General features: G+C 40.3%; 5 protein-coding genes across 11 annotated transcripts; 4 read left to right on the top strand and 1 right to left on the bottom strand.

Annotated features, from left to right (window-relative positions):
- The first annotated feature begins 8,503 nt into the window (after nt 1–8,503).
- On the top strand, nt 8,504–12,566 carry LOC125878857 (glucose-6-phosphatase catalytic subunit 1-like). The gene is made up of 5 exons (XM_049560315.1): nt 8,504–8,721; nt 8,871–8,980; nt 9,071–9,176; nt 9,261–9,376; nt 12,043–12,566. The coding sequence occupies exons 1-5, from the start codon at nt 8,504–8,506 to the stop codon at nt 12,564–12,566; spliced, it is 1,074 nt and encodes a 357-aa protein (XP_049416272.1).
- A 7,753-nt stretch (nt 12,567–20,319) lies between these two features.
- On the top strand, nt 20,320–76,357 carry nbr1b (NBR1 autophagy cargo receptor b). Of its 6 annotated transcripts, none has more exons than XM_049560181.1 (23): nt 20,320–20,568; nt 28,750–28,812; nt 31,748–31,766; nt 31,884–31,906; nt 33,419–33,607; nt 35,619–35,696; nt 37,327–37,580; nt 40,058–40,183; nt 42,517–42,723; nt 43,304–43,463; nt 46,352–46,435; nt 46,633–46,818; nt 46,967–47,083; nt 50,559–50,634; nt 50,958–51,068; nt 54,458–54,634; nt 56,364–56,636; nt 59,370–59,580; nt 59,811–60,062; nt 60,644–60,729; nt 62,358–62,436; nt 66,800–66,893; nt 69,870–76,357. In XM_049560181.1, exons 1-23 carry the CDS (start codon nt 20,467–20,469, stop codon nt 70,041–70,043), a joined length of 3,141 nt encoding a protein of 1,046 aa, XP_049416138.1. In that variant the 5' UTR covers nt 20,320–20,466; the 3' UTR covers nt 70,044–76,357. The 6 variants fall into 6 exon arrangements, with proteins under 6 accessions (XP_049416138.1, XP_049416139.1, XP_049416140.1 ...); XM_049560182.1 differs by having other exon boundaries at nt 56,367–56,636; XM_049560183.1 differs by having other exon boundaries at nt 54,458–54,628.
- A 5,606-nt stretch (nt 76,358–81,963) lies between these two features.
- On the top strand, nt 81,964–98,404 carry LOC125878869 (transmembrane protein 106A-like). 2 transcript variants are annotated; one of them, XR_007447801.1, is made up of 9 exons: nt 81,964–82,158; nt 88,338–88,517; nt 89,354–89,417; nt 91,155–91,308; nt 91,494–91,634; nt 94,403–94,446; nt 95,228–95,281; nt 96,767–96,962; nt 97,210–98,404. XR_007447801.1 is itself a non-coding variant. In XM_049560335.1 (8 exons), exons 2-8 carry the CDS (start codon nt 88,340–88,342, stop codon nt 96,885–96,887), a joined length of 756 nt encoding a protein of 251 aa, XP_049416292.1. In that variant the 5' UTR covers nt 81,964–82,158; nt 88,338–88,339; the 3' UTR covers nt 96,888–98,403. The 2 variants fall into 2 exon arrangements, 1 of the variants encoding a protein (XP_049416292.1); XM_049560335.1 differs by having other exon boundaries at nt 96,767–98,403.
- A 138-nt stretch (nt 98,405–98,542) lies between these two features.
- LOC125878884 (coiled-coil domain-containing protein 200-like) lies at nt 98,543–105,825 on the bottom strand. The gene is made up of 5 exons (XM_049560358.1): nt 105,775–105,825; nt 102,300–102,392; nt 101,266–101,332; nt 99,407–99,486; nt 98,543–99,284 (listed from the first exon to the last, which is right to left on the bottom strand). Exons 2-5 carry the CDS (start codon nt 102,372–102,374, stop codon nt 99,258–99,260), a joined length of 249 nt encoding a protein of 82 aa, XP_049416315.1. The 5' UTR covers nt 102,375–102,392; nt 105,775–105,825; the 3' UTR covers nt 98,543–99,257.
- Nucleotides 105,826–113,778: 7,953 nt separating this feature from the next.
- Nucleotides 113,779–118,869, top strand: LOC125878878 (ADP-ribosylation factor-like protein 4D). Its single transcript, XM_049560348.1, has 2 exons — nt 113,779–114,223; nt 117,831–118,869. Exons 1-2 carry the CDS (start codon nt 113,780–113,782, stop codon nt 117,993–117,995), a joined length of 609 nt encoding a protein of 202 aa, XP_049416305.1. The 5' UTR covers nt 113,779; the 3' UTR covers nt 117,996–118,869.
- The last annotated feature ends 25,310 nt before the right edge of the window (nt 118,870–144,179 follow it).

A 144,179-nucleotide genomic window follows, 5' to 3' on the forward strand; every position in this document is an offset into this window, starting at 1 on the left:
ATATTATGCATGCACGTAGTCTAGGAAGTACTTAGTTCAGCGGTATATGAATCATGGACTACTTATGGAAAATAAGTTTTTTATTCCACATCAAAGTTGGGTGAAATATCCTTAATCTTGTCATCTGTTAAGGATTTTGACACAGGATTACTCAAAAAGTACACAGTAAAAGTACTTCATATTATGCATGCACATAGTCTAGGGAGTACTTAGTTCAGTGGTATATGAATCATGGACTACTTATGGAAAATAAGTTTTTTATTCCACATCAAAGTTGGGTGAAATATCCTTAATCTTGTCATCTGTTAAGGATTTTGACACAGGATTACTCAAAAAGTACACAGTAAAAGTACTTCATATTATGCATGCACATAGTCTAGGAAGTACTTAGTTCAGCGGTATATGAATCATGGACTACTTATGGAAAATAAGTTTTTTATTCCACATCAAAGGTGGGTGAAATATCCTTAATCTTGTCATCTGTTAAGGATTTTGACACAGGATTACTCAAAAAGTACACAGTAAAAGTACTTCATATTATGCATGCACGTAGTCTAGGGAGTACTAAGTTCAGCGGTATATGAATCATGGACTACTTATGGAAAATAAGTTTTTTATTCCACATCAAAGTTGGGTGAAATATCCTTAATCGTATCCTCTGTTAAGGATTTTGACACAGGATTACTCAAAAAGTACACAGTAAAAGTACTTCATATTATGCATGCACATAGTCTAGGGAGTACTAAGTTCAGTGGTATATGAATCATGGACTACTTATGGAAATTAAGTTTTTTATTCCACATCAAATTTGGGTGAAATATCCTTAATCGTATCCTTTGTTAAGGATTTTGACAAAGGATTACTCAAAAAGTACACAGTAAAAGTACTTCATATTATGCATGCATGTAGTCTAGGAAGTACTAAGTTCAGCGGTATATGAATCATGGACTACTTATGGAAAATACGTTTTTTATTCTACGTCAAAGTTCGGCAAAATATCCTTCAACTGTCCCTCTGCAGTCTGACCCATAGTCACTGCCAGCAGCTCTTCAGAGCCGTTTCATTACGATTACCGTAAGTGTTGGTAGATTCGCGCACTAGAAAAAAACGTGCGGCTGATTTGACCAAGCAAAAGCGAACCACGGCTGGCTTGACCGCAGTAGAAGAAGGACGGCAAACACATCCTTTTTGTCAATAAATGCTTTCAGTGCAGCCATTTGTTCTTCTATTAAAGAAAATGTACGTTCCAGTTCGTTCAACACATTTACCATCGCAGTGTCAAAATAAGTAGCCATGTTGGTTGTTTACGAAATGCATTCAATCCGCTCCTTGTCCCTCCTATTCTGATGAAATGATTGCAAATAACCCGCCCCAAAGTAATAAACGGTTGTGATTGGCCCGGTAAGCTTTAACCAATGCCAGAATGCGCCTTTATGATTGCGTGGCCAGACTGATCTGCGGAGCGAAATAGAATTTGAGCTCGCGAGATTAGGATGGTTTCACCAGGCTAGCTAATCCTGACCATAATCCTGCCACAGACGAGGATTTTCCGGCAGCATAAGTTACCATGGTTACTAGGCTAGGATTCAGGTTAACGACCTTGATGGAACGGAGTTGTAGCTCAGCTTGATGGAATGGAAACCAGAGTTTAGCTCGATGTATCAGGCTTACTCAGAACCATGGTTTCCATGGTTACCGATGTGAGGCTAATCTTAGCCACTTTGATGGAACAGAACTCTGGCTCACATTAGCCAGACTTGGCTATTTAAGCCTGGATTTGCCTTTAGCCTGCTTCATGGAATACCCCCCAGGTGTGCAAATAATTCAAAAAAGTGAACAAAGGCAAATAGGTGACTGCATAAGACATCTGTGGCTCTATAAAATGATTAAAAACACCAGAACATCCTGCATGTATATAACAATAACATCCATTATGAGGTAGAACTGGTTAAACGATGTAAACACAGGTGGAGAAAATAACAATGAGAATTATGAGCCAACACAGGGCACCAAGACAACTTAAAGTAGGCAGGCCATGAAAGCATTTCTATACATCAATTAAGATTAACAAAACGCCTGTATGTATGAGACACTGACGTCCATCATGAGTTAGAATGATTAGGTTGTACTGATGCACTGATAAGACATCCGTTTATTAAAAGTGTCAGACTTCAATGAAAGCCTATCCTTTGACTAAATGAGTAGCCTAACAGAAGCCAAAAATACTTCAGATAACCCAGCAGTGATGAGAGATGAAAAAGAGAATTAAAAAATCTGTAAAGAAAATATATAATAATAACTAACTGCAATCTGCATGTAGACAAACTTCCTGAGTGTGCAAGTATACTAAAGATAATCTGAATTCTCTTATTAGTGTAAACGGGAACAAAGAAAGATGAAAGACAGGGAATTCAAAAATATTAGCAAACACCGGATGCCAAATCAACTTGCTGGTAATTTGGTAAAATGTCCGGTCAGTGATTTTTGTTCAAAAGTACCAGCTCTCATAGTAATCAGTCAGGACCGTGGCAGGCTAATGCCGCTAATGACACAGTCTGTAAGTTAACTCAAGGCCCGTCCAGGGCTAGTAAAGATGCAGTCATACAGTTAGCTTCCGTGGCTATATAGTTAGCATAATAATGGCTTACCCAAGGTGGGATTAATAGTCGCTCACGGCCATCAGGCCTCTTCCATGCAGATGGATGTTATGAAGCCTTTAGCCTCTTGTAAGAGAGTCTCTTCCTACCTCCATCCTTCATCACGATGACAAGCCTGGCAAGGAATAGCAGTGCAGGTTTGAAGCCCAGGTTATAAAGCTCCAACATCACGTCCCGGTATTTCTGGCGCTGTTCTACCACCTCCGGCCTCGGTACTGTAGTTTGCCTCTGCAGGCTCGGGCCTCGCGTATGATCCTCTCCTTCACCTGGTACCTGTGTAGCCTGATAATGACGGGCTGTGCTCTCTGCCCCTGCTTCAGTTTCTCGGATAGCGTACGATGAGCTCTGTCACATTCTGGTGGTGATTCCAGGAAGCCTTCACCAAAAACTTCCATGAGCAGCTCTGCAAAGAAGGTTGTGGGCCGCGGCCCCTCCACTGACTCAGGTATGCTGACCATCTACTCCATCTCAGCCCGAAGTCCCTGAAACATTGTTGTTGTTGTTGTTTTTTTTCCAAAATAACCTTTAATTTTGAACTGATGTACATGATTAGTCTGGAGGAACTCGAATGGGAAAAAAAAGGATAAATATCTGCTGAGAATGCTATTGGTGGCATGTAAAAAATCCTTAACCAAGAAATGGCGGAAAAAAAGAAATGTCTAGTGTTGATGAATGAATTGACTTGGTTCATAATATCTGTAATGGAGAGATTGACTTTCAGTCTGAGAAGCCAGAAGGACATGTTTATTGAGAACTGAATATTTTGGTTGGTATATGACTTTGTCTGATAAGTACTAGAAACCCTGTGAGGTGACTTTTAGCCCCCCATTGTATTTTTATGTTTTTATTTATGTTATGTTTATCTTTTTTCCTTTTCTGCTTATGGTCTTTATGTTCAGTTGGTTCTGGATTTTGTTAACATTTTATACTGCTTCTAAAAACCAATAAAAAGAGAATTACAAAAAAAGAGAGAAATGTGCAATATCAGTGAAAAAACAGGAGCCGACAGGACCTACATCTGCTCCACGAGGGTGCCTTACCAGAAGATCTATTTAGCCAACATGCTAATGATTGCGGTAGAGCAGACAAACACATACTTTAATCCACTCCTACACTTTTTTACTGGGATTTTGGGTTCTAGAAAGGGTTAAAAACTGAAAAATTGACACCACTTTCTTAAAAAGGTGTTTTTGACTACCTTGGTGTATCAGATGCTAAAAACCCGATGGCATGTTTACTTATGTCATCATACCAAACCTCCTCTCTGCCCATCTGTCCCCCCTCCCCTCTTTTGTCCCTCTCTCACTCCAGTCCAAAGTCCAAGTCAGAGGACCAGATGATCAGCCGGAATATAAAAGAGACTCTGCATCTGACTCACAGCACACAGCCACCCACATACTCACAACCCATCTATCCACAGTCACAAACTCTGCATGAGCTGATTTTTGTTAATACTTTTAATGTTGATAATTTTAACACTTCAACTACATCATAATAAAACACTTAATGACAAGATACAGCTTTACACACAACAGTTGAGGACATCTCAACAGTCATGTGGCATCTCAGCAGAGACTTTCCAGACCACTTAATTTAAAAACTTATACACACACAGACACATACACACACACACCACTGGCTGCACTGATAAAACTGCTGTTTATAGCAGCACAAGAGGACTGACTTGTTGATTGTATACCCCACATTCAAACTGAATTGGGCATGAGGAGGATGCACTAACTGGTATCACATCACTACTCTGTAAGTAATATTCTGTCTCATATATGCTGCAGTAATATTGACATTTTACTATATAAAGATTGCATTGCCTTATCAGAGCACCATTGCGCTGTCAGTAGCTTAACTTGGTATGTTAAGACAGGTGTTAAGACAGGCTTAATGTTGGATGCATGACCCAGTGGTCTGTTAAAACACATTGCTGTGCAAGTTAAACTTGACCTGTAGTTTGGTCAGAACACAGCTGCTGTGTCTTGTGGCATCAGCTCAATGCCACAACAGGTCCTTGTATATCTAAACCTGTAGAACACCTGGTTTAGATGAGGGATAGATGTATTTTAAAGACCGATACCCACTGCAGTTTAATGTAAGTTAATATATCTGACAATATTTAACAAATAACCGATACTGCAGTAGACTGCAAAGAGACAGTTATGGGGCAAAATGTTACACCATTCAAGGTGATTTAGTGGCATTTAGCGGTAAGGACTGCAGATTGAAATCAGTTGAAACCTCTCGAATTAGAATTATTTTATTGTTTATTGTTCAGAAGGTTCCAAACTAACATACCAGGTGATTAAAACTAGTAAAAACACTGTATAAAGCAGTGTTACCTTAAAAAATGATCGTTTGTCCAGCACTGCTAGTTGCACAGAGTTTTCTAATGACAGTAGCTGACATGAAATGGTAAAAAACACAAATGGTCTTTTCTAGAGCCAGTGTGTGGGGCAGGGGCAGGTGCCTTTTCATACAGTGATGCAGACAAGGGTTTTGTTTAAACACTGAGAGGGACACAAATGTTTGGGGGCCTGTGATGACCATTGAGAGCCTTAAACACTTTATTTTCTGCATTGTGGTGAATTTGCATCAATTTATGGTGGAAATGTACTTATTTATGTAAAGGGAAACAAAATTCTGGTGGCAGGTGACAAATCAAAATAAAAATATAATAGAGTATAATGCAGTAAGACTCTCAGACATGCTGTACTGTTTTCAGATGTTATCCTCCTGTGGATCGGCTTGTCTTATCTTACTGTGTATAAATGAGTTGTTGTGTTCTGCAGTGAAGTTTAAATGCTTCTGGATGTAGAGAGTAGAAGCTGCTCTAACACACGGACACACTGAGGATGATTTCTGCCTCAAAGTTCTTCAATTACATATGAAGTTAACAGAGTGTTGAAGAGAAAAGAGTTTTTTGATAGGAGTTTGGTTCATTTACATCAAATTCAGCTTTCTACAAACATGGGTCTTCTCCTGAAATGCAAAGCTTATTTCATATTTTCTCTTGTTGTTACTTTCCCATCAGAGAATTTTAATGTAACCTGCGATCCAGCTAAATTCTTCATTTCCTCTTGGTTCAGAAATAAAAATAAATTCACATTTTTTAAAATTCAGTCTGCCGCCCAAGAATTTGTAAACAATTAACTTCATATATAAGGGAAAACTGCCTTGATTTCATTAAATAGTCGCAAACTAATACTCAAAATTATCCTCTAAATAGCTTGAAATATTCTTAAAGAACCCCAGAGAACAGACACCTGCAGTGCTGCAGCTTCATGTTCCTCCTCTCATTCTCTGTGCTCTTGGCACAAGGCATGTGCAGCACCAAACCGCATTTCAGTTTTATTTAATTAGCAGAGATTCAGTGTGGGAGATCTAAACATTATTTCGAGTTGAGTTTTGGTTTATAAAGATGTATGAGCGGGAAACCAATTCAGCATCTGTGTCCGCTCATACGGGGCAGTTTGTGATTTTATGCCATCTTACTTGTTAAGCTTAATAGTGGGTTATTGCTGAAATTAGCCTGGCTGTATTGATAAATTTTAATAGTAGTTCAATCTCACAGCAGTTACAGATAATATCTACACAATGATCTAAATATCTAAACAATAATATGCAGGGTGTTTGATTTAAGTGCATTAACTGTGGTGACTATGACATGGGACATTGATGAGGGAGGAGCAGGCGCTCTTGCGGTCTGGCAGAATTTAAACTCAAATTCGGTTGTCAGGTGGTGCAACATGCTTTTAATGGAAAATTGATGACACAGGCCAAATTTAAAAACTAAAATATTAAATTAGAAAAAGAAATCGAAAAGAAACGTCTCCCAAAATAAGGCCCTTATATAGGTAGAGGGCAAAAGGACAGGTGCTTGAGCACCACCTGGGGTATATCTGTGCACTTGCCTAATCTCCATAGACAAGGGCCTACTCCCTAAGCAGATATAAATGTATATTTCTAAGGCAACAAAGCACAAAAGTTCTTATTTTCAGGTGATTATAGACTGAAGAAAACATAATTATTGTATTAATATACATTTCTGCTTATTTATCCCTCCAAGTCCTACACAATGGGCCCTCAAATGCATGGACTAGTACATTTGAAAAAAAAAAAAAAAAATCCCCCATAAAGAGTATAGAATGGTAAATGGTTAATGGGCCTGCATTTGTATAGTGCCTTTCTAGTCATCTAGTGACCACTCAAAGCGCTTTTTACACTACGAGTCACGTTCACCCATTCACACACACATTCATACACTGGTGGCCGAGGCTACCATACAAGGTGCCACCTGCTACTCAGTTTTAACACACTCACACACCAGTGGAACAGCCATTGGGAGCAATTTGGTGTTCAGTATCTTGCTCGAGGATACTTTGACATGCAGCCTGGAGGAGCCCCGGAACGAACCGCTGATCTTTCGATTGGTGGACGACCCGCTCTACCTCTGAGCCACAACTGCCCCTACTTCCATATTTACCATTTTCTAATAATGATGGACATACAGCACCATTACGTATTTATCCAAATTACCTGCATTTGACCTTAAGCGGCCCGCCCATCTTTTACTTATTCCATTTCCACTTTTGTCTATTAGCTTGCAGTTGCTCTTTCTATGTATACTATTAGTAAACCTTAATACATGCCGTTAGTAAACACAGTAAACACAAATGAGAAGCCTCCTGACTGATTCACTGATTCAGCCTACTATACATTTCACAAACTTGGAAATACACATCCACATTTATGCAGCAGTCACATGGCCTGACATACCACACTTGCTGCAGATAAACTTACCTACAGTGTTATCTTTAACTCATTTTCGTTGTAGCGGTAGCTGGATGTTTATATCGTTACATTAACACATGGCCAGGCACGACTGACCGTCTCACTTCGACCCACTGAGCAGTTTACTTCCGGTTAAGCACTTTGCTAACTTAAATGGGGATAAAAAATGATTTAATTGTGCAGCCCTTCTTGACTTTTGAAATGTTATTGGACCAAATGAATCAATGCAGATAGTGAAACAAGCATTTTGTGGGGGTTGTAACAACAAAATGTATCCACTGATCTACAGATGTCTCTTTCACAATGTAAGGCCATGAGAAAAAAGTATTTTTGGGGCATCATGTGACAAACCCAAATGGTGTAATTCCACCTTTGGCCACTATGTAGCATCGGCTTCAAAGGCTGGCACTGTTCCTGGGGGGCTCTATTACAATAACAAGTTACCCATCAAAAGTGCATTAACAGATCCTAACTTTATGCAAAGCTAGTGAGTGGAATATGCTCAGGATATATGGGCTGTTCACTAGCTGATGCACGGAATGCTAGTTAGCCAGCATTCTAACAGGAATTTAGCATAACGTTGCAAGAAGATAACCAGTAAAAACACAATCCACTGTAGAATATAGTCTTTGTAACACAATGTTAATTTCCACTTGTTAATACATTTGAAAGTAATGACATTGATTGTATCTATACTGCAGTTGTCAAGCAATGTCTTCTGCTAGGATACAGCAACATTACTTGGACAAACCACATACAGATCTGCAATAGACAATAATACTAAAACTTGTAGTAAAATTTATGCCAACTTGTTAAGTTTCCTTATGATTAGGTTTACATTTGCTTATAATTATTTTGTATTAATGTATTGGGGGTGTTAAGCATATTTTAATATTGGGTCCCAATGTATATTACTACCTTCACACACACACACACACACACACACACACACACACACACACACACACACACACACACACACACACCATATGCACAGATAGTAGGTGTTACACCTTTTTCCACCCTCTTCTTTTGCAGTTGAAATGGACTTACTCCATAGCTGTGGTGTGAGCAGCACATACTACCTGCAGACCCACTTTAACCACAGACAGGGCTACTTCCTGTCAGTCTCCATGGCAACTGATCTAAGCAACACCTTCTTCCTGTTGTTCCCCATATGGTTTCATATACGGCAAGCTGAAGCCATCAAACTGGTGTGGGTGGCAGTAGTGGGAGACTGGGTCAACCTGATCCTGAAATGGTGAGAAGGGGTAATGATGATGATGATGATGATGATGATGATGATGATAATTATGATTGTCATGATGATTGTGATAACAGTGACAACAATGATGATGATGATGATGATGATGATGTATCCACAAAGTGTGTCCATGATACCATTTTAAGGCTTCTGTTTGGAGAGCGTCTCTATTGGTGGGTTCAGGAGACGGGTTACTACGGCAACTCCTCCCAACCAATAATAGAGCAGTTCCCCATGACCTGTGAGACTGGGCCAGGTAAGAACACATGTTTGGAGTAACATTTGTGAGTTTATTTATTCTCAGATTTAATCCATGTCTTAAAAAGTTTACCTCCTCCCCTGACAGGAAGTCCATCAGGTCATGCCATGGGGACTGCAGCAGTCTACTATACCGTGATATCATCACTTGTTGCCATAGTGCTGAAGACAGAAGAACATCAAGTCAGGAAATGGTGAGCTCAACCTCACCTTTATTCACTGTATAATACCTCTGTGCATTGCATACAGTCAGATCAATAACGTGGATTGTCCTCCAGGTGTGTGCGTGTCTCACTGTGGATGCTGTTCTGGTGCGTGCAGCTGTGCGTGTGCCTCTCCAGGGTCTTTGTCGCTGCTCACTTCCCACATCAGGTCATCACAGGAGTTGTCATAGGTATGGACAGACAGTCTCACTCCCAACTCGTAAAATACAGATGCTAGGTCAGTGGTCCTTGGCATCAGATGCTGATGCACCGAGGCATTCTTTAGCAGCCGTATGAGACGCACTGGGCAGCGGCATTTTTTGACACTCCGAGCAACTGCCTTAGTATAAAGATCCAGAAAGTTCAGACTTTTACCTGGGAAAGGACTGTTCATTTCATGTGTGAAACCAAAAGACAGTTGAGTTATTTACATAATAACGTAGTGTGCTAGTATGCGTACTATGCACTAGTGACATATTTCATGTGATGTTACATTGTGTTTGCAACACATGCTAATATTTAGCCAAACATGTTTTTTTCTAAACCTAACCACATACTTTTGTTGCCTAAACCTAAGGAAATAAACCTGAAAACAAAAGATTTTTAGCCTAAGTTTTAAGTTTATTTTCAAAAGAGACTGTCTTTCATCATCATCATCATCATCATCATCATCAAACCAATGTTTGTTTAGGGAAAATTGACTTAATTGCATTAAGCTCTTTTACAGCAATGCCCTGAGTTCACATTCCTCTTGTAACTTGTTCCATTTATTTGGTGCGAAAAAACTAAAAGCTCTTTAACCAAGCTCTGTACTGAGCTGAGGAGTTTCAAGGGATAAAATTCCTGCAAGCATGTGTCATAAGAAATTTGATTTTTTTTAAACAGAAGTGAGGTAGAGGGTAGCTTTCCTAGCGATGAGAACTGTGGTAGACTGTATCAAGTGATTTTAGTGTGGACTGGGCTGCATGCATATACAAAATATCACCATAATATAAGGCTTAAATAATGGTAGCATGAATTATTGTCCTTCTATTTTCTAAAGAGAAGCAGAGAGGGGAGACAAGCAAATCTGTACAATGCACCCAATTTAATTTTCACATTCTTTGTGAACTCAAGCACGTTTTAAGTGAAAGCTTGTGATCTAGCCAAATACCAAGACATTTGTAATCTGTTATGCGTTCAGTGTGGGTGCCATTCAGGAAATGGATGGAGTAGGCATCATGATCACAGGTCCTTGACCTTGTGCATAACATGAATTAGGTTGTAGGTTCATTTAAAACCAGTCTAAGTTTTTTAAAGGATTTCTGCATGCACTCAAGTGCACATTGAAGGTTTGATACTGCTTCCTCAATAGAAGGTGCATAAACATAAATAATTGTATCATCTACATAAAAATGTGCTTTGCAGTTTTTTTGGGAAGCACAGATATCATATAAAAATTGACAACAATTTTTTAAATCTTAATTAATTTAACAACTGGAAAGTATACATTTCCTGTAAAAAAATAAAGTTTATTTTGAAAAGACGCGACGCATGTAATGCCCTCTCTGAACGTCCAGAACTGATGCTGTAGGATTATCTAGGGAGTCATAGTTTGACTTTGTCTTAACAGACATCTACTTCGACATGTTGACATGATGAGCACTAGCCGATCACAGAATGTGGTATTTGCCAATCACAGCACAGTAGAGTGATACTTCGTGGAATATGCTTGGGGAAAAATGTGTATATCTGATGCTTTGTCAAATAATGGTATCATGAGCTTATAAGATCTAAAATCATTAGATGCTTAGTCATTATCATGAGATAGTTGAGCAAAATGAACTTAATAAGCGTAGCATAAGTTCAGGCAGGACACACTGTCAGTGGAAGGGATTGATGGAAGGGAGTCACGTTTCCTTTCTATGCAACCTATCGGCAGATCTCATTCAGGGCGCCTTATTTAATCTGCTTTGGCCTGCCTACTGTTGCTGCTCCCTCTGCAAGCTGCTTTGCAACGTGCCTCCACCCCAGCTCCTCCTTTTCATGTTGTGTCTGACTTACCAATGTCATTTCTGTTTGTCATTGATGCTTCCTCTGCTCTGTCTCCGGGGGATCTTTGCTGATGCTTTCCCTGCCTCAGGCTTTCCATGTAGGCGCATGGAAGGACAGAAAGGTGTGCTCTCCCTGCCTTAGGCATTCCATAAAGGCGCAGGGAAGGGAGGAGAGGTGTGCTCTCTCTGCCTTAGGCTTTTCTGCTAGGCCTAGGAAAGGCAGAAAGCCCCCAGAACAGACCCATACCACCAAATATAATACTGCAAATGGAAATAAAGTTTTCTTTGACTGAAGTGGTCCTGACTGAACTGTGATTTAAATAAGAATCAAAATTATGAGATAGTTAATCAAAATACAGTATTGACATAAGAAGTAAAAATGATGGTATAGTAAATCAAAATCATGAGACACAAATCAAAGGTCAAGTCAAAATTTTGACCAGTTGTGTTGTGCTTTTCACGTGGATGTTAGAGTGAAATATCTGTCTAGTTATTACTACGAACAGAAGAATTTACCAAGAAACTTTTCTTGTTATAGCACCGTATGATTGTATCGTATGTTTTTTTTGTTTGTTTGATTTTTCAAGTAAAAACGTAAAAAAAAAAAAAAAACTCCTAACGTTTTTCTTTTCCTGGTAGAAATGGGCTTCCATATTAAAACTTGTCTCCCCTCTCTGATTATTTTTCAATTTTGATTTATTGCATGACTACAATTGAGCACAGTGTCATTAAAACAGGTTGTACAAGGTTTGTGTGTTACTATGTGCTAAATCATAATGAAATAAAGATGACTTAAATGACTGAATAAAGGTTTTTCCTCTCAGGTATCCTGGTGGCAAAATCTGTCAGCCAGACCCAGCAGATCCACAAGGCTGGCCTACGTTCCTACCTCCTCACCTCCCTGCTCCTCCTCTCTCTGGCTCTCCTCTTGTACCTGTGTCTCCTGCTGGTAGGAGTCGACCTCCTCTGGAGTGTGGAGAAAGCACGGTGCTGGTGCTGGAGAGCAGAGTGGGTCAGCGTGGACACCAGCCCCTTGGCCAGCTTGTTCAGGAACACTGGGACTCTGTTGGGTCTGGGCCTAGGGCTCCACTCTCCTCTGTATGCACACACTAACTCAGTAGTGGTCGGCAGGGAGTCTGAGGGCACCATCTACAGGTCAGTCTGTTTAAGTGCAACACTGGTGCTACTGCAGTTATTTGACTCTGCTTTTCGGCCAGCTGTCCACAGCGGAGCTCTGTTTTATCTGCTGTCGTTCTGTAAAAGTGCCATGGTGCCTCTGGCTACTGTGGCTATTGTTCCTTACTGTGTCACTGCAGCACTGGGATACAAAGCAGAGAAGCTATTATAAAGCGAGTGGCCTTTCATTACATGTACTGTTGCCTGGGTGCACATCTTCACATCATCATATACTGCTGAAGCTGCTGGTTTAAACCTACAACATTTGGTCAAAAGTATGTGGACACATAGTTTCATGTCCTTTTTGTCTGGGTCCGGTTTTTCTGGTTTAGGCCTCATAGTTCCAACACTGTTCCATGCACCACAGAGAAATATTTTCCCTGTTAGGAAGAAGTTGACTTTTGTTCAAAGAGCCCTGACCTCAACCCCATCCAACTCCTATGGGATCAGCTGGAACACCAACTGTGAGCCAGACCTCACATAAATAATGTGTGTGTGTGTGTGTGTGTGTGTGTGTGTGTGTGTGTCAGCATTAGTGGAAAAGTCTATGAGGTATTTTGAGGAATTAAAGGCAGATGGGGGCATCAACATTTCCCCACATGAAAGGGATAGTTTGGATTTATTGGATTGGAGTTCTGTGGATATTCTCATTTATCCAGGTCAATTCCATTTTGGCAACAATTAAATCGTAGGCAACTGGACATTTGTTTTTGTCTAGAAGACGTTTCGCCTCTTATCCAAGCGGCTTCATCAGTTCTCAACGCATCAGTCTGACTAGTCCTCACTAGTCTGACAAACAGTGGAGTAAGACTCAGGTTTTTAACCTCTGTGGAGGTGTACACCCACCACCCTCATAAGACAATACTTTGTTAGTGGAGTTTCACTGGTCAGGTGAGTCACACTAGTGAACGACAGTCGTTAGGAGTGAGTGGGGCCACTGGTGAGCAACAGTCTTTAGGCATAATGTGTGGTTACCAGTGAACGACTGTCGTCGTGTTTCTTTGAGCCACTTGAGGTTAGTTTCGGGCAGTCTTTGTTGTTCAATCTCTTAGGTACAGCAGCAAGGGCCGCATTGTAAATGCGGCCTTTAAATGCATTGTAATGTATTTTAACGTAGATGGATTCTTTCACGAGGGGTGAAAGAATCCATTTACAATGGATTCTTTCACGAGGGGTGAAGAAGAATCCCTCGTGAAAGAATCCATCTACGTTAAAATAGAGAAGCCGTCTCTAAATAGGGGAGGTGGCCTGAGACACCACCTATCCCCCATTTACAATGCGGCCCTTGCTGCTGTACCTAAGAGATTGAACAACAAAGACTGCCCGAAACTAACCTCAAGTGGCTCAAAGAAACACGACGACAGTCGTTCACTGGTAACCACACATTATGCCTAACGACTGTTGCTCACCAGTGGCCCCACTCACTCCTAACGACTGTCGTTCACTAGTGTGACTCACCTGACCCAAACAATGGTCCAGTGAAACTCCACTAACAAAGTATTGTCTTATGAGGGTGGTGGGTGTACACCTCCACAGAGGTTAAAAACCTGAGTCTTACTCCACTGTTTGTCAGACTAGTGAGGACTAGTCAGACCGATGCGTTGAGAACTGATGAAGCTGCTTGGATAAGAGGCGAAACGTCTTCTAGACAAAATCAAATGTCCAGTTGCCTACGATTTAATTGTTGCCAAAATTGGATTGGAGTTGTATGAGGTACTTAGCCATAGTCAGTGTATTACATACAGTAGATGTCAATCTGCACACACCCATTTTGGAGAAGCAACAGGAGTCTGACATGGGAGCTAAGCAATGTACTGCTGTGAATGGGAGCAGCAGCAAAACAAGTTTTGTGGATGTGTTATATTGAGAGTACACTCACTGCTTTACCTTTCCGTCAGACAGCCTGGGGAAGCCATTAACGGCTTCAGTTCCCCATCTACGGGGAAAGCCACCAGACACCAGTGACAAATTGTGTGACCTTGGTGAATCCGAATTAACCCTTTCAAATGGCAAGTTACACAATAACACAAACAAACTAACTGTTCGAGGGAGCAGGAGACCAGAAACTCCTACGTTAAGTGATGTTAAATCACTGTTTTTCTCAATGGAGTCTGGCTTTGAAGAGGGCGATGTAACGGCTTCATTTTCCCATTGGAAATCACTGCCTGACATTAAGGTAAAGCTGTGAAAATCTAAATATAGGGTACACACTTATACTGATATTCTATTTTTTAGGTGGGACTCTTTTTTAGGTGGTTAAAATGTGTTTTGGATAAGTACTCCATACAACCCTACTTAAAATTAATCAGAACTATATCTTTCATGCGTTCAGTCATGAATAACCATCACAGTCAGAACTATAGGGTTGATGGGTATGTTGGAGTGTATGAAGAGAACTTTAGAGGAAAAAAAGGGAGAAGATATAAGCCACCTGGGGAAAAAAATGAAGAAAAGAGTTCTACCGTATTCTTTTATTGTTTATTTATTATCATTGTTTGCTAGCTAAGTTGCTTATTTCTGTTGATTTGTCATTGTATCTGTTTATTTTGTGTAATAGATATAAAAGAAAATAATATATATATATATACACTGAACAAAAATATAAACGCACCACTTTTGTTTTTGCTCCCATTTTTCATGAGCTGAACTCAAAGATCTAAAACATTTTCTATCCACACTAAAGACCATTTCCTCACAAATATTGTTCACAAATCTGTCTAAATCTGTGTTAGTGAGCACTTCTCCTTTGCCGAGATAATCCATCCCACCTCACAGGTGTGGCATATCAACATGTGGCCGATCCAGAGCATCCCAAACATGCTCAATGGGTGACATGTCCGGTGAGTATGCTGGCCATGCAAGTACTGGGATGTTTTCAGCTTCCAGGAATTGTGTACAGATCCTTGCAACATGGGGCCGTGCATTATCATGCTGCAACATGAGGTGATGGTTGTGGATGAATGGCACAACAATGGGCCTCAGGATCTCGTCACGATATCTCTGTGCATTCAAAATGCCAACAATAAAATGCACCTGTGTTCGTTGTCCATAACATACGCCTGCCCATACCATAACCCCACCGCCACCATGGGCCACTCGATCCACAGCGTTGACATCAGCAAACCGCCCCCCCACATGACGCCTCACATGCTGTCTGCCATCTGCCCTGAACAGTGAAAACTGGGATTCATCCATGAAGAGAACACCTCTCCAACGTGCCAGACGCCATCGAATGTGAGCATTTGCCCACTCAAGTTGGTTACGACAACGAACTGCAGTCAGGTCGAGACGCCGATGAGGAGGGCGAGCATGCAGATGAGCTTCCTGAGACGGTTTCTGACAGTTTGTGCAGAAATTCTTTGGTTATGCAAACCGATTGTTGCAGCAGCTGTCCGGGTGGCTGGTCTCAGACGATCTTGGAGGTGAACATGCTGGATGTGGAGGTCCTGGGCTGGTGTGGTTACACGTGGTCTGTGGTTGTGAGGCCGGTTGGATGTACTGCCAAACTGTCTGAAACGCCTTTGGAGATGGCTTATGGTAGAGAAATGAACATTCAATTCACAGGCAACAGCTCTGGTGGACATTCCTGCAATCAGCATGCCAATTGCACGCTCCCTCAAAACTTGCGACATCTGTGGCATTGTGCGGTGTGATAAAACTGCACATTTCAGAGTGGCCTTTTATTGTGGCCAGCCTAAGGCACACCTGTGCAATAATCATGTTGTCTAATCAGCATCTTGATATGCCACACCTGTGAGGTGGGATGGATTATCTCGGCAAAGGAGAAGTGCTCACTAACACAGATTTAGACAGATTTGTGAACAATATTTGTGAGGAAATGGTCTTTAGTGTGGATAGAAAATGTTTAAGATCTTTGAGTTCAGCTCATGAAAAATGGGAGCAAAAACAAAAGTGGTGCGTTTATATTTTTGTTCAGTGTATATATATATATACATATATATATAGTGTGTGTGTGTGTGTGTGTGTGTGTGTGTGTGTATATATGTGTGAGTGTGTGTGTGAGACCTACTATTTTCCACAAAAGTTCCCACAGTTTTGGTTGTATGACCTGAGAGGTTGTCTTTGTGGTTTTGCCTGCGCTCCTCTCGCTGATTTGAGGTGGGTATGGCTCAGTGAGATAAAGGTGATGCCACATGCATGCACCAAATTAGGATTAAGCAATGTTTATTTCAGAATCTGATCACACAGATTTGGGTTTGTTTGGTTGTGTTGCCAGGTTCACTGTTTATCAAATCTGACTATGACTGATACAAAAGGATGTTTTTATCCAAGTTTTGACTTTGACCGTTGTATATTAATATCAATTGTTCGAAGATTTAAATACAATGCTAGATATAAGATGAGCATTCTGTGTTTTTCTTAACTGATACAATTTCGAAGAATGATTACTTTTACAATTATTATTATTTGCCAATATTATCTAGCATTACACCCTTTGCTGTCAATCAGTTTGAGACCCCCTTTTAGCTATGTTAGCACTGTGGCTCTGTGGACAGAACTGTGTCTGTCATTCCTCCACTTTGGTACACACTGAAATATCTCAACTACAGACTTTGAATGGGTGTGAAATTTTGAACAGATTCATTGTACCCAGATGATTAATCCTTCTGATTTTGGTGATCCCTGACTTTCCCTGAGGCTGACATTGTAGTTTCGACTGAATTATCTCAACATCTATTGGAAGGATTGTCATGAAATCTGGTGCACAAATTCAGTCGTCGATCCCGGCACTTGGTCAGTGACTTCCGGTGTCAGACACTGATGAAAAAACTCCCATCATGGGGGAAATGCAGCTGGACAACAACGAAAGTTAAAGCAGCGGAAGTTCAACAACCATGGATTCTCACCAGGGAGGCCAGTGTTTGCTTCCCCTAAGATTGTAAAGCCAAACTCTGTTCTTTTTCCCTAAACCCAACTATGTGTGTGTTGGTAAAATGTAACCATGTGCATTTGCTGTTGAAGGGAAAAAACCCTCAATTTTCGATGTTGTACCGACGTAGTACATTTATTTTGAAAGAGACTGTCTGCAAACTGTACATTTCCTGTGAAAACAGAAGTGTATTTTGAAAACAGACAAGCATGCAACAGGCTGAACTTGACAGGTAACCCAGAACGTCAACAGCCAACACACCCAGGGTACCTTGCACGCCGTATCTCAACGGAAAGTCCATGACCAAACATCAACATGTGATGAGGATGTGATGGACTGACCTGAAAGTACAAGTTTATTCATCAATGACCAAATAGAGTAGTGACATACTAATCTGCCTAAGCTGTACTTTGTGATTAGCGTTAATTAGCAAATGTTAGCATGCTAACATGGTCAACTAAGATGATGAATGTGCAATCGACTTGAGTTGCTCTTTGTGAATAATTTACTGTAATTCTGCAAATAAAACATGCATCATTCACTAAAGGCTTTTTTTTAGTAGTATGAGTAGCATGAGACTGATCTATATCTAGAAATTATGTTCTAAGGTGTTCTCTTTTCATACAAATAATAATAAGATATCACTGTAATTGCACAGTAGTCTGTTTTAGGAAAGTAAGAAGATTGACGTGCTGAAATTTTAGATTAAACCAGAGTAAATAACATGCAGTTTTGGAGTAGTGTTAAAAACACTACAACCAGTTCATTGCAGCATGCTGTAATAACCACTGCAGATGCCTGTTAAGTTGTTTCAATAACCTGAACATATCCTGAACATATGTCAGAATGGATGAATGACAATTACAGGATTTTATTCTCATTTCTTTTTTGCCCCATGCCCTGCCATCCATCAGATACCCCACTGGTAGGAAATACAGGTCACTGATATTAAGACAAGGACGTTTCTCACAATGCATGGGGGGTTTCATCTCAAGTCCAGCACCTTGAGAAAGTACACTAAGTGGAACGAGGGGGGCTGAGGACTGGTGAGCATCAGAGCCACTGTCCAGGATGACACAATGAAGATTGAGGATCCAGGAATACAGCAGAAAGATGGTCCCCAAAAATGAGCTGCTAAGTGAATACCTCAGGCAGCAGAAACCAGAGAATACAGAAGAGGAGCATGAACCATCATGGAAGGACAAGACCCTGCATGACCACCGACAAATTGAAGAAGTGACCAAAATCAAGAAATCCTACTAGTGGTTGGAAAAGGCTGGACTGAAAGACAGATTCTGTGGGACTTCCAGATCCAGACAGACAAACTGGTGATGGATTATTAACTGGACATAGTGTTGATCCAAAGAAATCAAAGGATTAAACTATAGAAATGACTAAAAATCATGCGCAAATATACATGAGTATATTCACATATTATGTTAGGTGCTGCTGCTGAATATACAGTGTCTTGGTTCCACAGGCCACCATTACAGGTGTAACAACAACTGATTCCTATGAGGATCTAAAATTAAATGTAATCCTTTAATTAGGACAACTCCTATTTAAAATGGTGAGTTTATGTCTCCATCTCGTTACTGGATTTTTCCTCTTCTTTTTCTTCTTCTTATTAATACAATATGTTTTGTTGCTGTTAATACTCTCAAAACACTCTTTTTCTGTATGGAGAGGCTGATAACTGATTGATAAAATTTGTAGTAATGTTGTAGTAATTTGAATATCAGAGCATTCCTACATTGTATGCGTGGCAGTACAAACTACCTTGAGCACAAAAGGTGCATAAGGGATTTTGACTAATCCTTAACTGAGATATTTTTCTTGATGTTCAAAAGAATGTACTTTTCTAATGCAGGAATTGATCATAATGATTTTGATTTAAAAAAAAAAATGTTATGCTGGTGGTATTGTTTTTTGGCTTAGTAGAAAGACCAATTTGACCAATAGCAACATAGCTGGATCAAAGTAATTTAAAAAAAAAACAAAGGTAAGACTAAGCCATAGTGCAAAACCTCTTTAAATTTTGTAGACTTTTTCATCGACATTCTCGTTTACAAAGATATTCTTGGCCCTCTTCAAGCGTATTTATGTGTGTACATTAAACAAAAAAATGGCTTTGCTCTTCATTCACAGAACGTGTTTTTATTGTCTATATGGAGGGTATGTACAGAGTTTGACAAGCAAGCATTTCTGTATGCAGCTCCTTATATGTGGAATCCTCTGCAGAAGGACTTAAAGTTGCAGTCACTGGTTCCTCTTGGCCATTTCAAAGAACTGTTGCAGGACTGTTGTGCCCAATCGTCTATATGCCAGTGTCAACGTGTATTTTAGTTGATCTTTGTAATCATGCTTAGTTGTCTCTGTTTTATGGTTTTATAGTTCACTTATAACATGTATTAACAAACATGTTGGCTTTTCATTGTGGTAATCTAATTAGGTGTTTTATATTGCTTGTTTTAGAGCTGTACATTTTTAATTTGTATTTTTGTTCTATGTTGACTGTCTGTAATTTATGTTGTTGCCTGTCTTGGCCAGCACACTCTTAAAACAGAGATTTTTAATCTCAAGAGTTTTTTTTTTGTTAAATAAAGGTTTTTTATAAAGATGGAAAACAAATATATTTTTTCTTATCCAGTTATCAAGTGCAAAGTCCAAAGATTATTCTCAGAGACTGGTTCCTTACATATCCTTATATTTAACACATACCAGTTAAGTTTTTAAGGCCTTAGACGATTTAACAACACTTTATGTAGGCTACTTTCCTAAATCTTTGTCAAGGGCAATAAAGAAGGGCCTTTGGTTTGTAAATAAACGACGAGAATCTGGCGAGAGTAATGAATAGATTGGATCCCTGCTGCGGTCTTGATCATCACAGGTGACGCTCCTGTGCCGCCCTCCAGCGGCTCTTCTCCGCACTGCACCGTACCGCGCTGCTGCTTTTGTTTTTTTTCCGCACAAGCGGAAGTGTCGATCTTAGTTCCGGACACATGGTGCAGGGTGGGCGTGCCCAGGACGCTGATGTAAACACAAAATACGCCTCATCCCCCGTCGGATAAGTCACAGTGGAGCGAATTGGCAAGATTAACCCAAATAGCCTTCGCTGGTCGGGGAAAACGCTCCGTGTCCGTCGTGCGTAATATGCGTTAAGGCGCAGACGGGCGACGCCATGGACTTCTACATCAACCTGAAGGTGAATTTCAGAGGAAATTCCAAAAATTTCCTTCTGTCGGGATCCGAGACCAAGAGCTGGGAGTCGATGGAGGCCATGGTAAGAGAGGGGAGAATCACCGGGCCCGTTCTGAAACACACCGATCACCGCACAGCCTGCTGCCGCCTCTGTCTGCTCTCATACACTCATTTCTAGTCGCTGCTGCTTGCGATTGATGACATTGATGTGCCACATCGGAAGGTTGTGTTTACTCTTAGGGACATAACCTACCAGCTCTGGATACGCTGTAACAGATGCTAATGACAGACTGTAGCATTACCGTTGCCATCATGCAGCGTGTGTCCTGTGAGCTGCTGTGATAAAGCACAGATAACAGTGTCACAGAGGGCAGGGAGGATACATCGCTGGCCTGACAGGGTTATTATAGTGGTTTGTTGTCATGGAAACACTGTTTACCAGCTCAACACAACTGGTCTGAGCAGTTTGAAACACACATCCACCATTTGAATGTGTTCCTCTGGCCTGTTAGCTGAAATATCAGTCAGAGGGCATTTATAAGTCTCCAAATTCATTTCACAACAGCATTATTGCACAAAGCTTTCCTACACACTGAACAATCAGAGAGAGAAGTGGGTTATCGGGAATACATTATGAAATTGTTGTAGGTAGGCCTAATCCCATAATGCACTGCCCTATTTATTGGAAATTGGTTCATATTAGAGGCCTTTATTTTGTATATTTAATCATGTTTACTGTTTTCTGACTGGTTTTTGATTCAGAGCGCTTCTTTCATATTTACCTGTTGTCTTGATGAAGTTAGTATAATGTGCATATCCGAAGCATTAATTCTGTCAGTACAGTAACAGAGTCATATCACAGACTGGGTATGTGCTGTCTTGGTGTCCCCAGTGTAAAGGGTGACTTTGGAATGTTTCAACCTGGGCTTAATTTTCCCATGTTTTTGTGTCTAAGTGACAAATCGGAACAGCAGTTTGTACAACTGGTCCAGTATTTGGACAGAGCGCTGCAGCCAGCAGCGGCAAAACCTGCTGCAATGTAATCCCTGTGGGCAATTGAGCACTATCAGTTTATGTTGACTAAAATCACACAGAAAGCTTTATAGCAGTTTAAGGTTGCTTTTTGTAATTACTTTTAATGAGAATGAAGCTTTTTTTTTTTTTTTGCTGTTTTTGTGTTGCTATGTGCCTTGTGTTTCTGCACACTAGGTGCCTGGCGTTTTTACCACAACGCTCTGAACTGCAAAAACTTCAACTCAGAATGGAAAAGCGCCCCACGTCATCTCCGCTTTTTTCCCATCACAACAAGTGTACAGTTGGTAAACAATGGAGGAAAAACTGCTGCACCTGCTTTTTTTAGGGTTTCATGTACCCATACAGGTCTCTGTTTCCCTGTGCCCAACAAACTATCTGTTGACAGCCTCTCAACTACCTACTAAGTATTATGAAATAAATCAAATGATAAATGGTAGATTGATTACAGAGGAATGTCAAGGTAAGGCGGTAATAGGGTGGTTGCCTGGCAACAATAAAAAGGTGCAGCAAGTGTTTCTTTACTATTGGCATTCAGTTTAAAAAAAGAAAATGGCAATGTGGTGTGCCTGGCGTTCTGTGACTTGCGAAACTTCTTCTGTGTTATCGGGGCCTAAAAGTGCTTGTTTTTGTCACTAACATGCTCAGATTGTTATTACAAGTGTCTGACAAGATTATGAAGAGGATCCCAACGGAGATAGACCTTTTTGTTAAAGATTAAGATCCTTTTTATTCAACCAGAAATCGCCCCCAAATCTCCATCATCAAATCCACCGGACTCCATTTGAATAAACAGTGATTTTAGCATGTATAGAGGCAGCATGTCTTCACATCTAACTAGGTGAATTAATGGTTTACCAAACTTGCATTGGTGATTATTGGTTTGGTAAACTATTAATTCACCCAGTTAGATGTGAAAATATGCTGCCTCTATACATGCTAAAATTACTGTTACAACATTACGGTTTATTTAAATAGAGTTTGGTGGCTTTGGCAATGGCGATTTTGAGGCTGATTTTGGTCAAACAAAAAGGATCTTACTCTTTTACAAGCTCTGTTTCTGTAGGAATCCATTCCATAATGCTGTCAGACACTTAGAATAACAATCTGAGCCTGTCAGTGTCAAAAACAAACGCTTAAAGGTAGGGTCTGGAGGATTTTCCAGTTGCTGTTTGTAAACACACATTCAAATTTGGCCCCTCCTATCAGGCTAAACTCTCCCAGCTGTACCGAGCCCGGAGGTACGGAAGAAGGCTTCACAAAAGAGGTTCAGGCAAGGCTTGCGCTGGTGCACGCTCGGACACGCTTGGGCACGGCACCTGCGCTCTCTCATTGGCTGGGGAAATCTCCGCCCAGAAGCGGTCCGAGCTCACAAAAATATCAAAATACAGTTAAAGGGCAGGAGCTCTGCAAACAGAGTCACCACCACACATGAGTAGAAGCCCATAGGTGATGATTAAGCAGGATTTCATACATGTCTATATTTTGTTTGTTACCTTTAAGTGACGCTTGAAGATGTGACACTTCAAGACGATGCTCAGTTGCCCCAAGTGGTTACATTGCAGCCTGTTTTGCTGCTGCCAGCTGTAGCTGTCTCACTTAATAATGGATTGATTTCAAAAACTACTGTTGCCATTAGTCACTTGGACACAAAAACATGAGAAAATGGTGTCCAGGTTGAAAAATACAGAGTTACCTTGTAAGGTAAAACAAAAAGTGTGTGTGTGTGTGTGTGTGTGTGTGTGTGCGCGCGCAATGGGTCTTTGGTTAGATGACTGAAATATGTATGGATGTATATAAAGTATATCAAAGTATATCAAAATGCACGATAATATCAGCACCTCATTGGTATCAGCTGATACTGGCTTTAAAGTGAACTATTGGGATCGGCCAACGTGCTTTTTCCTCTTTCCACAATGAATGACTATTACATACACTGAAACGCATTCTATTTCATGTCTCCATCTGCTGTTGGGCTATGGGCTGAAATATGTGCCGCCAGAAACTGAATTTGAATCATTTATATCTGAATTTGAATTTCTAAACTTGAATAATTGCACTGAAAAACTGAATTTGAATCACATAATTTGAAATTGTATTGTTTAATTTGAATCATTGCATTGAAAAACTGAATCTGAATAGTATAATTTGAAATTGAATTTATTTCTGTATATCTCCACATTCAGTTCTCACAATTCAAATTCAGTTCTCAAAATGTCCGACTTCACCACAGTTTTTTGTCACCGCCCCCCGCTGTGGCCGCCTGCTCTCGTCTACTTTTCAGGCGAGGCGCATTTCATCTCAAACGAGCCTATTGTCTATGGTCTATGGATCAAGGCGAGCGCTTCTTCCTACGTGCTCAAAAACGTAGGTGCTGATTGGCTGAAGAGGAGTCCTGTGTATCTGTGCTCAATTGCTCTTCCTTCATCCTTAAACTACCCGGATGTCTGTCACAGTAAATTGAATTTGAATTGTGAGAACTGAATGTGGAGATATTCATTCATTCATTCATCTTCTAACCGCTTCATCCTCTTGAGGGTTGCGGGGGGGCTGGAGCCTATCCCAGCTACATCGGGCGAGAGGCAGGGTACACCCTGGACAGGTCGCCAGACTATCGCAGGGCTGACACATAGAGACAAACAACCATTCACGCTCACATTCACACCTACGGACAATTTAGAGTTATCAATTAACCTAGTCCCCAATCTGCATGTCTTTGGACTGTGGGAGGAAGCTGGAGTGCCCGGAGAGAACCCACGCTGACACGGGGAGAACATGCAAACTCCGCACAGAAGGGCTCCCACGCCTGTGATCGAACCGGCAACCCTCTTGCTGTGAGGCGAGAGTGCTAACCACCTCACCACCGTGCCGCCCGAATGTGGAGATATATAGAAATAAATTCAATTTAAATTCAAAATAAATTCAATTTCAAATTATACTATTCAGATTCATTTTTCAGTGCAGTGATTCAAATTAAACAATACAATTTCAAATTATGTGATTCAAATTCAGTTTTTCAGTGCAATTATTCAAGTTTAGAAATTCAAATTCAAATATAAATGATTCAAATTCAGTTTCTGGCGGCACATATTGCAGCCCATATTGGGCCATCATGATAATAGTATGTATAATATGATGATAACTACACTACAGAAGAGGCTTGATGATCAGTAAAATTAGGTGGGGAAAAAAGTGGATATATCGGTTGTCGGACAAATGAGGTGTTATATATTGGCATATTGGATACTGGCAAAAAATCCACTATCGTACATTTCCACTAACAGGTGTTCATTACTTTTATTAAAAAATATGTTAAATATTTTTATTGTATTCCAATTCAACTCATTCTGAAGAATTAAAAGTTCATTGCTTTTTGAAAGGGTAAATTGCATTATGATGCTTTTATATTATCATTTTATCATTGGGATAATATAGTCTTAAAACAACAAATAATATGGTTTATCTCTTTTGGGGAGGCCAATATATCATCAAACTTAAGTACTTATGGTGACAGGCCTAGAGCAGGGCTCAATTTTTTTTTTTCTGTGTACTCTTCCCAAAAGCAGTCCTGTATCACTGAATTCATGTTAACCTAATAGTGTACCAATGAGCTAGAATAAGCTTGGAGCCACTAAAAAACTGTGGGGGGAAAGACCAGAGGCCCTGTTTTTGAATCAGTGGCATTGTAATTAGCCAGTGTCAAGGAAGAAGGTGAAATGTGGGCTGGCAGCTCTGCAGCTTTCAATTTATGGTTCATTTGTCTGAGTGCTGCTGAGTCACAGATGTAAGACTTCACTCTGAGTTGTTTTTTCACCAATGAGAAAGATGTTAGTGGGTTTGGTGTACAGGTTTAGCATCATCTGTTTTTTATTCAGCATGAAGTGCTGAATAATACCTGGCGACATGAGCTGCTCGTTTAATCGAATTTTAATCTAGATTACGAATTGGGCTTTCAACGATTATGAAAACAAAATAATCGTGATTATGATTTTTTCCATAATTGAGCAGTCCTATTTTATTGGTTGCTGTCAAAGCCTAATGAAAAGAAATAGGTTTCAGCTAGTAAAGAGCCAGCAGGAGTGTGACTGGATCCTGCTCCTGAACACTGCTTCCTAGGGCTGGGTTAAAATAATCAATTCATCCGATTCAAATCGATCTTCACTGGGATGACCCGATATCGATTCGTAATATCTGAGATCGATATTTTGATATGCCCTTTTTCCCATGGATGTGTGAAGCTTTACCCCGTTAATCTCGTGGGTAGTAAACAAGCTACCATAGTATTGAGAAGCTCCAACATCACCGGCTCTTTTATCTCTAACTGTTAACTTACTTTTTTTACATTTGGGTGTGATTTATTATCGTGCTGCTCCTCCTGCTGTCTGTGCGTCCTGGCTGCTGCACCACTTTTACGCGCGCGCACACACACACACACACACACACACACACACACACACACAAACACGGAGTAAAGACGTCACGGTGGAGACAGAGAGGTAAAGATAACTGCTGATGACTGATGACTATGCTTGTTACTGTGAGTGCAATAGAACCTCCTCGAGGAAAAAGCCAATACTTTATCAATACAGCTGATCAGCAACAGGTAACCTTTTGGAGAAAATTTCAGTTTATTATTTATTGTTTATTGTTTATTAGGATCCCCATTAGCTACAGCAGGACTGCAACTATTCTTCCTGGGGTCCAGGGGTCAGTCTGCTCTGTCCACAGTCTCTCATCCACCACTGCTATTATTATGTTATAAACAAGCACAGAGCGCTTTCCATCTCATAGAATTGTTACTAACAAGCTGAAACAACAGCAGCTGTTTATGTTAAATGGTTTAGCTTCATTAGTCTAGATGGAAACAGGGGTCCACGCGCACCCCCCGGATTTTTTTGTGGCACCTGATTTTTCTTAATTCTTTAAGTGTCTATTTTCAGATTTTGCCAGATAGCAAGCTGAAATAATGTCCCAAAGGCTTCATTTTTAACCCTTTATTGCACCTATCTCCAACCGGAAAAGAAAAACAAGATATACGAAGTGGTGTAACTTTTGAAGTAAACAACATACAGAGACAAATAAATACACTTTTCTGTACAACTCTGACTCAAGGACTTTAATGGAATGGTTATTTTTGACATTTGACAACATCTTGACTCTATTTCTGGACAAAAACAACAAAAAATGGCAAAAAAATGTTAATTTCACAACTATATTTTCCTTTTTTCATGCACCTAGGGTGAATTTTTTTTTTTAATCATTTAAGTGTCTATTTTAAGATTATACTAGCTAGCAGACTGAAATAATATCCCATGGGGTTTATTTTTAACAGTTTATTAAACCTATACCGAATCCAAAGAAATTGAAAATAGCTTAGCTTTTGAAGTAAACAACACAGAGAGACAAATGAACACATTTTTCCATACAATTCTGACACAAGGAATTAAATGGAATGGTTATTTTTGACATTTGACAACTTTATTTCTGGAAAAAAACAGCAAAAAAAATGTACATTTGACAATTATATTTTCCTATTTTCATGTGCATAGAGTGATTTTTTTTTTTCACTACCTGTTTTTCCTTAACTATTTAAGTGTTTATTCTAAAATTATACATAGCAGACTAAAATATAGGCTAATGTCCCCTGGGGGTTATTTTTAACAGTTTATACTCTCCTGAACTTGAAGAAATTGAAAATAGCTTTGTTTTTGAAGTAAATATGTTTCTATACAATTCAGACTCAAGGAATTCAATAAAATGGGTAGGCCTAGCCTACTACTACTAAACATTTCAAACCATATTGACTATTTCTGGGAGGGAGGGGGACAAACAAAATAGAAAAATACAGAAAAGGGCCAAATTCTGTAGGTGACTGAACATCAACTGCCAACTTTGGCGTCGGTTGGGACAGTGGGCCTGCACCTTGCGACTGTAAGATGGTTGTCTCCCACTGCTCTCTCTTTTGGAACAATTTCAAGAATAAGAAGAAAAAAGTAAGTAAGTGAAATTAAAATTTTTTTTCCATTTTTTGTTGTTTTTGTCCAGAAATAGAGTCAAGATGTTGTCAAATGTCAAAAATAACTATTCCATTAAATTTCTTGGGTCAGAGTTGTATGGAAAAGTGTATTTATTCGTCTCTGTATGTTGTTTACTTCAAAAGTTACACCACTTTCTATATCTTGTTTTTCTTTTTCCGGTTGGGGATAGGTGCAATAAAGGGTTAAAAATGAAGCCTTTGGGACATTATTTCAGCCTGCAAAATCTGAAAGTAGACACTTAAAGGATTAAGAAAAATCAGGTGCCACAAAAAAATCTGGGGGGTGCGCGTGGACCCCTGTTTCCATCTAGACTACGTGTGTCTCGTATCTTAAAACTTACCAGTGGTCATGTGACCTGCAGGCAGCGAGTCTCCGCCGCGGAGGGAGGAGCAGAGAGGACAGCAGGACTGATACTGACTGATGTCTGTGTTCTTCATTCTTTCTAAACTTCACTCAGTATTGTGATTTCAGGAATATGATTTATTTTATTGACATTTTCATTTTGTTTCCAGTGACATTATATTGTGAGTTTATATTGTGACTTTGCTGTTTCAGTATTACTGTTGCTGCTCTAGAAACATTTAGTTATAAAGTATTCAGTTTTAATCCTGTTGTGAATTTGTTCCTTAAAAAATAATTTCTTGTAAATGTTACGCTATTAGTTCTCTGAGAATCTCTTTCACATACTAGCAAAAATTGGTATTGTTACTGAAAAATCACCAGTTGAATCGATAAGTGTAAAGTATATAAAATAAAAAAAATAAAATGAAAAAAAAAAAAGAATCGGGACCCCTTGAATCGGAATCGAATCGTTTCAGGAAATCTGTGGTGATACCCAGCCCTACTGCTTCCTCTGGTTAAGCAGGGATAAACACAAGCCATAGAGTCTTCTAACAGGTCACCTTTCTGATGGCGAGGAGACACATGCATTTGAAACGAATAGATCTGGACACCAAATAGCTCGTTGGAAGGATTTTAATGCTGTGTAGCGTTTGAGCACCCAGCTCTTCCTCAGACACACACACACAGCTCAGCCTGAGTCACAGAGTTAATCCCTATTTGAAATGACTGTTAGGTCTGAAGTTGTGATTGCTTTATTTTTGTCATCTATACCTTGGCATTTTCTACCCTTCCCTCTTTTTGATGGCCCACATCCCCTGTCCTCAGATCTTTGCGTGTGTGTTTGTGTGCAGGTGAAGCGTTCCTTTGGCCTGTGCAGTCTTCAGCTGACCTATTTTGACGAGGAGAACGAGGAGGTGAGAGACTCTGCTGTCACTCTGGCTTTGTCTTATTTGCTGTTTTTACACTTAGCAATAAGTCCTTCATCAATGTCATGGTTTATTGTCGCATTTACCCGGCAATGCCTAATAAACAGTATCTTATGAAAGATTCTCAGTTGTCACATTGATCTTCTATTAATTCTTTATACTGAACAAGAATGTGAAAAATCATGGATTCTGACTGCAGAAGACTTATTTTACAATGTCAGTAGTTAAGAAAACACCATGTCCTAACTGGATGCAATGCCAGCAGGCCTCAGCGACTAAATCAGTTTGATTGTATTGTTTTCTATTTGACTGTTATAACTGCCTGCAAGCAAAGCGACGTTTTGAGCTGAAATTGTGTTGGACACCCCGTTTCTATTTGTATTCTGTCATTCCTGTCGGAAACGCCGCAATGACAGGAATGGCTAAATCACAAGGTTTAATGAGGAGTTACCTCCTAGGGCTGCAGCGATATACAGATTTCAAGTTACACCGTGATGATAGTAATAATTCTGTATCGTGATACCGTAAAACTGCAATATTTTGTGAACAGTTAACGTACCATGAAAATCTCATACCATTGCAATCCTTTTTCCGACAGGATACCCCTTTATTTCACTAGAAAAATCTAAATAAGTTGGCATCTGGCAACTGGATGAACATTTCTGCTAAGAATTGTCTGTGATGCTAGCAAGCTAGCTTGTTTTACAATGTGGAGATGGTGGTATTTTATAGTATGGTATCTACAATAATGATATCTATAACTTACCTGTGATAGTATTGTTGTGAGTTGGGTTGAGCCAAATACTCGGATAAAACAAGTAGCTGGTACAGATAATGTACTTATTACGAATATGAGTATCATATGAGTAAAATGTGTCATTATCTGTACTCATGATAGAGGAAAATTCTCATTTGGGTAGCTATGATTAATCTTGTACTCTTGTGATAAACAAAAATGATCCAAAGCTCAATTCTGAGGTTGTTCTGCAAATACTTTTCTCATAGGTAATAAATACTGCAACTTCTGATCAATCCATGTAAATTTTAGACTTAAAATCACAATTCCTGATTAGGCCCAACCCACTTCTGATGTAAACTCCACCCACTTCTGACACCCATTCCGAGTAGAGATAAATTAGTTGGTTGAACAGATACAGACACAGAAACAAATAATGGTGTACTTGCTCATCCCTAGGTGTGAGTTTGAATAATAAGGAAGTACGTTCTTATCCATATTTTCAGTGGTTTCTCTGAGACCATAGCTGCTAGGTAAGTGATTTGTTTACATATTAAACAGATCCAGTGTTGATACAGACTGTCCGACATATAACGCAATGTGGCACAATAGTCTGAAGCTCACATCCAGTTAGAACACGGTGTTAAATAATTAATAATTCCGACAGGTTATAATGCACATATGCTGTGACTAACAAGTGTAGTTGTAGCTAGCTTTGGAGTTAAAGGGAAACTTTGATATTTTCCAAATTATTTTCCCATGTTTATGTGTCTGACTAAGGGTGACACCAATTTTTGAAACTGGTCTGGTATTGAGTGAAACCATGATACAGGCTGCGATGTAATCCCTGCAGGCATTAAGCACCGTTTGTGTACGTCCACTAAAATACTTGTTTTTGCCACTAACAGGCTCAGATTACCATTCCAAGTGTCTGACAACGTTATGGAAAGCATTCCTACAGAGAGGTTTAGTGGATACGTCCACTAAAATACTTGTTTTTGCCACTAACAGGCTCAGATTACCATTCCAAGTGTCTGACAACGTTATGGAAAGCATTCCTACAGAGATAGACCTTTTTATTAAGAAGCAAGATGCTTTTTCTGTAACCAACACAAGACACTCTTTTGAATAAACAATAATTTTAGCATGTTGAGGTACAGCATATTTTCACGTCTAACTGGGTGAATTTAGGGTTTATTTCAGTCAAAAGAGTTGGTGATTGCTGGAACAGTGAAGACAAGAACCAAGGGGCGTCGGTGGTTTAGTGGATAGAGCAAGCGCCCCATGTATAAGGCTGTTGCCGCAATGGCCCAGGTTTGACTCCAGCCTGTGGCCCTTTGCTGTATCATCATGTATGTCAAATGAACTCTGGTGGGTTTGACAATAGCAAATTCTGGGCTGTTTCTGTTTAAACAGAAAGGATCTTACTCTTTAACAAAGAGGTTGACCTCTGTAGCGAACCTTTCAGTAATGTTATCAGACACCTATATTAACATCCTGATCCTGTCAGTGGCAAAAACAAGCACTTTTAGTGGACGTAAATTGATGGTAGTTGCCTGTAGGCATTACATTGCAGCCTGTTTCAGCAATGGTCTCTCTCAATACTGGACCAATTTCAGAAATCATTTTTCTGATTTGTAAATTAGACACAAAAACATGGGAAACTGTGGTCCAGGTTGAAAAATTCTGAGCTCACCCTTTAACCTCCGTCACTGTATTCAGCTGTTGATTAGGTTGGTTTGAGATTCCTGTAATTCATGTCAGTCTTTGTTACTTTTTGATTCATTTTCCACATCTACTTAACAGTGCAGAACTCATCTGTCCGTTTAAAGGGGTATTCCCTTGATTTGGTACTGCACATCCATAAGTTGGGGGTCTTGAAAGACACGGATTTATAAATTGGTGCTACCTGTTAAATGCCAATATGTTTGAAACTTGACAGTCTCAATTTATCGTCTGTAAAATATTTTGTAGTATGCAAACCCAGGCTGAGGTAACCTTGATGACATCACAATGTCATTGGGGTATTTTCAGAGCTGCTGATGACTAAACTGAGCATCATATTCATTACACTGGTGGAGTAGCACTTTAATTCCTGCAACTGTGTCACCAGGCAGATAATAAACTGATAACACAGTGTAAACGTTTCCAGAGTTACAAAAACTGTCTTCCCCTTTCTTCCTCCAGGTGTCCATTAACAGCCAAGGTGAGCAAACAAACAGTCATAAGACACAGTATACTAGACAAATCCCAAAAATCTATGAGATTTAGAAAGAGTTACATACTGATGTCATTTTAATAAATTCTTCTGCTTTTATTCCAGTGGAGTATGAGGAGGCATTGAAGGTAAGTTGATTTGAAGTTCAGTTGCTGTTCACTTTTATGCACTTATGGGAAACAAAGAAGTATTGTACAGTACATTTTAGCTCCGCCCACTAGTGATGTGCATGTTGACCAACAGCCCACTAGTTGGGTGGTTATGGTAAACTTGTTAGAAAATAAAGCAGGTTTTGGGTGAGTGGGTCATTAAGTGACAGCAGCATTATGAGTAAGTTATTGATAACTTACATAAACATTGTGCATTAGTCCACCTTGTACCTTTTCTTCCCCTCTCTGTCTCTGTCTCTCACTCACACACACAGCAAGCAGCTTTTTCATCAGTGCTGTTGCGCTCAGGTTTTTAGCAGATTTTTGACCAGGAAAATCTATTGAAGTCCGACGTACTTAAATCCCTCTGGTCATAACGTTCAGTAAAAATATTTCTCTCAGAGAATATGTAGGTCTTACACCATATTCGAAGAGCAAGGAAGCACACATCTCTCTCTGTCCACTCTGAATCCGTCAAATATACACTTCTGTTATAGTATAAAATAAACACTGTACTTATCAGCTGTCCGCTTGAGATCATGATGTAACCACATAAAAAATGGGTGAGTACTTGATTTCTAACCAACATTTTAACTTTTTCTTTTTAAAAGAGACACACATTTTATATTGTGATATATATTGGAAGTGACAAACAATATAACCAACAGCAAAACAGGTTGTTAATAGCAATGGTCAATATCAGAAACTTTCAGCTCTGAGTTGCGGGTACGCATATGTTTGTGGGTTGGTCGGGGAAGATCTGCTCTGTTAACAGGCTGGATTGGTGCATGTTTTAAAACGCATCACTGTGGCCCACAGTGGTAATCATGTAATGATAGTTCCACTTTTGAGGCTTTACCATTTGCAATACCTACAATTCAGATGAGTGAAACAGTTCATCCATTTGTTCCCAGATGCTTTATACAGTGAAATCCCTCCAACATGGCAGGGCCAGCTATGCCAAAACATGTTACATAATATTGCAGGATTATATTATACATGCTGGGTCTCTTCCCAGTAGGACAAACCTGGACGACCTCCACAGGGAGGCATCCAAGGGGCATCCTAATCCGAACCTAGAATCCTCTTCAGCTGGCTCCTGTCAGCATGAAGGAGCAGCAGCTCTACTCCTCCTTCTTTGGGTTTGACAAACACCTTCTGAATATTGGAGGAAACTCATTCCTGCCACTTTTATCTGCAGTCAAAAGCTTTGCCCTCAGGCTCAGCTCCCTCTACAGACTTAACCCTAACCTCTACCTGAATCCTCCATGTATATTGCTTCAAATAGCAACTTTAGTGATACTCAAATATACTGTAGCAAATCTCCTGGAATAAGTTAGTAGATGGGGTTATATCATATTGCCATTGGTTATCTTAGTTTCACCTTTGTTTCTAAAAAAAACCTGCATTTTCTAACAGCATGGTTAAGAAATGAATCCGAAATTGATTTTAAAAAATTGCAGCAGGTGAGACTGTTTCCATGTTTCCCAGAGTGCAGCAAGGCAGGGGAATCGACTCCACATGAATGTGTACGAGACTCGCGGCCAGCCAGCAAGGGTCTCTACTACCAAGGCCAGTGGGACAGAACCCAAGAGGGGCTTCAGACCCCCACAGCACTGCCCCACCCTGGCCCAGGTGGTCAGCCGCAAAGTCCAGGCTGCAGTGCCAGAACAGGGCATGGTAAGACCCCAACACACAGCAGCTCATATTGGGCACTGAGCATTTCTTTGTCCATTTATAAGTCATGATACCTCAGGTGCCACTGATTGGATTTTAAAAAAAAAAACAAAAAAAAAACTTGGGAAATGGTGCATCTCACTGCTGTACAGCAGTATTTTTTCAATATGAATATTTGACTCTAATCTCAGTGGGACTCTCCTGGTTATATAAAGGTGAAAAAATTAACAACATACTGAGTCAGTGATCAACAATCCAATATTATTGATGCAAAGTGAAAACAGAGATACACATCGTCATCTTTAAGATGCGCCTTTATTTTGAATTAAGTTTCCATGGCATGTCTATGTCACCATTTCCGTCCAAGCACACCTCCTTCCTAAATTTTCAAAAATAGAGGCTTAGTGTCAGAAAATTATAAGTAGCCAAAAAAAAGACAATGAGGATATTTACTGATAATTTGTCATATCAGTGGCAGACCCTTGAATTAAATCAAATCAAAATCCTCTCAAGGCAGACTCTGTAATATCAGGAGATATTGTATCATGATGAATGATTTAAATAAAGAATCTTTGAATAATAGTGGGGCAGCATAGCTCAATATTTGTCTAGAATCATTCAATTTTGTGATAAAAGCACCAAATTTGGCAGATGTGTTGACAAATATATTGAGAACAAATCTGGATATTGGGGCATCAGAAACTCGCCCCCTGGTGGCCAGAGCAGGCAATTGACTCCTACCTGCCCATGGACCCGTCCCGTTAATTGGATCCACTCCAAAATGTAATGGCTTTTACATTGGACCATGCTACATGCCTCCACCAAGTTTTGTGAAAATCGGTTGGACAGGTTTCACGTAATCCTCATCCAAAAAATTAATGGAAGTGAATGGGCAGCCCGTGGACACGCCTCCTTAGTTGGATCAACACCAAAATGTAATTTATTCTAGGTTGGCATATGGTACATCCCTCCACCGAATTTTGTGAAAATCGGTCAGGCAGGTTTTGTATAATTCTGCAAACTAATAAATTGGGCGGCATAGCTGTAAAAATGTTAATTTTTGCAATAAAAGCGCCAAATTTGGTACATTTATAGTTTAATATACTGGAATAGAACACTTTGGTCACCCCCCAAGCTGCTGTTACCATGTTTTCAGCACCACAAATATAATGTAGAGACCAGTTAAAGTGAAAAATATGTTTCATTCGAAACAAGCAAGAGCTTTCGCTATCTTGCAGCCCACCAAATGGCTGCATGTCTCGGACCAGAGATGTCATGTGCCCTTCCAATGTTCCATGCTTTGACATGCTGTGACACCATATCCAGCTTTGCTGGACATGGAAAGAAGGCAGCATGGTCAACATGGAGGTCGCTGACAAAACTGACAGATGCACTACTGAAGCTAGCAAGTGGACCAAAGGAGACCCCAGATGATGCAGTGAGCATTATTGAGAGGTTTGTCATACTTGTCTTTGACAGAACCAGCACAGCTGTACTGAGTGTTTCCGTTGAAAGAGCTTCCTTCTTGCGTCATCTACCTTGGTGCAGGTGCTGGTTCTCTCAAAGAGAAGTATGACAAACCTTTCAATAATGTGCATTGCATCATCTGGGATCGCCTCAGTGGATCCAATTAACAGGATGGGTCCATGGGCAGGTAGGATTCAAATGCCTGCTCTGGCCACCAGGGGGCGAGTTTCTGATGCCCCAATATCCAGATTTGTACTAAATATATTTGTTGACACATCTGCCAAATTTGGTGCTTTTATCAAAATAATGAATGATTTTATAGCTATGCCGCCCCACTATAATAATAATAAAGCAGGTTAGGTGTGCAGCATAGGTTATCATGTTCATATTTCATTAGAATAATCCCTTAAAAATTACGCTAAGTTGCTTCAACACTAATTGTTGTCTGTCAGTGCGGGCAATATAAGAGCTGGCTGCTGGTGAAATCATAATGAAAGCTGAATTGTTAGTATGCATCTAAAGCATACCATTTTCCACCATTGATCAGGTGATTATGAAAGATGTGAAGGGGACCAAAGAAGAAGACAAGACCCCTCCAGCCTGGTTCACCTCTTATATGGAGAAGGTAAGAACAGTAGGGCTGTCCCAAACGATTATTTTTCTAGCCATTATTTTTTCGATTAATTGAGGCAATTATGAATACCAAAATATTTCTTATGATTAACATTTATTGAAACATCAGTGTTTCCCCTACCATTATATTAGGGGGGTGCCCCACCCCCACAACGGCACCCCCTATCCCCCCTTGAAGGTCAAGTTAATTTTATTTAATTTTATTTTCTATATAGCACCAGATCACAACAGAAGTCATTTAGAGCTGTAGTTTCCCGGCGCAGCGCAGGGTGGCGCAGGGTGGCGAACCCTGCGCAGAGCTAGTTTCAAGCAGTGCAACCCGAGGCGCGCTCAGTTTGGTAGTTTGGCAGACCAAGGTGCGCTGAGATGGGTGTGGCGGCACAACATATGTTCTCATAGGCACGAAAAGTATCCAAGGGATGAGGAAACGGTAAACTAAGCGATTTCTTAAGGCACTTTGGCAGCACGCTCTGGAGGACAGACATGTGACAACACACGACAGTAGTTAGTCCAACTTTCAGTTCCGTTACAGTTCTATTAGCTGGTTTGGAGACTTGAGGAGTCCAGCCTTACAGAGAAAAAGTTGCAACACATGTCTGTCCTCCAGAGCGTGCTGCCAAAGTGCCTTGAGAAATCGCTTAGTTTACCGTTTCCACGTCCCTTGGATACTTTTCGTGCCTATGAGAACATATGTTAAGATGTGGACATACACTTTAGGTGTCAACCTTAAATTCGGTGATGTGCTTTCCATTAATATAAATCTGACGGCACGCACTTATGACACTGTTGGATTGACTTCATTTACTTCTGTTGGTGGTAAAGACAATCAAAACAGACTAGCCGACAGCATGCCATGAACGTGAGATGATGATTCACGGCCGAATCAAATAAACAATTGGAGGAGAGCCCTTCTAGCCAATCAGAAGCGGAAAAGGCGGTACCTTCCCCTACCATCCTATGGAAGAAAATATCGCCGCCCGGTCTGTGAAACTAGAGCCCTTAAGGTTATCTTCCCTATAGAAGAGGTCTATACCTTGTCCTTTTATTAAACAAACTAAATAGCCTCATGTTATTTATCTTATGTCATTTCTGTCTCTACATGGTCGCACGTTCACAATTCCCCTCTGCTCTCTGTAATGCGCACGGCGGAGTTCGGCCCCGATGCATGCACAAACACACACAAACATGTGCATGCACACACACACACACACACACACACACACACACACACACACACACACAGACGCAGGTGAGCACACTAGAGTGCGGTTCAACCCAAGTGAGACAATTTTAACCGGCCCGGCCCGAACCCACAGCATGGCAATGGAGTGGAGCATGTGTTGCGTTCAGGCGTTGTCACGTGAATAACAAATTCCAGCACTTGAATAGGCCATAGCACAATAGCACAGCACTGCTGCTGCTACTGCACGACGCCATTTTTTTGTTTGACCCGACGCGTCGATGCAGATAATTCAAATTTACGTAGTCAATGACGTCAACAATGTCGATGCGTCGCCCCAGCCCTAAAGAACGGTCTGATGAACAGATGAAACAGAAGCAAGCACTGAATCAGTTAGCACTCTCCTTACATCTCTCCTACCCTCACCCCTTCATCTCTCCAGTTTAAGGACCAGGTGGTTCGTGAGGCAGTGGAGAAGATCTGCCGGGAGTTCTCTGGACAGTGCTGCATTCACAAACCCCTGGGAGGAGGAGCAGGAGCAGGAGGTGGAGGAGGCAGAGGGGAAGCAGTAGGAGGAGCGGAGGCCCAGCAGGTCCCTGAGGTTTCCTCCTCCACTCTCCCTGGAGCTCCATCCTCCTCCACTCCTCCATGCTCCTCCTGCAGGGGGCAGACCACCGGAGGAGGCTATCAGTGCAGGTATGTGCTGTCAGCAGCTAACTGGCTACTGCAAGTCACTTTGGACTCATAAATTAGATACGGCAATAATTCCATAGTCTGCAGGAAATAATGGATGTAGCCACCATGACATTACCCACTGGTTTGTTGACTTCTGTTTTGAAGCCTCAAGTTTGCATTTTGGTCGCTATCTTGGTTTTTTGGAGCAAGAAGTGACCATATTTGGACAAGAGGATGGAGCTAACCCTAACACTAGCTGCTGGCAAAGTTAGCACGGTGCATTTACAGCCATAGTTAATAACTAATTCATTCATTCATTCATTCATTCATTCATTCAGAGCAACCAAATGTTGAACAAGACTTATTTCTGTTTGTTGCAGTTAATAGCTGCAGCTATGCCTATATTCTGAATTTGGGGTTTTGCCATGGTTATGTTACCTATCCAGTGTTGTTGATGTGGTAGCGACTTGTCAATGGACGGTACCCACGTGTCACTCAAAGCAGCCACACCCTTAATTATGCATAACTTTAAGCCTTAATAACATTTAAACTGGTAAGTTTTATAAAAATTCAGCTGTGATGAACAGCTTTAGAGCAAACCAAAACCATGTTTTGTACCAGGCTGTAAACGTGTTTATTTCCTCTGTAAAGTTGTGCATTTTAACATGGGGGTCTACCCTGGAAATCCAGAGTTCTCACGAAAGAAAAAGAAAAAAAAAATTGATCTGTTTGCCGTCCTTCCTACGGGGTTTGGTAAAAGTTTAATTTACCAACTGGCTCCGTTTGAACGGGAAAAAGATGGGACTCAGTGAAAACCCAGTGGCTATTGTTGTTTCTCCGCTAGTTGCTCTCATGGAGGAGCAGGTCAGGGAAGCTGGGAATCACAGCCTTGCAACTCGGAGTCCACAGTGAGGAGGAAATCCGCAAAGACGGCAACACTCTTTCCCAGACATCATCACAGCTCATCTCTGCTGCAGCTTGCTGGTCTGTTTACAGTGGCGTTGTGCTAGCCTAAGTCATACGTTTCATTTACTCTGATTGGTTTTCCGTTTTTCCAGTTGTGTGAAGGGGACTTTGAATGACAGCCGTTGATACCGCCCCTCGGGAATAGAGGAAATGTACACTCTGTGTCCAGACCATTCGCGTTTTGCAAATTGGGTCTGGCAATGCAAGGCTAGGAGGTTGCTGCCTGGGATCAAACCACTCGTCTTCCAATTAGTGGACAAGCCGCACTACCTCCTGAGCCACAGCTGCCCCACATGTCCCCACAATTATGAACTACTCCTTTAACCTTAGGCTACTGAAGCATTGTCATTATATTGCCTTAAAAAAGCTAACAGGAGTCATTTTTTATACCCATTAAGGGTAAGAGTTGCTTCTTACATTTTGATACACTACTTCAGACCAATGATTCGCAACGAGAAAAAGCACTGTTGAAGTTGTAGCAGTGTGAATTGGCTGGCCTGAGCTCGACTCAAGCTCACCTGCAACTCAAATGGTCAGTTTGCTGGCGGCTGGTCTTTCACCTGTTTCAACAGTCAGTGGGCTTGTAGTAAAGTCACACACACACACACACACACACACACACACACACACACACACACACACATTCTCATTGACTGATTAATTGGCGCTGGTTCTTTTTATATTATTGTGGCATATTTATTATGAATACAGTCCATCTGATGCTCATTTTGTTTCTGTTTTCTGCCGTTTCATCTCTACTTCAAATGCAGCTGGAGCCAGTATCTCACAATCACTATCTTCATTAATATTTTAAAAAGCCAAAAATTTTATTTAGCCACAAAATAAGCCTGAAAAGCCAAAAATCTGAATGAAAGTGCAGAGAGTTGTTGCATGGAGATGATACACCGTGTTATCTAGTTCGTCTTGTTGCAAATCTTTGGCCTGAACTGGGCATTACACATTACTAATAATTTTATGGTGTTATAAATGACATCATTGTTCCCAGTGTTCCAAGTCATAGTCATGTTTATCCTATGAAGGTGAAGTCATAGACAAAGTTGATGCCTGATAGGTACATTCAACTTATCAAATTTATTTTTTGAGAGAATTAAAAGGAAGGGCAGGAAGAGGAGGGTGGCGTAGACACAGTGTTGAGATGACACAGACAAGTTTTCTTCCACAAATATCTGAAACTAAAAAATGGGATTCGATTTCCTTTTACCTGAACAGTTTGGCTCCGGCTGCTTGCTTTCTCTTTCATGTGTTCCGGCCTCATAAATGCACAGCAATAAACGGTCCTCAGCTTGTCTCAGTAGACAGTGTTGTGGACTCCCTTAAGGTATTTTCTGCCACAGCTCAGTTGGAATTACCCTTTGTCTCATTGTCTCATCTCTCTGTCTCTCTGTCTCTCTCTCTCTCTCTCTCTCTCTGTCTCTCTCTCTCACTCTCTCTCTCTCTCCCTTCCTCACATTTTCAACCTTTCTCTGCCTCTCCATCCTCTCTCCATTTGTCTTCTCTCTGTCTCTGGTCAGTGTGTGTACTTCCTGTACTCTGTGCGAGCCCTGCAGTTTCTCTCATGATCCCAGTCACAACCTGGTGAGAGCCAGGACTCCTCTGTCCATCCCGGAGCACGGATCACCTGCCCCAGACCACAGCAGGTATGACATCCATGTATTAGTGATTAGTGTGGTGTTGGTAAGGTGTCAGTGAAGAGACCAGAATGAATTTTTGAGCCCAGTGGAGGGGACCAGATGCTGATCAAGGTGATTCAAATATTGATGTTATGTGCCTTAAAATATAACTGAGGGATTCTAAATATTGTTTACTGCATTAGTAGAAAATTTATGCGTGCAGGCAGGATGTTAGATTGTTTATTCACTAACATACTCATTGCTCTGTTGTTCTCTGTGAACAGCAAAAGATGGTTTTATTTCTTACCACCAAATTAGTACATAGTTGCTCAACAGTTTATATACATACATATATATATATATATATATATATATATATATACATATAGGTACCTATATATTCATCTTCAGCTTTTTTACTGTCTTCCTATATAGGTATATAGTATATGTATACTACATATACATGTGTACCTATATAGGTACCTATATACACAACATTTCACAGGTAGAGGGAACAATGGATTCAATTCCAGCACATTCTGGAAGCAAACATCACACCATCTGTAAAAAAGCTGAAGATGGAGAGAGGATGGCTTCTACAACAGGACAGTCCTAAACACACCTCCAAATCCAGGGCCGGACTGAGACAAAAATTCAGGCCGGGAGTCATACATCCACCCAGGCCACCCAATCCACACATTACATGCTCACACACGTGCACGTGCACACGGACACACATATGGGCTAAGTAATCACCAAAGCTCATTATTCCAGACTGACAGTCACACAACAACTCTATTAAACACAATTTTAACAGCAACCCTACTCATAGTCCTCCAGTCCAGTGCTTTTCTCTTCCCTACCCTCACCAAATGTGCCCCTCAATAAACCAGGGCTCCTATATGAATGGGTATTATGCTGAACTAAACAACATGATTGTATTATTTTGTCAGCAAATCATTTTGATGTCAGCTTATCATAATCAATATGGCAACACCCATATTCAACACAACAGTAAAACAAGTAAAAATATAAGTCAGCAGCAACTTCAACTTATCTGCTCTTATTTCAGTTACATTAGATAGACATTGAAAACTTTTGAACTTAGACTGGTAAGAGCCTATCCTTAAGAGGGGTCCCCAAACTGTTTCAACCTGCGCTGCTCTGTACAAAATGGAACCAAGTGGACCCTTACGGGTTAATTTGGCTCTTATAGCTTATCATCAATCATTTATCTGGCCTCGGGTCGGTCCCCATCCTCCCCGGACCTCATGTTGAGAATAACCAGTTTTCTTACTTTTCTATGTTAACTTACTTGTTGCAGCATTTGACGACGTCACGCTGCTGCTGGGGGCTGGGGGGGCTCTGAACATATCTGTAAGTTTATGACATTTGGCCACCGCCTCCTCAGTGGCCCTTTTTTTATTCACTCTCTTGTTCAGCTCCACTTTTCCTCTTTTTGCGGTCCATTGTAACGGCACTGCTGAGCTGCAGAGCTCCTACTGCACAGTCTCCATACACAGGCACACATGCACACCCTCTGCTCTCTGCTCCACCTGAATCTCCACAACCAAGCTGCTTTCAGTTGACAGGCGTGCTGATTTGGGGGCGGGCGCGGGCAGAAAGCGAAACAAACTAATCATGTCTTGAATCTACAAAAAAAAAAACCTTTTTGACCAATCGTTGTGACAAATGCTGACAAACACCATCATTTCTGACAGCGGGCGGGCTCTCTGCCAGCCGGCACGGCCACCTGGGCTGCGCAGCCTGCGCTGCAGAGTGCACTTTAAAAAAAAAAGACAGGCAGGCCAGAGCAGACCACAATGGACTACCTCGAGAGGCACAAGCTGACGGTTTTGCCGAGGTCCTCTCATTCCCCTGACCTGAACATCATTAGAAATCTGTGGCTAGACCTCAAAAGAGCAGTGTATGCAAGAAGCCCAAGAATCTTATAGAGCTAGAAGCCTTTTGTAGGAAGAATAGGTAAAAAATCCTCCAAACAAGAACTAAAAGACTTGTAGCTGCTTACAAAAAGTACGTAGAAGCTGTGGTAGTTGCCAAAGGGGGCACTACTAAGTACTGACCATGCAGGTTGCCCAAACTTTTGCTTCAGACCCTTTTCCTTTTTTGATATTTTGAAGCTGTAAAATATTGAAATTAAAAAATTAAATCTTGACCCGGGGTGCCCAAAGTTTTGCAGGCCACTGTATGATTAAAAAGCCTGCTAATAGTATTGAACCTGGCCCTGATTTTATGGGGAACAATTTGGTGCAGGGAGGTTGTAGTGATGGTACATTTTATGTTTCAAGGGAGTTACTGTCATAATGGCACACTAGCTCAAATGCAGGTGACTCTTTCAGGTTCTACAGGCGAGGTGACCGCAGTTTCCGAAAGGCGGAGAAACAGCGGCTGAAAGCAGAGAAGCGCTTGCTGAAGGCTGAAGTCAAAGAGATCCGCAAACAGCTGAGAATGGAGAGGCGGGGCATCCAGTGGAGCTCCTCCCACCGAGACGGAAGCTCCTCCCCTGTACTTCTGCAGCCTCGAGCCACCCAACACAACAGCCCTGAGTAGGTTACCACAAAAACATGGTCCAAACTAGATTGAGTACACACTAAAGAAAAGAACTGATTTTCTTAGGTCTCAGTAAATGAAGAAAATTGGTTATGCAGGTGTTTTGAAACAAAAATATAAATTTCAGTTTCACTAAAAATATATCTGTATTAAGTCAGCTATAAGTGTGTGAAAACTAGTGAGCAAGCACAGAAGTGAAAACCATTTGTTAGACTATGAATAAATGGTTAAACTAATGTAGATAGCAAAACGTTATGGATGAACGTTTAGAATAGCTAGCTTAAACTATTTGGTAAATTGTGAAATAGTGTCAAATAATGGATAAAAAGTTAAAATAACTAGCTAAAAGTAATTTGGATAAATGGTTAAATAAATGGTGGTGGGTGTACTTGAGTTCCCCTGAGTGGTCTGTGTGGGTGCAACTGACAAAAAAGGTGCACATTTTGACTATAGATTCATTTAATTTTACTGAGATGTGCAACAAATGCTCTTGCCTGGTCTGAACATTGGTAAAAACATCTTCAAAAGAACAACACAAGATGATTGCAGGATGAAAGGACTTTATTGTTTGCCCAGGCGTCCAAAGCGCCCCTGTCCCCTGGTGGTTCCAGCTATGACAGCTGCATTTCTGGATGAGAACCTTCCTGATGGAACCCGACTGCGTCCTGGGACCAAGTTTATCAAGTACTGGAAGATGAGGAACACTGGAACAATCTGTTGGAGCGCTGATACTAAGGTAAAGATCTCTACTGTAGCACAGTCTACTCTCTTGTCAAGGGGTCATTTAAATAAAGTGTTTATCCTCTTGGGAGAACGAGTGTGTTTAACAGATAGAAACACACCAGGTGGATTAGAAGATATCTTTTGCCCTTACAGGAAAATGAATGGAGTTTCTAAAATGGAAAGGGAACATCCTCTTGGGAGAATAAATGGACTCAATTAATATTATATACGTCTGCCAATTGCATTTTAAAATCTTTTGTGTGTATGACTAGTGCTGCACGATTTGATAAAAATGTGCGATTGCGATTTTGGTGGACAGTATCGCGATTTGTGATTGCAATTACAATATAATAAATAAATGGTATCATGAGTCTTCTTGCTTGATTCAGTGTTTCCTCTACCATTATATTAGGGGCCCTGACCTGACCTGACAGAATTATTGTTATGGACAGTGTGTAAATGACCATTAACAGACTGCTGTTACGCACAGTCAAACACGCTGCTCGCACAGCAGCGCAGCACGGCACTGTACACACACGCTCAGTTGGAGCGGAGCCTGTGTTGCGTTCAGGCGTTGTCACGTAAATGACAAATTCCAGCACCTGAATAGGCCATAGCACAACACAGCAGCATGTCAAATTTTGCCAAATTTTTCATTTGTTATTATATAGTTTGTTATGGACTCTGTGTCTCTTTGAGGTCTTGTCGTATGGCGTAACACTTACAAATGTTTGCGTAATTGTGCTTTGCTATTGTTTTATGAGGCTCTGGAGGCTTTCAGTTGTCTCTTTGTCTTTAACGTTACACGGCTTGGCTTTCTCGCGCATGCATTCTTCGTACTTTTCTCTGTGCTGTCTCAAGTGTTGATATAGATTGGTCGTGTAGCCGCTGGACCTGTCAACTTTAACTTTTTAAGTTAACTTAAGTTTTACACAGCATGTCTTTCTGTTCAACGTCACCAAACCTGAACTCAAAGTATCGCCATATGATAGATGTTGTTTGTTTTTTCGCCACCAACTCAGCCTGTTCATGGTCGTGCTCATGCTCTTCTTCAGATGTTGGTCACAGCTGCACGCCGGGTGGTCACCTGACCATACGTGCTACACACATCAAGATAGCTTGTGGGTGCAATGTCAACAAACTCCACACACTACAGCAGAGGCAGTCACGTTCACAGGCACACACATTAACATTTATTATATACTAGTCCATACCCGGGGATGTGTTATGTATAGAGGATCAAAAACAGTATATTAGAGGAGATGCAAAATCAGAGCACTGTAAATGCACTGTGTAATAAATATTAATGTAAGACAAACAATGTACACTGTATTTAGAAACATGCTTCATGGCAAAATACACGGAGCATAGTTTTGGCTGACGGCACGGAGGCACGCGCGTGCACGGGGCCATGCGCGGGCACACAGGTACACACATACACACGCAACATGGAGAAAGAATGAAATAAACAGTGCAAAGTGCACAGCGCAATGTTTAGTTTGTAATGTTTGTCGGCTAATGTCAGTAAAGTGAAAATACATAACGGCTGGCTCGTGCACACAGACACAGACGCATGTTCACAGACACAGATGCGCGTTCGTTCAGTTAAATAATTACCTTAGTCTTCAGCAAGTGTTGGTGCTTGAAATTGCATGTCCCACCCATAAACTGTGGTCCGAGCGCAGGTGTTTTCCAAGTGGTCTCCACGCATGCGCAGCTCGCACTGCTAATGGTGCTCACAGTATGAATGGGTCGTGGAAACGCGAATATAAACAGTAGAAATGTGGGAAAAATGCAAAAACGGCATCATGGCTGTCTGCACATGACCAAGATGAAAGCCTATGTGCAAGTTCAGAGAAATAGGTCAAAGCAGTGAGGAGGAAAACAGATGATGACAGACGGATGGACGGACAGAGGTTTCTCTATTTAATAGTAGGATACATTAAATTGCAAATCGCAGCCTTTTATGCGGTTATGTAATCGCACAGCCTGACATCACGATTGCAACTGCGATTACTTAATCGTGCAGCACTATATATGAGGCCATTTTGACCTGAGAGTGGGGCTAGGTCAGAGTTGCACCAAAAATGCATCATCATCTAAAGACTAGGAATATCAAAATTCAGAGAAATCTGGCCAGTAGCTTTAATATTGAAATAAATTGTCATTAGAATGTCTTTATGTGTAGCCGTGCTAATGGCTCAGTCCAGTGATGGCAATTTTCAGTGGTTGGTCAGCAGGTGCACCACTTTGGTCCAAGCATATACTGAATGGAAGGTTATGATGTTCACATACCAATTAGAGATGCACCGATCCAGCTTTTTCAGTTTCCATACCGATCCCGATGCTGTGGCTTTGAGTATCAACTGATACCTGATACCGATCTGATACCATGGTTGACCTAAAAACAAGATGAAACAGATTAATGCATTGATGAACTATTTATTTTTAACAAAAATAAACAATTGTGCAACAGCAGTTGAAATAGTGTGAACTACCTCCACGCAGCAGATTCTGTCCTTTGCTCCATGACGCATGATGTCGCTTGTGTCACAATAGATTTAAAGGGAAAGGATCGCCTCAGGTATAGGTTGCATTTTCCGATACCCGATCCATCTATTTTGATGATATCTGGGCCGATATTCGATCCCGATATCGGATCAGTGCATCCCTAGTACCAATATTTGTACCTTCCAAAGGATAGAATTGCTTTAACCATGACTTATACACGCTAAAAACTGAATACTCAGGCTTGTAATGTATTTTAAATTTGCTTTATAACCCCTTTCTTTATTTTGTAGTAAAAGCTGGCAAGAGTAAAGTTACAGCCAGAAAAACAAATAATAAGCTGAAAAAGGTCATTTGACTCCTTGTTTGGTTTGCCTTCTTTGCTCCCTGCAGCTGAAGTTCATGTGGGGAAACCTGGCGGTGGGATCTGGGGACCGCTGGAAAGAAGTTTCTGTTCCTTTTCTCCAGCCAGGACAGGTGACTGGGATGTTTTTATTTTCACTTATGTTTTGGGAAAAGTACTCTGAACTTGTTATCTTTCTTGTTTTCTCTTTTTGTACCAGTGAATCACATGCATATGGTCAGCACCATATTGTCATGTGTGCTCTATTATACAGTGTATCACTGCGTTCTTGAAATGTTGAAGAGCCACAGAATCATGTCTGTGTGTCCAGGTTGGTATAGTGAGTGTCGCGCTGTGCGCTCCCACGGTGGAGGGCTCCTACACCTCTCACTGGCGTCTGGCCCATGCTGGAGAGCAGTTTGGACCCAGGGTCTGGTGCAGCATTGTGGTCGATCCTCTGGCCCCAGCGCCCATGATGGCTGATGGGATCCTGGTGTCACCCTGTGTCACACCACAGGTAGAACAAATGAAACAGGAAACACATGGTGGAACTGAGACAGTGTCAGAAATGAATGTGTGATTAGATATATAAATACACACACAGAGACATACAGTGGACATAGGTATGTACCGTATCTAACTGAAAGGTGTGACTTTGTCTGTAGGGTAAGAACCCAGTGGCAAAAGATGGAAAAGCCTGTGCAGCTTCCAGAGAGCAACCGTTAATGTCAGTGGACCAAGAAGAGTACTACATCCCATCTGTGGACCTGCTCACTGCACAGGTAATCTGCAGTCACTACACTGCTGTAGACTTTGCACTAAGGCTGTGTGACATACAGTACAGGCCAAAAGTTTGGACACACCTTCTCATTCAATGCGTTTTCTTTATTTTCATGACTATTTACATTGTAGATTCTCACTGAAGGCATCAAAACTATGAATGAACACATGTGGAGTTATGTACTTAACAAAAAAGGTGAAATAACTGAAAACATGTTTTATATTCTAGTTTCTTCAAAATAGCCACCCTTTGCTCTGATTACTGCTTTGCACACTCTTGGCATTCTCTCCATGAGCTTCAAGAGGTAGTCACCTGAAATGGTTTCCACTTCACAGGTGTGCCTTATCAGGGTTAATTAGTGGAATTTCTTGCTTTATCAATGGGGTTGGGACCATCAGTTGTGTTGTGCAGAAGTCAGGTTAATACACAGCCGACAGCCTTATTGGACAACTGTTAAAATTCATATTATGGCAAGAACCAATCAGCTAACTAAAGAAAAACGAGTGGCCATCATTACTTTAAGAAATGAAGGTCAGTCAGTCCGGAAAATTGCAAAAACTTTAAATGTGTCCCCAAGTGGAGTCGCAAAAACCATCAAGCGCTACAACGAAACTGGCACTTTCTTCAAAATAGCCACCCTTTGCTCTGATTACTGCTTTGCACACTCTTGGCATTCTCTCCATGAGCTTCAAGAGGTAGTCACCTGAAATGGTTTTCCAGCAGTCTTGAAGGAGTTCCCAGAGGTGTTTAGCACTTGTTGGCCCCTTTGCCTTCAGTCTGCGGTCCAGCTCACCCCAAACCATCTCGATTGGGTTCAGGTCCGGTGACTGTGGAGGCCAGGTCATCTGCCGCAGCACTCCATCACTCTCCTTCTTGGTCAAATAGTCCTTACACAGCCTGGAGGTGTGTTTGGGGTCATTGTCCTGTTGAAAAATAAATGATCGTCCAACTAAACGCAAACCGGATGGGATGGCATGTCGCTGCAGGATGCTGTGGTAGCCATGCTGGTTCAGTGTGCCTTCAATTTTGAATAAATCCCCAACAGTGTCACCAGCAAACACCCCACACCATCACACCTCCTCCTCCATGCTTCACAGTGGGAACCAGGCATGTGGAATCCATCCGTTCACCTTTTCTCGTCTCACAAAGACACGGCGGTTGGAACCAAAGATCTCAAATTTGGACTCATCAGACCAAAGCACAGATTTCCACTGGTCTAATGTCCATTCCTTGTGTTTCTTGGCCCAAACAAATCTCTTCTGCTTGTTGCCTCCTTAGCAGTGGTTTCCTAGCAGCTATTTGACCATGAAGGCCTGATTCGCAGTCTCCTCTTAACAGTTGTTCTAGAGATGGGTCTGCTGCTAGAACTCTGTGTGGCATTCATCTGGTCTCTGATCTGAGCTGCTGTTAACTTGCCATTTCTGAGGCTGGTGACTCGGATGAACTTATCCTCAGAAGCAGCAGAAGGTGACTCTTGGTCTTCCTTTCCTGGGTCGGTCCTCATGTGTGCCAGTTTCGTTGTAGCGCTTGATGGTTTTTGCGACTCCACTTGGGGACACATTTAAAGTTTTTGCAATTTTCCGGACTGACTGACCTTCATTTCTTAAAGTAATGATGGCCACTCGTTTTTCTTTAGTTAGCTGATTGGTTCTTGCCATAATATGAATTTTAACAGTTGTCCAATAGGGCTGTCGGCTGTGTATTAACCTGACTTCTGCACAACACAACTGATGGTCCCAACCCCATTGATAAAGCAAGAAATTCCACTAATTAACCCTGATAAGGCACACCTGTGAAGTGGAAACCATTTCAGGTGACTACCTCATGAAGCTCATGGAGAGAATGCCAAGAGTGTGCAAAGCAGTAATCAGAGCAAAGGGTGGCTATTTTGAAGAAACTAGAATATAAAACATGTTTTCAGTTATTTCACCTTTTTTTGTTAAGTACATAACTCCACATGTGTTCATTCATAGTTTTGATGCCTTCAGTGAGAATCTACAATGTAAATAGTCATGAAAATAAAGAAAACGCATTGAATGAGAAGGTGTGTCCAAACTTTTGGCCTGTACTGTATTCCTAAGTAACACAGGATAGGCAGGAAGAAATTTAATTTATCAATTAAGAGTGGGCTTGTCAAAACAGTGAGGCCCCGACTGTGTAATGCTGACAGGATAGTATCTGTCAGGGTGAGAGAGATGAAGTCCATCGTGTGCTCCATTTAGTTGCTGAAGAAGTCCTCTGCAAAATGCCTAACACATAATCTAGAGATGCGCAGATACCACTTACTTAAAGTCAGTAAATTCAGACCTTGCATCTAACTCATTCTCATGACTGTGACATCTCAAGAACACTTTGACGGTAGTTCTTCAAATTTGGCACAAACTCAACAATGAACTGATTAGATTTTGCTGGTCAAAAGTTCAGGTCACAATATCTTAAGAACACTTGGAGGATTTTTTTCAAATTTGGCACAAACTTTCACTTGCACTCATTGATTAACTGATTAGATTTCGATGGTCAAAGGTCAAGGTCACTTTGACCTTGCATCCAACTGATTCTCATGAACGCAATATCTAGAACACCTTGAGGGATTTTTTTCAAATTTGACATAAACGTTAGACATAGACTGAACTATGAACTGATTACAATTTGGTGGTCACTAATCTTGGGTGTCCTCCTTGAAACTCTGCTGATTGTATAGATCCTCTGTGCTGCTGTGGGGCTAGATGAGTGTGAAGCATCCATGTTTTCACAGACATGGATGCAACCCCTAAGTGCAACTTGACTGGTGCACGGAGGTATACAACCACAAGGCAGTAATTCAAGTTTACAGTGAGAAAACATAATTGGATTTTGATTTAAGAATACAAAAAATATATATTTTTTGGCACATATAGTTAAATATGAGCACAAAATGACTGAGGATTTTATCTAAATGGATTAAAAATAATTTTTTGTTTCATCTCAATTTTATATATGTAATAAAACATACTTTATAATAAAACTGTGCTTTAACACTTCTGGTTTTAAATAAAAGCTGACCACTGCTATGACATTAAAATGTATTTATTGTGAAGCACATGCAGGAAGTGGCAAATTTAGTACCAGCAGTAAGCTTAATTGCAAATTAATGGAAACATTTGAAGGTTTTTGTTTTTTTTTTCATATCAAAATCACTCTCTTTTTTCTTCAGTTTTCAGAGCCCAAGGTGCCGTCTACAAATGTCTTGTTCTTTCTATCGAATAGTCCAAAACCCAAAGACGTTCAGTTTTACAGTAAAGTAAAACAGAGACATAAATCTGGGAAAGTCACAAGAGAAAGATAAAATAAAAGTATGGACAACATCCAAACAGTAGAGGCTGAAATCCTTGCTTTTCATCCCAAGTATAGGTCAAACCTACGAAGCACTCCCTCCTACATTTGCTATAATGCAGCTTGAAGGCATTTTAATTAGCTGTCTGTTGTTGATCTCTTAGGATCTTCTGTCTTTTGAGCTGTTGGACATCAACATCGTCCAAGAATTGGAGAGTGTCCCAAACAACACTCCTGCTGGTAAGAACACTTGTTGTGGTTTTCAGTTGTTGGTGGTTGGTTGTGGACATTGAAAGCTTGTGTTCAAATGCTGATCGTGACACTGTTTTGCAACAGTGATGCAGATTTCTGATATTTTAGTGGGCTGAAAAATGGATAGTGGCCCAATAAAATGCTTCACTGATAAATACACAGTTGCTGCTGCTTTTTTTTTTTGGTAGCAGCTCCCACTGTACTGTAATTATAAATCAACAAGCTTGTATCAGTGTAATGTGTTGGTAACTGGAAGGACCTAACCGATAAACACACCTAAGTTCAGTCTTTGACATCTTTTCTCCATCCAGACATGACCCCATGTATGTCCCCTCTGCCTCAAGATGTACACCTGCAGGACAAGAGCAGTCCCTCTTTGGGTCTCATCCAGGAAGAGACTGAAGTCATCAATAGCATCATGGGTAAAGGAGTTTTCTATTCAGATTTCATAAATGAAAGAAAATCCCAAATGGTGCAAGTGAACTGAGCAACAGTTGAGATGGTCTGAAGCCTCATTCATCAAAGTGTGCACAGCTCAAGTTCTAAATGTTTGTGTAGGAAATGTCCATATAAACATGGAAGTCAGAATTTATTAAATATACACAAAGAGCAATGATTAATTTTACCTGCCTCATTCATCTCTTCAGGCACAAAAAGACTCATTTATGTACAGAAAGGTCCACAGAATGCCTTACATGGTCAGCACTTCCCTTTAAAAGCCTAGTATCCTTAATGTAGAGTCAACTGTTGTAGCAACTAAGAAAGAAAAAGATGAAAAGCATCACAGACAGTGAGAGAACACAAGGGATATACTGAGCCAACCTTTGTAGAGACCTTTACAAATTAAAATGAGAGATCATCTTGTGATGTGATTACTCCAGCTGTGATACAACGATCCACAACTTAAAAATGAATGTGGGCCAGGGCCATAAAATGGGGGGGGGCAACAATCACCTTCCGTAATGCCTACCCAGATACTTGAAGCCCCTTGCTTAGACCTGATCCATCTTCGAACTCGACCCTTATCGTGATTTCAACTACACACCTGTAAAGTTTCATGACAGCATCTTGCATTGACATTGACAATAATCTGTCCACAGACAGACAGACAGACAGACAGACATATAAACGCTCTCCTAAGTACTAAAAAACAGTTTCTGTGGTAGTGCCTGCTGCAATACATTTCACCGTGATGACAGAAAAACACACAGACTCACGAGGTAAAACACTATCAGCCATCGCAATGTTGTTGTATCCGGTAATGACAACGGAATGTAGCTGTCTTCTTTTTGCTGGTGTGGTACAATATACTTTTTCATAGTACAGTACATAGTGATACATTGATATTTATCTACTGTGATGAAATGCATAGCACAATGATGAACTGCAGTGGTTTTAAGGTGGAGTGAGAAACATGAGAATAAAGGACATCTTCATAGTCAAGCACCAACATATTGGTCTACTATACAATCATTTTCCTGTCGTCAACTAGGGCGGGGTATCAGTACTTGATGCCCTTTAGGTATGACTGAAATAATCCAGTACCAAGTAGTATCGAAACGTCTCCAGTCAAACGATACCTGCATTTGATCCTTTTTGGGTTGGGTTGCTGGTGAAGTTGAGCGTGGTGTATTTGACAGAGTTAGGAGTTTAGAGTTTCGAGAAGCCACCGAAACATTCATTTTAAAAAAAATATGAGCACCAAATTATAATTCATTCAAATTTACCAGAAAACAAGAGAGAAGAAAAAAGTGGTGGCTGCCTACCTCTGAAGTAGTCTTAAGCCCCATTTCCATCAAGCATTCTGGTATGGTTCAGTTCAATTCAGTACGCATTTTTTCTGTTTCCACTGTGAAAAGTTGTGGATAGTACCAATAGAACCGTTCCTTACTGTCCCCATGTTTGGTCACCCTCAGTCACCCCCCTCACCCTACTGCAGTCCGTTGATTGGTCAATAGCAGACAGTCACTCTTGCTCAGGGCTGAGCTGTGGCTGGTTTTATGTGACCTCTGTTCATATCTTGACAAGTCTTACATATATTCGTAAACTGTATGAAATGAAAAGATATTTTGCTGCATCTCGCAGCAGCTGTAGACTGAGAAAAAAATAAAAAAAACTTCATTCACTGGGCCCACTGCCAGCAACTCTAAAGATGGAACGTTTACTCGTAATGTTATTCAATGCATGAGGTGAAGAAGTTAATCCATCAGTACACCTTAAATTTCAGTATGACAACTCTGACCATTCCATTAGTTTTTATTCTCTCTTTAGGATGACGCACACTTTTAGTAATGAGTGGATCCTTTAGCATTTAAAAATATTTATTAATATCAACCAGATCATGTGAACTCCATATATTCTAATCCTCACTTTGAGAAAATAAGTGTTGTGGAGTGCAGTTCCTGTGGGCTACAGCAACACTAAACCCCTGAGCTTGCCTGAGAAGGACTAAATGCACAAACCCACTATTTTTAAATATCCCATGGAGAGATACTCTCACTGCAGCCTGTTCTATATTGTTCTGAAAATGTCGGAGTGCAGCCTCGTTCTGTGGATGATAAATGAGGTGCAGACTTCAATCTTAGTCGTCAGTGATGAGGAAATACAGTGAATGCTGGATGGAGCAGTGAGTAACAACAGTCCCGCTTACATTTAAGAGGACTGTTTGTGGTGGAAACGCTTAACGGACCTAGGGTCTAGGTACCCCGTCTTACTTTTGGCTCCAACAGTTCCATACCGAAAGTGATAGGTGGAAATGGGGCTATAAAATCAGAATGTGTCCATTCCTCGGTTATGTATATTTCTTTAGTCCATGAGGGTCTGCCAATCAACCAAAACAGGTTTTAATAAGAATTAATCAAAGTTGTGAATATTGTATTCAGAGAGTAAAGATTTTGTGTTGTCAGTATGCCGCAAACCGTAATCCTCTACTGACATAAAATGGATGTATGATTGATTAAATGAATGGTTTGTAATTGATATGTTATTCCATAGCCTTATTGTTATAAAAATAGTATTCATACTGGTTTACATAAAGAATTTTGTGGTATTTCCTATCTTTGCTGAGCAAGAGTTATGTGTGAAAGGAATTAACGACCTGTCCCGAATATACTCCAGTTCAGTTCAGTTCAGTGATTGTAAGCAAATAAAATCTTAGGTTATTAAGTTAAGTTTTACAGTACACTACACACCACTCAAGTGACATTAAAGGTATTGAATGAAGTACTCTATTGGTATCGGTATCAGTAATCCGTATGGCTTTAAGGGTACTGGTATTGGTACTGGTGATGTTATTTTTTAAGTGATACCCAGCTCTACTCAAGATGCAAATATGCTTTATCCTAATGTAAGAAATTAATGAAATCAATAACAATGAATGATTCTGGCACATAACACTTCATTATTAAAGTGCAATGATTGTAATTGAATGTCGTTAACAGCTGCTCTGTATCTCTCATATGAAGCAACAGGCATTCAGTGGTGCAGACAAACAAGATGAAATAAAGGGAGAGCATTAAAGGAATCATTTCAGTGTGAAAGAAATAATTTCCGTGTTTTCCAAATAAAAGCTGGAATGCACCTTTTCATAACTGACAATCTGTCAAATAGGATTCCATGGTTGACAGTAGAGATGGTTTGTGTGTTTGTATTTAGGAATCAGATTACCTGCGATTATACCCATGTACCACTAGGAACTGCTGGTCCTAATGGTCAGCAGCGGTTCTTATTCTACACATGACAAGGAACTGATAAATGAGCTCCCTGGTCTGTTTAGAAGACATAACATTGTCTACCTGTTACTGGTTCTCAGATGTCCCTCATGGGGCGGGATCTGGAGCAGAGGGGGGCGGAGTCCCGGCTCAGGAGGAAGGGGAGGATGACATCAGCGGGACTCAGTTTGTTTGTGAGACTGTGATTCGTTCAATGACTCTGGAGGAGGCACCGGACCACGCCCCTCTGAGAGGGTCCCGCCCAGGGACAGGTAAAGGTCAGTCAGCAGGGGTTAAGGCCAATTCAGACTTTCCTCATCAGCATGTCTGGGAGGGTCTGCTGTGGTCTGCGTGACAAAACTGTTGTGGTCTGTCCATGTCCGCGAGAGTCCACGCAGACCCCTATGTGGACACCTGTGTGCAGCTTAAAATTTGTTACAAGTCTGAAGTTGTCCTTTTAAAACAGTCCTTTGACCAGTAGAGTTCTGGATGTTTACAGTGTGGGTCTGCATGTTGTTTGCTCTTTTGCACGGGCATGAGGATGCTCGTGCACCCAGGGTGATGCAAGACACAATCCTGTGGTTTGACACTATGCCGCTGATCTACAAGTTAAGGTAATGTGTCAGCAGAGGCAGGAAGATGAAGACTACTAGCAAGTAAACATGGTTTTAAACAAAAAAGGTTTGAGGAGTTGAGGAGAAATTGGCTTTGTAAATATTGTATGAGGAAATGAATTTAACACATTTTTTAGGGATACGTTTTTGCTCTGTGGTCCATTAACAGTTGAGCAAGCTTGGTCCTGGCAGGACTTCAGTCAACTTTTCCCTTTTCTGTTATAATTAGCCAGTTATGCTATGTGCTGGGTTTCTTGATGTTGAAGAGAATTTGAAAATGGTTAAAGGACATAGCTGGTGGACCTGTAAAAGTGACACTCGACACATTGCGTTGGTGTCAAAATCTTCACAGACAAATTACGTTGTTTACACATCTAAAGTTGGCTAATGTCAGCAAAACACTGGTTAACTAGCAAGCAAAGGTATAGCTACATTAAGAGGACTTAGGGGCCGTACACATGCTGCGTCTTTAACTGCCTGGAAAACACAAGGTTGGACCTGGGCACTACTTTGTGCCTGCTCTGTGCCAACTTTCAAGGGTGCAGAGGCAGGTTGTGTCTGAGGTTTAAGATTTTCAGCCTCCTTATTTCTGTGGTACTGTTAAAGACATTTGGAAAAGGACAGATGACATATTTTTAAGATAACATTATGACATGCCTTAGTGACTGAAATATGCGGTACTATCATATAGCTGTCCACCTCTGTGAGAGATGATTGGACATTTGGCATGTCTTTAAAAGTTGCCTTTGGCTCTGTTGATCAATTAAATATTCTCCCAATGATGAAGGCTAATTGATGTTGTGATAATCAGTTGAAAAACACTGTGTGTGACATCTATATTCTATTTTTATATTCAGCTCCAGCAGAGGTTTTATGCCTCCATGCCAGCGATAGCCATGGCCTAAGACATTATGTTTTTGGGTTGTCCATCTGTACGTCCATACCATTCTCTTCAAGGTGATATCTCAAGAACAGCATGAGAAAATGTCTTCAATGTGGCACAGACATCCACTTTGATTCAAGGATGGACTGATCAGAATTTGGTGGCCAAATGTGAAAGGTCAAGGTCACTGTGACCTTGTCAGTCACATTCTTGTTAACGCAGTATCACAAAAACACCTTGAGAGAATTTCTTGAAATTTGGCACGTATGTCTGGCTGGACTTAACGATGAACTTAACTTGTTTTTGATGGTCAGAGGTTAAGGTCAGTGTGATGTCACAAAACATATTTTGGCCATAACTCAAGATCAACATCCATGTTTTTGCAGCCTGATATGTTTGCGGAGGTAACTGCGAGGCAATAATTATATTTTCACTCTGCCTGCTGCTGCATGTGAAAGATAAAAGTATTACAGAACAGTATCAAACAGTGGATCTCCTGTTTGCCCCCAGTAGTGCGTCCGGCTGCTCAGGGTGGCTCCTCCTCCTCCTGTGTGAAGAGTAAAACAGTGACAACAGAAGAAAGCCCAGACAGCAGCCCCAGCACCTCTGAAAAATCCTTGAAACCACCAGCCATGCTGAAAGCTTCTCTCCTTCCCCCGTTGAAAGTCTCCCTGCCTGCTCCGCTTTCTGTGGCCCTGACCTCAGGACCCGGCCCCAGCTCTGCACCGACCCCTCTCCTTGCTCCGCCCAGGTCCTCCACGGTGCAGGAGCACACAACCAAAGGTGTGTGGTAATATGTTAATACAACATTGTCAACATTGTCAGCAACCAATAGTTGTGCTCTTTCCAGCACCAAACAGGAAGCAGCAAACTAGGTAGGCTGTAAACATGGAGGGGACTCCAGGGGACGCTGCAAAAACTTGAACAAGTCTTAGTAGTGTTTAGGGGGCGTTATCTTTTGTCTTCAGTTCATTTGAAGTAATGATAACTAAATCAGTAAAAGGGGAAATGTTTTTACAGCACTAAAGAAGTGAAAAAACGTTGACTTGTATTTTGCCCTCATCTTATTTTAAGCTAATCAGCCTTGTTAACAGGTGCATTTAAGGTTATATCAGATTTGGTCTTTTGTTAAGGATGCATATCAGTTTTAATCAGTTTTTTGTAATTTGTCTGCCGACAGTAATCCTGGAACTTTCTTATTCTGATTGCATCACAAAAGACAGACAACTGAAAGTTATGTTAGCCATTACATCCACAGCAATTGATAATGTTAGCTTACCTTTTTATCAATGTCAGAGTGCTGCCTGCATGCTTTCAGATGCTTTGTTGCTGCTCCTTGTGCAATTCTCAGTGGATTGTAAATTAATTTAGTCCATAAATCTTTTTCTTTCAAAAAAGTCAGATGTATTGACTGTATAAAATAATCGACATAGCCACCAATGGATGAAGCCGTATGTTTGGCATTTCAACTGTCGCCGTGTTGGATTTTTTGATCCAGAAGTGCTTTTGATGACAGGGTGGAGCTATAGAGGAGCGAGGGGTGGATCTGACCCATGGACTGTAGTGACACTTTGCAGAAAGCCTGTCACTCCAAGTGGCCATGTCCATAAATATGCATAATTTTAAGCCTTAATTAAATGTAAATGGGTGAGTTGTATAAAAATTCAGCCCCTGTATTGTTGTCATGAATGTTGAAATTATTTTACAACAATTTTTTCTAATAATAATTTTTTTTAAATTAATAATTAATTTATTTTTTTTATATATATATTTTTTTGTACCAGGCTGTAAACATGTTAATTTCTGCTGTAAAGCTGAGCATTTTATCATGGTCCATGTGGATTGACTCACTCTTGGAGCCAGTTTCAGGTGGCCATTCAAGGAACTGCAATTTTTGGCACTTCCGCGTTGGCTTCATTTTTCAGCCCAGGAGGTTGCTGTTTGTCACATAGCATTACTGACAGAGACAGAACATTACTGAATGTGAGATGCTTCTTATAACATCAGTGCAACAGTTCAAGCAGCCAAATCAACTTTTGAACAAGAGATATTTTGGGAGATAAAACACGACGTACCTGCCTGAAGGAGCATCAAACTCCGCTAACTTCTTGCTTTAGCAACATTAGCTGTTCTGTTTCAACAATGTTCAGCTGAAAAACTGTGCATGCAGGCTGAAATTCAACTGTGCTGTTCTGTCAGGAGAAACAGTGACTTAACCCATCGGTGAGGAAGAAATGATAATGTTACATGTAATTTGTTAAGCCATGAGTAGAGGAAAAACATCTGCTAGGCACTAGGCTAATTTATGCAATGTAAACATGCTGAGCTAATTATGAGTGATAAGCAAAAATCAATTGTTTTGTCCATAAAGCTTGACAGTAATTACTGAGCTGAATGGGATACTGTTGTTGGATGATCTTGTTGTTGTGTTTTATGGCTGTTTGGAGAAGTTTTCCTGTAGGGCTTTAAGCCAGAAATTCCTGAAGTTTTATGAAAAAGAGGATGGTTTGGTTTAAAATGAAAAAATTTCTTCCAGAAATGTCTCTCTGACAGAAAGCCCTGAAGGTTAACTTCTCCCATTTGCTGTTTTATTCGTGTTAGTGGAAGCAGTTTAAAGTGAACTTTACCGTAGTTCTTAATTATGTGTTGTTTTCATCTTTTATGGCCAAAAGTAAAAAAAAACAAAAAAGCAGAAGGCAGCATCTTCTGTAACAGACTTTGTTAAATGGGCACATTGCCTAATATCAACCCCTGAATCAGATCGAATCGAAATCGTATCATGGCAGACTTTGTAATATCGGAAAATAAGATATAGTTGTCCAAAGAATAGATATAATATTGTATCATGATGAAACTGGTGATTTACACCCCTAATTATAATGTTTTGCAAAAACTCTTTTCTGGCCATTATTTAGCACCATAACTCAGGAACAGAAGGGGAGACATTTGGTCAGATAATGAATTGGTGACACTAACCTTGGGTGTCCAGCTTGGGTGTCTCATCCATTGTAGATCAGATGTGCTATCGAGTTGAAGATTCGTGAAGCAACCATGATTTTAATTTGTAGCTTTTTTTGCAGCAGCATCCATATTTGAAGCATTGTCACTGTCATGGCTACATGTGAGTCTGGACAGACATGAATGTAAACTGTAACTGCAGCTTGATCAATTGGCGGAGACGTACAACCATGAGGTGGTAATTCTAGTTTGGTTCTAGTCTTGTCTTAGACATGTTATTCATCAAGAGGTAATGGCAGGATTTTAGAAAAGCAAAATTATATTGAACTATTCATAATGGCTCAGAGTTGAGGACTTCCAGTCCATTGTGTTATGACTGAAGTAGTGACTCATATACTTATTAAATAGGCCGATTGGATCTTTAAACAGCATTTTATAGCCACAATCTTGTCCAAGCAGTTTTAAAAGTTTTAAGAAATTGCAGTGATGCAGAATTTTGATGGTAAATATTCTCTGTATCATCTGCGAAACTTTGTAATTTTGTTGATCCTAACATAGTTGAAGGTGAGGAGTCACACATGGAGAACATCAGTGTGGAGTCCAGGGTGAAGCAGAGAGAGAAAGGTCCAGAGGAGAAGAAGGAGAAAGAAGTAGAGGAGAAGAGAGACGGGACGAGGAGTCGCTCCTCCTCCACCTCCTCAGAGGATTACATCATCATTCTCCCTGACTGCTTTGATACCAGTCGGCCACTGGGGGAGTCCATGTACAGGTATGTGACTCGTTGGCTGGGCAGGAACAGCACCTGTCACCGTGCAGTTTCAGTTCAGACGATGGGAATCTGCTGTCAATAAAATCTGTGGTGCCTGCAGAAACATGGTTACAAGCAAGTAGAATTTATACACAAGACCAATATGGTTTAGATGTATTTTAAAAAATGAATTGAGGACCTCCAACATGGCCACATTCTTTTCAGTTTTCCCACTCTGTGTCCCATTGCAGCTCTGCTTTGTCCCAGCCTGGTGACATCCCAGCTAAGACCCCCACAGATCTAGAAACCCCATCGCTAGACCACCTACACAGTTCCACCACACAGGAGGAGTTGGATGAGGCAGATGAAGCTGCAGCAGCTCCAGGGACAGGGGTGTCAGGCACCAGCAGCGCCAATGACATGCTTTGTACGTCTCAGACACTGGATGATGAGCCGCTGACACCTGAAGTGGTAGCACCACCTACAGCCATCGTCACACCAAGGTCAGTATGTTGCATGGGATACAAACCAAGCGACTGCAGGCCTTTATTTGGAACAGGCTTATATTTGAGATATGCCTTTACTTCTAGTTTCCTCTGATTTTTACAAGTATATTTCATCCTGTCATAAGAAGCCCCGTAGTTTTTTAATCCGTCCCTTTTTTATTTGCTTCTGATGCAAACTCATCATCTCTATGTTTACCTTTTGTCTTGATAAATTCAGTATAATATACATAATGCTAATTCCAGCAACACAGTTATGTCATATCACCACTCTGCTGCTGTGACACTTGAGACACAGTGCTAATTTTTTTCACATATTATTTCCAGTGGCACCAACGTTTTTTTGTTAAGCTACTATCAATGAAACACTGCACTTCCTTTGCAGTTATTTCACATAAAGGCTTTAGGTGCCTCAAAGGTCATCATCACTCCCATTCTTAGTAGGACTCAAACAGGAAGTAGAAGGAGGAAATTTTGAGCTTTACCGACAGTTGTTAAACTGTCGGTAATTTTATGTCGGTCCCCAGTGTTTGTTGCACTGGTTGTAAATATTTAAAATATGTCTCGCTCTTGTTGTGCAGTCCAGGAAGCAGTGTAGAAACAGATGTTGACCCTGCTGCTGCCGGGCAAGGGGAAGACAGTTCTGAATTGTACCAAACTGAGGATGGTAAGCATATCACTGCATTACTGCCAATGATATAACAAGACTATGGGCTGTTTCACACCTAGCTTGTTTAGTCTGGATTTTAAGACTTTTCCCTTTTGATCTAACCAGAATTACTACCACTTTGGAATTTTTTACTTTTAATTATATTTTGTCTTTGTATGTATGTCCGGTTTGTCTTTAACTTTGTATGCTTTTCTGTGTTGACCAGGCCACTCTTGGGAATGAAACTCATTAGCTGTGTTCGAAATCATTCACTCATTCACTACTCCCTTCTCACTATACAGGGAGTTCAATGTAGAGGACTTTAAAGTGAACTCATCTGGAACATGAAAAACACTTTCAGAGACTACTCAGGTTATTTTGTCGGTGTCGTTAATAACGTCATTGCTGTTGCACAACTAACACATATCATATCAATGTTGGCTTAATTCATAACAAATGCTGACATGCATATATGTAATAAATACATTATGTTATAATGTACGTTTATTTTCTCCCAATTAATAAAGAACATTACAAAGTACTTTGTGGCCGTTTGTATTGTTATGCACTGCTCTGCTCCTATTAAACATATTAACATTTTACTGGCAGACAGACAGGAGGACAAAGAGCAGGGGGATTGCAACCTGTCCTAAAAAACAGTAAAATAAACTTCAAACATATCATCGAAAGTAAAACATGTACAACAGGTAGCAATTGAGTTACTCTCTCTCATCTGTGTATCTATTTTGTCCGTACCAAACAGTCCGCCCGTTCCTTTAGCGCAATATAGGGCATAATAATTCTCGCTGTACATTCGGACAGCACTACAAAGTGGCGAAGTCACTATATAGTGGACTATATAGTGAGTAGTGAGTGATTTCGAACACACCCAATGTATCAATTACCTGTTTAAATAAAGGTTAAATAAAAATAAAATAGGTTTGAACCCTCTCCCAGACCAAACCCTGGCCCAGATAAAACTGAACAATGGTACAGTTTGTTTCCAGTGTCAAAACTTTTTTTTTTTTTTTTTTTTACATTCTAGACTTTCAGACCAATTACAGGAAGTTCTGGCAGGCTATCTGTAGAACTGGAAAAAGGAACAGAATAAACTGCAATAGCACACAAGGAGAGTAGGAGACCAAATGTATAACTGACATTTGGTCCAATGATTTTATAAAGACTCATTTTTTCTTCATTCATTCTAACTATGATAGAAAGCTACCTTTGATATCAACAGCTACCTTTGAATGGACGACACTTGGACAGCAGACACTCGTCTACAAACAAATCAATTGCAATTATTGTGAGAAACAACACACGTAGGGGATGACAACAGGACATACACTGTAGATGTGTCATGTATAGTCCTTTAATGCACTTGCATAATTGCAGTGTGAAAACAAAACCAATTGCGTCAAATGTAATATAACAAAAACACAAACTTTGGCCCTAACAGTCTTCAGCCACACTCGCAGCTTGCAGCACTGAGGCACGGCTGCTTTTAGCATCTTGTAATTTTTGCTGGTATTGACTAAGTGTTTCACAGATGTTGACAGATATAGATGGGAATAAAGATATGTTTTACTTTTTAAACTGGATTGATGTATGAAGGAGTGGAGGATAATGTGATGTTTCTCCCACAGCCTCTGGTCCTGAACAAGCTCCGACAAATGATAATGAAGCTACTGAGGACATAGAGGAGGACAACCCTGAAGACCCCAGGTGTCACAGACACACACACATTCACATTCTGACACACAGTCAAACTCAAACCAGCATATATAGTCTACAAGAGCATCAGCTTGTTGAATAAAGGAAACATCGTTCTACTGGCTGTATCAAGGCCCTCTAGCCCAAGCTTATTAATGCCATTTCACTCCGTTTAAGTGAAACTCCATTTTCCATTTCCATTTTCATTCGCTTATCTGGGGCCGGGTCGTGGGGGCAGCAGGCTGAGCAAAGCACCCAAGACATCCCTCTCACCAGCGATGCTTGAGCGATGTTTTCAGCTCCTCCTGGGAAACCCCAAGGCATTTCCAGGCCAGATGAGATATGTAATCCCTCCAGCATGTTCTGGGTCTGCCCCAGGGCCTTCTACCAGTGGGATATGCCTGAAACACCTCTGATGGGAGGCACCCAGACGCCATCCTGATCAGATGCCTGAACCACCTCAGCTGACCCCTCTCGACGTGAAGGGGCAGCGGCTCTACTCCAAGCTCCCTCTGCATGTCTGAGCTCCTCCCCCTATCTCTAAGGCTGAGCCCAGCCACCCTACAGAGGGAACTCACTTCACCTGCTTGTATCTGCGATGTCATTCTTTTGGTCACTACCCTGAGCTCATGACCATAGGTGAGGGTTGGGACGTAGATGAACCAGTAAATGGAAAACTTTGCCTTGCAGCCCAGCTTTCTCTTCACTATGGTGGTCCAGCACAGCGCCCGCATTTCTGCAGAGTCAGACACTGTGCCAAACTGCCGATCCATCTCATGCTCCATTTTACACTCACTAGTGAACAAGACCCTGGCATACTTGGACTCCCTCACTCTCTCCCAACTGAGAGGGGGCGATCCACTGTTTTAGGGCAGAGAACCATGGCAGTGAAACTGTTTTGCATAAAAACCTGGTCACAACAGAAAATGGTACAGGGCAAGATGTTGTTCTAAAAACTTGGTGGTGGCTAGTTAGGGAACTATTGTAGCTGGTAAGCTAAGCACTGATGCATGAGCTAGCTGGCTCATTTTCACAGAGTCACAAAAACTCCAGAACTTCTTTCTGTTTTGTATTGGTCTGTTTACTCTCCTGGCATTTTGTTCTATTATTACTATTATTATTACTTACTATTGTTAATGGTGAGTGGACTGCACTTGTATAGCGCTGTTCTTAGTGTTGCTTTCATCAACGAAAAGTATGACTAAATATCGTTGTCAACGAACCTTTATCACGTGACGAAAATGAGACGAGACGCAACGTAAATGGTGGTCATGTGACGATAACTATAATTAAATATATAATGCAATATTGTTGACGAATAAAAATGAGACTAAATGTGATTTACAAAATAAAACCTCTACTAAAATGTCTCTTCATTTTTGTTGACCAAAACGAGACGAGACAAAATAACGTTATAATGTTTAGTCGCGTTATTATTTTGCAGTATTTCTGTTTCCTAGGCTGTGCGTCGCACTGCGCAGAGGGATTACAGCCGTGAAGATATACAGTACAACATCACTCACTCTCATGTGATATTGCTTTTATACAACAGTTCAACAACAGCTTAACCCTATGGGCCCGAATGATGCATAGTGCGTCCAAATTCACACCTGTTCTTTTCTACTAATTTTCTCCGCGACCATGCGTCATAGTGAGAAGCCACGCATATCACGTGAAACAGCAGAACTGTAGCTTTCCGACAAGGCCAAGCACTTGTCGGTAGTCCAATGTTTTCAAAGCAAAAAATGATAAATTTACACTAAAATTATATATAACAGAGCTTTCATACAGCTTTGCACACACATTACTCTTGGATGGGTTACTCATGAATGCAGGCTCGCACAGAAATGCCACGCATATCACATGAAAGCACAGGAGCAGAGCTTTCCAATGATACCACACATCATTGTGCTGTCATCCCATCATGCTATAAATCCAGATCAATTGTCTACAAAATAAAAACCTGACGAATTTCTTTACAATCCATTATACAAATCTTGTTATCAGTCACTTCATATAGTGAGGAATATCGTATCTTACCACGTCTTAGGCTTGCGCGTGTTTCTCCCTGTCTATTCACATTTGTAGTCCGGCTTTCAAGATGCAAATATCTCCATATTGTCCAGTTGACACTCCATCAAACTTTGTATGACAAGACCAGCCACTTCACCTTTGCGCACCCAGACAACTGCAGCCTAATGCATGCTGACAGGGCCGCAGTCACCATATACATTGAGGGGGACACGTGCCCCCCCCCTACCCACCGATGCCCAAAATGTCTCCCCAGTATATAACTGAAACTGAAAAACAAGTATTATCTTGGAGGACATCACTGCACTTGGTTGACTATTTTTCTATGATCTTAGATGTAAATATTGCATATTTCTTTCAGATAAAACACATTTTTGACTCGTGAATGAGTCAATGGAATTTCTTGAAATAATGAAAAAATACTGGCAATCATGTCCGCCTGGCACAAACAACATGTTTTGGACAGCTGTGTAGTGACAGAATGTCCCACCATCATGGTTCTTATACTGCCACATTCCAGAGAGTCTCCCCTCTTCATATATGGCAGAATATGTCATTTTCCAACTTGCTAATAATGAGATAAATGTAAAAATGTAAGAATTTAGTAACACAGATTTGTTTTTTTCATTGATATAAAATTAATATAAAATACAGGCACATAGAAGGACATGAAATGATGGCAAATCTGGTTAGCCCAGATTGAAAAAAAAAAACAAGATATAGCATGTGTATGTAGCCTTTATAATGACTGTGATATGAGCTTAAAAGTAAAGGCAGTAAAAATACCCCAAAAACGCCTAGGGCCCATAGGGTTAAACAGCAATGCTGAGTAAGGAAATGTTAACAAAAGGTGATGAAATAAATTTTTAAGTATGTTATGTAGCTCCGCGAAAAAAAAACAGTTCCCCCAGTCTGCTGCCAGGCAACGCGGCACACACATCAGGAACTCACAAGCTACTTTGTATTTACATTAATCTGCAACTGTGTAACTTCGTCCAGTTCAGCTGATGAAACGTTGGCAAACCTGGATGTTGGCACGGCCGGATTCAGCTTCCACTCTCCCTCATCCTCATCAGATGATCATTGATAATTCCTGTCCGTTATCGCTTAATTTTTTCTCCTCTCCAGTTTGTTGAGGTCGGCTGGTGTTACACAAACACACCTGGAGGTCTGCACAGAAGAGTCCTGGCTTTCCTTTTCTTTGTCCTCTCCTGACGACCACTCATAATTTAATTCAAATGTAATTTGGGGGAAAATATCCATCTTCTTGGTGTAACGCTATAGTGTCAGTTTGTGTCAATGTAGCGAGTGTGACAGTTGGTGAATTAACGGCTGTATTTATATTTATGACACCTGTGAACGGAGTGATTTTACTGTTACATGTCCCAGTGATGTTATACTCTATACCAGCACTCACGGAATGCCTCTCGTCCAATCAAATTACTCGGTCGGAACTAACTGTTGTATAAATAAATATATATAGCTCTAACTGGGAGCTAATTTAGAAAAGAAAATTTTGGTTTGGTTATACTATACTAGGTACTTAATTATACTATATTGACTGGGTATAATAGAATTGCATTACTAAAAACTGACTAAAATACAATTTTCATTTACTAAATCTAGACTAAAATGTCATCAGTTTTCGTCAACTAAAACGAGACGAAAATAGTCATGGATTATTCTGACTAAAATAAGACTAAAATGCTCAGACTTTTAGTTGACTTTAGTATGAACATGACTAAAACTAATAAAAACTAAAATAACAGTTTGACACAAAGACTAGACTAAAACTAAAATTTAACTAAAAACCACTCAAAGCACTTTTACACTACATCACATTCGCACACTGGTGCTACCGTACAAAGCCCCACCTACAACTGAGTAACCATTCCCACACACTTACACACCAATAGAACAGCCATCTGGGAGCAATTTGGGGTTCAGTATCTCACCCAAGGATAATTCAGCATGCAGACTGGAGGACTAGTGGACAATCCGCTCTACCAACTGTTAGCACAATTGTACATGATTTAATTCAAGACTTTTATCTGAGCAAACAAAATAGCTAATGCTTGCCGACGGTCAGGTAGCAAGCTTGTTAGCACTGTTGATGACAATAGCTTAATTTTCAGAGAAAGTTTTTTCTGTAAAGACAAAAGTCAAAATTTGTTATTTATTTTCCTTTTTCAAACCTATGTTCTGTGTTGTAATATTAGTAGTAGTCAGTAATGTATTGCATCATGTTTGAAGAGCTTAATAACTATGTAGTTTATGGAAAGTGACACAAGAGGGCAGCACTGAGACACATTTTGGATGTAACCTCTTTATTGTCTCTTCTCAGGCACCCAGGCATCACCAGTGGTCTGGTGAAAGGAGCTCTGTCAGTAGCTGCCTCTGCCTACAAAGCTCTGTTCACTGGACAAGGCCCTACACAGGTCAGCAAGCAGTTTATATCTTACAATCTTATTTCACGCCTCATGTTGTTAGGAAGTTCACGGTTATCTCAAAGTACATAAAAGGGGAGATTCCAGCCAAATTTTTCTTGGGTCTGATTTGAGTCCGAGTCCTTCAATATTAGGTGTTTGCCAATATCAAGGCTAAACCTATATTTTTATGATGCAACATTTTCCTATTTCTGTAAATTATGGATAAGGTCTGCGATCACCAGAAAAATGTTGGCATTGTACATTTTAGCAAACCGCTAGTAAGTTGCATTTGTAAAGTATTACATAGCAGATACATTGAAATTTAAGGTTTCAACAACACCAGCTCAACGTGTGGTTAGGTTTAGGCACAAAACCACATGGTTATGGTTAAGAAAAGATCATGTTTTGGCTTTAAAAACCTGGTCCACTGCTATCATCTTAAATAGAACAAATGAAATAATATTTCTACAGCATTTGTTTTCATCTATGTCAAATAAAGTTACACACACGACAAATGCTTCAGCATGTTGGTGGTAGGGCTGCACGATACTGGGAAAAATTGACATTGCGATTTTTTTGCCCCCAGTGATATATATTGCAATTTATATATTTTTTTTAAGGATGCATTTTTTTCCACCAAATGACTTCAGTAGCTCTACTTGGTGAGAATTAATCATTCTGGAATTATTAGGATGATACTGCTTTGAATGCAACAGCATAAAATGTGCTGAAAATAGGCATTTGTTCAGTGAAACCACCATCTCTTTCAGAGTTTCCCCTATATGCAGCGGCGCACCGCCACTCCTGAAATATGATCGCTGCTTTCTTAGTAACTACCGTTATATTATTTGGCACTACAGAAGCTTCATATCCAGGTCAATTCACACACCTGTGAGAGAGGAGAGGGCTCCCTCTTATCTCTTCATAAACTAAAGTTATATGAATTTGCACGAGGAACGCTTCATATAATAATATAACAATATGCTGTTTATCGTGTTATACGGTGAAACGTTTCACCTTATAACGTGATGACTTATATTGTTTACACGACGGCCTGTCATTTCTGTCTCTCTGTATTGCGCGCGGCAGAGTTCGGCTCCGATGCGCACATACACACACACACACATACACACAAACAAACACATGCACACACACACACACACACACACACACACACACACACACACACACACAGGTGAGCACACTAGAGCGTGGCTCGGGTCGCATTTTCCAGAGTCCGAGACAATTATAACCGAGCCTGGCCCGAACCTACAGCACGGCACTGTACACTGTACTGTCAAAGGAGCGGAGCCTAAATAACAAATTCCAGCCCTTGAATAGGCCGTTTATTCTTTATTCCACTAAATTAGACATCTTTTGTTGGTCTGTCATTAAAACGGAAGCGAGTTTTACGCACATCACTCTGCAATTTAAGCAGAGTGATGCAAGCCACATCGCAAGCCCGGGATGTAAATATTGCACATGTGCTTCATGATGGCGATGCTTAAAGCATATACTATTGTTCAGGCCTAGTTGGTGGTGTTTCCGCCCTTGCATGTAATTACGGTGCTGCATAAATTGCACGTTGCGCTGCGAGTATTCTTGGTGAATTGAAGCCACGCTTTGGACCGCTTCTGTCTCACCGCCATTACGTCTTCTTTGTTGTTTAATATGCTGCTGACTGACGAGCGTGACGTGCGTCATCGACGTAAAGATTCGGCGTGAAAAGAATCGATAGGGGAATAAGCATTAAGGTTAATGATGTCGATGAATTGAACCAGATGGAACCAGTCCTTAACAGGAACCGGTTCTTGATTCCCATCCCTATTTCTCTTACAAGTGCTTCTAATGGCATTTGCAAAAATCCACCATGGCTGAAAACTGTCAAACTGGGCAGCGCTGATCAAATATAAATCATCAATCAATCAATCATATAAATAAATATAAAAGATTCTGTCACTGCATTGCCTGTTTCTCACCTCAAATGTTTTTGGAAAAATATTTTAGTGACTGTTTAACTGTAAAATGACAACGTTTGTGATCCGGAAAACCATGACATGAAAACAGTCAAGTTGAAATGAAGCACTGTCCACTGGCCAGAGCAAAACTTTCGTATTTTACAGCTAAGCAGTACACTAAAATATGTTTCTCATCTGATTAGTTGTTTACTTAAGCCGCAGTGGATACTTGCAAATGCCATTAGGAGCACTACAGTAGGGCTGGGTATCGCCACAGATTTCCTGAAACGATTCGATTCCGATTCAAGGGGTCCCGATTTGATCCGATATCGATTCGATTTGTGATTTTTCAGTAACAATACCAATTTTTGCTAGTATGTGAAAGAGATTCTCAGAGAACTAATAGCGTAACATTTACAAGAAGTTATTTTTTAAAAGAATAAATTCACAACAGGATTAAAACTGAATACTTTATAACTAAATGTTTCTAGAGCAGCAACAGTAATATTAAAACAGCAAAGTCACAATATAAACTCACAATATAATGTCACTGGAAACAAAATGAAAATGTCAATAAAATAAATCATATTCCTGAAATCACAATACTGAGTGAAGTTTAGAAAGAATAAAGAACAAAGACATCAGTCAGTATCAGTCCTGCTGTCCTCTCTGCTCCTCCCTCCGCGGCTGAGGAGACTCGCTGCCTGCAGGTCACATGAAGCTAAACCATTTTAACAGCTGCTGTTGTTTCAGCTTGTTAGTAACAATTTGCTATGAGATGGAAAGCGCTGTGTGCTTGTTTATAACATCATAATAGTGGTAATGAGAGACTGTGGACAGAGCAGACTGAACTTTTCTCCAAAAGGTTACCTGTTGCTGATCAGCTGTATTGATAAAGTATTGGCTTTTTCCTCGAGGAGATTTTATTGCACTCACAGTAACAAGCATAGTTGTCATCAGCTCAAGTTATCTTCAGCTCTCTGGCATGTCAGATTTCATAGACTGATAAGATCTTCTTTCTACACAGCCTCCAGTGGATTCTTCCACCCAGGACACCATGATGGCTGTGCTGGTGGAGATGGGTTTCGGTGACCGGCCGCTTAACCAAAGGCTGCTGAAAAAATACAACTACAACTTGCTGGACGTGGTCAACGAGCTCGTTCAGATGACTGACAATGACTGGTACTCTACACGCTACTGACAAGACAGAGAGGAAGAAGTGTAGGAGGAAGAGAGGAGGAGAGGAGGAAAGACTGGAAGAGAGGAGTTCAGTTCTGCTCATCTACCTTTTTGCCTTCCTCCTTTTGCCCATCTCTTGTATAATTGGAACAGTTGGATGGAGATCAGTCTACTCTATGACCATATAAGAAGACATTCCAGCAAACACTCTGGGATCAAACACCCACTGTCTGTAGTATTACTTTCAGCTTAGGCCTTGATAGCGGCAGGGCAGCTGCTTTACATAGGAATTTAAGAGAGATAAAGAAAGAGACACATTCTTAAAGTCTCAGAGGAGCTATGTGTAGCATTTAGCATTTCCTAAAGTTTAGACCACATATCCCATGAGTCCAACCTCAGCCTACAAAGAGGGCCTTGCTCCATTTTTTGAAAAGCAAGGAGAAATATAAAAGGTGTCAGTAACAGCAAATATTTATTTTAATGTGACACAGTATGCTAATGTTAAGTTGTGTCACCATCAATTCCTGAACAGTTTCATTTCTATGCTGGAAAGTAATGTAACATAATTTACAGTTTGTGTAAGATGCAGCTTTGTGGCTAGCAGAGGTAAGTATTCTCACATCAAAATAATCATGGCTATGACTTGTTAGTGTTGAAATGCTACACATAGCACGTTCCTGCTTTGCTCTTTTACCTGGGACACTGATGAAGCACAGAGCAGTGAGATAATATACACATCCCAGTTAGTACAATAGCGGGGAGATCTACATCATAGATCACTGTGGTACAGTACCACTTAGTCAGAGCATGTGTTCACATGCTAGTCAGTTACACATTGAAAATCCACATTGAAGTAAAGGTGTGCTATTGCCATACACCAGACAGCTCGGAGCACTGATATACTTCCTTTTAGCTACGTGTTTGTGTAAGCATGATGGTTCTTTTGGCATGTTGTTTGTATGCATCCTCAGAAATGACCGTTGCACATTCCCCAAGATGTAGCTAAGCTAAGAGAATCTAATAGAGGTATTCTTTGCTATTTCTGCAATGGCCTTGACATTCAAAAAAATAGTAAACTTGTGGAGTATCGCCTGGGTCTGGGTAGCAGAACTCTAGGCCCAGGTTTGGACTTAGGTTGGATTTGGTTATTTTAAAATGTGCCAATTAACTGAATTCATTTTTGTCACACAGTAGATACTGTATGCAAGACAAAGAGTGCAGCAATGTGTTGCATTAGTTTGGCAAGGTAAGGATCAGTTCATAGCTTGGGTCAAATTTGGCAGTACCAGTTGGTCTCTGTCGGGTTGGGACTTGAAAAGCCTGTTTACACCTGGTATCAGCATGTGTTTCAGCGATTTGAACACACGTGAACAACCAAGACACATTGCTTTTCACACGTGTTTATAATGCGTCTCCAGCTGACCACTTGTGTTCAGATTTCGTTACTTCCTACGACACTTCTGCTAGAAGGTCAAACGGCCCTGTGCACAGTTACTATATCCACACTCTTGCTAACTGCTCATTAGCATTCTCACTAGTCACCTTAGTGGTTGTGAAGGTACAGCTGGACATACCGCTATCAGCAGAATTCAAGATATCTCCTTCCACTGGGCAAATTGATGGATGGTCATGCAAAAATTCATTCAACTGGTCCTTAAATTGACAAGTTAGAGAGTGTTAGCATGTTGACACCAGAACAGCCACCACGTCGTGCCCTGATGATGTAGTCTGAACGGCTAACCATGACATTCTTACCCTAACCAGTCCCACTCTTCAGGCCTAAACCTAACCAACCCAACCAATGAAGGCAACAAGGAGTACTAACTAATCAGAGAGAGATAGTGTGGTTGGCAATGCCTTTGCTTTCTGAGGAAACGCATATTCGTGTAGGGGATGCATCAGATGCATTAGCGTTTACACTAGAAAAGATTTGTAGTAAAATGCATCCCAGAGTGGTTTGAGTGATCTGATCACAGTGCATCCTGGTGGTTGTTTACACCTGTATTTAGTGCTGTCCACTTGTGATCGGATCACCCAAGATGCATGTCAATACCAGGTATAAACAGGTAAACTAATGCAGGTATGAGTCGGATTTAGATCTCCGCGTTAGGCTTGTGAGGTACTACTCAATGTTCCCCCTTGAGGATATTCTTTTTAATCATCTAGGCTAGGGTTGGGGGACAATAGAATATACACGATGAGTTGATAAATTTAACAGAGGGAACTGTATGTCTCCTGTTGTGCCAGGCTTGTTTTTGCAGGCAGTGTTGCAAATCAATGAGCTGGACTATTTAGTGACAGTATTATACCCCTTTGCCACCAAAATTAGAACATGTACGCAGGTTTTTTTCTAATGAAATAGACGACAGACTCTATTGCCAGTTGACCAGAGCTATATATATGACTCTGCAGCAGACAAGCATGCCTTTCTTTTAGTGGTGTGTTACATTTCACATCATGGGCAGGTTGGAAAACAGGTTAGTAAACTGTAGAAAGCAGCAAGGAGGCCTGTGAAAACTCTACGGGGTTAATTCTTTTTAGTTATATTTTACTTATTTGGTGTCTCTTTCAAACTTGGTGCACACTAATTTAGATTGATGTTTGAGCACTGCTTGGACAGAGATGGGCAGTATTTTGTGGTGGCACGTCATTGCATCTCACCAGTAATGGTGCTAAAATTAGGATGTTCACCCAAGTGTTGAATTTCCATCAGTGCTGATTGGAGCCAGAACCGATAAATACCCATGACTGCAGAGTAATTTGATCTGTGTGTAAATGGCAATTGTAACCTTTCCTGTTACATACAAAAGTCAGATGCTGGCTGGTGTTAATGTTTTTTGTGCAGTGGGAAAGGGGATTTAGATTTTTGCGTGATGTGACTTTTGATTATGTGAGCAGTTAGAAAATACCTTCATTTGTCATGTATTAAGTTATTAGATCGGCCCAAATCAGACATTCCAATCTGGTTATTTTATCCTTAAACAATTTGTCAATTGATTTTCCAGAAATGTTATTGGAAAATTCACCTACTCATGAAGTATATCTATATTATGATGTAGAATTATATTTACCCCTGGTATTGTACGCAGGCAAGTATGTGATTAATTCTACCTTATTTGTGTTGGAGACATTTGTCTATACATTCATGTTGGTAAAAAGCAAGTATATCATGATCCTCAGAGCCTGGTACAAAGTGATCCTCTGTGCTCTTTTAGGTTCAAGTATTGTAGAGTATGGCTGCATTCTTCTTAATATGATCATTTTATAAATTATGCCTATATCACTGGAGGGTTTTCACACACCTCTAACTGTACTGTATGCATAATCTACTGACAATGAGTAGATGACTACTGAAAGTAGAAAAAAACATTCCCCAATGAACTTTGGATTTGGAGAGAGTGTTTGCGCTTAAAAGCTTACAGGACACAGGGACCATTCAGTCAACATCAACTGTTTTTCTCCAGTATTGACTTTGCCCTCTTACACACATTCCCTGGACCTGTTTATTGTCTTAAACATGTTAGCTAGCTCTCACAGTAAAGATCCTCTGTTTTCCATGAATCTCCTGGTCAGAGTAAAGGTCTCAGAATGCTTCAAAGGAGCTAGTTTGTACAATCTGTTGTCCTACTCATTCTGAATGGCCATACTTAAAGGCAGGGTGAAAAGTCTGGTCTCAGAGTCTCCTTCAAGTCTAGTGCTTAGGAAGCAGGATGACATCAGCAGAATTTTCTGAATAAGTTACCTGTCAGTCAGTATGACTTCATCTACAGCTTTTGGTTAATTTGTACCAAGCCAGTTCATAAAACATGAAACAGACCAGAAATAAGAGCTCCAGTAGGTCTGTTTTCCCCCTTGGTACAGACTATAGATTGAAATAAAATAATGGACATAGCCTCCATTTCGTCACCCATTGATTTGTGCACTCCAGTTTTGAAGCCTCGAGTCAGGCATTTTGACCATCGCGATCTTAGTTTTTTGGAGCCAAAAGTGACAATACTTTGACAAGGGGTGGAGCCTACTTTAACGTTAGCTGCTAACTTGGTTAGCGCAGTGCATTTACAGCTACAGTTAACCGTGATAATGCTAATGCTAAATTTTACCAGCAAAAAACAGGATTCAAACCATTCAACCAATTGTTTTTACCAGAAGAATCGAATATCCAACTCCTTAAAGGGTCTTTTAGTACAACAAAATGCTGAACAAGACTTTTTTTTAGGTGATGAAATGTTACTTTCATGAACCGAAAACACAGTTAAATAGCGACAGCTACGGCTACAACTATCCTTTGTGAATCTGGGGTTACACCATGGAGACATTTCTAACCAGCATTATCATTGTGATAGCAACTTTTCAATGGATGGCACCCACTTGTCACTGAAAGCAGCCACGCCCTTAATTATGCCTAACTTTAAGCCTTAATTACATTTTCAAAGGTGAGTTAAATAAAGACTTATCTGCGTGTAGTTGTCATGCATGGGAAATTTAGCTAGAGAGACCAAACCTGTTTTTTGTACCAGGCTGTAAACATGTTTATTTCTGCTGTTAAGTTGGGCATTTTAATATGAGGGCCTATGGAGAGTGACTCGCTTTTGGAGCCAACCTCAAGTGGCCATTCAAGGAACTGCAGTTTCGGGTATTTCCATGTTGGCTTAATTTTTCAGCCCTGAAGTTTGTCACTTGGTCCAAACCAAATAAACCAAACCACAGTAATGAAAGCAATCCTAGATGATGTAACAAACTCTTCCTTTGAAGTGTACTGAGGTTAAAAAAATTTGAAAATGAAGACTCTCCCTGGATTTTGTTCACTGTATTTCTCTTTTAACATCACGTGTGACACAGATCTTTACAAATCAGTCAGAGAGAAATGGCTGCTTTAAAGTGACTGTATTTATCTGAGTCAGATGGGGTGATGACCTCAGATAGGATCCAGCTACGCTGAGTTGAATCCACTCAGCAAAGCTCACGTGTCCTTATATGATTTTGTACACCTGTCATCTGTCTTGTGCTTCTTTAAAGTGATCTGGTGTGGGGGCTAATACTCCTAATGGACATGTGCTTCTTTTGGTAGAGTATGTACAGTTACAGTGAGGTCATTCCATCTTAAACTGGAATCAAACAGTGTGTAACAATGTGAAAATGTGTTTTTTTTTCCCTTCACATATGTATGAATATATACAAAAGCTCCTAGTTGGAAGCAATGACTATCAGTTGACTTTATTAGTTTAAGTTAAGATTGTTTAAGATGCTTTAGCTTCGAATGCTTGAAGACTGTTTGGTGATGATGTTGTACTTATAGGCTTACTGTGTGGTGGTTGAATTTGCTCTGCTGTATGTGTGTGTTAGTGTTTTTCCTTTGGAAAAAAAAAGTTACCAGATTGATTGAGGATCGTCTTTCTGTTTGCCATTAGGGCAAAGACTTGAAGGACTTAGGTTTGGAGTTGAAGACATGATTTAAAAAAACAGTACTTGTAGGATTATGATTAATTTTGTGTATATGTAATACATAAATGAGTGGTCCAAAAAATATGTTAATTCTGCATTTTATTTTTTTTTTTATTATTTTTTTTTTTTTTTGCCAGGCTGCAAAGTCAAATAAAAGTCACTGTAATCCATAGACACAAATTCTACAATGAAGTTTAAAGGAATAATTTGATCATTTGTTAAAGTTGCTCATTTGCTTTCCTGCCAAGAGTTACGTGAGCATCAGGAACAATGAAAAAATACCTATCCCTAATTTGATCATGTCTTGGTGACAAGTGTTTTAAAAGGAAATATGGCAATGACACATTTTATATGTTTGTTGTTTTTGGTTTTTTTTCCGTTTTGTTGTTTGCTTTTTGGAGGTGTCCTTTTAGTTAATCTCCTGCTACATATACACAGTTCCTGTAGTAAACTCATATCCATCATAGTTTACACGAACTTCTCATCATGTATTCCAGGATTTAGTGTACATTTTGTATCATCTACACTCAACCGAATCTCGCCACAGTCCCTTTAAAAGACATACTGTTCCCCTGTGCATAATCAATGAAACCCTGCTGCACATGTCTAATCCAAACTCCTACATGGTGAGATGGAACCTGGCTGAAATGTGCACTCAATGAAGGTGGAGTGTTTCACATACTATACTGTATGTCATTTTGCTTTAAACTGACATGTATGTGTTCCATAAGGGACAGTCAGGTGAAATATTTTCATATCGGGGTATGAATACAAGTGAAGTATTTATAGAGGAAGAGAAAAGCTGGGTAGTTTGAGCTTTTTTTCTGTGTTGCACTTTATGAACATGGTTATGATGTATAAATAGTCTGTCTCCAATTAAAGTCATTACACTAATGAGGGATTCCTGAGTCATTTTCCTTTGTAGTGGTATGAAGACATAACACTGTCTGCTAAAGGACAAGCATGGTTCTCAATAGGAAGCACAGTCCCAATGAGGACATGGGGTCGCCAGCTTTACATACTGTGTAACACTCAGTCCAGTTGCCAGAAGAGCATGTTGGCATTGTACATTTCTGCAAACCACGAATATGTTACATGTGTATGTTTCATATGTATCATATCAATGTTTCTAAAGTAACATAGTATATGAGCTGACTTTGTCATCTGGAGGTTATGGGAATGGTGGATGAAGTGACATCTAGACGAGACACCTGTCAAGTCGCAAACCACTATTGAAGGCCAACAAATTATAATACTGGTTGTGATTTAAGGAGGCATTGCTGTGTTTCCAGCAGCTTTTAATGCACCAAAAATGGGTGTTTAGTAGCAACCCATTGCCATTTTTCCAGCAGGGATAGTGCCACAAAAATGTTTTTCTTTTTACTGAGACATCACTGCTTTTCCAGTAGGGATTGTGTCCCCAAAACTGGGTATTTGAAGCCAAATAATGATCTTTTCCTTACCATAACCAAGTGGTTTTTGTGCCTAAACCTAATCATGTTACCAGAGAACTGTTGAAATGCGAAGTTCAGACGTATTCACTACATAACTTAACTTGGTTTGCAGAAACGTATAGAATCCCAATGTTTTTGTTCTGGCGTCTGAGTTGTAAGACTTAATGTTGCATCTGATTCAAGAAATTTTGAAATATTTCTAACTGGATAATAAATCCTTTTTTATTATCCACTATCAGGCCAAAAGTATGTAGACACCCTTGTCTATATACTGTAGTGCGCTTTTGCTCTGGGGCTTAACAGTAGAAAATTGTCCATTTAATCCCAGCCCATATTGCAAGGATAAAACATGCAAAAGAATAACAATTTGAGGTAGCACTCAGTGGCATCACAGACATAACTCTCAGGGGCCCTAACATGGGAAGGGCTTTAAGAAGCCTGGAATTAAAAGTTTGTTTTTATTTTCAGCTTTTAAAATTCATCTTATGAATGTCATATGAAACTAGTTGTATAAACAGTTCATTACAAATTATTCCAATAACCACGAAAGTTGCAAAGATGCAGTCGGTATTTTTAGAATGCCAAAAAAAGGTGACATATTTTTATTCCAAGGGGAAAATCAAAGCATATACTACCACGCTGAAGAGTTGCTGTGTAGCTTTGTGCACGTCAAACAAATTTAAAAATCCAGAGTTAAAAGGTATTTCTCAACCTGTTACTTACTTTCCCATGTTTAAGTGTTTATGTGATTAATGGAAACAACATTTTTTGACACTGGTCCAGTACTGAGCAGTCAGGCTGCAATGTAAAACACAAGTGCCCGTTTTTGCCACAGACATGCTAAGATTAATGTCTGACAAGATTGTGGAAAGGATCCATACAGAAACAAACCTTTTTGTTGAAGAGAAAGATCCTTTTTGTTTAAAGAGAAACAGTCCCATAATCACTAATCACTATCGCAACACACCAGACATCTAAATAAACAGTAATTTTATCATTGTAACACATGCTTCATTCAAAGTCGATAGAAACAAAATAAAACTCACAGAAACCATCCTAGTTTGTTTTTCTGTTTATCTGTTTTGATTCTCACAGTTAGATGTGAAAATTTGCTGGCTCTATTCACACTACAGTTACTGTTTATTTACACAGTGTCTGGTGGGTTTGGCGATAGTGATTTTGCGGCTGTTTCTGGATAAACACAAGGGATCTAGTGCTTTATCCAAACAGTATTAAATTGTTTAGCCACTAGAAAAAGTTGAGAGCCTCCAAGGACCTGTAGTTGTTCGGGGTTTGCAATTCCCTGCGTGATAACATTACAGCACATCGTCAAAATGTAGGCTAATGGTGTTTAGTATGACAGTGCTCTACTGTCTTGAAACATGTACAGAATTCAGTAAAACAGGATGCTAGTCTATTACACCATAGAGTCATAGGGTACTGACATTAGGGTAAATTTACAAGGAAAAAAAGTTGTAGCCTGTCTTTTATACAGAATCTTTTACCGCAATTTGACGCTTTAATCTTCTTTCTATCTCTCCAACAGGCAGGCATAGGACCTTTCTTAGCACTGGCTGAGTCCATCTGCACATGTCCAGATTTAAAACAAAATGACTGAAATCAAATTAACATGTACACATCGACAACAGTCAGGTGCGCCGTGCTGTCCAAGGTGCTGAGTGTGTCTGGAGCAGAGCAGGTCTCTGTCTCCCCGTGCGCAGTAGTGTGAATATTTATATATATTTAGAAAACATGTCTCTCATTGTTTAATAGCAGCAAAACAATAAGGCTTCATTCATCAAAGACAGAAACTCGCTCTCTCTCCTTCTCTCCCTCTTTTTTCTCTGGCCCAGGTGTGTGGCTGCAGGAGCAAACCGTTTAGGTTTCTTTTGTTTTACCAGCAGTGAGATCATAACTTTAAAAAATGATTGAATAAAAAGTAACCAAAGAAAATTTGTAATACTGAATATTTCATTTGTTCATTTGTTTACAAGGTATTTTGAATTTTGAAACCTGTTTTATTGACCTGTTCATATATATATATATATATATATATATATATTTGGACTTTAAACATTTATCTCAGCATTGCAAGTTATTGATAACAAGAGAGTCAAGACTCAAGCCAGCAGCAGCCACATGTAGAAAAGTGGATATACAGTGAATGTCTATACTTATGAGAAATGGCTTAACAACTAAACATTTCCTGCAATTAAACTGGTAAACTGGTTTATAAACAGTGTGTTGCGCACCTCACAACCGTGCATAATAGTCACGGGTAATGACCGCTCCTCGTCTGCACGTCTTTCATGTTTGTCTCACTGACAGGTGGAGAGCCTACAGACAGGTACCCATTGCTCCGCCACTGACTGCTCTTGTTCTGTCCTCTCCCTCTTCTTTCTCTCCTGTCCTCTCTATCACTAAACTCTGAGCTTAATCATTAGCTTTTAGCTTAGCAGCACTCGTAATTGAGTAGGCTTTTGAACAATGCAGGAGAAATGTTGTAGACAGTTTATATTATCAGCCTGGGCCTGGGGCTTGTTGTAACAGTAAATGGGATGTGTTGTAACTTGTGTAAGTTAAACTGTTTCTGTGTGAGTGAACATCTTACCCTGCGATGCGCGATGTGGGCAGCGGTTCCAGCCACTGCTACTGCTGCCAAGCAGCCCCGCCCGTTAGAAAGAGTGTGGGATATACCACTACTAGGAATGGGAGGGGGGGACTAAATCTTTTAAGATTTAAATAGCACATTATTGCGCAATTATAATGAGCACCGCTTACATTGTGCTTTCAATAAATACTACTGCACTGTTCAAAAATTATTGTGTCTCAAATTATTCTAGGGGGGTACAGCTTTGCTGCAGGGGGGTCATGTCCCCCCTGTCCCCCCCGGGATTTCCGCCCCTGGGCTGGGGGAAAGGACTGTTTTCCTCCTTGCTGACCACGCCCCCCAACTATGATCACACACCGACTGTATCTTTGTTGTTGATTTATTAATTTTGAGAACAGATGTATTAAAAGTGGAGGTGGGGGGAGGGGTGTGCACTTACATTCATGTGCACGGGGTCCCAGTATTTGTGCCACCCCCCATGGGAGCACTACCATCACCTCACAGTTCATATGCTGTCAAAGGCCAATTAAGACAGAAGGAAAATGCTGAATAACAGCTTAGCTCAGCTTCCAAAAATAGCCAGGATAGGACCGGAACTATGGTTGATTTTCACTTCAAAATAAAACTGGAATGACATTTGGCAGTGTCATGTTAGCACAGCCAGTGATACTTAACCTGGCTCAGTGAATTTTATTTTGATGTTTTGTTGCTTCACTGCGCCAAAACAGAAAAAAATGCCAATATGTTATTGAGGGCAAAATGAAAAATGAACTGATATCAGCTGGTACCTGCTGCAGAAACAATGCTCCCACTTAGTGTTTGGGGGTTTTGGGGGTGGGAGAGGCATTAAAATAAGAGTTTCAGCAGTGGTGGAAGAAGTTTTCAGATCCTTCAGTAAAGTAAAAGTAAAATTCCTGCACTGAAAATTTTACCCAGGTATGTACCTATAGTAAGGACAATGAAGTCTTGTAACTAAAAGCACTTAATGCAGAAAAATGCCCTGTGAGTGCTTTATATTATTACATATTACATCATTAAATTATTGTTATTCATGCATTTGTATACATAAAATAATAAAAGCAGGATTTCACTGTAGCTGGTTGATGTGGAGTACAATTTTTTATCATTTTCTTTGGGACTGCAACTGATCAATATTTTCAGTATGGACTTGATTGATATTCAACTTGCTGACTGTTTTTTCCCATTTATCAATTGATTGTTTGATTTGTAAAAATAGTGAATAGCAGGGCATCAGTGGCTTAGTGGTAGAGCAGGCGCCCCATGTACAAGGCTGTTGCTGCAGCAGCTCGGGTTCGACTCCAGCTTGTGTCCCTTTGCTGCATGTCCCGCCCTCTCTCTCTCTCTCTCTCTCACCCACTTTCACACTTGTCTGTCCTATCCATTAAAGGCTAAAAATACCCAAAAAAATCTTTAAAAAAAATAGTGAATAGTGAGAAATGCCACCACAATTACCCAAAGTGATACCTTCACAATGTTTATTTTGTCAAACCACCAGTTCAACCATGAAAATTATCCAGAATATATTAAAAGACTTAAAATAATTAAAGGAAAAAGCAGCAGATCTTCACATTTAAAGCTGGAACCCAGAATTATTTTTACATGAAAAATGAAATGACAAAAAATAAGTGTTGCCAGTTTATTTTATGTCCCCAGACTAATTGATAAACGGACCAGTCCAATCATTTCAGCTATGTTTTAATGTTGGTTTCATTTAAATATATATATATATATAAATCATATTTTATAAACTTTGCAACTTGTAAATAAAGCTGCCAAATCATTTTAGTGGGGTAAAAAGTATTTCCCTCTTAAATTGTAACAGAGTAGGTATAGGATGTGGCATGAAAAGAAAATAGTCAAAGTGCAAGTGTAGGTACCTCAATATTATATTATGTTATATTATATTATATTATATTATATTATATTATATTATATTCATACATCATATGATCTTAATTCCACTACAGAGGAGACTTGATGATCATGAAAATTAGGTGAGGAAAAAAGTGGACGTATCAATATCAGCATTGGTTATTGGCCAAATAACATGTTATATATTGGCATAACGGCAAAAAATGTAATGCTGTGCATCCCTTATTATATAATATGTAAGTATAATATTTGAATAATATGGGCTACACCAATGAGTTTAGGCAAGATTAAGTGATGTCCCATGGTGATTTAATATAGAATAGTACATGAGATCTTACCAAAACACACTTCTCATCACTAAATATTGGGTGAACTTTCTGAATCAGTATCCTGCAGATACTTTGAAGTAATCTCTCAAGACAGATTCTGCTATTTACATTGTAGAGGAAAAGAAAAAAGGAAGATGGATTTTTACCGATGGATTGCCAGATTGACTTTGAAGTGATATGAAAGTTCTTTACTTTGAAAGTCGTGACCGGAAGTCTTTGTGTGTTGTGTGCAATTCGCCGCACTTGACTCTGGCTCAGTAGGTCGCAGTGTGTGACTTCGTGATACTGCCTCCCGCACCACCAAACCTTATCAAACAACAAAAAAAAAAAACATCGTCGATCATCAGCAAGGACCGATCTGAGGACAAGGACGCTGTCCACGTCTTACAATAGCAGCTCAGCGGACAGGTAAGCTGTCAGCACACTGAAATTACACAACTACTGAGAAACATCTGGAGAGAGGCGCGGAAATGAAAGTACGACATACTGTAGAAAGCAAAGATTTTGGTAGAAAGCTGTTGCGATATGTTCCTTACACTGCAGAAAGTAGGCCTAGCCTAAATGTTAACAACAAATGTTACAAATCCCAGTTCAGTGAAGGCTACATGATGTGTGGGGAAGTAGTACCAGTACCAGGCAGGCGCAGTTGACAACATACCTGTCCTGTGGGCGCTTTTCCTTCCTATCATGACGACGGCACGACCCGCCCCGCTTTGCCTTACCTGCCTCTGATTGGCTTACTCTGATATTGTTACTCGAGACAACCTGAGGCTTTTTGGCCCTTCTCCAGTGGCTCTGTGTGCTTTGACCAAAAAAATATCTGGAAATCAATTACATTTATTTTTAGAATTTTTATTTTTGTTAATTTTTGTTAAAGGTTGAATGGGATTCTTACATTTTCCCGTTGTAAAAATGTGCAGCCTACACACTCAGTAAAAACATGTTTTTACATTTCGTTAGCTGAAATGTGTTTCATACGTCAACATTTTTTCCTAATTTTTCCTAATTTTTTGTGAATCTAGCCTAAATGGCAGGGCTAATTTTGAGTCTCCCTAGCAAGGCTAGTTGCGGATTCCCAATATAAAACTAAAAAGTCTTGGAGGAAAATCAAGAATGTAGCAGTGCTTTAACAGATTTGTTAACTTTCACCACCAAAGCTGCAATGTTAAAAGTACCAAGAAATCACAAATAGCTCACTGGAGTGTAACAAATTTGTGGTAAAACATATTAATGATTGCTCATTTAAACTATTAGTAATGATGATAGGCTAAAGAATTATGGCTAATTCAGACTTAATAGACTGTGTTTCCTTTATTATAAGAAACAAATATGTATTGGGATTCCAGACAGATTTAAAAAAAAAAAAAAAAAAGGTTCTTTTGATATTAAACATTGCTGACCCCTGCTCTAAAGTATATATAGACTCTTTACCCTAAACCAGGGTTCAGCAGCCTTAAAAGGTAACTTTGGTATTTTTAAACCTGGATCCTATTTTCCCACATTTTTGTGTCTAAGTGACTAATGGTAACAACAATTTTTGAAACTGGACTGGTCCTGTATTGACCGTGACTGTTGCAGCTGCAAAACAGGCTACAGTGTCACCACTTGGGCAATTGAGCACTGTCAGTTTAAGCAAAACTATTTCTTTTTGCCACTGAAAGTCTCAGATTGTAATTTAAGTGTCTGACAACATTATGGAACAGACCTCTACAGAGACAGACCTTTTGGCACGAGAGTAAGATCCTATGTGATTGACCAGAAACAGCCCAAAAATCGCTAACGCCTAACCCACCAGACAGCAATTTTAGCGTAGAGCCTGTGTATTTTCACATCAAACTGAGTAAATCAAGGGTTTATTTCAACCAAACCAGAGTTGGTGATTGTTGGAACAGTGAAAAAGATGACTTTTATGAGTTTTATTTTGATTCTGTCGACTTTGAATGTAGCGTATTTTACAATGATAAGATTACAGTTTTTTGAAATGAAATTTGTTTGGTTTGACGATAGCAATTTTGGGGATGTTTCTGGTTAAACAAAGAGGATGTTACTCTTTAACAAAAAGGTCAATTTCTGTAGTGATTCTTTCCATAATGCTTTCATACACTTAGTTTAATATTTGGAGCCTGTTAGTGACCAAAATTAGCACTTTTAGTGGATGTAAATTGAGCATGCACAATTGCCTCAAGTGACTACATTGAAGCCTGTTTCACTGATTTCAAAACTTACTGTTCCTATTTGGCACTTACACACAAAAACATGGGAAAATAGGGTCCAGGTTAAAAAAATACACGTTACTCTTTAACCATTTTTGACCAAAAAGCAACCAAAAGAAATTCTTTCTGGAGCCTCTAAATATATTTGAGCCTTATAATGACCGTTACACAGCCTGTTAAGTCTAAATTTACATTTTAAAATTCTTAATAGGTCTAAATGAGCATTCATTAATATGTTTTAACACACGGTGGCTACTCTGCAGTGGACTATTTGTAATTACTTGGTACTTAAACTTTGCAGAATTGGTGGTGAAAGCAAACAAATCTGTCCACACACCACAAAATTATTAATGTCCTCTCAGACATTTCCTGATTTGGATTTTTAATCTATAGCTAACCTAGTGAGGGAGACTCAAGACTAGACACACCTATGAGGTTCTTCAAAATTTAGAGGAAAAGGCACCAGACCATAGATTTATGACACACATTTTAGTTGATGAAATGTTAAAACATTTTTTGAGGATTTTATGGGCCGTTTTGCCTTTATTGGATAGGATAATCTAAGTGTGAAAAGGGGGAGAGAGAGAGAGAGGCGATGACAGGCTGTAATTGAACCCGCGGCCACTGCGGCAAAGACATTGCCTTTGCATATGGGATGCTTGCTCTACCCACAAAGCCACTGGGCACCCACAAGACATTTCTCTTGTTCTGTGTATAGGCTACACATTTTTACAATTGGAGAATACAAGAATCACTTGAGGCCTACAACAATGATTACTACAATTATGATTACAACAATGATGACTGGAGAGTGGTAAAGAGGCGCATGTTGTTCCGGAGCCACAGGTTGCCTACCCCTGCCCTAAACCCTAACCCAGTGGTTACCAACCGTTTTCCTGAAGGGACCCCTTTGTAAACTGATGCCCCCAGACTGAGTGACATATTTTATGAATATTTCTTATTATATTTAACACGTAGAGTGCCGAAGTCACACCCCTTCCGGTAGAGCTCATGGGACCTTAGATCGGAAAAAATATGAATGGCAGTAAATGGGGAGAGCAATATTATCTTTTGTTCCCGTTTGAGTTGCGACATGAAATCCAAATATGTCATTAATGAATTTAAAACATAAATTTTAAGGTCAAGAAAGTCATACTTTGTGGTAAAACTGTTGAGATATGAGCATTTTAATTAGAAATTGTGCCAGGTTGCAGTCACTCCAAGCTGCAAGAAGCGAGCGAAAGCTGTGACGTCACATACGCGACCACCTCCTGTGTAGTTTTTCTAATTACGTTTTTTTTTTTCAAAAGCTTATATCTCAACAGTTTTACCACAAAGTATGACTTTCTTGACCTTAAAATGTATGTTTTAAATTCATTAATGACATATTTGGATTTCATGTCACAACTCAAACAAGACCAAAAGATAATATTTCTCTCCTCATTCACTGCCATTCATATTTTTTCCGATCTAAGGCCCAATTCCAATCCGGCCCCTAAAGACTCAAGCCCTGAACCCTCACTGACTTAACTGACGTCAGCTGTTAGTGATTGAGTGTGAGAGTCTGAAAGGGCTCCGGATGCTACAAATAGGAATGGGACAGCACTTATCCCCCTCTCTACAAAATGTTGTTGACACTGGCGGCTCTGGGCGTGATCATTTATCGGTTATTGTCAGCATATATTCCACACACAAAGAATATATATCTATATATATATCTATAGATATATAGATATATCTATATATCTATAGATATAGATATATAGCCTAGACTATTCTTTGTGTGTGGAATATAACCACTGGTATTCCCCTGACTTCATGCGTGTTTATGTACCATCTTAAATCCTTGTTAATGTAATGTTTCATTGTTTATCTATCTGTTTTTTTCGCTCTCCTTCCATAACGTTACCGTTTGCATATCTGGCGACCGTGTTTTCGGGGTTTTTTTTATAACACTTCAGGTGTTCCGAGGGCAACCCCTGTATTTGACGTCACAACGCTATGAACTGTGGGTAATTTCCTTACCGTAAGTCAGAGATATTAGGCTCGTTCGAGATGAACTGCGCCTCGCCTGAAAAGTAGAAGAGAGCAGGCGGCCGCAGTGACAAAAAGCTGCGGTGAAGTCGGACGGTTTCCTGACAGTTTCCAGCAGCCTTCAGTCCGTACAGGAAGTCACAGACACACTTACATCCTGTCTGGAATGATGTCAGTTCATTAAAAAAGTGGTCAGACCCATATATCAGTTTGTTTTCACCATCAGTCACACAACATGTTTTCTGTTCACAGAATAAACCTTCAGATCAGACAAATACAATCTTAATTTCTAAAATTCAACAAAAATGAGTAGTTTATCTAAAACGTCATATTGTTGAGTCAACATCTTAACCAATCAGCTGTTAGATCAGGTGAGAGCCAGGCGGTACAGTCGGTGGAGAGCAACTGCATGCAGCATGCATTGTGCACCGATCGCCGGTGATCGAATCTGCGCAGGCCTGGCTCATCTCGAACGAACCTATTTATCCAATATCTCTGCGTAAGTCCACACTGATGCTGACCTACGGTAAGGGGGCATAAAGGGCTCACTCACTGACTCACTGACTTGACGATTTGACAGTGGGACAGCCCTCACACACTCACGCACTTAACATGAACGTGCCTCTAAGTCAGTGAGTCTGTAAAGGATCAGATTGGAATTGGGCCTTAGGCCCATGAGTTTACCGGAAGGGGCGTGACTTCGGCGCTCTGTAACAGTAACAGAACAGAACAACTGATTGACTGTAGCTACATTACCCAAAATAGTGAACAAAATACTGCAGGGAATTTGTGTTAAATGAGCTTTTTGGATGAATTTTGAGTAAAATCTTACATGTGAATGTTGCATCAGAGATGAGTTTTCCTGACATTTCTTAGGAACTTCTTACATGATTCTCAGTCTGTATGATTTTTCACATCAGCGGCATGTCATATTCAACTTATCTTGCATTGAAACATGGATTATGACAACTTAACAAGGTATATGTATGTTTTTAAATGAAGTGGAGGAGCCTACAAGTGTTTTGTTTAGTTTGTCTCAGAGGCTCCGCGGACTGCGGACTCCGCAACTCCGCTCAGCCGTCTGCTGCTGCTGCTAGAGAAGTGTCCTTCTGCTTTTTCTTCTTCTTGTGTAACCTTGTGTGTATTGGCGGTTAATACAGCATTATCGCCACCTAGTGGATTGGAAGCGCATTACACCTATAATAGGCTTTTATTGGGAAAAATAGCTCAAATGCGACCCCCAGTGGTAAAATTAGGTATATAATTCGATATATCGGTTCGGTTAGATATTTGGCTTTAAATCAAACCGTTGGAAAGTTTTCAAACCAGCACAAGCCTATAACCATGCACCGCTTTTGCTTCTTGGCATTCAAGCGAAGACTTGCAAATCACCTCTGCAGGTGCTGCATGTGCAGTAGTCCCAACTGCGCCACTTTAACTTTACTATTCATTTTATCTGTGGTGTTGCAAACATGGAAACAGAATGGAAACAGCTCATCCCTACAACTCAACCTGGGTGAAAATGTGTGTAAATTAAGTTTTTGGGATAGCGGCCACATTGGAAGCATGCAAATTAGAGAGCATAAATAAGATATAATATTATTTAAAAATAAATCATATACCTGAGTATTACAATGTGTTTCTAATGCTTAAAAATATGAAATAGACACTGAGTTTGCTGAAAGAGTTTAAAAACAACTTATTGTAGATGGCTGCCATCTTGGAAATATGCAAATTAGGGGTCCAGATGCATCCAGTCATGAAAATAAGTATTCCAATATGTTTCTCGTGGTCAAAAAACATGTAACAGACACCAAGCTTGCATTTGTAGTTCATCTGGTTCAAAAGTTACAGCCAAAACTGTTTTGAAGTCACAGACATATGTGATTTTGCCACCATGGTCATCACCAGAATGCCAATCTATGATGTCTCAATATCCAGGTGTCTTCTACATAAGTTCCAAATTTAGTGCTTTTATTACAAACTGAATCATTGTCTTGATTTTGCAAGCTATGCCGCCCTACTATCAGTGTTCATTGTTCAGGAGGTTTTTAACATGAGGTGAATTATACACAGAGAATAAAGCAGTTTGGCATCACAAATCTGTGTTTTTCTGACACTTTTGTCACAGAGGGGTTGCTTCAGTCATGTGATTATGCACAAAAGAAAGCATATTTATGATATTATATACCATTTCTGCCAAAATATCTCCCCAAATCCTACACGTTGGACCTTTAAGCAGAACTAATTAATTTAATTTTTGTCAAAAAAAATGAATGATTGTGTCCATTTAAGTTTTGTAGTTGAGTAGTAACTGATGTCTTCTTTGTGTCTCTTCAGGTATGGGGGCTGTTCCCAGCAGGTGTGATGGTGTCACTGGGGGAATGGGGTCTCAGTGCAGTGGGAGCAACCAGGACAGGGACAACCAGCCTATACTTAAGAAGGATGACAGCAGGAGACACAGCTCTGGAGAGACGGTGCACTGTCCCACATGCCAGGGTACTGGACGTATACCTAGAGGTAACACACACACACACACACACACACACACACACACACACACACACACACTGTGGCCTGACGAGGCACCATCTTGGGGTCCGACATCTAGTTATAAGTTAACTATATGGGTAGCACTTAGTTTATGTTACTGTATGAAAATGTATTTTGACATTGTAAATTGTGGTGTGCATTGCATATCTTGGTCACATTTTTTTAATAACCAAATTCAAGGAATGCTTAAACGTTTGCTTATGTTATGGATTTATGTTAAAAATGACTGACTAAATCTTATTATCTGGTTTGTTTGTTTGTTCTTTCAAATGGCAGCATTGCTTCCAGTCTCAGTATACAGTATTGGTCAGGATCAAGTGTTAACACAAATGTAACAGTGATGCTTTTGAGAACATTGGCTTCCCTTGTTAATAGAACAAAGTAAGATATTGTTATTGTCATGGTTTTTTGTTGACACTAGCACTGAAAAATACCTGACCAGAAGCCTGATTTGGGGTTAGCAAAGTAACTTCAGGGCCAGCCAAAACAGAGGTCAGTCTGGTGGAACAGGTTGCTGGGTTAGCAAACATTCCGACTGCCAGTGGTGGGGATAACATTACAGGGCAAAGTACTGGCTGGTAGTGGCAGAGACCATGGGGGAAAAACAGCATATTTTCACATCTAACATGGTGAATCAGGGGTTAGTTAGTGCCTCACACATATACCCTTAATACCATTTACCCTGGTGAAATTTCAGGAAAGTCTAAATAAAATAGATACCACCCAAACCGACTTCTCACAATATCAAATCTGCTCCTACATTGCCATCCTTGATATGAATCCATGTTTCATGTGTTTTTCAGGTCAGGAGAGCAAGCTGGTGGCTGTCATCCCCTGTAATGACCAGAGGCTGAGACCCAGACACACGTAAGAACTAAATATTCAGCACTGTGGTAATGCCAGGAAAGCCTGGAATGGACTCACTGTTATGATAGGTAGGGAGGGTGAAAAACAAGATGTCCCACCACAATAAGGTGTAGCTTTAGAGTTATTGCTGTAGATTCAGTGAGAGTAATAACTTTGACATATTCACTAACACCAGTATTGTAACTTCAAATTGTACAGACAGTGGCAGAAGTAGCAGCTAACCTAGCTGGAATCCAACCTAGTAAAGCACCTGGACCTGATGGATTAAAGGATCGGGTGATTAAATTTTGTAGGTTTCAGCTTACAGTCACTTTTAGGAAATTGCTCCAGTAGGGATGCACGATAATATCGGCACATCATCCGTATCGGCCAATATCGGCTTTAAAATGAACTATTAGAACCGGCCAACGTGCTTTCTCTTAATTTGCACAATCAATGAATATTACATTATGAAAGGATGTTTTGCTGCCTTTTGCAGCAGCTGTAGACTGAGAAAAAAATAACTCAATTCACTGGGCTGACTGCCGGCGACTTGTAATGCTACTCAATGCATGAACTGACAACATGAATCTGTCAACACTCCTTAAATTTCACCATTAGAAGTTTGACCATTCCATCAGATTTATTGTCTCTCTTGGATGACACTTTTAGTAATGAGTGGATCTTCAAACGTTTAGAAATATATACTAATTTTGACAGGATTCTGTTCTTATCCTAACTTGGAGGAGCATTATTTCTCTGGGCTCTGGCAACACTAAACCCCTGTGCTTGCCTAAGAAAGACTAAATGCACAAACCTGTTATTTTTGGATATCCCATCGAGAGAGACTCTCACTGCAGCCTGTTGTATTTTGTTCGGAAAATGTCAGTGTACAGCCCCGTTCTGTGCAGACTTCCATCTTTGTCACCAGTGATAAAGAAATACCGCGAGAGCTGGACAGAGTAGTGAGTGACAACAACCCCACCCACATTTAAGAGCACTGTTTGCGGTCGAAAAACTAAATGGACCCAGGGTCTTGGTACCATGTCTGAAGGGTTACTTTTGGTTCCAAAAGTACTAAACCAAAAGTGTTTGGTGGAAACACGTTTATGTTTTGGGGATGTCCATCCATCCCATTCTCATGAATGTGAGATCTCAAGAATACCTTGAGGGAATTTCTTTAAATTTGGCACAAATATCCACTTTGAGTCAAGGATACACTCATTAGAATTTGGTAGTCAAAGGTCAAGGTCACTGTGACATTGTGCCCGCCTCATTCTCGTGAATGAGATATCTCAAAAAGATTTTGAAGGAATTTCCTTAAACTTTGGCACAAATGTACACTTTGAGTCAAGAATGAACTGATTATAATTTGGTGGTCAGAGGTCACTGTGACCTTACAAAACATGTTTTTGGCTATAACTCAAGAATTCATATGCTAGTTATGACAACATTTCACACAATTATGCATTTTATATCCAAAAGGTCAAAGGTCAACCTCGCTGTGACATCATAATATTCTGCAAAACACTTTTCTGGCCATAACTTAATGTCTCAGGAAAAGAAGGGGAGACATTTAGTCAATTACTGAGTTGGTGACACTAATCTTGGGTGTCAGTCTTGAAACTGTGCTGATTTTATGGATCTTCTTTGCTACCAGCGGTAATATGTTCCTGAAGACTCCATGTTTTTACAGACATGAATGTAAACTGTAACTGTGGTGAGATGGGTTCACAGAGGTGTTTCCTTTTCTATCAGGAAGCTGTACGTTGCTGTGTCTGTTGGTGTGTGCCTCCTGGTCAGCGCCTTGGTTTTGTTCTTCCTGTTTCCTCGCTCTGTCCTCCTGTCTCCAGTAGCTGTCAAGTCATCCTTTGTTTACTTCACTGAAGACGACGTCCAAATTAACATCACGGTGGGTAGAGAGAGAGTGAAAGAGAAGAGTGAAGGGTGTAGTGGATGAAGAAAGAAAAGTGAATGGTGTGGATGGAAGGACTGATGGATGGGATTTATTTTGTTATTTCTCATAGTAATGCAATTTATTCTCATTGTAGGGCGGTGTATTATGTGTTATTAAATGATAACTGTGTTTTCTTGTAGAATGTCCTAAACATCACCAACAACAACTTTGCCGTGGTGCAGGCCTACAATCTGACAGTGCAGGCCCTGAACTTCGACATGGTGGTGGGAACAGTTTCTATTAAGAACGTCACCTCTGTCCAACCTCTGTCTGTGATAATGGTGAGACATCCCATCCTCACAGGAACAGAAGGGGATACAGTGTACTTTATCTTAGCGAAAAGGATGATTAAGAATAGTTTCAGTTGTTAATATCTGTTATACAAAAACTGTAAAATGAGCATGGAAATGGTGGGAGAAAGTGAAAACTCTTTCCTCATTACCACCACTTAGGTGCCCTTGAGCAAGGCACTTAATCTCCAACTACTCCAATGAAGCTGCTCAGTTGCCATCAGACCAGACTGGTTTTAGTGGGCAGATTCCAGGTGTGAACATTCAACTGATCTGTATAAATGTGGAAAGGGAACTCCTAAAAACAGAGCCTGGCTTTCAGCGAAGTCTCCAAGATTAACTTAAGGATAAGACACCAAATCGGATTAATCCGTGGCTGGAAATAGTATTTTTCGAAAAATGAAACTCTATTGACATGCACTGTTTTTAAAAACAGGATCGTCAGCAGGAACCAAATGGCTTAAAGGATGAGAGCCACACACAGGGTCCAGAGCTCAGGAAGTATTTAAAGACTGAGGTGAAAAACCTCTGGTCAGTATTCACATACCAAAAATAAACTTAATGAGCATCTGTTGTCCTTCCTTGAATACATCAGTGTTTCCCATAGATTGATTTATTTGTGGCGGCTTACCACAATATCAACACTGACGGCTGCTCAGCCCCTCGTTGCCCCGCTCTGTTCATCAGACCACAAATGAGACAAGAATTAGCTAGCTGGTGTACCCAGCAAACCCTCCGCCTCACTCCGCTAGGAGATTAGTTTGCTGGGAGGAAAGGAGTACACAGATCTAATGAAAGACCTTCAGTTGGCAGCTGTAGCAGCTTGAATTCAGCCAGCAGGCTGCTCTGTGGCAACGCTGGCTCTAATCTGTGTAACAGCAGCGACAGAAAGTTTACTGATTTGGTGGGGAGTTGGGGCTGGGATCATATTCTTGCTGCTGGGGTTTGAGCAGGCTGAATTGGAGTTGCTATTGTCGCTAACTAAAGGTTCGATGATTTCATTTTGTTTTGGTTTGGTTTTTTAATGCCTCCTTGCCAGCAAAAGCTGTTATGTTATTGGATTGCCCCATTCTTGTGAACACCATATTTATACTTTATTTTATTCAACCTTTATTTACCTTGAGGGAATTTCCCAAATTTGACACAAATGTTCGCTTGAAGCGATGAACTGATCAGATTTTGGTGTTTAAAGGTAAAGGTCACTGTGAGCTCACAACCTTCTCATTTTTGTGAACGTGACATCTCAGAAACACCTACAAGGAATTTATATTTGGCACAAACATCTGCTTGAACTTAAGGATGAACTGATTACAGTTTGGAGGTTGAACGTTACTGTGACCTCAAAACATGTTTTTGGTTATAATTCAAGAACAAGTAGACAGGTCAAAGCAGTCAAAGTCAAAGCAGCGGTCAAAGTCAAGGAGTTAAGGATGTTGGCACTCTCTAATGTTTTTGTACAATTTGTACAAACAAATGTAGCAGTATTTTCAGTCTCGTGACTTTTAGGGAGAATATATTTCTGGATCATATTTAAGAGTAAGTGGAGTAATGAGGTAAAGAAAGCAGCTGAAAAATAGTTCTAAATTATCATTAACAGTATATACACAGACTCACACACAGAATCACTTCAAAGTGATCCATATTTTATGTGTGTGTCACCACACACTCCACTGTAGTAATATGGACAGATCTGATCTGATGAGCTGTGCTGCTTTGACACAGCTGACTGTGCCATTTCACATTATACTGCCAAGTAATCCTAATGTTTTTACTGTGGCTGTTCTCACAGTGATTTCCCCAAAAGACACACCAATTGAAACCAAAAGAATTAGAGCAATTATCATGTCATTATCACATGAACAGTCGAAGGAGGAGGGAAGGTGGACACAGCACTCAATCTCTGCTGTAAATGATTCATTTATAAATGTTTATGTTTTATCTAAATCAACGTTATTTTGAAAATCTTATTCTTCAGCAATGGACACATTGGAAAGAGGTTTCTGTATGATAAAAACTCCTGGAGCCATTAATCCAGATAAAAGACATATTTGTCTAAATCCTGCCAAGCTCTGCTGGTGCAGGTTTCATTGCAGAGGCCCCGCCCTCACTTCCAGTAAATCCTGTGCAAAGCATTCTGGGAATTTTATACCTGCGGAGGATCCACACCAACGGCGCCGGAAGCGGGGGGGGGGGGGGGGGGCAGGCGCGCCGAATTCATTTCAGAAGTGGGGGGGCCAAAAAGTGCTGTGCATCTGGGGCTTGTCACCGTGTGGGCGTGGCTACCTGTGTAATGTCCAGTTAATAATAGGGACTAGTTACAGGTGCGTAGTGATCAAGGATTAAAGTACAGCCTGAGTTGAGTGTGAGCTTGCGCAACAGTGGCAACTTATTAACTGGACATTACACAGGTAGCCACGCCCACACGGTGACAAGCCCCAGATGCACAGCACTTTTAGGCCCCCCCACTTCTGAAATGAATCCGGCGCACCTGATCCACACATGCATCCTTGGAACCTCTCTGAAAGAAGGACTCAGTCCTTCGTGAAACTCGGAAGGATCCTTGACATTGGAGCAGTCCTTCGGCGGGGGTCAATGATGTAGCATCCTTCAAATTCAGCCATTTGAGGATCCTGCCTTGACATTGAGAAACACCCATTGTGTCCTGCCTAAACTATTCTTATGCTCAATTAAAATGCAACTTTTGTGCAGTTTGAATAGTTTTGTCAATGATCTTCTTCTGCCTCTTGACTTCCTTCCAGTATTCCTTTTTGATCCCCATCAAACTGACAGACCCTGATCTGAGGTGAGCTGCCAGTCTTACTGTAACTTTCTAATAGCACAATTCTGTCAGTTATTAACAGCTCTTGTAATGGTAGCAAATTGCAGTTTTGTTGTTCCAACTCTAAAATGTAGCGTTCACAAAAATGCTGTGTTTTTACCTCTGATAAACTCCATGGGAGGTGATAAATTGGTCACGGTGTTGGCAGTTAATTTTGTTTTTATCAAAGCATAGATAATCACTCAGCCTGTCCACCGTAGGTATATTTGCTCTGAAAGTACAAAGGACAAGTGAGTTTAGAGGAGATTATTTTTCTTCATTTCAAAGTAAAAAAAACAAACTAAATTCATTGTTGATTTATTCATTAAGACTCAGTGTGCTCTAACAGTTAAAGACAGGACTCCTAGCTGTGCTCAAGCTAAAGAAGTGTGCAAATTATCATTCAGATTAAAAAAGTTGTAAAACATCAAAGAAAAGGTTTGCATTTAAATAGTGGTGGTCATCCAGCTGTATTCCAGAGCTTCTCAGCTCTGTGCACACTATGGGATAGAGCAGTTGGTTTTGAATTACATGTGTATGCTGCACACTGGTAGAACCTGTTACATTAGCTAACCTGATAGCAGTTAGCTTTGTCCTCCAGAGATATGATATGTACCTGTTTCAGCTTACTGTCTGTTTTTGATTATCATCTGCTTCATCAGTTCAAAACATGGATTATCAATATTGCCATTATTATAAATCCTGTACATTGCACATTTTTGGCACTACCACTCACGAGCTGTTTTTACCACTTTTTTCCCTGCAGTAACTACTGCAGGAAAGCTTCTCTGCCTGTCCACATTCTGTATCTGCATCTACAGTAAGTATCATATTATGTTTAGTCATGTGTCAGGGCACCAATATACAACAAAGACAAGTTAAAAGTCAGGAGAATACTGAATGGTTGGAACGCTTGCTAATATGGTTTGAGATGCTAAAATGTTTCTCTGTAATATTTTTAGCTGCAAATCACAGGTTGCTTGATCAGCCTTTTGCTGCCACAGTTTTTGCCCTTGGAGGATTAAATTTGGGATGGAAGTTACAGCTTTCGAGAATTTGTGCTTGTTTTACTCTGAATGACATTTTTAGGGACCTAAAAACTATTATTACAATCAAAACTATCTGAATAATCCCCGTGTTTCCACTTCTGTTTACGTCTCTTATTCAGTATCATTCTTAGGATGGTTTCACTAATGTCAGTGCTGGGACTCATGCCAGAGAGCAGAAGAAAATCCATTTACAGTATGTGTGTTGACTTCTGCCCCAGTTTGTGCTGTGAAGCCAACGCTCATGTGACTCTTGGTGAACAGATGAAACAATCCTCCACAGTGCTACAGTTACACATCTCAGACTGGGAAAGAAAAACAACACTGTGTTTGCCTTTATGTGACTACAGCTCAAAGACTGTGTTAACTCCATGCAGTATCCAACAGTGAGAGAAGTGTTGTAGATTTTACTCTTTTGGACTTCACTGTTGCTGCTGCTTTGAACGAAAGTGAGACGTGTCGCCAGAAGAAAATGTTGGCATTTTACTCTCCTGAAAACCATCATTACATATGTATGTTTCAGATTTCAGATGTATTATATCAGTGTTTTTAAACTGGCGTAGTATATGAGCTGAGGTGGAGGGGAATGTGGATGGCGTTATCACTAGGTGAGACGCAAACCAAGCTGCAGACCACTGTTGGAGACCAACAAACAGCAATATCGGTTGTGTTTTAGCGAGTCATTACTGTTTTACAGCTGCTTTTTAGGCATCAAATGTGGGCTGTTTTAATGCCACAAAAAGATTTTGTTTTTTACTGAGACATTGCTCTATTTCCTGCTGGGATAATGCCACAAAAAGTGGGTATTTAAGGCCAAAACATGATCTGTTCGTAACAGGGTTTATGCCAGACTTCTTTTTTACAGCCAATACCTCTGTTAAAACTCCAGAATTCTGGCCATATCACCTACTGCACACGTGTTTAGAATAGCATATAAAAAGCCATATCAAATTAAATACCTTGAAACGATGCTAGGCTAAATGAGTGTGGGGTTGTACATTGTAAATAACAGGGGCAATTTCTGATGTGCGTTATTCGCTGCTGGTGTGTTTTGGTCTTACATGGCTTGTTGGTTTTGGTCTGTAAGGAAAAATATAGCAAATGGCCAGTCTTACCATCTACAGGTTATTTTTTGAATTTAAAATCAAGTCCAAGATGTTGAAATGTCAGGATTTTAAAAACTGCTAATTTGTGCTCCCGCTGTTTTCAGGTGGTTGTCAGTATGAATATAATTGTGCTGATTTGTCCTTTTACTTCAGGATGTCTATGACAGTGTACTACCTGGCCCACTATGAGCAGCTCTCCCTGGAGACATATGAGTACATCGACTGTGGAGCAAACAGCACCATACCACACAGTATGCAGCCCCCACCCACCTGATGGATGGACTGCGGATGGAAGGACACACAGACGAACTGATGAACAGAAACTGTGGACATGTGGACTTTTTGTGAGGTGCAATTTTTTTTTCTCCCATGAACTGTGTCATTGAAATGTTGGATATTTATAATGTGATGTCGGGATGCCTTAACACTCATTCTAGATGGATGGATGATGAGAAGCCCAGCTGAGAAGGCAAGATGAATCTGAGTGACTAAATAAAGAATGGACTTTTTATACCTCATCTTAGTATGAAGGAAAGAAGGATGGGAACAAGTGCACTAATTTCACTGTCTTCACTGATGGTTTAACCGTTCTACAGATCGAATTGTACCATGGAGGAAACCCAGAAAAAGACACTGAGTGGATGTTGATAAGAGGCCAACGGCAGCACTAAAGCAGTGAGCATACTGTTACAGTATGAAAACTGGAGCAGAAATGCCACCTGAGGACTTGAATATATTTTGATCTCAGTTCAGAGCTGTTGTTATTGAAAGTAATCACACATGTGAAAATGGTGTGATAGTTTGTGTTGCTTCAAATATGATCTCTGTCTGAAAATCACTATTCAGTAACTTTCAGTGCATCTAATATTACTCAACTACTGTTTGTTTTTGTAATTTGTTATGCCTCTGCACTGGTGACAGCTGTGGCCGAGGGCATTATGTTCTCGAGACATCTGGCCATACATCCATACTTATGTCCGTCCTCTTCTCATGAATGTGATATTTCAAAACATCATCAGGGAGTTTCTTCAAATTTGGCACAAATGTCCACTTGGATTCAACAATGAACTGATTAGATTTGTAGGGTCAAAGGTCACTCTGACCTTGAGTTGGTCCCATTCTCATGAATGAGATATCTCAAGTACGCCTTGAGGGAATTTCCTGAAAGTTGTCACAAACATCCACTTAGATTTAAGGATCAACTGATTAGATTTTGGGGGTCAAAAGGTCAAGGTTACTGTGACCTCACAAAAGAGGTTTTTGTCCATAACTCCAGAATTCATATACTAGTAATGACAAAATTTCACACAAATGTCTGAGGAGAAAGGATAAAGTGATGACATTTTATATTTAAAAGGTTAAAGGTCAATTTCACTGTGACATCATGATATTCTGTAAAAACACTTTTCTGGCCATTATTCATTGCCATATATCAGGAACAGAAGGGGAGACGTGGTCAGATACAGGGGGGTGTTAAACATCCGTGTTTTAGAATTTGTAGCTTCTTTGCAACAACATCTGTATTATACTTTACATATAAGCATTGTAAACTGTCATGGGCTTGGACAGACATGGATGTAAACTGTAACTAGTTTTGTCAGGCTGGTGCAGCCGTGTTGAAAATACAAACAAATGAACTCATGGGATAAGTTGTTTTATTCTGCCTTCACCTAGAAGCAGTAGGTAGCATTATTTTTATTATTTATTTGACATCTTAAAAGGTCAAACATGCATTACACCAAACACACATTAAATTAAAATGCCTTGAATAACACAATAAAGTTAAATGAATGCCTAATTTCTTTGTGGTCCTTTAATACTCAAGACCAAGACACAGTTGACATACAGTAGGTACACTATAGAAAATCAAATGTGAGGACTTTTTAGGGCTGCAGCTTTCATTAGTAGAGCTGGCAGTACATAAGGTAGTAATTTGAACAAGATGCCTTATGTTACTGTTACTGGAGAAATTCGGTAGTCTGCATGCTTGAGGGCATGGTGATACAATTATGATTTCCCTAGATATTTGTTCTGTAAGACTTTATCAGATGCTGCATGGAACAGTTTACCACTGCAAGTAGTTTGAATGATCTGGTTTCTGAGGTTCACATATTTAATGAAAGAGAACTCATGTGTAATACAGTAGGGGAGGGAGCCAGTTTCAATGCTGTAAACTGGACTATCAGTCTAATAGTCTGTACTTACTTTGCCATATATTTTATCTAAATGTGTGGACTCCATATCTACAAATTATAAACCTAGCAGCCTCTATAATCTGAGAAGACACCCAATCTACAACAACAGAACATTCAACACAAAGAGAGAATAAGAAGGTATGCTAGGCTAGACTAAACTCAGAGCTAGGATGAAGAACAGCAGTAAAGGCTACCCCTAATGTTAGCTTTTTAAAAATATTTTATTGTATAGTATTTTGTTTTATTAGTTTCTTTCCCAAGCTAGGCACAAAAAAAATCTCACTACATGTCAGACTGTGTATATGACCAAAAATGTGATGTGATTTTATTTGATCATCTCCACTGATGCAGTCTTGACAAACCAACTGCAGAGCTGCTATTCAGAGCCTCCAAACATGGTCCGGTAATCCAGTGTGGTTATCAGAGAACAGTGATCTTTCTCCTCGTCTTCACCACTGCTGGGCGTACTGTAAAGACTGTGAGATAAACAGGCATTACTCCTCTGAAAATACTCAAAAACATTCTCTGCTTTTACAAGCAAGTTGTTCTCTCCTAAGATAGGTGATTGTGCAACTAGAAGCTGATTCATCATACTCACTGAGTATCTGTTGGGGACCTTGGCACTGTGATGGACTTGTGTCTTTAGGTTGCCCTTACAGTGGGGACACTGGCCTCCAACTGGAAACAACACATAAAATACTGGATGCAGGCTTAGTAAGTCTCCCTTAGCTTAAAGCTGCACTAACCAATACTTTCATGTGAACAATAGATGAAATCGCTGGGTGTGGCTCATAGTGATAAACCTACAGTGAATTATAACCAGTGTTAATTTCTAAAACTATGATGAAGATTTTTCTTCAACTGCCTTTTTTCCATGACAAAAATAAGATGATGATGAGCTTAAAGAAGATTTTGATAATAAAAACTAAGATTAAATCTATGTTTGATTTTCAGTGATGAGATGTGACAAAAATATTAGTGGTGGGCTACTGGACATTGAAAGCTGAGAGCAGCGGTGCTTGTTGCAATCCTCAAATGCTGCATGAGTGACAGGCTGGTAAATCCCAATAAACAGTAGTTTCACTAGCCAGCAAAAACACTCAGAGCGGATCAGCATCAGCCGCAGGTGCAAGTTGTGAGCCGTAATTCAGCAGTAAACAATCAGCCATGTGTAACTGATTGTGGATGGTGGAGCTGTTGAATGGATTTGTGGAGTTTGTTAGCTGCAGCGGTGGCTGATTGCAGCTACACCTGTTAGCTGCTGAACAGCAGTGGAGCAAGGAGCCACCGGCCACCAGTCTTCACATCTGTTGATCTCCGCAGACTCCACTCAGTCTGGACTTGAGCAGGTTTATGGTTTGATGCTGTTCGACAGGCAGATGCTCAGTTATTTGTGAGTGTAGCTGTGCTGTAAGTAAACAGTCTGAACTCAGATCAGTTTTCTCTGACTGCTAAACGTTTAGTTTTAATCACCAACTCTGTGAGAGGACATGAGTTTGAACCTCCAGACAAACATGTTGCAGATTAAGAAAGAATTCCAGCCTAATTTAAGTTATTCTTCTGCTTCTTAAACCGTGAGGTTGATAAGGCAGAGTTTACAATGAACCTGAGCACAAATCCTACTTGTTTCAGATTAGTTATTTGTGGTGTCAAACTTTTTGAGAGCATAAATAGAGAGATGTTGAGCTCTTCACATAATGATTAGTAAGTGTGTGCTCGTACACCACCCCTTAAACCTGTCAAAAACTGCTGGAGAAATGACAGCTTGTAAGTGTGTAAAAAGTTTTTGTAGTTGGAGAAAAAATTATACAACCTGTCACCTTGATTCTAATTTCTGATACATGAATTAGCCTCACTGGATTTGTTTAAAGATAAAAAAAACCCCAAAACATATATATAAACATAATAACTAAAAGTTGACTAAAATGTCATTAATGTCCGTTGACTACAACTAGACTAAAACTATGAAGGATAAAAATGATTAAAATGTGACTAAAACCAATGAGCATTTTCATTTCAAAAGTAGGAGTAAATCTTAAAACGCTGTCAAAATTAACACTAGTTATCACCAACTCTGCTGTGATCTTTAGCTCTGCAGAGCCGTTTAGCCTCTTTTTGCTAACTGTTTTGTTGTTCAGCAAATTACACAAACTCTGCACTCATCAATCCTGTTTCAGGCCACAACAGCATCAAGTATCACCTCCTGAGCAGTGCTTAAATTAAGTTCCAGACACTTGTCCCCAAAGCAACCCAAGGACAGTGGAACAAAAACGCTCATGGTAATAGATACAGGAGTTTCTGCAGTGGAAAAAAGGTATTTGATGATCAGCTTCAGCTCATCCTCAAAGGAAGCTGTTCTCAAAATAGGAAGTACACCTTGCGTTTTTTGATGAATGGTGATAGATGTTTCATTGTCCAACTGCATTCTGAATATATCCATGTCAAGAATAGTGATACCTGTTTGCTCCTGTGTTGTGTTTGACTCTGTTGCATTGCAGCTGGTCTCAGAATCCCTCTGCAGCAGCTGTAAAGTGAGAGGTAACCTGAAGTAAACACTCCAAATACAGCAAACCAGTGCAAAAGAGCACAGTTAAAAGAAAATGGCAAGCTTGTAAGTTTGTAAGTTGTAAGTTTTCTGGATTTTATTCAGCATCATGGAAACAGAAGGGGAGACATTGGGTCATATACTGAACTGGTGACACTAATCTTGAAACTGTTTTGACTGTAAAGATCTTCTATGCTGCCAGGTCGAAGATGTGTGTGAAGCACATGTTTAGTCACAAAATACACAGAATACTTTTTATTAAATTCCGTCAAAGTCTTCACTACATATTGTATATGAGTCTGGACAGATGGATGTAAACTGCAATTTGTTTGGTTCCTAGACTGTAATTCTCATTTGTTTCTTTCAAGTGCCTATTAGTGTCCTATCTTGAAATAAATGTATATGTAATTGAAGTCAATGCGTCTTAACTCAGGTCTCAAAAAATGAAACAGAGTAACTACTAAATCCAACTGAGAAAACAAATATAGTTTTTGATCTGAATACATCCTGGAAATCAGCAACAGGATACAAGCTGTCAGATTTCCACAGGAAACAAGTTTGACCCCATGCTGGGGTGTCACATGTCCCTTCTCAGTTTCAAATTAGCCCTGCTGTTGTTCAATAATAAAGTAGACCAGACAGACTGCTGGATCAACCTTTCACCTACCAGTCTATAGGCCTCTGGTTTGAAAGAAATATCTTAAGAATTGAATGCCCACTGTAGAAGTTCCATTTTTAATTGTTGTCTACATCGTCCACAAACAGTAAATGATGCACATGCTGTTCTAGATTGTTAAATGATTACTTACTCTAAATTAATAACTACAACACTCCTGTAAATACTTTCACTGTTTGAAATATCACCATAGATGCAAATGCATGAGTCCTACAGGAGAATATGATTGAAGCACTAAGGTACACAGGATCTGGTTGTGTTGCTATTTACCTGTTGTTTGTCTCTGGCCATCCTGCGGTCCACAGCACTCTGACGCCGTCTGGCCTCCCAGTGCATTGCCGACATCCCAATGTACAGCTGCAGCTAGAGGAGTATTCACCACTGGATGATTGACTTTGTTAATTGTGTTAAGAACAAAAACAACCATGGTTTGCTCACACATTAGGTCACAAAAAGAATAATACACAGAGTATATAAAAACAGGACTGCAAGCTAAATGCTAATTGTTAATCAGAATCAGAATAGGCTTTATTGGCCAAGTACATATGTGTGTACATTCAAGGAATTTGACTTCGGTAGACTTGCTCTTATTGTACCACTATTGACAAATACTCAAAAATTAGACAAGAAAGTGGAATATACAAAATATACAATGTACAAAAAGTATACAATATACATCAAATTGAGTATTTATATCTGCAATAACATGTATTGAGGCCATTTGGGGGAACAAGGTTCAAACACAACACCAACATATTATCAACTTTTCAGTTGATAAGGCTAATGTGTTAGCAAACAGTTGCCTATTTACATACCCAGCAGACACAGAGCAGCTTTGGCATGCTAAATATATGGCTCTGAGGCTGCAATATGCTGCCTGCTGCTGGAAAGATGGTGGATGGCGTGGCCCCTAGGCAAAACACCTACTAACCTGCAAACCACCGCTGTTTCAGACCAACAAAAACAGCAGTCGTTGCAGCATTTTCTGGCAGCTTTTTAGCCCCAAAGGTGAACAGTCTTTAACGATCTTTAGGGATAGTGTCCCCAGAACTACATATTTCAAAACATGATCTTTACCTAACTATAACCAAGTGGTTTTTGTGCCTAAACCTAATCACTTATTCATCACAGTGGTGTCAAAACATAAAGTTTAATGTACCCACTATATAATAATATACAAATGTAACGTTTCCCTGGGTTGCAGAAACATACAATCCATCATTTTGTCTTGTGAACAGATTGATCATCAACATGTATCTTGACTTGGGCTAGACTATTCCAATTCATGACGGATTTTTATTATTATTATTATAATTATTATTGCGAGCATTATAATGTGGAGTCAGTGGCATTTCCCATGCAGGGAAGATGCTATTGAGTTGTATTATGGGAATGTAGTGTGTTTGGGGCTTGACATAAGGTCTTATAGCCTCTGATGCATTGATTGTAACCATTCTGTTTTGAATGTGTCTCTCCCAAGTCCCCCAACTTTATGACAGTGCAACACTAAATCACGGGACTCTTTAAGGTGTTGGGTGTGAGACCTCTAATTCTGTAACACTGTAAAGCTCCTTCTGAATTTCCTCTAAGTGCAGTTCAACATGGCCTAATCCGCTTTCTGTGTCCCATTGTTGCCAATTGCCAAAAAAAATGCTGACATTGTACTTTTATGCAAACCACAGATATGTTCGCACATTATTACATCATTGTACATGAGTTGGTGTGGGTCCGAACCCTGGAGTGGGGGTGCCCCTCCATGCAGAGTTTGCATGTTCTCCCCGTGTCAGCGTGAGTTTTCTCTGGGTACATGGGCTTCCTCCCACAGTCCAAAGACATGCAGGTTACATGAACTGGTGAATCTAAATTGGATGTAGGTGTGAATGTGAGTGTGAATGGTTGGCTGTTTCTATATGTCAGCCCTTTGATAGTCTGGAAACCTGCCCAGGGTTAATACCGCAGCTTCCCTCTGTTGTGTTACATTCAGGAAATGACCTGTAATAATTTCCAGGAAATGACCAGCATGTCTAAGGTTGAATAATTGTCCATTTCTTCATTTTCATCCTAAAAACCAAAAACACAGCTTTCAGCATGTCGAACAGTCTTCCGTGCCACAACGGTCAAAAACCATTTGCCACCTGGCGGCAACAATGTCCCTGTGACCTTTATTCACTAAGCCCAAAATACCAGCACGCAGTCACCCCATGTACTCACATGGTAAATAAAAATTAATGTTTGCTAAATGAAAGGACATATTTGGCTCTTACACATGGTTCTGACAAATAGAGCTACCACTCAGAATGACCTACTAACACAAACTGCTCATTCATGGTGTGTTTAAGTGACGAAATAAACCCACCAAAACCATACCAGGTGACACAACCATACTTTTAACCACATTTATACAGGTAGTAGCACATTCTGATGGATAATTCCTATCCTATGTAATGGCCTACTCTACTTTTAACCACATTGTGATAGATATTTCTACCTGACAGAATGAGCTGCTCTACTTTTACCTACATTTATAGAACTTGTAGTCCATTCTGATAGATTCTTTGCTACTGGTAGGTCATTCTGAGCGGGTAGCTCCATTTGTCAGAACACCAACATTTTCTTATGGTGACTGGGCTGCAAATAAACCAGTATCCTAAGGTGTATTACTTTAAATGGATTGCGGACAGCATATGAAGTAGCTGGTACAACACTGAATCTATTTCAGCTGATAAAACAGCAGCAGTTAGTGTAGATGCTGTGGTAACAGCTTTTAAATGTCAAAAGGTAGCAGGTAGCTTAATCCACATACAATACAAGATATTTTGTTCTAGTACCAAAATAATATTTAGATGTACAGCTGCTTCCTCTCTATCTAACTGCATTGTGTCTACAGGTTTTGATCTGACATTACAGTCACCTGATACAGTAACTCCCAACCACTGTCAGCTCCTCTGATTACTGATCTCTTCCTGTATTACTCTCAGTGCCACTCCTGTCACCTGGCTGGCACACATTGGATATCCTATCACAGCTAATCACTACTTTGACTTATTTTATTAATAAGATGATTATTCAATTTAATTACTGTATCATGCATCTAAATATGCCTGGCCTGCTTGGGTTTGCATTTCATATAAACCAGATACAGAATGCAGCACATACACATTTTCTAATGAAAAAGTCCAATAATTAAGATTATCACTTCACATGATGTTTTTCAGAAGTTTTTGTTGGTTTCTTATATAACCCATAAATCATGGGATTGTAACCCTCTGTGGAAATTAAAGTAAACCCTAACTGGACAGTCTTTGCTTCATGGCAAACATAATGACAGTAATATTAAACAGTCTTTATGATTTCTGATGACCTATACACTTTAAATGTATTTGTTTGTGATCCATTTCATGAAAAGTTGACACTCTTAAGTCATCATAGTATGTAGAGTACAGAAGAAACTCACTCTCCAATCCTTCCAAATCACACAGCTTACACTGCAAGATTTTCTAGCTGTAACCAAAGATCTTTGGTGTCTGAATTAACACAATTTAATGTATAAGTCAAGGGAATAGCTTTGCTTAATCTGCAAATACACTATACTTTCTATATCATGTATTTGGGTAAGACACGTGGCCATGAGATAAAACATGCAATTTTTTGCTGAAAGAAAATTAAATATGTGTCAGCAGTCAATACAATTTAGTGCAGTGACACCTGAGAAATAATGAGCAAGCACATAAGAGCATTTACTCACCTGACCTGTGTTTAAACCTGGAGAAAAAGCAGCTGTGGAATTCACAGTGGAGGACTGGTGGAGGCTGAGGTGTCAGTCTCTCTTTACCTCTCTCCTGTCTCTGACCTTGTTAAGGTCCAGGCAAGTTTCCAGGCAACATAATGCTCTCCTGGGCAGCTTTTGTAAGAGAGAAACAGAAAGGTAGGAAGGATAAATAATTGTTCACAACCCCCGTGGCTCGCTAACAATGGTCCCACCTCCCGATGTGTGTGTGTGTGTGATTCTCTGTGTGATCCTGGGTTTATGTTCTTATTAACTCTCTCATGCATTTTCCATAGCCATACAGCAGATATTAACTTCAGGAGAATTACTCCTGCATACTGTCAGCAGTAAGTTTATGAACAACAACAACATCAAACACAACTCAGTCACCAGAAAAAATGTTGGCATTGTAAGTTTGCAAACCACTGGTATGTTACATTTGTGCATAATTATACTATATATATATATTACTTGCTAAAAACATCCACGCTGGTGCCGAAAAAGCTACCTGGAAAACAGTGAAAGGTCATTAAAGAACACCCACATTTGATACCCAAAAAGCTGCTGGAAAAACAGCAATGACTTGCTTAAAATATCCATATTGGGTACCTAAAAGCCACCAGGAAGACAGGAATGGGTCACTAAAAAACACCCACCTTTGGTACCTAAAATGCCGGTAGAAAAGCAGCGATGGGTTGCTATATAAACACCCACAATGAGTGCTTCAAAAGCTGCAAGATTATTAGTGACCAAAAAGCCAGGACAACAGCAATGGATTCACTAAAAACCAACTACTTTTGGTGCCAAAATGCTGCGGGATAAACAGTGATGGGTGGCTATAAAAACACGCCCACAATTGTTGCCTAAAAAGCTGCTGGGACAACAGCAACAGGTTGCTAAAAAACCCCACCTACAATTGGTGCCTAAAAAGCTGCCAGGAAAACAGCAACGAGTTGCTAAAAAACACCCATGTTTGGGGCACAAAAAGCTGCGGAAAAAACAGGAATGACACGCTAAAAAATACCCACACTGTGTGTCTAAAAAGCTGCCAGGAAAACAGCCATGGGTTGCCAAAAAATATTGGTCTACTATTGTATGTACTATCTGGTCTACTATTAGTGGCCAAAACGCTGTTCAGAAAAAAGTAATGGGTCACTAAAAACACCCGCAATTGATGCCTTAAAATCTGCCGGGACAACAGAAATGGGTCACTATAAAACAACACCCACTTTTGGTGTCCAATAAGCCACTGGGAAAAAAAAGAAACAGGTCACTAACACACAACTGGTTTTGCTGTTTGCTGGTCTCAAACGGTGGTCTGCAGCTTGGCAAGGGTGTCTTGCCTAGGTGTCACTTCATCAACCATCCCCTCCACCTCCCAATGACAAAGTCAGCTCATATACTACATTACTTTAGAAAGATATATATGAAACATGCAAATGTAACGTATTCTTGTTTTGTAGAAACATACAATGCCCACAATTTCCTCTGGGGACTGGGCTGTTAAAAACAATAATATCTTTATACCTGAGTCATAGGCTGCATCAACCCGTCAAATAAGGTGCCTGTTCACAAACACTGTGGATAATTACACTGTTGGTAATTGATATGGGACATAAGGGGAAGAGCAATGCAGGGAAAAACAAAACAAAACAAAAAAATCTAAACTAGATAAAACTGGCATCTGAAAAAAAGTCAAAAAGAAAACCTCATGAAAAACAAAAACCTTGTATTAAAATTTTATGGAAAGCTGAGTTAAAAATTTAATATTAAATAAGATAAGATAAGATAAGATATACCTTTATTGATCCCACAATTGAGAAATGCCAGTGTTACAGCAGAAAAGGGGAAAGAGTCAGATTCAAGATTTCAAAATTTAAAAAACTTGAAAAACTAGGCATGCAATAAAAGTACAAAAAATACAAGTAACAGCAATAAATAATAATAATAATAATAATAATAATAATAATAATGAGCAGTGGATTAAAGTGAGCAGTGCTGGTTATGTAGCCTGACAGCAGCAGGCAGGAAGGACCTGCGATAGCGTTCCTTCACACACTTTGGGTGAATCAGTCTATCGCTGAAGGAGTTCTCCAGAGCTTTTATCTCCTCCTGCAAAGGATGGGAGTCATTAGTCCTCAGAGATGACAGCTTGGCTGTCATCATCCTTTCTCCCACCACCTGCACAGAGTCCAGAGAGCATCTCAGGACAGAGCTGGCCTTCTTGATCAGCTTGTCCAGTCTCTTCCTATCTTTCAGCCGAGACGCTGCTGCCCCAGCAGACCACTCCATAAAAGATGGCTGATGCCACCACAGTGTCAAAGAAGGTCTTCAGGAGTGCCCCCTGCACTCCAAAAGACCTGAGCCGCCTCAGCAGGTAGAGTCTGCTTTGGCCTTTCTTGTATAATGCTGTTATATGATCAGTCCAGTCCAGTTTATTGTTAAGATGAACACCCAGGTACTTATAAGATGTCACCATCTCAATGTCCTTTCCCTGGAAGTTCACCGGTGTTGGGGGGAAGAGTCTGCGCCTGCAGAAATTCACCATCAACTCTTTGGTTTTCCCCACATTGATCTGAAGGTGGTTCCTCAGGCACCAGTCCACAAAGTCCTGGTTCAGTTCTCTGTACTCCCAGTCGTCCCCATCTGTGATGAGGCCGACTATGACAGAGTCGTCGGAGAACTTCTGCAGATGACAGGTGGGTGTGTCGTATGAAAAGTCTGCAGTGTAGAGGGTGAAGAGGAATGGTGCCAGCACCGCCCCCTGTGGGGCCCCCGTACTGCAGACAACCAAGTCCGATACACAATCCTGGGTCCTGACATACTGCGGCCGGTCCGTGAGGTAGTCCAGGATCCAGGATGTGAGGTGATTAGCCACCCCTATGTGCTCCAGTTTGTCCCTCAGAAGCGCAGGCTGTATGGTGTTGAAAGCTCTGGAGAAGTCAAAGAACATGATTCTCACAGAGCTTCTGGGCTTCTCCAGGTGATAAAGATCTCTATGCAGGAGAAAGATGATGGCGGTGTCCACCCCAATGCCAGGCCAGTAGGCAAACTGCAGCAGGTCCATTGAAGGGCCTACTGCTGGGCGGAGACAAGACAGGACCAGGAGTTCCAGATTCTTCATGAGGTGCGATGTTAATGCCACCGGTCTGAAGCTGCTGAAGTCCCTGGGGTGCAGAGTCTTGGGCACAGGTACCATGCAGGATGTCTTCAACACCTGTGGTACTTTTCCCCAGCCTCAGGCTCAAGTTGAAGATGGTTTCAACTATCCCACTCAGTCAGTCTGTGCAGGACTTCAGGAGCCTGGAGCTGATGCTAATGATATGATGATAATATATCACAATCTATTTAAAGCTATATATCAAGCAAAGAAAAGATCAAAAGCACACACAACATAAAGTGGAGCTATGTATAAATAACACCAAATATTTTTACTTCATTGTAAGGTTGGTCTGGTCAGAACACCCATCAGGGCTGCCATTCCTCCTGCGGACAGCAGAGTGCACTACTTCACTGTGCAATAAGGAATGATGGCCTGCCTGGCTGACTGCTCTGGGATCAGGAAAGCAAATTAACCACTTCTGCACAAGGACATGAAAGAAAAGGAAGCTGCTTCTTTATTAGGCAGGAACATTTGGTCAAGCTGGTAAGTTTCCCCTCATTTAAACCACAGATGTTGTTTTGGGGGCAGTTTAGTCTGAATAATCTTTCCAAAAGAGGTAACAATGGAAGGAGATGGCTTCAGTCTGGATCATAGAGAGGAGATTTTTACAGCTCCTGGCTCTACCCTGAAAATAAATGTGCTGGGTGATGATTCTATAGCCGCTCTCCATTTTTGTGTAATTTGGGATTATAAACCTCCCAGCCTTGTAATGGCTAAACTGGTTTGATGTAATTTGCAGCCAAAATAAGCAGCAACAAATTATGCAATCCAAAAACTCACAACTGAATGACAGCTCAACAGCTCAAACCCAAGTTTCAGTAACAATACCAAAACAATACATTTTTCTATCTTGGATAAATACAGTCATGTTTTTCTTAACCTTGTTTTTATTATGAATTATCTTTACCTATTTGTGTTACATGTTGTAACATAAAACAGCTGTGAATTACTCTGTCCTAAATTAAATGAAATATTAGCTAAGTTATGATGATTACTATCTGAACTATCTGAGAACTATCTGAATAAGTATGGAACTTGTCAGTTTTTCTTATTTTGATTTCTCAACTTCAAAAGTACTGACAGACAAAACCCACTCCTGTGGGACAACCATGAGTTAAAGAGGACAACATGATGCTTGCTGAGGTGACACGACAATTATACAATCTGCATACTGATAGTATCAACGTCATGGAAGCTTCATATTCAGGTGTGTGTGTGTGTGTGTGTGTGTGTGTCTACATATATGTACTGTATCTATCCTCCTGCTAGTCACACCTGACACAGCTGATAACAGTTTGGCAGGTTGTCACACACACGCACACATACACACACATCTGAATATGAACCTTCCATGACGCTGATACTATCAATTTTACATTGAATTTACAAATAATGTGACAGCAGGGTCATCTTGTTAAAATCAGGACCATCAGGACTGATTTCCACAATAGGATCAAACAGCTCCAAACAATAATGATAAAATATTATGTCTTAATTATTTTGTGTGTGTGTGTGTGTGTGTGTGTGTTTGAAACAAGTAATGACCTATTGACTGGAGCCAGGCTGACTGACTTGCTGTGTTTGGAGAGGACACACACACACACACACACACATTGTTACCATAATGAGTGTCTGGTATCAGGAGAGGACAACGAAGACCATTATCATGCAAATCAATACAGCTGAGCCATTATGTCATAGATGGCTCATATTGACCCATGATGACCTGTCGGCACTCCAGCTGTGACCAGGATGAAACCTTTTAAAATTGGCCATTATAGCTCCTTCTAATCTGAACATGTCTTGTTATGAGGAGAAGAAGCAACATTTCTTTTTCCTATCATAATTATTAATTCTACTTATTCCACAGCTGCTGTTGATGCTGTCTCTGTGCACAGGGATTGTACAACGAGAGAGCTGAAGTCATGACATCATGTCAGGGCTGGCTTCTCTCTCAATGCAATCTGTGTCCCTGGGATTTACTTTACAGGATGGATCAGATCCACTGCAGCAGTTGCTATTAGAAATTGAAATCTTCTGAGTGTGAGTAAGAGTAACGAGTACATTGCGCAGAAAAAGTACAGTTCCCATGAAAATGTGAGACCACAGCAACACAGGTATTTACATGATCAAAACTCGGTTGTGTCCGTATCCATAAAATTCCCTAACACTAATTTTTCCAAATTTGTAAATGTAATCTCTGCCATTTAGTCCTCTGTGTCCTGTTGCTATTACAGACATGTCTGAACTTGCTACAGCCCCTCAACTCGCTCATGAAAGACTCCTCTTCTGTTAAGCAGAATTTAAAAAGGTTAATACTAGCTCCACAATGCTGCAACATCAAAACGCTGCTTACATACTAATGTTACAATAGTAATATCAATTATTACAATAATTATCAAAATAATATGCAATAATATGCAGCCTAAAATCAAACACTGGCACTGCAAGATGCCGCCGTTGTTTGGTTCTGTGTAAAAATTCAAAGGCAGCATAAAGAAGGGACTTCGTCATGGCCCTATAGCGTTATCTGTGTTTGAAAGGGTTTTTGTCATCACGAGGATGGTGGATGGTGCAACATCTAGCTGCATACCATTTTTTTGAGACCAACAACAGCTGTTGTTTTTTAATGACTGGTGGTCGGTGTTTGCAGCAGATTATGTGTTGCTGAACATGTGTATTTAGTGACCTGACACTGCTTTCAAGCATTTTTGTGCTGCTGAACATGGGTGTTTTTTTAGTTGCTGCTCTTTCTGCACTTTTTGTGGTGCCAAACAAGATAATTTTAAAGGCAAAACATGATATTTCCCTAACTATAACCAAAGATTTTTTGTGCCAAAACATAAGCATACAATAACCACAGCAATTTTAGAAACTAAAGTTTCAACATATCTGCTATAATGTACAAATGCAACATATCTGTGATTTGCAGAAATGTAAAATGCTAACATTTTGTCTGGCGATTGGATGAAAATATAATCACCTATACAGAATTAGATAACACTGAATGGGCCTATGGGCCCTTTTACGTTGTATACTTTTTCATTATGGTATTGCTAGTATAACTCAGGTAAAGGGAATTAATAGCCTACTTCTTCCACCAATGCATACAAACACAGCAATGGGAAATCAAATTCAAAAACAGCATTTTAAATTGTGCTTCAAAATAAAGTATATTTAAATGATTACACAAGTCCCTAATGTCGCAGACGACTATCTCTCTTCCATTGTGCCCGCTCCTCTCGCTCTCTCCCCCTCCTGCTGCTGTTACGTCAGCAGCGGGGGGGTTGGTCGTGCTTTTCTCGGCGGCGGCGCTACTTCTCTCACTGCCAGTCGTCTCTGGACCAACGCGACGCGCACACACGATTTGCCCGGCGCAGCTTTGAAAAGGACTATATCGTGATTATTTTTGTTTTGTTTTGTTGAAACTTGGATACTGTTCGTACACTCGTCGCAATGCAACAATGTCAACTATAATTAAGAGCTTGGAAGTGCCGACAGGTGAGAAATAATAACATTAAATCCAAATAACCTAAACGTGTGTTGACTTTTTTGTAGAGCGGCTGTCTGTGATTAGACCGGCGGCTCCGCTCCTTTGAGTCCTTCCGCCGCGAAGCACAAAGAGAAGAACTATACACTTTTTACCGAATTAGACTTAGGCTACTGACTAAACTGTAACTTATTGGTTTGTACTACAGTTGCTCAGAAATGTCTGAATGCATGTGAACTTTTTCTTTTGTGCTTCGGTTTTGTGGCTGTGTTTCTAACCGAATTTCAACCAGGACTTGTAACGTTTGTGCCTGATTGGGTAACTAACTCACTCAGCATTAGCGTTGGTTGACGCCACCAAAAGCCAGAGCAGGGCCTCCATTTGATCTGTTTTTTCTAGTTCTGTGCAGGAGACAGCTAGAAAACACAACATCTGCTGACACTGCTCTCTGCCGTACAAATACAATGCCTCACCATTTACTGAGCACCCTGTCAGAACAAAAGATTACCAGCAGTTTACAACACAAGTTTTTTTAACATGTTTTTTTTTTTTTTTTTTTTTTTTACATGGAATTAGCACTGTAGTCATATTTGATCAAGCACATAATTGGATATAAATAATTGTTACACTAAATTTATAAAACGCACTAACCCTGGAGCCTTTATTCATTCTATGTGCAGTTTTTTCCAAAGTGAAAAAATGTGGCTTTGGTGTACTGTTCTGTCTTCATGGAGAGATAGTGGATTGGGGCTGCACTAAGTTTCAGCTAGTCTTAATTACTGACAGCCCAGTTCCCCTGTAAAGATAGCTGACTCATGTTTTCCTCCCCCTCTCCTTTTTTATCTCATGTCCTCAGAGACTGCAGCCAGAAGTCTATGCCCTCATCACCCTGCACCAGCCATTGAAGTGAGGCCAGGAGTGTGAACTGCTCTCTAGCCAAACGACCCCTCCCTGTCCCTCCCGCCACCTTCAAAGTGTCCAGACATACACTTTTTTTGCTGCCAAGGACACAGAAAGCAAGTTAGACAAGGGCTCAGGAAAACAACAAGATCGTGGGAGTTAAAAGGAAGACCTGCCAAAGGAAATAATTTTGTGTTGTAAATCTTTAGAGGGAATATTCCACTTTACAGGACTTAAACATGGGGAACCAGTTAACAGAAATTGCCCCCAACACCCCATTCCTCCCCAGCTTTCAGTCTTTACATGTAGTAGTGATTGGTTTGGACTCTGCAGGGAAAACCTCGCTCCTCTACAGACTCAAGTTACGGGAAACAACAAGATCGGGAGTTAAAGAGAAGACCTGCCAAAGGAAATAATTGTGTTGCTTAAACATGGGGAACCAGTTAACAGAAATTGCCCCCAACACCCCATTCCTCCCCAGCTTTCAGTCTTTACATGTAGTAGTGATTGGTTTGGACTCTGCAGGGAAAACCTCGCTCCTCTACAGACTCAAGTTACGGGAGTTTGTTGAGACGATCCCCACCAAAGGCTTCAACATGGAGCGGATTAAAGTGCCCATGGGGAACTCCAAAACCAACACCACCATGTTCCAGGTTTGGGACGTCGGCGGTCAGGACAAACTGAGGCCCCTCTGGAAATCATACACCAGGAGGACAGACGGACTGGTATTCGTGGTGGATGCCGCTGAGGCAGAGCGAATGGAGGAGGCCAAAGTGGAGCTCCACCGGATCACCCGATCAGCGGAAAATCAGGGGGTGCCTGTGCTGGTTCTGGCAAACAAACAGGACCTGGATGGAGCCATGTCAGCTTCAGAGGTAATTATTGTCACATAAATGGCTTGGTATTGTATAGAGCTGATTTAGCTATTGTAGCTTCTTCAGTCCATATTATTTCATATTACTTAACTGTAGACTGGGTGTCTTAAGCTTTTCAACTGTATGGTGGAAAAGACAAGATGTCAGTATTGGCTTTGGTAAATGGTGATGTGTGTTTTCACGAAATTGGGATTTTTTTTGTAGTCAAAGTATTGCTTTGGTATCTGAACTAAAGCTTGAGTATCATACTAGCACTAAAAGCCAAAAAATTCAAATTATATCATGTAGGGCTGCACAATTATTTAAAAAAAATTTATCAAAACCACAACATGGCTGAGTTCAATATACAAATTGTATAGGATCCAGTTTTTTGATGAAGGTAAAATGTGTCAACATCCCATTATAATTGAAGCATTGTGGTGTTACAGAGATTCCCCAGCCTAGATATCATTAATGGCATAAGAGGACATGTTTGGTTCAGACCCCAGCAAAAATCACAGCGTGATCATATTTATATTTGTATGAAGGAAATGCCAAATTTCCCATTCCCATTAAAATCGCAAGTCATACCGCAATATCTGTGCAAATAATCGCAATGATATTGTTTTATATATCATGCAGCCCCAGTACCAAGCAAGATCCACGAGTGATAGATTTTCAAGAAAGGTCTTGAAAGGTTTTACATCATGGTGTTCTTGGCTTTTACTAATAAAAGATCAAATGGCTAGCCAGAGATAAACTTATCTGCAACTGATTCAACACATGGAAACTGCAACATTACTGAGTTTGACTTCAAGGTAAAACTCAAGTTACACTTTTATGAAGTGCTACCGTCTTTGTACGTCTCTATGAAGAAGTCCACAAGCCGCCATAGATGCTTGGTTTATATGCAGGGATGAACTGTACTGACTGCACATGCATAAACAAAAGCTATATGAACAAAACTAATAACAGACTAAACAAAGCAGAGTGTGTGTCTGCTGTCCATGTTCACTTCAGAATACACTGGGCCTTTAAAATGGTGTGGCCTTGTACGTGCTACAATATAAATCAGCCCCGACATGATGGTGGTCACTGCAGATAGACAGTGCGTTTGTTACTCAACTCACCAGGAGTGGCAGCACAGCTGGAAAATGAAAAATGTTGGCGGGTGTTCCAAAGCCTTGTAAAAACAAAAACAAAAAAAAAACCATCCACAATGACCATATACTGATGACTGTCAACTGAATATTTCATTACCAAGTAAGCCTGCTTAAAAATCCTTGTAGAAATATGTTTGAAAGGAATGATGCAATACATTGTGTTGGCCAGATGATTTTCTCACGAGGACTGATGATCATGGCACCAGTAGGGATTAAAACCATCATATAGTAGAACATTGTTAACCAGGAATATTGCTGCCTTTCTCCCTTTAGAAACAAAATAATTGCCAACACTGCATTAGCATCTGAGCCGTCATTTTGTAGTGTGTTACTGAGAAAATTGACTGTAGAGCTATAACGATTTTTATTCTTACTGATAAAGTTGTCGAGTATTTTTTCAATCGTTCAGTCTACAGAATGTCAAAATAGTGACATGTTCACTGAAATCGATTACTTCAGATGGCTTGTTTTGTCCAGCCAACAGTTCAAAATCTAATTATCATATAAATTATTAATATTAGTCAATAATATCAATAGTCAGTTGCTTTTTAGTCCACTAGATGCATTTTGCTGCTGCAAAAAATGGCTGAGGTGAGATGAACAGGCAGAAAACTTAATCTCATTAGAGAAAAGAGATGTCACCAAAGTTTTCCTTCAGGGACATAAAAAGAAATCGCAATATATTATACCACAATACTCAGCATATCACAACATATATTTAAAATCGCAATAATATTGTATCATGACTTGAGTGTCGTGATAATATTAGGGATGTCCAGATCCGATATTTGGATCGATATCGGCCGCCGATATTAGCAAAAACTGTGTATCGGCATCGGATCGGACTGCATGGAAAAATGCCAGTCCAGAACTCTGATCCAGTTTTTCATGGAATCCGATCCAGGTTTTCTGGCCAGCCCAGTGCTCCGCGATTCAAGCAGTCCATTCCAGTGATCCGCTCCAGCTCTTACTATCAATCCACCAGGCCAGCATGCAGACACACAGGAAACAGTAGCACCAGGCTGGCACTGACACTACAAAAATAACTGAAAAGGAAAGGCTGCATTGTTTGTTAAATGTCAACAATGTCTTGTGGTGTTAATCTATTTTTTATTTATTAGGGGACCAAAGCACAAGTGTGTGGAGTCTTGCTGCTATTTTAATTTCAGTGTTAGACATTTTAAAGATTTCTTGTGTTGATTTATTTTCTATTTATTAAGGGGCCAAAGCAGCCAAAGCAAACCAGCTATATTTTTTATTTAATGTTAATGTTCAAGTTTAAAGTTTGTTTATTTAACAATAAACAGGTCAGTTTCTCATACCAACTATTGTGGATCATTCTAACTAACCTGATTAAGTAGTTGTTCTTGTTAGAGTAATATCGCTTGATCAGACCTTTTCTAACATGACTGACAACAAAATAAGTGAATATGTATAATATGCGCTTGGATCAGATTGGTATCGGCCAAAACTCATCCCTAGATAATATCAATTCCTACCCCTACCCTTTAGTGTCTTTATGAGTCATCCCGGGCTTTAAGTTCAGTATAGACCAGTCTGCGGCAATAGTTGATGCTGAGAGCAACTGATGTGGTATAAAGAGTGAAAAAGAGCCCATAGGTTTAGAGGGAGGGGAGGTGGATCTGTCAAACAAAATCATACTATTACCCAGGAGGCCGCACTTTACGCCCCATGTGAAGCCAAAAACCAGTGTTGTTTTTAATGCAAAGTGTCACAACCATGTTGTATTTATGTCACTTCATTTGGTAACAAATATACATATTTTTACATGGGTAAAGCATGTTTTTTTTTCTTAACCTAACCAAGTAGTTTTGTTGCCTAAACCCAACCCCCACCGTTTCACAACATTAACCACGGATTATCTGTTTCAGCTGTGCCAAAGGGTATGACGAAGTGTTGGATATTTGACGACCTGGTAATGAGAACAGGCTGAGCAATCAGGCCTTTACTGTCCAAATTTCATGGGTCCTTGTATCACCTCTTTGCTTGTCAACATTTTGTGGCAACTAAGAAGTAGCTCCAGTTGATCTTAAATAAGTTTGAGCCCATTTTGTGTCCTCCATATAGGGAAAAGGGCATAAAGCTGCCTAAAAAGGTTTGTTAAACCTCATCTGGTATTAGTTCTTCATTGATCTATGACAGTTACAGATTAAATTTTGGCAGCTATTAGGAGCTTTGTATCAAAATATCACCAGAGTTGTCCTTATGAGCATGAAATCATGCTTTAAGATCCATTATTGGAAAAATAACAAAACCTGTTATGTACCTGTACATGGACTCTGATCAGAGTATCTTTGTCATGTTATAGAAACCAACAGTAGTTAACAGTCTGTATCATTGAAAGACTTGTTTGGCAATGATTTATGGTTTTAAGGTGATCAGATTTGCCAAAATAAGTGTCAGGTTGTGACTTGACAGCATGTCTTGTGTCTCCTGTGTTTCAGGTGGAAAAGGTTCTGGCTCTCCATGAGCTGAGCTCATCGACGCTACACCACACACAGGGCTGCTCTGCGTTGGATGGTCAGGGCCTGCAGCCGGGTCTGGAGAAGTTATACGAGATGATCCTGAGGAGGAAGAAGATGCTCCGACACAGCAAGAAGAAGAGATGAGGCAGAGAGTTGCAGCTGTGCTGGGGATAGAGTTTACTTTGCAACCATTCTTGTCTGTGGACTTTCTCAGCAGCCATGTCTGTGATATTTTGGAACTTTGGTAAGTGAAACCAGAGAGAAGCTTGTCAGTCCTTCAGACAAGTTGGGATGTCTAAACCAAGTTCAGACGATGGCCTCAACAGTCTGTTCCAAATATTAACACCTTCCTTCACTCATGAGACTTTTTGGCAGACGTTTGGGATTACGTCTTCCCTCTCCTCACGTCCTATCCTTAAGGGAGCACAGCAGAGAGACATAAAGCTCCAGAGGGGGCAACAGAGGAAAACCTGTGCAATATATGATTAACAATCACTGATGCACTCACTCCAGCATTGAAGGATATTTTGTACCAACCACTACTTGTTACAACTGTAGTGCCAACAGAAACCTGCAGGCCTGGCCCAAGCATCGTTCCTGTTCCTTTCAAGTTTCAGTGTCACACTTAACCCCATATTTTTATGTTGCATGATGTTCACCCACATACCCTTTTGGGAATATTAAGACAACCCTTTTGTTGATCAAAAGAAGACCATTGTTATTATTCTAGGTTAGAAACTGCCCAATGTTCAGTTAGGTATGTCATTGGGACTACAGTTAACATGTGCCACAAATGTGACATTTACGGACTGACACATTAAGGCTGCAGAATTCAGCTGTGCAGGTTTAGATTGTTTTTCACTCCTCACCAAAGTTGTTTGCTTGTCACAGTTGGGTGTATTTCTGGGTTTGTTGAATGGTTGGTTGGTAAGTTCAAACAAGAAATTGTTTTTATATCGTGTACATTTTGTTTTGTAAAATGTTAACCTGAATAAATTATTGAGCAACTTTGGCATTACTTGCTGGAAACTTGTCTTCATTTTGCCTACCTTATTCATTTCACATTGACTTATGGTAGCTGAGACCTCGGCTAGCCTGAGCTGCAGGTGTGTGATTCGATGTCACGATGCATTAGGGGAGATGTGAGAGTGTAATGATGTCTGATAGGTGCGCACTAATGATATAGTCAGTGTTGTCAGGACATGCCTTTAAACAGATCGACAGCGCTCCCACATTCTACACAGCTGCTGTTCTCTAGAAACAATTACTGCCAGGACGTCATCAGCATGCTGGTTAGTGATTCATATCTGCAGGTCATAACATAATTACAGCTGTGAGGGGGTGGGAAAAAGAAGTGGAAATACATTACCTGCCTAATCTGAAAAAAATCCAGTGGCCATTAAACAATGTCTCTAAAAATCTAATGTTGAAGCTGTTGTTTTATCCCCACCACTGTTTGCATATTGGGGACAAATTGACATGAACACATCACAGTGCTTGAGATGGGACCGGTACTCAGGTGCAGATTCACTGCTTTGAACTGCAGTTCAGTTTAATAATGATAATAATAATAATAATAATACATTTTATTTATAGTTCAGTACACAGTGGAACGGTTATTTATCTGTTTCCAATGTGAAAAATTGTGGATGTGTGGATGGTTCCTTACAGTCCCATTTTTAGTCACCCCTCTGTTGGGGTACCTAGCACACAGATCTGGTACTAAAAGGTGGAAAAGGTAGAAACACTGCAGTCCGATGATTGGTCAGTTGAGGACCGTCACTGTCGCGTGGACGAGTTGTGGCTGCTTTTGAAGCTTATGTAACCACTGTTCTTACAGTGGCATGTTTTTCATACATTAGTCAACTAAAACCATCTCTGCTCCGAGCATACTGGTTCCTTTTTGGTTCCTTCCAAAAAAAAAAAAGAAAAAAAGAAAACGGACAAATATCTTAGGCTATCATAAAGTTAACTCTTGATCTTTCAATGTGACAAAAATTGAACTCAGTCTCATTACCAGCCTTTTCAAAAACTGTCAAGCACTTGAACTGGTTGATTAATATCAATATCAATATTAATATTTGTAAATGCTCAAGCCACCACCAAGCTTCAAGCTCCAAAGCTAAAAAATGAACCCAACACAGGAGTGCCAAAAACTGCTGTTCCTCTGATGGCCACTTAAAACTGCCTCTGAAGGTGAGTCAATCCCCATAGACCCCCATATTAATATGCCCAACGCTACAGCAGAAATAAACATGTTTACAGCTTGGTACACTAATGTTGGTTTGGTAACGTAACTAAAGATTCACAGAATAGTCTACAGGCGTAGGTATAACTGTTGCAAATTCAGTGTGTTTACAGTTCAGCAAAGTTTAAAATGTCATAGTTGATGCAGCAAAGTTTAAAATGTCATAGTTTCCTCAAAAGTCTTGTTCAGTGTTTGGTTGGTCTAAAAGATCCTCTAATCAGTTGGACGTTCAGTTTTTCCAGCAAGTACATTTTGTACAGACTGTTTTTCAATAGTGAAAATTAGTATTAGCATTATCACAGTTAACCATCTACTGCTTAGATGTAGCAACTGTAATGTCTCCCACTGGTTTATGGTCTACTGTTTCGAGGCCCCGAGCTCAGCATTTTGGTCAGCACCATCTTGGATTTTCAGAGCAAGAAGTAACCATATTTGGAGCAAAGGGTTCAGCTAACCCTAATGCTAGCTGCTAGTTTGGTTAGTTACAGATATGGCTCCAAAAAATCCAAGATGGCGACAGACAGGCCAGCCATTAGGAAATGTGGGAAGGGGGACAACATTTTCCAAAATGGACCCCCCATCCACACCCATCTTGGGGGTCCAATGAATGATTACAGAAAAGTAAAAACAAACACTGACTGAGGAAATCACTGCAAGGTCTTACATCATAAAATCAAATCATGATCTGAACCCTTTGTCGGATGGACCGCACCATTTCACAATACCTGTGGGGGCTGGGAGCATCAGAAATGTGTTTTAATGATAAAAATCCATACGTACATATATATTTATCATGCAAATACATATAAATTATATTGCCAGTGATATAAGTCAGTAGGTAAATTGTACGTGATACAATTCAAAGCTCAACCATAGACCTTTTTGATGATATAATGTAGGCTACTGTATGAGGCAGCAAAAGATTATTCAGATGTGGCCTTTAATTGTCCACCCCTCGAATTTTAACATTTCAACGCATACATTATTAATGACAAAGTGGCTGTGAGAAGTTTGAAGCAAACAGCTGATGTTCTATGGCAGTATTTGTTGTCTTATGTGGAATAAACAGGTTTCATGTCAGTATCCTAAGGCTAGAGTTTCGTTAGTGGGTCATCCATTATTTCTCCCACACACCTCTGTTCTAACCTTTCTCTCTTTCTGCGCCTCATCTCACTCCCCTCTCATGCTGCCATTTAATGGTATCAAGTGCTCTGGCTCATATCTCTGGTCTGTTTGAGGTGGTTGTGCCCTGCAGAGTCCCTTCTGGAGGGGTTCTTCCCAGTGTAAAACAACAGTCTGCTCATATTTCATTTCCATGACATCAGGAGGGGCTTCTGTTTGTACTGATACCACAGCAGGGATGCAGATGAAGGTTCATAAATCTCTTTTTGTCTTTGTAGACACCCAATGTATTCCTTTTGACATGTTTTCTTTGATAATCTTGTGAACATTGTAACAGTGGTTATGAAACAGTGAAGGCGAAAAGAATTATTTATGTAGCATAATTCATCCACAGAATTACACCAGAAGACACCAGTAAGAAAGATCTCTAACACATCTAAAGGCAGAAATGGTTAAAAGCTGAATGGCATGCTCCAGGGCTGACTGAAAAGCATAGCATTGTAGTGAGATGAATTGTACAAATGAGTGTAATGATTCACACTTTCTAGCAGTCTCACCTTAAAAGATGTGTGATGTTGCATTTAGTTGTATGGATACAAAAAGATTACAATGGAAGGTGCTCAAACTGGCTATATTGTACCACAGTAGCCAGAACTATAACTATAATATTATTACTTTCAATAATGTTGTTGTAAGCTACTGTCATTACCTGCATCTCTCTCTCTCTCTCTCTCTCTCTCTCTCTCTCTCTCTCTCTCTGTCTCATTGTGTCATGTGGATTACTGTTAATTTATTATGCTGATCTGTTCTGTACGACATCTATTGCACGTCTGTCCGTCCTGGAAGAGGGATCCCTCCTCAGTTACTCTTCCTGAGGTTTCTACCGTTTTTTTTCCCCGTTAAAGGGTTTTTTTGGGGAGTTTTTCCTTAGCTGCGAGGGTCATAAGGACAGAGGGATGTCGTATGCTGTAAAGCCCTGTGAGGCAAACTGTGATTTGTGATATTGGGCTGTATAAATAAAATTGAATTGAATTGAATTGAATACCAAACAGAAGTCTTAAACCAATATTAAAATCTGTGTATCATTAAGACAACATGCTAAGAAGCAAAAATTTGATTTGACACTGCAGTTGATGCAGATAAAGCTTTTGACCAACTGGAATGGGCCTATCTTTATTATTATTATTAATTATAATTATTAGAAATATATGAATTTCCCGGGCGGCACAGTGGTGTGGTGGTTAGCACTCTCGCCTCACAGCAAGAGGGTTGCCGGTTCGATCCCGGGCGTGGGAGCCCTTCTGTGCGGAGTTTGCATGTTCTCCCCGTGTCAGCGTGGGTTCTCTCCGGGCACTCCGGCTTCCTCCCACAGTCCAAAGACATGCAGATTGGGGACTAGGTTAATTGGTAACTCTAAATTGTCCATAGGTGTGAATGTGAGCGTGAATGGTTGTTTGTCTCTATGTGTCAGCCCTGCGATAGTCTGGCGACCTGTCCAGGGTGTACCCTGCCTCTCGCCCGATGTCAGCTGGGATAGGCTCCAGCCCCCCCGCGACCCTCAAGAGGATGAAGCGGTTAGAAGATGAATGAATGAATGAATATGAATTTCCCGAAGATCAAATGATCAAAACAACAGCACAGGTTCATGTTAATAGAGCTATATCTTAGATATTGAGATTAAAAAGAGGCACTTGACAAGGATGGCCGCTATTTCCCTCTTTATTAGCTTTAGCAATTGAACTTTTGGTCTAGAAAATAAGACAAACAGAAGAAGTGAGTGGCATAATCATAGATAAAGAAAATATAAATTGAGTTTATTTGCTGATGATTTGATGTTATATTTAACTAAGATTAAAACATCTCTTCCAAAGGTAATGGAGATTAAAGAGGATTTTCCTAAAGTATCAGGTTATAAAATGAATAACGAAAAAAAATGAATTAATGCGAATTGATTTTAGGAATTTTAAATGAAAAAAAAAAAGATAAAATACCCAGGCTGTACTGTAAGCTTTGAAAAAACACAATGATATGAGGATCATTTTCTCTCTTTACTTAATGAATTAAAAAAAATAGCATAGACAGTTAGACTTGCCCATAAACTTAATTGGAAGGATAAATCTGTTTGAAATTATATGATTGCCTAAATTTCTTTTTATATTCCAAACTATACCATTAATCCCCCCTAAAACATTCTAACAGTCCAACTCAACACCTTACTCACCTCTTTTGTCTGGTCTAAGACAGCTCTAATAAAGCACATGGATTGAGTAGAATTCTTCTTCAAAATCCAAGAACCAAAGGAGGTCTTAAATTACCAAATTTAGAACTGTATTATTATGCCTCACAGATGTTCTACATAGATTGCGTAAGGGATAATGTATAATGAGCTGGTGAATACTGGGAAAATAACTCCCGACAGGGGAATAGAACCCCGACACGCAGTTGAGGTTAAATAAGTTAAATAAATAATGTTGTCTGCCTCCGCGAAGTGCATTAAAACCAACCGGATTCAACAACTTTTGGTGAAAGTTTTGTACTCACCCAGGCTTAGTGGACTGAACCAAGGAATAAAACTCGTGTAAAATGTCATTAAGCATGACTGCAGAGTGTGTATTCAAATCCGTGTTCATTTGTTTTTGGCAGAGAAAGTCTGTATTCTTATTCTTCAGCAGCATCCCATTCCTCGAAATCCTTGTAGCTACTCTCCAAATAAGTTAAAAGAAATGTTAAAATCAGCCGCTTCTGTTTGCTTTTTCCCTCGGAAGTTGTTTGACAGCTGCAGTGTTGCAGGACAGCGTCCCTAGCAACGCTGGGCTACATAGTAACTGTGTAATGACCGTTGCTACTAGCAACGGCCATTACACAGTAATGTCAGACTGCTGAATGCCGCAACTGACCAATCAGAATACAGCATTTAATAACACAGCTGAAGAACCCTGGATAAATATTGAAAGCAAACAACTGAAACCTAAAAACCTTTTTACAAAAGCAATATAAAAATATAAAATTTTGTTATAAATAGCACATTAAAAGCATACAATAAAATAAAAAGATACATTAGGAGTGCAACTCAATATCTCTAACTGACAGATTATTCCAAAGCTTTGTGCTCTGGAATAATCTGTCAGTTAAATAAAAGAAAAAGAAAGAAAGATGCTCAAACCCTGTCTCTTGTCTAACACACCTCTGCACACCTGGATTATTGCTAAAAAAGTGATGAAAAGTGATGCAGACGTTGCTGTCTTTCTGTTGGACAGGTAATTAGCTGTTTGCTTTGGGGGGATTTTTATTTTACTGGCTCTCCTCTGCTCTGCTGACTGCAGGATGCGCGTTCAGGCATGTCTGGGCTCGTGGCTTAGGACGGAGCACTGACGGGAGGGGGAGCAGGGGGTGAAGCTTAGAGAAGGTTGCGAGCTCTCCAGCAGGAACTGCCCATTGGTTCGACAGCCCATTGGTTCGACATCCCATTGTTCCGACCATATTAAACTCATTGTTCCGAAGGCCGTTCCGAAATCATCATGATGCCCTGTGGTTAAGGTCTGGTTAGGTTTAGGCACAAAAAACACTTAGTTAGGGTCAGGAAAAGATCATGGTGTGGGTTAAAATGAAAAAGAAAGTGACAAACACATAAGCCGTGAGAATGCTCCGCCTCAAGCCGGTCGCGGCGCACCATACGCCTGCCACGAGCCGTTCAGCACCGCGGACAGTCAGACTAATGGGATGTCAAACCAATGGGCTGTCGAACCAGTGACATGGACCCCTCTCTAACATGACCAACTATAGCTTTAAACAGGCTCGCAACTTTAATACAAACCCACATATTCATGTAATTACAAAAAAATTAAACAAAAAAGGGTTTTGTTTATAACAGTTAAGTTCATCAAGTTCATTGGTAGAGGTACTACAGTCACAACAGGTCCACTCTGAACTGTATTGATGTAGCCAGTGAGTCATATGTTAGCCAATAACAACAGAATAACATATGTCTGAGCATGTCTTGGTTATGCTGGCTGGTAGGCAGCTAACTAGCATGCTAGTTATGGCCACAACAAACTATTACATTTACTGCCAGTGAATTTATCAATAAATTCTTTTGATTAATTGATTGGTTACTAAAAGTCCAGCCCAGCCACCAGAGGAAAATGTTGGCACTGTACTTTTCTGTAAACCACAAATACATCATATTTGTACAGTTTAATTCGTATCATATTGTTTTTAAAGTGGCGTAGTATATGAACCGACGGTATATATGGTGGGTTTTAAGCACTTAAGTCACTTTTTTCCCAGCCACTTTTTAGGGACTAAAGGTGGGTGTTATTTAGTGATCCATCAATGTTTTCCTGGTGGCTTTTTGGAAACCCCATATGGGTTTTTACAGCAAGTCATTGCTGTTTTTCCCACAGCTTTTGGGGCATCAAATGTGGGTGTTTTTTAGCGACCCATTACTGTTGTTCCGGTGGCTTTTTAGGCACCAAGTCTTGTTGCTTTTTTGCAACTGGTCACTTTTCTTCAGCGGCTTTTTGGACGCCAAATATGGGTGGTTTTTATAGCAACCCATTGCTGTTTTCCCAGTGGCTTTTAAGGCACCCAGTATAAGTATTTTTTCACGAGTCATTGCTGTTTTTCCCGCAGCTTTTTGGGCACCAAATGTAGTTGTTTTTTTAGCAAACTGTCGCAGTGTTTCCGGTGGCTTTTAAGCCACCATATGTGGGTTGTTTTTAGTGACCCATCACTGTTTCCAGCAGGAATAGTGACACGAAAAGCAACTGTTTTTTACAGAGACATCACTGCATTGCAAATGGGGATTTTCCCCCTTTGCAGGGTATTTTAAGCCAAAACACTATGGAGCTTTATCCCTGTCTTTATTCAAGAGAGTGGTCTATCAGTTTGAGGGCATTATTTATTGATTTCACGTTCAAAAACCCCGCCCTCACACTCAAATAGCCTCTGCTTGCACTTGGATCTACTCTGTTTCTGCTCAAACTGTGTGCTTGCACTCAGATACAATGTTGCTCGCACTCAGATACCATGTTGCTCGCACTTAGATACCATGTTGCTTGCACTCAGATACAATGTTGCTTGCACAGATTTCCTGCTTGAGCTTCTGCTTTTCTCCTCGCGCTCAAACTGTTTCTGTGTGCTCGCGGAATTTCTGCTCTCAGATTTCTGCCCTGCGCTTGAATTTTTTTGTGTAACAACCCTATCAAAATCCCCCAACCAATAGAATGCCAGATTTAATGTTGACCAATGAAATGATCCCTGCCTCCTTGTGGGCGCGCTCGCTTTAGTATTAGAGCATCCCCTCCGGCGGGTACTCTTTAACCGGGTTCATCTACTCCCACCCTCTTCCCCTAAACCTATAAAACTGTTTGTTATGCATCTATATTTTTTAAAAACAATGTTATACAAGTTTATGTATTCATAACACAGGGTTATCTATTCACATTGAAGAGCACACATATACCACACCATGTATTGTTTAATAACCATGTATCGTTTAATAATAACACACACACTCTAAGAGTTCACATTGCATGAAAGCACAGGGGACAGTATAGAGAAGGTCCCCAGGGTTCATATATTTTTAAAAAATAAAGTGAAACCAGGCTCGAATCTAATGGTGGGAGAATTTGGGGATTTCCAGGCCCAGAGGTCACGTGTGGACAAGGGCCCAAGGGGCCTGCCACCAATAGATTTGGACCAGATGGAAAAGGGCTAAAAAGAAAAAGACCTGCCACCAATAGATTCGAATGCAGGTAGGATGGACTAAAGGAAAAGGGTGGAGATTATCTCGAATCTTCACCAGCATAAAAGGGAGCACGCGGACAGTGAAACTTCAGTCTGACTCAATGAGTTGTATGTGTTGAAGCTTGTGAACACATTAAACTCGATTGCGCCTGATTCTACTTGACTCCAGTGTTTCTCAAAAGTGTTAACCAACTGAACCTAAGATACTAAATCAACTCAGAGGACGATCTGCAAGAGAAGTAGGTGACGAGGTCGGGAGCCATCTGGCCCACTTCCAGGCACCGATTTTCGCTTCTACAGTGACAGCTGGTTAATTAACGGTTGTATTTATATTCATAACACCTGTGAGCAGAGTGATTTTACTGTTACATGTCCCAGTGATGTTATACTCTTTATCAGCACTCACGGAATGCCTCTCGTCCAATCAAATTACTCGGTCGGAACTAACTGTTGTATAATACATATTATATGTATCTATATCTATATATCTATATATTTATATGTGTATATGTATATATATATATATATACATATATTTATATATCTATATCTATATCTATATATGGATAGATAGATAGATACATATGGCGCATGTGTGTAAATTAACAGTCCCTTTATTCCAAAAGTTGTAAAGAAAGCAAGTGAAGAACATTTAATAAAGCCCTGGAGGGTGGGAGTGGATGAACCCGGTTAAAGAGTAGCCTACCCACCTGGATGGGACGCTCTAATACTAAAGCAAGCGCGCCCACAAGGAGGCAGGGATCATTTCATTGGTCAACAGTAAATCTGGCATTCTATTGGTTGGGGGATTTTGATAGGGTTGTTACACAAAAAAAATCCAAGCGCAGGGCAGAACTCTGAGAGCAGAAATTCCGCAAGCGCACAGAAACAGTTTGAGCGCGAGGAGAAAGCCGAAGCTCGAGCAGGAAATCTGTGTGAGCAAATGGTATCTGAATGCGTGCAACATGGTATCTGAGTGTGAGCAACATTGTATCTGACTGCAAGCAACATGGTATCTGAATGCGAGCAACATGGTATCTGAGTGTGAGCAACATGGTATCTGAGTGCAAGCACACAGTCTGAGCAGAAACAGATTAGATCCAAGTGCAAGCAGAGGCTATTTGAGTGCGAGGGCAGGGTTTTTGAACGTGAAATCAATAAATAATGCTCTCAAACTGATAGACCACTCTCTTGAATAAAGATAGGGATAAAGCTCCATAGTTGTTGAACTGTGTGTCCATTGGCAGTGCACTGGACAATGAAGACAGTACAAGGCAGTCTGCATATGCTGCATTTCTCTTTGTGTTCTTTATGTAATGATCATGGTCTCGTACCTGTGTCAAAGAGTGTGTGGATTTATGATATTTGTTATCATCGCATATAATGCCACAGATCAAACATGAGAGGTTTGGTCTTTCATGAATATTTGAAAGAAAAATGAAAGCAAGGCTGTGGGCAAGGTAGCTTCAAACAAACGTACTGTGCACACAAAGGTAGGCAGGCGTGCGCACACAAACAATAGAAATCAATAACAGTGGGATTCCATGCACTGTTAAGGAGCCATGGTGAGTCAGTAAGCTAAAAAAAAAGTATCAAACAAATTTTAAAATTTACATTTTAACAATCTCCCTTGACCCAAAAGACAAATCAGGCTACCCCACATTAGGTCAACACACCAAAGCTAATTAATTGTTCATGATGGAAGGCACTGCGCACTGGAAATACAGACTTTTCATTCACCAAAAGGAGTTCCTTTGTGAAAACTAAGAGTTGTTTCTCACTGCTGTCAGGGCTGTAATGTGATAAAGGTGACTCTCTGGAATCCAGCCAGTGAAGATCAGTCACACAGGAATGTTGAAGCCCAGCCCCCACCCACCTGACTGTTCTCTGATACTGAACGCTGATTGCCAACCCCCCCTTTCTTTAATCTCCATCACTTGACTGTTGTCTACTCATGCATGTGACCCTGCCTGACTGGAGGCCACCCACGCTGTTGTTTTATATCATCAGTGGGGCATGAAACCTTCAACCAGCCATAATGGCAGATGGAGTTTCAGCAACAAATTTAAGAGCTTTAGTAATCTTAAGTAGTCTGTTGAACAGATATCTGTAGGGTTTTTTTTAGGGATTGAATTATTGAATAAGGCAGACACTACAATTATTTTAAGCTTCAAAGTGGTTCAAGCACTGAAAATCTTAAGTCAAGGTCGATTTATTACAATCTTCTAGAAAATATATCCTGAAAAGGCTGGTTATTTGGTGTATTTTTACCAAAGTGTCAGTGTGTTTATATGTACATGAATAACCAGTGTTATAACCAATAACCAAGTGAGGATTAGAATATATGCAGTTCACATATTCCAGTCCAAACTAATATATATTTTTAAATGCTTGAAGATCCATTCATTAATGATGTGAAGCCTGCGGAGCTAGTTCAGGCAGACAACTCAAGCGCGCAATCCTGATCAGCTGATCAGCCACATGCTCTCCTCAGCTGATAGGGCGGGCTATTTAAACCCCCCGTGCTTACCTGATCATTCCTTGCTACTCTGCTGCCGCATGCTGCTTTGCTGCTCTGCTGCTGCTGATCCTGCTGTGTTCTGTTGCTCTCGCTGCTGCTGTGTGCTGCTGTCTCTGCTGCTGATTCTGTGTGTTCTGTTGCTCTCGCTGCTGCTGTGTGCTGCTGTCTCTGCTGCTGATTCTGTGTGTTCTGTTGCTCTCGCTGCTGCTGCTGCTGCCGCTGCTGCCGCTGTCGCTGCTGTGTGCTGCTTATGAAGCTTCTCAAATCCCACCACATCCCCAGCATCCACCTGTGGGCTCTGTTTCTAGGATCCCCAGCTGGGGGTCTGCTATTCATTCCCTGTAATGTCTGTCATGCAGATCATTTTCAGGGAATGAATAAATTGAGATAGAGCCTGACACCAATCTTGCTTCAGCCATGCTAAAACTATTCATGCTCTGCTTCAGTATACAAATATTTATGCTAAATATAAATGTTAAATTCAATCCAGGGTTGTCTGACTGAACTTAAAGTGTATGACATCCAAGAGAGACAATAAAAACTAATGGAATGGTCAAAGTTGTCATATTGAAATTTAAGGTGAGCATAGGCACACACACATCTGGTATTAAAGGCACAGAGTGGTGATCAAAAATGGGGATGGTTAGGAACAGCTCCATTGGTACCATCCATTCCTAGGCTCTCATTTTAAAACTCATAACTTTTGCTTCTTTTATGCCTGGCATCCTCACAACTCCAGCATGTTAGAACCCCTAAAACAGAAACCTTTGAGAACGCTGCTGAAAACTCTATGGTTGCATTTTAGTCTGGAAACAGAGACTTTTTCAAAACACGACGCAGACACCCATGTTCATTGGGTCATATCTGTGTTAAGCCAAAACATTATAGCTAGTTCTAACTTAAATACTTTTGGTGATTTCATCCGTCTTATATGGGTATTTCTTTCCCATTGTCATTGCTTTCTCTGATGATGGATAATGCTCCCAGTGCAGCTCTGATATGGTGCCATAATTGCATTACAATGACTACAAATCTGTTTTCTGCTGCCTCGACCACCTACTTGTGCTACTTTCGGTAACAATTCAACCTTGTTGCTGGTCCAAGCAAAAAAAAATAAAAAAAATTGCAGGGCAGACAATATTCTTCCTGTTTACATTTGCACATGCATGCCCACTGTGCTTGAATGGTCATGTCAACGCAGATTATTTCTGAACAGTGCTCAAACACTTATGTGTATGAAGCATAGAGTGACCACGACGTCACCCATTGGTTTGCGTCATTTTGAAGCCTCAAGTTTGGCATTATGGCTGTCACCATCTTGTTTTTTTGGAGCCAGATGTGACCATATTTGGGTGAGAGGCTGGCACTGCAGAGGAGTGTGGGGTTTATCAGACTGAGAAGTCAGACACTTTTGGCAGACAGCTTGTCACTCAAGAGGCCCGCCCTTTATTACAGGTCACTCTAAGCCTTAATAAAATGTAAACGGGTACATTATATAAAAATGCATCCGCCGTAGTCATGAAGTGGAAATTAGCTATGATAAGTTTATTTCTGCTGTGAAGAGCTTTTCAACCATCAAATAAGCACTTTTGACAGAATATACTGGCCCTGAACACATTGTTGGTATTTCATCTTTTCATAGGATTTGCTGACAATAAGAGAGAAAAAGAAAGAATAACACCAGACTTACCATGTTATTCTTCAGGTCCATACACTAAGACAAGCCAGCGAATTAACTATCCCTACTTTGCAGTTTCACACATCTTATTCCTTTTTTAAAGACACAGAGACAAACTAAGATTTCTCTGTTTTGCCACAGAGATAGACGGAATTAGCAAATCTTAGGTTCTACCTTTGCGATGTTTATTTCCTGTCACATGCAACCAGTTCTTGTGGTGGACTAATCCAAAGAGCTATCATTATATAACTTTCTATTGGTATGCCAATTTTGTAAACTGCTGATACCACCACTGATGGTCCATCAACCCAGTCCCAGAGCTGTAGATAGTGAAGGTATCAGCCCAACCCCCACCAGTCAGTGAGACCTAAAACCTGCAGCCTAATCCCTAAGTCCACTTTATACCAGGAGCCATATGTTATCTGCTATTCCTACTTTCTCTCTCACACAGGAGTCATCTGAATGCTTTCATGCTAAACATAACACAAGACAAGCTACATCTGGCATTTTATATGCAACATTTGGTTGCTTCATCGAAATCTTAAATTTATGCTTTTTACTTTGGATAGGTTGCGTTCACAACAATTCAAATGTATACACTGATGAATATAAATAAAATTTAATCTGAAGTTAATTTAGTAGTTAATGTATTTAATTTCATTTTCTTAATTTCAGGTTTTTTTTCTAGCAAGTTTTTAGTACCTATGTAGAGTCTGATGAAATAACCTCCTTACCTTTTCACCTCCTCTCACCTTTGAAGTTAAAGACATACTGACGTTAGGCAGTTTTACCTCAAAAATTAGTGTCTAAATGAGACTACAAAACATCATGACACCAAACACGGCTTGACAACCTCATTGGGGTGGCCACATTGAAGTCATGCAACTGTATATAGACAGTACAGGCAGTGCGCTACACCCCACTGGGGCAAACCAATTGTGACATGGAAATACATCTGTGTCCAAAGAATAATAATATGCTTATTTTATGTTAACTATAAAAAAAAACCCCTATAATTTAACTATAAAAAAACTGTTTAAACTAATAATTTCCTATTTCCTAGAGTTTGTCACATGCAGATATGTAATGATGATAGCTGGGTAGTATGTATGTTGATACAAGACAATACGTTTTACAGTGGCTAGTTTGCTGTAAAATCTCTCCTACACTGACAAGCTGGGAACATCTGCAAGTGGATATAACATAAAAGCACCAGTAAGACACACTGTTGGGAAAATATATATACTTTTAAAACTGTGTGTGTGTGTGTGTGTGTCTGTGTGTGTGTGTGTGTCTGTGTGTGGTTCGTTTATAGACATTAGCTTTTTACTCCTGGCAACTGCATTTAGGCTTTAAAAAAATCAATCAAGTAGTATTAATTTGTGAAGATTGTCTTGCTAAACAACATGTGTAAGTATCATAAATGTTTGTTTGCCACGGAGCTTATGCACATTTATGTAATTAACGTAAAGTTACTGGGGTTAGGTTAAGGCAATAAAAGTTACTGTAGTTAGGTTTAGGAAAAGAAACATAGTGAGGACATACCTAACTACAGTAACTTTTATTGCCTTAAAAGTTACTGTAGTTAGGTTTAGGAAAAGAAACATAGTGAGGACATACCTTGAAATGACTCGAAGTTTGCTCAAAGTTCACATCGATCTGAACACGCAACTTTGGGGAGAAGTCTCGAGCGAAAGTCTGTTTTTGTGTGACCCATACACCACCCCAACCTGCCCCCCTACAAGCGCTCGGGACTGCTTCCTTGTTTACTGCCATCAACATATTGGTCTTGTGATCGCAACTTTCAAAAACACATGGGATGTATGAATTTGGGTGCACTGGTTTTTGTGAGAACAGCCTGACCATGGTGAAGCCAACTTCTGCATCAGCCTACAAAAAAAACATCATCCCTGGAGCGCTCTATGGACAGTTTGGGTGGTCACTTTACTGTTTGCCTTTATTTCCCTCCTAAATGTGTTTGGGATTTTGTATGTGAGTAAAACTTAAAAAGCATGTTTTCTAAACCAGGTGCTTCATAGAAAGTTTGAATGAATAAACACGTATACATGTCACTGCCTTCTGATATCTCAGCATCACACTTGTGTGTACAACCTAATCATAACTGATGTATCTGTAGGACATACAACGTTTTTGCTAACGTCAGCACTGTATAGGACAATGGGAGGTTTGTTCACTGTCAAAGATTTATTTTGAATGTGTGGGATAGCAGCACGTACATTTACATATTTTGTAAAAACATTTAAAAAATGCACATTTTGATGTTGTAATGGACATAAGTGCAGCAAAGAAGAGATTTGTCTCCTTTTATTAAACTAGTAAATAAAATAAGTCACCTGCATACATGTAAGTAGATTTGGCCATTGTTTACACTGCACCTGTGTTCATCGTTCTGTATATATATGTATATTTATTTATATATATATATATTCTGTCTTGATGTTTTGTGGCAGAGCTGCCAGTGGCATCTGTCCCATCTTCCAGTAGTCTTTAAATCACTGGTCCAACCCTCCTGTAGCCACTGACTGCTCAGTCAATCCAATTATCCTGATTGGAAGCTCCCTCCTGCTGCGACTCAGCTGTTGGAGCAATAAGTAAGTAGTAGGATTAGTGAGTCAGCAGAATGGACAGCAATACCCTCCACATGAAAAGTCTATGGCCAAAGAGAGCCTCTTCCATTAACTCAGGCTTCATTAATATAATGTCTTGTCATTAAATCTTTCACTTTCTCAGGTGGTGTGTTCTTTTGTTTGTGTCGGCCTGTTGGACAGTTTTCTTTCTTCTAACTCTTCTTTCTTCTTCTGCTATTTTCTCCTCTGTTTGGAATTTTTCTGTCTCTTTCCCTCACACTGCTAACAGTAAAGCAGTTTTTCTCACCTATGTCCTTTCATCTGTCTGTCCTTGACTTTTTCTCTCGCACTGAGGAGTCTCGTCCTGTTTGTTTCTTTTGCTATCTATCTCACTCACCTGCCCCCCTCTCTGTGTCCACACAGAGACGATTATAATTAAAATATATCATTCCCTCTCACAGAAAAGGATTCAGCTGTTTTCCTGTTGGTTTGGTGGCATAAGGATGTAGAATTTAAAAGTAAGAAAAAAAAGAATGCTGGTATGGATGCAGTTGTTTTTCTGTACTAGTACTTCATAGAGTGGAACACTCCGTGCCACCACAGTGTACATGCACATTTTGCACTGTGTGTGGGGCATCAAGGGCTGAAGGGGGGAACTATTTCAATTTAAGATGAAGCACAACTACAGTGGGCACCACAAGTCCATTATGGGCAATATGATCCACATAATTGCTTGAAATAATGAAATGAATTATGTTTCAAGGTCATTAAAGGGCCAGTGTGTAATATTTGGCATGGTTTACTGTCAAATCTGAATCTGAATCTCCTACCTAGTAATATGTTTATATAAGTGTATAATCGCTATAAAATAAAATTAGTTTGGTTTTCGTAGCCTTATAATTATGCTTTTATATATATATATATGTATATATAGCAAGGGCCTTGCTTTAGAGAGGTCGCCATCTTGCGCCGCCATGTGTGTACGGCAGACCGAGCGGACAATCCAGCCAGCCAGAGAACGCGTTTTGCATGTATAAATAAACCAACGAAGACAGCGGAAGGAAGGAAGAAGGAGGAAGAAACAGCAGAGTGTTAGTAGTTCGTCGATAGAGAGTAGTGAAAAGTTTTTTTAGTTATAAAGTTTGCGAATGGACCACACTTACCACGCAACACGAGAGAATGAACCTGAACCGTCATCTGCGAGGAAAAGAAGACGCAACTTCACTCCTTGTGATGCACTCTCTGCGGCGCTTTTCCTCCTGATGATATATCTCCCCAACGATGGTAGCACCAAATCCCATTCTGTGCAGCAAAATGGGAGTGAAGGATTCAGCCTCTCTTCTCGCCCGCTCAGCATCCAGCACATGGAGTTCCTCATCTGTATGCTCCGGGTCAAACAGGTATGGCTCTGGGTCTGTGTCCGCTATAAGAAACTCTTCAAAATCGCGTTCAAAGTCGTCCATTGCAGCTACTATAGTCCGGAGATATTGCTACGCTAAATAAACAGCTGAGTTTTGTTTACGTGCTACGCTGTCAGTCAGTGTGCGGGCTGGAGATTGGTGGAGCAGAGAGGGGAGGGCTGCCCCGCTGGGTACTGTAAGTGAGTATGTGTGTATGAAGTGTGTGTGTTACGCTAGAAGAGTCAGAGTTTGGGACGGAGTCTTTTACCCCCTGGAGTGTTACCGGAGTTCTTGGAGTGCTCAAATAAACGGGCCTTTTTCCCAAACGCTACTCTGGTCTCCTGCTCTTGAGGGATTCATTGCAATATCGTAACATGGTTTAGATTTCTAAATAAACATTCACCTCGTTGCTAGATAGACCTACTCCTGAAAAACTCGTGTCTGCGCAAGGCTTTTTGTCCCTACGAGGCCACCGTCATTTACCCGATGGGAGGGGTGAGCGAGTGAGCCCTGCAATCTAGAATTTGACCACTGATGTCACTGTTTTCAACAGTTTTCAACCCATTTTACACACTGGCCCTTTAAGTTAACAAAAAAAAGGGAAAGATCATCAGATCTTTTTTCTGTCTTTCTGCTCATGCCATGTAGCTCACTCACTCTCTCTCTCATCTCTCTAGCCCCTTGTATTTTCTGTTCATACCAAACCCAAATGTAAAGTTTGAACAGTAGAAGATTTTGTGTTGACTCGCTTCATGTCAACTCGCGTCATATGCACATGAAATCATTGAATTGATGAATGAACTTCCAATGGTATGTCCTCGGTGTCACAGGTCCCCAGAAGATCTCAGTGCTAACTGGCTGCGCGAATCGGTCGCTGAAGTTTAGATCTTTCAACTCTTGCGAAAAAGCATATGATGTGAAATCATGCTACTCGCTTCATTCATGCTGCTTAATTCATGTCATTTGGGTTGCGTCCATTCCTCTGCCTGGCGGGAATTTGCGTCTAATTGACTTTACATGTAAATCACTTGCACAAATTGTTTTATTCTTGCCTTTAAGCCCGGTATACACTGTGCAATTTTGGGCTGTCCCAGATGAAAGATGACCAGCGTGAAAGACATGTGGCGATATCTTTGATCATGGCTCTAAAACGGTGGTCCTACATCGCATAAGGCCCGTTTCCACTGCAGGAACTTCGGGGTAAATTTACGGGGCCAGGGCCGTTGGTGCGTATCTCCACCGCAGGAACCACCCCTGAAGGACAGAGTCCTGGAACTTTTACAGGGGCTAAACAAGTCCCTGCCTCGGAGTAGGTACTCAGAACAGCCCCGAAAAACTCCTGGCTGGGGCTTGGGGATTACTTGGTGCTGATTGGATATACTCAAGGCGGAATGTGACGTCAACAGAAAGCAACAAAATAGCCAGCATTTTTAAAACTCAGCAGACAAGGGATAGCTTGTTCATAGCTTCCACCGCCATATAAACAAACTCAATCGGCTAACAGCTAACACCGTCCCTACACCAATACGTCACTCAGGTCAAAATGGTCGTGCAACGATTACATCACATCTAGAGCCCGGTAACTTTACAGGAACCTTCCTCCTTCCTCTCAGTGGAGACACGGCGGTTGAGAGGGCCGAATGAGAGGACATTCCTGTAGTAGTTCCTGCCCCCCAAATAGTACCAGGAACTTCTTCAGTGGAAACGGGCCTACAGTGGGAGAGGTTCAAGGATGGCTGTTGTCATGGTCTAGCTGTCAAAGACAGCCTGAGATAAAAATTTTGATAGCGTCACAAATTTGAGATGACCATCTTACTGCGTGACTGCTGTTATAACCTACATCTACTAACCAAACAGCCAATGTGTGTCTATGTGTGTTATGTTCAGGTGTTGTCACGTAAATAACAATCCCCAAGCAATAAACAGGACAGACAATAGGATTTTATTTATTTTTACACTACATTTTCACTGAAAGCTGACCGAATCCGACCTGAGCCCGAATATAATTTATACATTTTTGACAGAACCCGACCGACCCATCGGGTAGGCCTACCATCAGGACCCGTCGGGCTTGGATCGGGTAGCCACACTCTAGTGTGTGTATGTGTCCCCTATCTATAGGGGCCTATCTGAATTTCTGTCTTTGAGAGATATTATTTTGTAATATAACTGAATTTTCTATCCATACATGTAAACTTAAGATATATTAAAATTATAAGGCATCTTTGAGTAAGCCGTGAGTATCATTTAAGTAGGCTATGTTGTGGCTGGGCCTTTTTTGGAAATCAAAATATGGTCACCCTAGCTAAACCCAAACAAACAGATGGATAGCAGCTCGCCATGGAGTCAAACGCGCTAAAAGAAATGTGTGGGATTCCAGCAAAGAGGAAAACCTTGTGGAGTTGTGGCAACAGAAGCCTTGCCTGCATGATGTATCCTTCCGCTATTACCATGATTACATAAAGAAGGACGAAGCATGGAAGGAAACAATGGTTAGCTGCAGACATACACATAGACACACCGCAGTGTATAGTGTCCACAAAAGTTTAGGTTATTAATAAGGTGACCCTCTATGTTGTGCTTCACAGTTGGAGAAGTAATAACTTGTGCAGCAACCTTGGGCACTCAGTATGGGAAGCTATTGCATCGTACATTATAGCCTGTAATTCAGTATGCACTGTCATCTCACAGTCTGCATACATCAAACTTGATGTCATACCAAAGTTTATTAGACCCATGTCACACAGTGTAGCTTGTACTAAACTTATTAGACTGCCAAAATGTCACAGTCTGTAGGAGGCTTAAGCCAGCAGCGGAGGTAATAATAAATGACATCTGCATAAAGGGGACAGCCGGAAGAACAGCCCCATGAACCATTCTGGCAACATGTTATGCTTGCGACCCACCACCATGACATTTAAAAAGCAACTAGAAGCAGTTAACAGCTAACTCAAAGGAGAGCAGCAACTGAGTCCCTCCTCATCCATTCTTTGTCTCATACGAGACAGCAACACTTACAGAGTTCTCTTTATACATCCATGGTGAGGAGAGGAGTCAAGGTGCTATAGGAACAGAGAAAAAGAGCTGCTACGGGAGCTGGTAAGTACAAGCAGAGAGCAAGTGAGGAATAATACATTTAATTCTGGGGGCGGCGAGGCTGGAAATAGGACAGTGATATGAAGTGCTTTGGGGCAGCATGTCCAGGAGCACCAATGTGCTACTAGCCATTGCCAGTGTGAGGTTGTACATTGAAAATAATAGTGGCATATTATTTGACAGGCCCGTGTGTTTGGGCCTTAAAACTAATATGTAACTTAACAGCATTTGGTAATTGTGTAATGTAATATAGTGAATGTGCCATTTATTTGTCACTGTTGAAGCTGCTTTTTCTGAGTAGCTGGTAATACAATAATAATAATGTAAATACAAATGTCATTAGTAAATACAAGTGTCATTAGTAAATACAAGTGTTATTTTTTAGGCTACAGTGTTACTGTACCCTAAAAAACTCCCAATGAAAAGTAACAAATAGCTCCACTAGCTGCTGTTTCAAAGTAGCATCCCCAACACTGATTAACAGTATTTTCAGAATGAGCTCAACATTTCAGTTTCAGTCCAACTCACAGTCAGGACAGCAGTGGCCAGCTGTCTCCCATTATATGTGGTTGAGGCTACATCTCTCTCTGGAGTTACCCTGGTAAAGACTTCAGCAGGCCTCACCACACACAGGATCAGGAGCAAACCCAACCAGATGTCCTGCTCTGGCTCTGCTGCTTTTTTTTATTACCACTCTCCATCTGCCTCTGTGCCTCACTTCTCCTTACTGCCTCTGCTAAGGCTCTGTGTGCAACTTTATATGCAAAGAATATAACATTTAGAAACTTTTTTGTCTCCTAACCATCTTCATCAATTGGCACAATTAATACACCATGTTAGGACAAAGTTGTTGAGTCGGGGGCACATCAGTCACTACATTGGATTACTCTCATATAACTAGAGATGTATTGACTTGCTGCTTCCCTTTTCTTCTCTGTCTCTCCTGTCTCTCTGTTTTCCTCCTCAGAACAGCACAGTAATTGTAGAAGGCTCTGTGGTTTTTGATGAGTATCTACATGTCTGTCAGTCCACCCGGGCTGGGCCAGTTAAAGGGAGGCTCTGGCTTCACGCACCATTTCAGATGAGGCATACATTCAAAAATAGAACTGAGTGCATCCAAAACACAATATCACCACAATCTGTTAAACCATTAGAAGAAAACATCTCCATTCTCCACTGAGGCAAACCTCATCAGGCTCATAACTGCTCTTAAATGGATATTGAATTAGTTGCATTGTGTGGACGAGATGTTTACAACAATGATTTTTTTTTAATGTAAAATGCAACTCTCTTATTTCATCATAAAACAGGAAGTTTGTAAGCTGGCCTTTCACTTTGATGAGCATGAGCGTCACTGATTGCTTGAAACCAAGCCCTGAATCTTTTTCTGATTATCCCATGTGGCATCTTTTGTTCTGAACCCAGATCATATCTGTGGAGAAGCAAATGTGTGTGAAGCGAAGCAAAGTAAAGACAGAGCCCCTCCCCTCTGTAGCATTTTAGCTCAGCCCCAGTCACTGGAACAGCAGACAGGAGAGTTCCAAGTTTCATGTCCTGACAGGCAGTCCAGTACAGAGAAACAAGTAAAGTAAACACAATGTGGGACTGCTGTGTGACTTAGCATTAAGTTTTACAAGCATTAAAAAGTAAAAGCTTTAGAAAGTGTTTACTCAAATTGTTTTCACCACTCAAATTATAGGGACTTGATTGGGTACTGGAGGGTTGGCAGTTTGTGCTTTGATAAGAGAGACAATTATAATTTGATAATCAGAGCTCTGGAGGTGAAGCATGACTTTAGCTCTGGAGGAGCTCACTCAAAACCACAGATGATTTGCTGGCTGTTTGTGGCTCTAGCAGAACATTATTTCCAAGGATATCCCAGAAGCTCGTGGAATGAGGCAGTACATTATTGAAGTCATTGTCAGTGGTGCATGTCGCTGCCAGAGTTAAAAGATGTGGTAAATCAAGTCCAACTGGCTGTGACAGAAAACAGATCAAAGTCAGGCATGAGAGTCCAGAGGACAGAGTCTGGGCTATTCTGAGGTGCATTCACAAGTTGTTTTATTTGTTGTAGATCTTTTCAATTTATTTTCAATTTACCAAAAGAATAAAGTATGCACATCCAATTCTTTGTCTTTGTCAAAATTTGTCACTGTGTAGGCTCTTAGCTCAGAGGTTGTTGTTGTTGGAGGTGACTAAATAGTCAGCTAAAGTCAGGCTTATAGCCACAATCTACGTCCAGTGTGTCACACTACTCATAACATGTCAAGCCAAAACAAAATGGCTGACTGGGAACTTGGATATTCCAGTGTCTATTGTTTGCTGTAAAATGCATGTTTAAAATGAAAACTTATCATATCTCTGATAGGGCCTCAGAGAGCTGCATGATGTACAAGACGCAGCCTTATCTGTATAAGAATGATGACACAGTGTTGAACTCACCATGGGCCACACTTGTCCTGCATGGTTTAGTTAGCATTAACCAAGATTCCATTACAGTACTTCTTTATTGCATGGATTGTGCTACCTCACAATATATGTCACAGCACAGAAATGACATGATTCAGTGGGACTTTCTGCCATTTTTGCAAAGAGTAACTCCAAGTACACAAATGTGAAAAAAAAAGTAATTGCAGTAATGTGATACCAGTACAGCTGGGAAAGAATCATTTAGCATGGATGATCCATCCCTGCTAATCTTCTGCAAATATATCTAGACATCCAAGAGAGACATCTGATCACGTTGCTTCTGGTCTTACACCTCCATGAGGATCACTGTCTCATAAAGTTAAAAAAATTTCTGGATTCTGCCTAACCCTTTCCTCACCTGGCCAAGTCTTTCATAAAGGTCTTCAAGGAGCAAAAAAAAGGCACTCATTGTTTCAAGTCCCTAAAAATGTTCCTGCATTTTTTTTTTCTTTTTAGATGCTGATGTAACCAAATATAGCAAATTGCAATCTAATTTACGGTAGTTTTGTGTTATGTTAAGTTTTGAATGTAAATTTAAAAGTTTGTACAATAGTATGTGAACATGTGCCAAAATACACAGGTTTGGTGCAGGACACAACAGTTCAAGAATTTGAAAGATGTGGTCACTGAATTCATTCAGTGTCAAAACAGTGAAAAGTGATTCACAGTTGTGTTGTCATGACAGATGATGGTAAAAAAGTGAACTCAGTAAAAAAACTGGCACTTTTTTTTAACAAATCACTTTTATTCTTTTAAATTTGTCCTAATTTCTTTTGCTTGCCAGGCTTAAGTTGGCAGCAAGCTGTTGGAATAATGCAGGCAGGAAGAATCCTCCTCTGTGCCTTCTGGTTTGACTTGTTGTGTTTATTGACATGCAGGTTGATAAAGGAGGTTAATTCAGGGAATGACCTCTGAGTTTCAGGCTGCTCTTTGGTATGTGAAGCATGCCTTACTCTGACATTCTTCAGGCTATTAATCATTTCACACGCCCATGTTACATGAGGCATCTCGTTGCTTATCTCACAAGGCCATTCACACAGTCTTTGGTATCTTTATTTATTTTCATGAGTAGAACAGTTCCACAACATTTAAACACATCACTGATCTTTGTATTTATATACAAGTCGATGGTGTTACGTAAAACAGAAACTTTTCAGTGCACTTTATTTCAAAAGTGATGTTACCACATTCCTCTCATGCTTTGAAACAAAAACATTTAAATCTCATTTAAAGGGGTACTCCAGAAATTTATCGATGAAGGTCTCACTTAAAACAGATTTTTATAGAGTGCTCAAAATTAAAGTGTTGCAGGCAGAGGTAGCATGCTTTTTAGTCCTAGTCCTGGGTCAAGCTTCTTTTTCTAGACCCATATTTCTCAGACTTAGAAATGGCACTGTTTTTTTATGTGGGATTTTTGTAGATCTACTACTACCCTGATTGATCAGGGATTGGTTGTTATGTCTTGGAAACTGACCTTTATGAGTAAACTTGGTGGCATCCCCCTTTAAGACAGGGCCATTTATCTGTCTTTCTTAAGTCTGAAGTGTCTGACAAATAACGCTGTCATTGTGAAATTGCCAGACATGCAGACTCCAGGAAGTCACTGTATCTGGCCAAGAAAAAGTACAAAAATAGCATGTAACCTCTCAAAAAAACAAAACAAACAAAAAATAAACAACAACAAACAAGTGAGATGGAACGTGTTGATCAGTTAGCTTTCGAGGTGTTAGTATGCCAACAGTCTCACAGAAATACATGAAATGGACACTACTTCTTAGCAATGCATTATGTGGTGATAGGCACAAAATATGTTAAAATTAAGTGTCGGCAACATGAAGACAATGCCAGAACAAAGTCTGTTAAGAACTGTTGCAGTTTCATTGTGAAACAGTTGCAGTTTGGTGAGGTGTAGGAGAAGAAAAACCCTTTTTTAGTTTAGAACAAAAGAATACTTGGTTAAATTTAGGAAAAGATCGGTTAAGTAACTACGTATGGGAGGTAAGTGATGTAAACGTACAAATTTTGAGTGGTTACATAAAGTACCTACGTAAAGTACTTAGCATAGTTATGTAAAGTCTGTGAAGTCACGTATGTATGTTGACTTTTGGTTTCACACGTATTGGACACAAATAACAAGTCTCCTGGTTGAAATGCTGAGACTGTCTTATTTATTTTGTTTCCTTAAAGGGCCAGTGTGTAAAATGGGTTGAAAACAGTGACATCAGTGGTCAAATTCTAGATTGCAGGGCTCACTCGCTCACCCCTCCCGTCGGGTAAATGACGGTGGCCTCGTAGGGACAAAAAGCCTTGTGCATGAGTTTTTCAGGAGTAGGTCTATCTAGCGATGAGGTGAATGTTTATTTAGAAATCTAAACCATGTTACGATATTGTAATGAATCCCTCACGAGCAGGAGACCAGAGGAGTGTTTGGGAAAAAGGCCCGTTTATTTGAGCACTCCAGAAACTCCAGTAACACTCCACTCCGTCCCAAACTCTGACTCTTCTAGCGTAACAGACACACTTCATAACTTTACACACATACTCGTTTACCATACCGAGTGGGGACCCCCCTCCTCTCTCTGCTCTGCCAATCTCCAGCCCGCACACTGACTGACAGCGTAGCCAGTAAACAGAGCTCAGCTGTTTATTTAGCCTAGCAATATCTCCGGACTATAGTAGCTGCAATGGACGACTTTGAACGCGATTTTGAAGAGTTTCTTGTAGCAGACACAGACCCAGAGCCATACCTGTTTGAGCCGGAGCATACGGATGAGGAACCCATCTCCATGTGTTTGATGCTGAGCGGGCGAGAAGAGAGGCTGAATGCACAGAATGGGATTCGGTGCTACTGCTACCATCGTTGGGGAGATATATCATCAGGAGGAAAAGCGCCGCAGAGAGTGCATCACAAGGAGTGAAGTTGTGTCTTCTTTTCCTCGCAGATGACGGTTCGGGTTCATTCTCTCCTGTTGCATGGTAAGTGTGGTCCATTCGCAAACTTTATAACTAAAAAAACTTTTCACTACTCTCTATCGACGAACTACTAACACTCTGCTGTTTCTTCCTCCTTCTTCCTTCCTTCCGCTGTCTTCGTTGGTTTATTTATACATGCAAAACGCGTTCTCTGGCTGGCTGGATTGTCCGCTCAGGCTGCCATACATACATGGCGGCGCAAGATGGTGATCTCTCTAAAGCAAGGCCCTTGCTATATGTATATATATATATATATATATATATATATATATATAAGCATAATTATAAGGCTACGAAAACCAAACAAATTTTATTTTATAGCGATCAGACACTTGTACAAACATATTAATGGGTAGAATATTCAGATTCAGATTCAGATTGACAATAAACCATGCCAAATATTACACACTGGCCCTTTAAACACTGGAATCAGCTTGTAAAATAACCACCATGTTTATATTTTGTGTAATTATAGAAACTTCTCT

Source organism: Epinephelus fuscoguttatus, linkage group LG19, assembly GCF_011397635.1.
Source record: "Epinephelus fuscoguttatus linkage group LG19, E.fuscoguttatus.final_Chr_v1".
Taxonomy (NCBI): domain Eukaryota; kingdom Metazoa; phylum Chordata; class Actinopteri; order Perciformes; family Serranidae; genus Epinephelus; species Epinephelus fuscoguttatus.

Bases quoted from the DNA above. Each gene is read 5' to 3' on its own strand.
- LOC125878884 (XM_049560358.1), bottom strand. From the start codon at position 102,374: ATGTCGGCAATGCACTGGGAGGCCAGACGGCGTCAGAGTGCTGTGGAC. The intron at 99,487-101,265 runs GTATCACTATTC...TGTTGTTTCCAG, and splicing joins CACAACACAGGAGCAAACAG to TTGGAGGCCAGTGTCCCCAC. The intron at 99,285-99,406 runs GTGAGTATGATG...TTTATCTCACAG, and splicing joins AGGTCCCCAACAGATACTCA to TCTTTACAGTACGCCCAGCA.
- nbr1b (XM_049560181.1), top strand. From the start codon at position 20,467: ATGGACTTCTACATCAACCTGAAGGTGAATTTCAGAGGAAATTCCAAA. The intron at 20,569-28,749 runs GTAAGAGAGGGG...GTTTGTGTGCAG, and splicing joins GGGAGTCGATGGAGGCCATG to GTGAAGCGTTCCTTTGGCCT. The intron at 66,894-69,869 runs GTCAGCAAGCAG...CTTTCTACACAG, and splicing joins CTGGACAAGGCCCTACACAG to CCTCCAGTGGATTCTTCCAC.
- LOC125878857 (XM_049560315.1), top strand. From the start codon at position 8,504: ATGGACTTACTCCATAGCTGTGGTGTGAGCAGCACATACTACCTGCAG. The intron at 9,177-9,260 runs GTGAGCTCAACC...ATTGTCCTCCAG, and splicing joins GAACATCAAGTCAGGAAATG to GTGTGTGCGTGTCTCACTGT. The intron at 9,377-12,042 runs GTATGGACAGAC...TTTTCCTCTCAG, and splicing joins CATCACAGGAGTTGTCATAG to GTATCCTGGTGGCAAAATCT.
- LOC125878869 (XM_049560335.1), top strand. From the start codon at position 88,340: ATGGGGGCTGTTCCCAGCAGGTGTGATGGTGTCACTGGGGGAATGGGG. The intron at 88,518-89,353 runs GTAACACACACA...TGTGTTTTTCAG, and splicing joins TACTGGACGTATACCTAGAG to GTCAGGAGAGCAAGCTGGTG. The intron at 91,635-94,402 runs GTGAGACATCCC...ACTTCCTTCCAG, and splicing joins AACCTCTGTCTGTGATAATG to TATTCCTTTTTGATCCCCAT.
- LOC125878878 (XM_049560348.1), top strand. From the start codon at position 113,780: ATGGGGAACCAGTTAACAGAAATTGCCCCCAACACCCCATTCCTCCCC. The intron at 114,224-117,830 runs GTAATTATTGTC...CCTGTGTTTCAG, and splicing joins GAGCCATGTCAGCTTCAGAG to GTGGAAAAGGTTCTGGCTCT.